The 108,234-nt window shown below is 38.0% G+C and overlaps 5 protein-coding genes and 1 long non-coding RNA gene across 6 annotated transcripts; 5 read left to right on the plus strand and 1 right to left on the minus strand.

The window, feature by feature from the left end:
• The first annotated feature begins 13,728 nt into the window (after positions 1-13,728).
• On the plus strand, positions 13,729-41,746 carry c4b (complement C4B (Chido/Rodgers blood group)). Its single transcript, XM_039674593.2, has 41 exons — positions 13,729-13,877; positions 14,585-14,771; positions 14,990-15,161; positions 18,860-18,930; positions 19,146-19,237; positions 19,408-19,490; positions 19,611-19,698; positions 19,877-19,997; positions 20,101-20,230; positions 21,786-21,898; positions 22,065-22,226; positions 22,413-22,580; positions 23,752-23,937; positions 24,071-24,226; positions 24,339-24,471; positions 24,590-24,661; positions 25,255-25,464; positions 25,603-25,714; positions 25,921-25,991; positions 26,071-26,210; positions 26,683-26,901; positions 27,019-27,070; positions 27,199-27,288; positions 27,466-27,672; positions 28,184-28,259; positions 28,425-28,617; positions 28,775-28,876; positions 30,346-30,508; positions 30,627-30,841; positions 30,923-31,081; positions 31,401-31,460; positions 32,298-32,388; positions 32,545-32,716; positions 32,806-32,896; positions 33,837-33,911; positions 33,997-34,099; positions 37,800-37,889; positions 38,028-38,120; positions 38,256-38,339; positions 38,530-38,662; positions 41,423-41,746. The coding sequence occupies exons 1-41, from the start codon at positions 13,801-13,803 to the stop codon at positions 41,562-41,564; spliced, it is 5,154 nt and encodes a 1,717-aa protein (XP_039530527.2). The 5' UTR covers positions 13,729-13,800; the 3' UTR covers positions 41,565-41,746.
• An 8,906-nt stretch (positions 41,747-50,652) lies between these two features.
• On the plus strand, positions 50,653-61,743 carry tnxba (tenascin XBa). Its single transcript, XM_039674920.2, has 14 exons — positions 50,653-53,217; positions 53,377-53,580; positions 54,320-55,279; positions 55,940-56,062; positions 56,185-56,328; positions 56,637-56,756; positions 56,835-56,990; positions 58,404-58,525; positions 58,611-58,743; positions 58,829-58,980; positions 59,724-59,820; positions 60,000-60,161; positions 60,241-60,404; positions 61,235-61,743. The coding sequence occupies exons 1-14, from the start codon at positions 51,105-51,107 to the stop codon at positions 61,340-61,342; spliced, it is 4,758 nt and encodes a 1,585-aa protein (XP_039530854.2). The 5' UTR covers positions 50,653-51,104; the 3' UTR covers positions 61,343-61,743.
• Positions 61,744-62,515: 772 nt separating this feature from the next.
• cyp21a2 (cytochrome P450 family 21 subfamily A member 2) lies at positions 62,516-72,041 on the plus strand. Its single transcript, XM_039674922.2, has 12 exons — positions 62,516-62,639; positions 65,262-65,450; positions 66,891-66,980; positions 67,076-67,230; positions 68,422-68,517; positions 68,622-68,732; positions 68,826-68,912; positions 68,999-69,082; positions 69,504-69,617; positions 69,840-70,006; positions 71,275-71,378; positions 71,480-72,041. Exons 1-12 carry the CDS (start codon positions 62,516-62,518, stop codon positions 71,722-71,724), a joined length of 1,566 nt encoding a protein of 521 aa, XP_039530856.2. The 3' UTR covers positions 71,725-72,041.
• Positions 72,042-73,684: 1,643 nt separating this feature from the next.
• Positions 73,685-77,807, plus strand: LOC120481133 (uncharacterized). The gene is made up of 3 exons (XR_005623258.2): positions 73,685-73,873; positions 74,104-74,197; positions 75,389-77,807. It is a non-coding gene; the product is annotated as an uncharacterized LOC120481133 (long non-coding RNA).
• A 2,456-nt stretch (positions 77,808-80,263) lies between these two features.
• LOC120481290 (kinesin-like protein KIFC3) lies at positions 80,264-98,503 on the plus strand. Its single transcript, XM_039674870.2, has 20 exons — positions 80,264-80,789; positions 80,934-81,114; positions 81,331-81,427; positions 81,518-81,681; positions 83,295-83,547; positions 88,229-88,401; positions 88,675-88,740; positions 88,918-89,055; positions 90,348-90,545; positions 91,156-91,329; positions 91,482-91,629; positions 92,437-92,567; positions 92,721-92,832; positions 92,930-93,111; positions 94,103-94,207; positions 94,338-94,468; positions 95,062-95,182; positions 95,267-95,396; positions 95,517-95,746; positions 97,078-98,503. The coding sequence occupies exons 2-20, from the start codon at positions 81,013-81,015 to the stop codon at positions 97,207-97,209; spliced, it is 2,787 nt and encodes a 928-aa protein (XP_039530804.2). The 5' UTR covers positions 80,264-80,789; positions 80,934-81,012; the 3' UTR covers positions 97,210-98,503.
• An 81-nt stretch (positions 98,504-98,584) lies between these two features.
• ccdc12 (coiled-coil domain containing 12) lies at positions 98,585-106,817 on the minus strand. Its single transcript, XM_039674872.2, has 7 exons — positions 106,659-106,817; positions 105,852-105,925; positions 100,821-100,900; positions 100,260-100,321; positions 100,085-100,119; positions 99,877-99,953; positions 98,585-98,912 (listed from the first exon to the last, which is right to left on the minus strand). Exons 1-7 carry the CDS (start codon positions 106,740-106,742, stop codon positions 98,833-98,835), a joined length of 492 nt encoding a protein of 163 aa, XP_039530806.1. The 5' UTR covers positions 106,743-106,817; the 3' UTR covers positions 98,585-98,832.
• Positions 106,818-108,234: the final 1,417 nt, after the last annotated feature.

A 108,234-nucleotide genomic window follows, 5' to 3' on the forward strand; every position in this document is an offset into this window, starting at 1 on the left:
CGACTTCAAGCAGTAGACTTTTCCTATTTAGGACCAAAACTTAGGAACAATCTTCCTAAGATTTTAGGAAGCAGACACACTCTGTCAGTTCAAATCTAGACTAAAAACTCATCTCTTTGGCCTATCATACACATAACACTCCTTAATTTATAATTAGGCTGCATTATTTAGATTAGCCGGAACCGGGGACCTTCTATGGTGGCCCTGCGCCTGGACCCATCCCAACTCATCCTTAAATGGATAGTTCACTTTGAAATTAATTTTTGAAACGTTTTAGCTTACCTCAAGGGCATCCAAGATGTAGGTGTCTTTGTTTCCTCAGTATTTTCAATTTTGACATTTTTCGGTCAAACCGGTGTTGTCTGTCAGTCATATAATGCAGGTTTAGGGGGTCCACCTCAAAGAGAATGCACAGAGAAGTCAAAATTAAAAATGATTTAATGATTTGTGAATGTAATGATGGCCTAAGACACGAAACAAGCGGTTTGTGTGAGAAAACGAACAGTATTTATGTAGTTTTTACCTCTTGTTAAAGCTGGGATATACGATTTCAAAGATTGCTCATTATTTATATCCTTGTTTATATGCTGGTTATGGTTATATAGTACAATCCTAACAATAAGAATAGAAAAAAGAATGAAAAAATCCATTCACTCTATTGGCTGTACAGCTGCAGGGAAGTTGACCAATGTAAGCTGTCCGGCTGGACAGCTTACATTGGTCAACTGCTCTCATCCAATCACCAGCTCCACTTGAAACTCCACCTGGCGCTCGCGTCTCCAACCCAACCCCACCCGCCCCCCTCCTTGCGCGAGGCCGCTGACAGACTGTCTATGGTAGCTAGCTAAGTAGCGTCAGATCAGCAATGGCTAAAGCAATGGATAAAAATATAAACAACAGAAGCAAGCGGCCCCTGCTTTCCCCTACTGTAAAGTTTGGACGAAAGAGAAAGTCTGTAAAGGAAAGAGCAGAGATTAAAAAAAAATGTTACGCCGGACTCTACGTAGGATAAATATATGGTCCACTTTGACCGTTGGAGGAAGCTTCATGGAGATCTGGGACCGAAAACCGATGCTGACACGGGCACGGCTGACTTTTTGTTGAGCAGGTAAACATTTATTTATATTTTATGTTGTGACGTGTTACATAAATAGATTTTTATCAGTTTGACAACTTGCTCATGCTGCCGGTCGGCATTGGAATGTTAGCCGTTTAGCATCGCCTATCACGAGTCAAAGTAATTATATTTCTTGAAGTGCTTGAATATATTTCAGTATGCCTAGCGGGTTTCTGTTCGAGCCGATCGGAAGTTGAACAAGATGTGCTGTGTGCTACTATAACAATTACTGAAAACCTTGGCAATACTAGTAGTATTATACTAATGGTGGTGGGGAGTTTAGAACATTTCATGTGTTGCTAATCTTGCGTTGACGTGAACTCAAAAGTGACACAGGTCTTGGATCAGGTAGCACAGAGGGGAGGGGTGTGTGTGTGTGGAGGTGGCGGGATGAGTTTTTTAAAACTTCCCTACCATCTCAGGCTTTCTCGACCGATTTTTAACATCGAATACCATAGCTTTAACAGCTATGTCGAACTGATTTGAATCAGATGTCCAACTGAACCGAACTGAACCGTATCCAACGTTACGCTGGAAGTGATCTCTCACGCGTATACATCACGCATTGTTTACACTGAGATTTCGTAAGTTTTACCTTTCACTAAACATATTTAGATGTACGGGAAATCGCAATGGAAGACGATTTCGATATATCTAAATATGTTTAGTGATGTTCAGTGATGTGTGACCCTTGTCTTTAATCCAGTTCTGGGCCACTTCAGCGCCGTCATTCTTTGCACTTGGGCCGAGGATTGGGTTCACATGGTTTGGGTAAGATTAGGCTGGGTTATGGCTCAGTTTTGGGGTTTCTGGTTAAAGGGTGGTGTCGATATGGTTAACTTATGGCTGAGAATTGGTACCAATAATAAAACCTGTTTTGGCCCAGTTCAGGGCCAGTTAAGGGTGATTAACTTGCTGAGATTCAGGCCAGTTATGGCCCACGTGTGACCCTTGTCTATAATCCAGTTCAGCGCCATCATTCTTTGTTGTACTTGGGCCGAGGGAAAAGTGATTGTGTGGGCTGGAGCTGGGCCAGAAAAAAAATTGCTATGTGGGTTAAAGCTTTCCCAGACAGCAAACTGACATTGAGTCAACGTGGAAACGACGTCTCTCATGACATTGAAACAACGTTGATTTGCTCATCGAATTAACGTTGAACCAACGTCAGACGCGGCAATCTTCAAAGCTAAATGAAATCGAAAATTGGTTTGCTTTCATAATGTTGAAACAACGCGTTGATTTCAAGTTGATTTTCCGTTAGTTTTGAAAGAATGACGCATCTGACGTTGGTTCAACGTTAATTCGATGAGCAAAACAATGTCAGATCAACGTTGTTTCGATGTCATATTTCCACGTTGATTCAATGTCAGTTTGCTATCTGGGTTGCCAGATTGAATAATTTTTGTATACTTCATTTAACTTTTCTTTTCTTTTTGTCCCCAAGGTACCATGAAAACAGTGACTAAGAATTAAAAATATTGACTGAGAAGAATGTGGAAATCGTTGTTGGTGCTGTTGCCATGATGAATCAAAATTTCTGAGCTCCGTTAATCATGGTTTCACAGTTGTGGTGCACATGCTTAACTCATAGTCAGTCTACTCAAAGTTGATTGAATAAACCCAATTTTGTTCTGAAAACAAAAACTCAAGAGTTACCCTACAGGTATCAAGTTCAAGTTTTAACTCTGAATTGGTTGAACCTCCTTATTGAAACAGGCCCCAAAACACAAGAAACAACAAAACATCCACATAAAGACCTGACCAAGAACAAGTGGAACACAAGGACATTGTCTGATTCCAAAAGGTGAAAATTGCTGCCGAAGACTGTGTCGCATCCTTTCTACAGTACTACCTTCATCATACCGATTTTTTTACGGAAGCATAATCCCATGCTATATGATATCCCACAATCCATGTCCTTTCAATTCTTTGACATTTGGGCTGAAAAATAAAAAGGGCAATCTGAAAGTTGCGGTTGGTGGACAGCTTGTGTGTATACTTTTGATCAGCTTTTCACTTTTGACGTAATTTCTAGCAAGAAATATCGTAGTAATTAAACATTTACATGGTTCCCACCAGAGATCTCTCTATCTTTAGCATTTCCAGCACATCTACAGTCCATTCCTCCAGAAGTTCAGTGTCTTTTAATTGAAAAGTGGGTATTTTCGGAAACGTATGGACATTTATTATAGAAATCCTTTTACTCTTTGACAATAGTGCAGGTTCTCATGGATAGACATATGGGAATGTAAATCAGCAGCTAAATGGACCATCCCACAATTCATTTGCATATTGCCATTGTTCCCTTAGTTGCTCTTTTGGCTGATTCCCCTTGACCCCCAAGAACAAACCCCACAATCAATTCAACCTAACCTTAGCATGGCTGACCTCACCTTCACTCCTCCCTGAAATAAAGCAGCCTGGACACGGATTTGTACCTCAGACCACAGTCATCTCTGCCTAGAACTGCACAATCAATCCTCCCATGGCATATTAATTCCCTTATTACATTTCAGTTTGAAATCAATTATAATTGCCTTTACCAAAAGTACTTAAATGTTTGTTTTTATTTTTAGTCACTGTTAAGTACTTACATGTTTTAATCCCAGCACATCTAAATTTTTTGTATGAAAGTTTTCAAGTATGAAAAAGTATATATCTATAAATAAGATAAATTACATTTCTATTATAGTTTTGTTAGATGGTTGGGTGGATTTTTGTCACTGCTTTTGAGGAAGCAATCCTGGGACATTCCACATGCGCTGGATCACACGTACATGGTACGTAATACCAATAAGAGTTCGAAAACAGATGTCACGAAATGACTCTTGTTAATAGGCATCGACCGTTACACATTAGCGGTTTTTAAGCAGATTTGAATGCCAGCTAAAGACCAGTCCATGGATTCCGCACAAACCCTCATCAATATCCTTTATTATTGCGCAGTTCAATGTTAATGTCTTGTTGAAGCCCTTGTGTCAGCAGCTGCAGTCCCACCAACCCCTGCTCCTTTCTCACCCTCCTCTCCTCTTGTGTGTTGTCCAGCTGCTGGTGATCCCTGACCTCCTGACCCTCACTCCTGACCTCAGCGAGTCTTTCCCACGCCACACCCTTTTGTGTGAAGTTTGCTATGGCAACACAGTGGTCAGTGGTAATATATACATTATCCTGCTAAAGGGACATTTCATAAAGGAAATTATTTGACTTAGCACATGAAGCAGAATCACTAAACCCAAAGAGTCAACACATTAGAGTTGCTTAAGATATAAGAAATAAACAAAAAAGTTAAGGTATTTGATAAGGTGTTACTATAGTGTTGAAAGGGGGAGGAGTTCTTGGGCCTTATCTTACAGAAGATCTTTCCTGGAAATGTATGTACATCACAGGCAAATCAACACATCAGTTGACGTTTGGCCAGGTTTAAGGTTCCCCAAAAAATACTGAGGACTTACTGGTGCTGTGGAGAGCCTACTCAAAGGGAGTGTTGTTCCTGGTTTGGAAGCAATCTGGACAAGACTTTCTCAACATCAGAAAGTCTTGTCCAGAGTGCTAAGATCAGCACAAAAAGCCATCAGGACTTCACTCCCTGGCATAAAAAAAAATCAAACAAAAAAAAAAACATTTACACTCAGAGATGCAGGACCTGGGCCAAAATAATTATCAAAGACTTTCATCATTCGGAACACAGCTTATTGTCATTGCTCCCATCAGGGAAGCGTTACAGGATCATGAGAACCAACACAGAAAGACTGAGAAGGAGTTTTTATCCAATTGAATGAGTCGAATCACATATAAACACATATATTACATAAAAAACACAGACATGATCATGTTCTATATATTATTGGTGTATTTGTTTTTATCTTATTGTTTTTAGTATTTTTGCATTGTGGGAACTAGGGGGAAATCATTTCACTACATTGCATCACATGTATGTATGTGACAAATAAAGAACCTTGAACTAGTTGGTTACTGGGGCATCGTCGGCCTTCAGTGTAAGTCTATGTTTTTCTACTCAGTTTGTCATATGCCAGGCTCAAATTGTATTCATAAAATCTCAGAAAAGTAAAATACACTTTTTATACCTTACATCAATAAAAACACATTATGCAGCACGGTTTAATGCATTTAAATTAGAAGTCTGCTTACTAGTGAGCATCCGTTAAAGTGAAGCCTGGGTCAATGACATTGAAAAATCATGTCTACTCAAGCTAATCATTTAGCAAGTTCTCAGAAATTTATTTGTATTCATGTTAATTTATTGACTCTAAAATTGACTCTAAATATGTCATGTGGTGTAACCATCAAGTAAAATTAATAGCATATTTTCTTCACACCTTGAATGTATAGGTGTACGTATATATGTGTACACATAGTTTACGTATATATGTGTTAATATTTGTATATATTATTAATATTAATATAATGTTAATATTATTTATATGTATTTTATAATAATTTAAGGTTACACTTTATTTCGATAGTCACTTTAGACATTCTACTAACTATAAGTAACTTTTCAACTACATGTCAACTAAGTGTCATTAGAGTATTAGTAGGCTGTAGTAGACTGTCAGTAGACTGTTAGGTTAGGGTTAGGTGTTAGGGTTCAGGTTAGGAGAACAAGTTGACTTGTAGTTGCTAAGTTACTTACAGTCAGTTGAATGTCTGTTGAGGGACAAAATAAAGTGTTAGCAGATATTAAGCTGACAGTCTGCTAATACTCTAATGATAGTTAGTTGACATGTAGCGGCAAAGTTACTTATAGTTAGTTGAATGTCTACAGTGGACTATCAAAATAAAGTGTTACCTAATTTAAATTATTTATTTTCCATTCATTAAATACATATTAAATGTAGCATGCATTTGATATAATATTTAGTCGATTTAAGTCATGTGTGAAGTACAATTTTAATGTATTGTTGAATAATTAATACATAGTACAAAGCATTAGCATGATATCATCATATCACAAGCACCATTAAATAAAGGCAGCATTTTCCCTATTCTTTTTTGCTTGTTTGTTTTATACAACAGTGCATATTTTTTTTTTCTAATTTCTGCTTGATTTTCAGACATGTTTGATTCTTGAAATCAGAGGTCTTCTTTGTTAATCTGTAATATGTCAAAGACAAACTTTAAAAGCAAATTGTAACCATTAGATACCTGTGAAATGACAACTTAAGATAAAGTCTTGGAAAGAGTACAGTTTTCTCAGCATGTCCTTGAGCCATATTTTCTCAGACTCAAGGGCTTGAGACACTCTCTCCATCATATTGACTATATCTGCAACTCAGTCATACAAGCCAATGTACTTACTCTTGCATCCATCCACCTGTCATCTATACTTCTCCCTCACTCTCTCCCTCTCTCTCAACCCCTCGACCCCCCAATCCTGTCACTTTCTCAGTGTATTGTAGTACAAGAGATGTTCTCTTTTCAGGCCTGGTCTCTTAGGCAACCCCACTGCTGCATGTAATGAGATGGATAGAAGGAAAGGGAGAGAAAGATGTGGACACACACACACAGATACCGACAGAGACGGAACAGAACGCTGACCAAGACGGTCACTGACCACAAAACTCCTGTATGGATTTAACAACATTTGAAGTTCATGACGATTTTGGACAACTAAATGTAAGTTGGAAAAGAATCACAGTGGCATGGGATTTCTAGTAAATTCAACAATATAATCATTTAACTGGATGTGCTTATTTTGATTGGTTTGGCATGGGAAAGTCAATCAGGATTTACAAGAATCAGGATTACAATAGGACAATAAAGCTCTTCATAGAGTTTTAATAATGTAATATAATATATTTAGATTGAAAGTTTATCTATATCAGTGAAGCTTCTGAAGATGTAATGTGGTGGTACTTTTTTATACAAGTCCATGATTTATATGTATGATTTACTGTCTGTTTCAGAAGACATTTGTTGTCATCCTGTTGTCTGCGTAGCAGCTGGATTTCGGTGGCCCTTCTCCAGTGTCTCCTGTCATTTACAACCTGGCAGTCAGAGACTGATTGTCCAAACGCAATTCTTGCGTCTTCCTGATCATTGTGCAGGAGTTGTGGATGGACATCATGCCTCTGGCTAGCCGCCTCCATCAATCTGAGATACATGACCTAAAAGAGGAAAAAAAGATATGATGAAGGAAGGGTCTTGCATCCTAATGTGTGAAAGAGACTTTTTGGAATTTCTATCAGAATTGGGAACCAATTCAAAAATATCCTTTTGGGATTAAGATCCTTCAGGAAAAACTAAAATTCCTATTTTAGCTTTTGATGCTGATTTTTATCATCCAGGTGGATATTGTGCCATTTTTAACAGAACCCTCCTTCTATTGTAGTCATGTCTTGCGACTGGGCGTTCCCATAAGTGTTCCGATCATAAACAGAAATTCTATTTTTTAAATAGATTTAAAATTTATCACAAAAAAAGAAGGTGAAAGTGAGGTTAATTATGTGAGGCGAGTTTATCTAGAAAGGGGTAAGGACAGCTTGTGGAGAAGTTATACTCTATATACTTTGTGTGTGTGTGTGAGTGTGTATGTGTGCAACTGAGATTTGCCTTGTCAGTGGGCCTGTTGTGCTTTGGCTGGGTCATTTGCATTTTTAAAACCACACACACACAAATAAAAAAGGAAGTTTTAAGTACACACACACACACACACACACACACACACATACATTCTGACCATGATTGACCATGTATTTATTTGATTATAAAATACAGTAAAACTGTAATTTTGTGAAACATTATTACAATTTTAAACTGTTTTCTATTTTAATATATTTGAAAATGTAATTTATTCATGTGATTCAGCACAGCTGAATTTACAGCAGCCATTACACATGGACATAAAGTGTGTTGGATCAGCATTGAAATTTTGATGAAAATCGACAACACACATGGTTAATGAACACAAGATCATTCAGTATCTCTGCAGAAAACTAGTGGGTGTTTCTCAATCAGTGGGGCATTTTCAAACCACGATGGGCATTTTTAATAGCTTTACCTGATTTGCTCTAATCCACTAGGGGCTTGGTTTATCGGTGGGCCCTCGTGATATTAGGCTTCTTCGTCTTGACCCGGTGCACAGACCGATTGCTATCTGAAATCAAATACCGCGAGAGCGATTAGAGAGCAGACGGCTCCTTATGCTTTTGAATCGTTCTCAGGGTACTTTGATGCCATAAACCGATCGGTCTGTGCAGTGCAGGTTCAAGTCAAACAAGCCATTTAGCAAGTCAGTTGAAAATAGGCTTGAGATGCGCCTTGCCTAGTCTGAAATGTATGCGAGAGTAGGCGGCTGCAGTGAGGGGAGGAGTGAAAAAGCGCAGGCAAGCTCACAGTGATCTAACACCTGTGAGATCAAAGATGGATATCGCGGGATTTACTGTACGTTCATGCAGTGTTGCTAATAAACTGGATGTAATTTAAGTTATGTTGATTATACTGTATATGAAAATAAATATAATGAACAAGACACCCAAAGTACTTGTTATTTAATTCCATTCCAAATACGTGTTTGTCAATCATTTTTTCTTTATACAGATGTGTGTTTTTTATTGTTTAAAAAAAAAAATTATAATAATTATATTGCATAACCCTTAGAGAACCCACTCATTTGTACACTGTAAAAATGACATTGCATAACCCAAACACAAATTCAACAGTTTTATAGAATAAGGAGGTATGGCAAAAATGACAACAAACATTAGTTAATTTGATTGGTGGTTCATTGACAAGCCCTTTGGTTACTATGTAACCAAACTCTGTTTTTAGTTTCAAGTTTAGACACCTGTCTAGTTTCATTTCCCAAATTATGTTATTTATTCACACAATCAAGGGTTTTCTTCCATGAGACACACATACATTCATCCAAAGTACAAAGCATCTTAGTACATTGTTTCAGAGTGTTAGCATGTCAAATAAGGACAAGGGCATCCAAGATATTGGTGTCTTTGTTTCCACAGTATTTTCAATTTTGATATTTTTAGGTTAAACCATTGTTGTCTGTCAGTCATATAATGCAGGTCTATGGTCACCACCTCAAAGAGCATGCACAGAGAACTCCAAATTAAACATGATTTAATAACTCGTAAATGTAAGTACACATTGATGGCCTAAGACACAAAGCGAGCAGTTCGTGTGAGAAAACAAACAGTATTTATATTGTTTTGACCTCTTGTAACCCAGCCCATTCTCACCCCCAAGGCGTCACTTAACTGACGCCTTGGGAAGCATTTAGACATGCTTCAATATCTGACGCTTTAGGCGCCCTTTAGCGTCAGTTAGATGACGCCCTAGGATCGCGTGTACCCTACCCCCACCCCACACCTAAACCTAACCGCGTCCTCTAACTGACGCTTTCCTTTAGCGTCAGTTAGATGACGCCGTAGGATCGCGTCATGTAAGTGACGCTAAAGGGCGCCTAAAACATCAAATATTGAAGCATGGTCAAAGGTGACGCCTTGGGGTGAGAATGCGTTGTGTAACCACAGCCACAAAGCGCCCGCGCCCTCAGATCACTTGGATGTGGCTTTGGTTACAAGATAGCCTGGCTAACACCAGACCACGTATAATTGAGAATGAGACGTGGTCTGGAAACCACATGTTCATTTTCTCGTATTTGAGGCGTGGTTTACGAATGCCCAGAGCCATATTATTGGGTGCTACGAATGTCTATCAAATGTGTACGTAGCTCATAGCCAATCAGTTCAATAATACCAGATGACATATGTAGAGCGAAAGAAAATTAGACGATGAAGACGACGATGGGTCAGAGATTTAGGAGATTTATGTATACACATAACGTGTTTCTCAATGTCAAGGATACTTCCTTGGCAGGACGGGTCCTTCCAAGTCTTTTCCTTCAGAGGCTAGACGAGGATCCTCTTTAGCATTCAGAGAACACGTAAATGGAACAGGCAAGCAAGTGTACATGATTGCGTCATTACATCAGTGGAAGGTCTGCTTTTGGCGCTGCAAAAATGGTAATGCTACTGGTTTGGTTGCTGTACCGCACTGTTTAAACACACTTGACAGTCTTTATGTCTTGTCAGCCCTCATAGAAATAAATAAATAAAAGTAAGGGATAATGCATAGCGAGACGGTTGTTATAGCGAATACAACCCTGCAAACTCTAACGCGAAGTGGAGGGGTCTTGCATCAGCCTGAAGGGGTTGTATTCGCTGTAACAACAGCCTCGCTATACATGTTGCCACTTATAACATGGCTACCTACCAAATAAATCAATAATTTAACACAAAATATTAATTTAAAAATGAATTGATTCACGGAATTTGGGGCCAGACAAACTGTCCAGAAACAATGTCCCAGCTGGGGAGTGGTCTTTGCACCCACAGACAATTCTCCTGCTGTCGGAGAAGTTAGGCAGGGCACAGGTGCACCTATTCCACCTGTGTCCCAGGAGAACGCTCACTGCCCAAAATTCTTCTCAAAGAGCAAGGATGCACTGGCCCACATCTGGCCCAGCTGTCCGCTCTATGCCTTTCCCCCAGTCTCGCTCCTGCCTCAAGAGTTGGAACGAATCAGGGAAACCAGATGCTCTTCTTGTGGCTCCGCTCTGGACGAACCAGGAATGGTTCAGCCCAGTCCTAATGCAGCTGTCAATAACTGCCCCATGGCCGATTCCGACAAGGAAAGACCTCCTCTCTCAGGCCAAGGGCTCAATTTGTCATCCTCACCTGGAACGCTGGGTCCTGCACGCATGGCCCATCAACAGGTACCCGCAAACCTCCCCGAGGGAGTGCTGAACACCATCACGCAGGCCAGAGCAACGTCTACCAGACGTCTCTATGCCTCAAAGTGGTCAGTGTTTGTTAACTGGTGCAAAACCCAAGGTTTTCCACCCACAGGCAGCGGAGTAACGGAAGTACTTCCTTCCTTCAAGAGCTACTGAATAAGGGCAGGTCCCCATCCACGCTCAGTCCATGTGGCGGCCATAGCAGTGTTTACAAAACCAGTGTTTTGCCTATCACTGGGGAAAAATTATCTGGTCATTCATTTCCTAAAAGGAGCTAAGAGGATGAATCTTCCCAGACCCCCCTCTATCCCCAAGTGGGACCTTTCCATGGTGTTAGTAGCCCTGAAAGGAGCCCCGTTCGAGCCGATCCAGACATCGGATATGAAACACTTGTCTTTCAAAACAGTGTTTATCATGGCTCTTGCATCAATAAAACGCATAGGGGATCTGCAAGCACTCTCAATAAGTGCAACGTGCCTGGAATTTGGGCCTAATGACTCAAAAGTTATACTCAAACCAAGAGATGGATACGTGCCTAAATCCCTCAACCCAGTTAGGGCGTTAAAGGCCTACGTATCTCGCTCGTCTGTTTTCAGACAGACTGAGCAGCTTTTCGTTTCATTCAGCGGTCGCGCTAAGGGCCTAGCCATTTCGAAACAGACCCTGTCCAGATGGATAGTTGATACCATACTGTAGCAATGGCATACACTACAAAGGGACTTGAGTACCCTTTAGGTGTTAGAGCACACTCCACCAGAGGCATGGCCTCATCGTGGGCGCGGTCTAGTGGGATCTCTTTACAAGATATCTGTATGGCGGCAGGCTGAGTCTCCCCGTCTACATTTATAAGGTTTTATAACCTAGAAGTTCCCGCCTTACAAGCCAAATTGCTGTCAGTTTAAAAGTCAAGTACCACCTGCCTCATTGTTTTGGCTCAGAGTACTGCACTTGCTTAAGCACTGCTCAACGGATTGTGAGTTTTTCCGGAGGGAAAATAATGCCCATGCTGTCACTCAGTACTGGCTGAAGTTTTTCTCTTCACCCTGACTGTGTGTGACACTGTTATATGAATAGCCTTTCTTGTGACTAAATTTGAGAATGATGCTGCTAGCCTCTCTTCTCGGACTCTCTGTGAGTTCATGGTGATTAGGCACTATATGCGCCCCCGGCACTTGGCCCTTGGGATTTTGGTGTTGGATCCCTACATGCACAACGTTTTGCATAATGTTCCCCCAGTGTTACTAACGTAACCTCAGTTCTCTCTAGAAGGGGGAACAAGTACTACGTATCTTGCCGTGCCTGCTGGTTTGCTTCGGCGATGAAAAAACTGTGATATCAGCCCATCAAGCTATATTATTAGGGCTAGTCCACGCCCGCTTTGGCGGGAGCGTGACGCAATGGGCGCGAAGCGCCCCCATTGGATGATCACCAAAGGGCCACTCTCGATAGGCTACTGCAGTTGCCACAGGACAGCCAATAGGCATGCTAAGCCGCCTTGCATACTATATGTCTGCATGGTGTCGAAACGCGTTTTGCAATAATTCAAAATTAAGGATATTTTTTTGGCTTCAATATCTCGAGGAAAAGAGGTTTTCTCCAAGCGTAAGATATTATGCAGTACTCGTTCCCTCTTCTAGAGAGAACTGAGGTTACGTTTGTAACCGAGTACGTTTTCTCACACAAACCGCTTGTTTCATCACATGATCCTTCAGAAATTATTTGCTTCTCAAGAAATAAATTGCGTTTTTAAATTTCTTAAAATTGAAAACAAGTATTTTAAATTGTAATGTTTTATGGTATTTTGATTAAATAAATATATGCTTGGTGAACATGAACTTCTTTTTTAAAAAGTGTAATATTTCCAAAATTGACGGATAATGTACAGTAGCCTATATATTCTGTAACATTCCCTTGTGTTAATAATACTGAAATACAATTTTGTTTCTACACTGTTGTATGAATTGGCATGCCTGTATTTAGCCATTTTATTGTTATCAAAACAGTACTGTATCGACTCCAAAAAAAATTGTGTGCTTTAAATGAAGCAAGAACGTCTGACCTTCAGTTCTAAAAAGTTGCATGTAATGTTTTTTTAACTCCTCATTTTGTCAACTTTTCTTTGTTTGAATTCAAATAAATCAAAAATTTAATCCTAAACCTTTCTCTGGAAATAAACTGAATTGGAATTCTTTTAAATAACTTGATGTTTAGATAATGTTTCAGTAACATCTAATGAAACTATATAACAGTGACTATAACACATTTTCAAAATTATACCACTTATCCAAATAAAATTGAGGCAAGGCACATTAAATCAATGATGCCTATTTAAGTGTTTAAAACATTGTATTATCTCTTGCTTTTGGAATATGCTTTTCTCTGTTTTATTGACATCATCCTCTGCAGTTTTTGTTAAAAGACCTTTGGAATTTTTGGACTAGTTTTTGTTATTTGATCATTACATTTGAATAATACTGAAATATGAACATAATTTAGATAAAAAAAACAAAATCATAAACCTTTTTCTGGAAATAAACTAAATTGAATTTATTTTAAATAATTTTTGATTTTTAGACAATGTTCCAATAATGTCTAATGAAAGACTACAGACCTAGAGAATTGTGACTCTATAATTCATTTTCAAAACTACCCACATAGAATTGTGCCAAAGCACATCAAATTATTGATTTTTGTTTTGAAATTCTTTTAAATCACATGACTTTGGAGAAGGCACTTTAAGTGTGTCCAATGAGAGAGCACATACCCTGGTTGTGCAATGACAGAACTGTGATAACCCCTTAATCCCCCAAATAACATTCATTCAGCTGCTATTGTGCAACATCTGCATAGCAGATGTCTAAACCAAAATCTGTAATTTTCTGCTGCTCACACAGGACTCACATTCACCATGGAGGCGCACATGCGTCCTCTTCTCTATCTGCTGCTGTGCATGAATTGTGTTGTTCAGGGAGATAACGATAAGAGGTAAGTATTACAAATATTATTTTGTTGTAGTAGTTTAATTATTATTATTAGTGGCAGTGGTAGAAACACTTTAATAATAATAATGAAACAAAACGCTATCTGTTTTTTTAAGTTGATGACACATAAGCTGTGTGGCTTACTACTACTATTATAATAATAATAATGATGATGATGATGATGATGTTGACCAATAGCAATATACAGTGGAGGCCAAAAGCGTGACTCTACAAGATCAATTGAACCATCAACATAAATATTTTATATTTTTAAAAATATTTTAAATATGAGGGAAGAACAATATATATCACTTTTGGTCACCAGGTATTTAAGAAGTGTTGGCTACTGTTGTATGTAATGCATGTTTTATAAAATTATTTTCTAGCAGTTAATGCAATTTAGTGGAAGTTGATGGTCACAAACATAATAACAAATGACAATAGCACAATTGTATGTCAAGATGAGGATGCACTTGATGTTCAGCTTCCGTATGCTGGTTCACAAAATTAGTTGTTATTGTATTTTCTAAAAGTGTAGTGCACAATCAAATTGGGTCTAACTTTTTATTCTTTACTTATGTTCTTGTTGATTACTTAGTTTGACTTTAAAATGATCATATTACTGAAGATAAATTGTTTATAAAAGCCATTTCCATTTTTATCAATATTTTTTATTAAGTCATGGAAATTCTCTTGGTTTGTGTGCATCAGATTCCTAATCACTGCTCCGAGTGTCTTTCATGTTGGTGTGAAAGAACCCATATGGATTCAGGTGGGGGAGGCATTGCTTGGAAAACCTGTGTCCTGTCAGTTAGAAACAGAGATGCGTATTCCCATGTCCACAAAGGAGATCAAAACAATCAGCAAAAAAGGACAGTTTGAGGCAGTGAAGCTTGAGGTAAATGAATAGATTTGAATGTAATTTCAGACTACTACCAAAAGTTTATTTTATCAGGATATGGTTATGTATGCATAAATAATTAGTTATGAAACTATGTTAAAAATTTTGGAATCAAATGAAATGTGCAACAAAAAATAATCATAAAAGCATTAACACTGTCATTTAAAAGTTGCTGTGTTTGAAGCGCATTTCTTGTTTTTTGTTTCCTTTTCAAGATATTTGAAAATGAAGTTTCAAACCTGAAATCGATCAATGGAGAGCCTCCTTATCTCAACCTAGCATGTGAAGTTGATGGTCAGAAAAGGCAGACTCGCGTCCTGGTCTCCAAACACAGTGGCTACATCTTTATTCAGACCGACCAACCCATTTACAACCCCACACAGAAAGGTAATAAAAACATTGTTTGCCTTACTAATCAGCCAAAAGTCAGAAAAGTCAAGCTGTACCAAAATAGCAACTAAGATCCAGTTCTAAATTGGTAACAAAGACGATTTTAGTAGTGTATTTAGTAGTGAGTGTGCAAACAAGTATATCTAGGGACCGTTCTGTATTTATGGAAAGGGCCACCGGAGGAAAATGGGGAGGGTTTTTTATTCTTTGTTGAGGGGAGGGTAATCCATTTTTTTTTACTTTAAGGGGAGGGTCACCCAACTTTTGCATTCATGAAAACGTTTCGGTTACCTAGCATAACCTCGGTTCTCTCTAGAAAATGGAACGAGTATTGCGTAGGTTAGCTTAGGCTATGGGAAAGATTCATCTTCTCGAGATATTGAAGCCAAAAAAATCATCCTTAATTTTGTATTCATTGTCAAAGCAGTGCAGCAGCTGCCAGACATAGAGTGGGCTATCTAGCGAGCTCATAGGCTGCTCTGCGGCAACTGCAGCAGCCTACCTATGAACCCGACGCGATGTCGCACCCAATGAGAGGCGCCCTCGCCCTCATGGCATCACAGCCCCCGCCAGAATGGGTGTGGCTTGGTTTATATAAGCGGGTGTATATGTCAACGCCGTGCGCGCTAAGTAGAGTGACCACCCGTCCCGCGTAGCGCGTGCGCGCACAGCGTTTGAAGCCCAATTCATGAGTCCTGAACGTATTGTTTTACTGCCTGTCCTGATGGGGTGCCAGATTTCTATAGAGCCTTCCAGGTGAAAACCCGGCTAAAACTCGCCGTAAACAGGGCTTAACATGTGGCGAAAAAAACACCCAATCTGGCAACACAAGCCACCAGTGTCGCACCGCGGCCGCCGTCGACAAAGGCGTCATGTGATAATTTAAACGGATTTTATAACGAGGTCGGTGAAGATGGGGAAAATCTTACATTTCTGTGCAAACTTTGAACTGAACTAGTTCATTTTAAAATGTGTGAACTGAACTTTGAACTAGTTCAGAAAGTGAGAACTTCCCTGGTTGCCACTCCCACGTGAGCTGCTGACTAGGTTGTTGTCAACTTTTTCATTGTTGTCATGACAGCACCTTGTCGTTCCGTGAACCTCTGGAGTTGTGAGTTTAGACTTTTTTTCGACTTTTTTTAAAACTGTTCCTGTGGTGTTGAGCAACTATAATTCCTGTTAATTAATTTTATATTTTTATTTATTTAAAGTGAATTAATTGTAATGAAAAATAAATAAAATTAAATAGCTAAAGTAAATCGTAAGTGGAAGTGCATCTGTCAATTCATTGAATGTTCAAAATATTCATTTTATTTAGAAAAAAATACACATTGGTTGGCCTATTCATGAGCATATATCAGCAATTACACATGTTTAGGGAATAGGGCATTATTAATGTATGTGCTAAGGCTTTTTTTTTTTTTGAACAATTATTCATGCACAAACAGTAAGGCAATAGTAACAATTCTAGATATGGGTAAACCACTATCACTATCGCCAAGCAGTGTCCCACATTGTCCCTCAGAAACATACCCCTTGTCCCCCCTTGGGCTTATTAGCAGGTGGTTACCCTAGCGCCAAGCACTACATGAGCCCCAGGGAACCCGTGGAGTCCTAAGTTAAAGGGAACAGTAGACCAACGGCGCCGGTCTGTGTAAGCATTCACTCACCAATCACTTTAGGAACATAACCGTGTCTAGGTTTGAGAATGAATTTGGAGTCATTTGGCCCGAACTCAAGACACGCAGTGCTGACAGACAGCGTGTGAAGGTCGCCCACACGTTTGACTGATGACAAGAAAAACGGGTTTGAGTGATAGGTATATTAAATCCACGGATTCTAGTGGTTCAAAGGAGAAATCTTTCAAGGCCTCGAGGACCTAAGAAAGATCTCACATAGGAACTGACGGGGGGCGCGGATTCAATCAATTAGACTGTCACACTAGCTATATTTCACACACTGGTTGGCGAAAAATATAACATTAGCTATATTAAACACACACACATCAGCAAAAAACACCATCAGTCTTCAGTCCAGAAAATAGCGTTTTATATTTCATGGCGGTGTAATGAGTGGAAGTAAGGTGTGGCCCCTTTAAGAGCTAGGCGCGTCCTCTTTAACCGTCTGCACTCTTTCAGGATGCTAATCTAGCTAGTACAGTGTAGTTCGACTTTTTCAGTTTTCCACATTCACAGGGAACTACGATATAACTAAACATTAAATTACCACACCTCTCAATCTACAGATTCCCGCATTTTTATCGTTGTATTTGTTGCTGTTGTAACTGTGACCGTCCACCTGTTTCAACCTTGATGACAGTGGTTCCCAACCAGTTCCAATGGGGCCGGAAGATGGCTTAAAATGATTTAAGACTAAATATACTTTCAAATTCCAGGTGTGTGCTAATGTAATATATCTTGTTTACCTGTTTCAATAACCTGTTTCAAGGAGCAGCAACAGCCAGTGCGCGTATCTCATTAGTAACCTGACCTGCATGGCCAATCGTCAGCTGAGAAGAAATCAGCTCTCACAGCCTCAGTATGACTATTACTGTGTTATTTAAAAATGTAAAACTGGACCTAAATCGGTTGATCAGCTGTCACCATTGATTGACAGCGTTTGTATTGTTTCTTGTGTTGACGAACTTGACCAACTACCTATCAGATCTGGGGTGGCCACGGGGTGGCCAATGACCTTTCAGGGGTGGGCCTGGCCAGAATCGCCAGTGGCTGTCACTAGCTGCGTTTACATGGACCCTTATAATCGGATTGACGGCTAAAAAACCTTCATGTAAACACCTTAACTCTACTCTAATCAATCATCTGTCCTTATACACCAGCCCGTTCTCATCCTTTAACGTCATATAGAACGCTATATGCAAAAACGGCGCTATACTACGCACATGGCACCCTTTATCGTTAATATAACACGCGAAGCCAAGACGTTATAAATCCTTTAGCGTGAATATGACACGCACACCCTACCCCACACCTAAACTTAGCCCTCACAGCGCGTGTTATATTAACGATAACGGGTGCCATGTGCGTAGTATAGCGCCGTTTTGTCATATAGCGTTCTATATGACGTTAAAGGATGAGAATGCGTTGTATACACAGCCTTGTGGACAAGCTGTGTCACTTTTGGCATGGTGACATTGGTATTGAAGTTCCCATAGCAAAGCCATGACACAATGTTTAAGTTCCACTTTGAAGGAGAATGTCTCAAGTTACGTATTATGTAACCTGGTTCCCCCAGAAGGGAACGAGTCACAGTGTCACATTGTCACACCCCTGTTACGCCTATGTGTCTTCTTCAGACAGAATCTGTTGATGCACATTTCTGGCATCTATTTATGGACTGTGCTACATTACGTTCATTCGTTTGGTCAATCAGATTGGCTTTGCTTCAGACACCAGCTGACACGTAAGCGTTCCCATAGCATCAACAACATGATGCAGTGTCTCCTTCTCAGGTAACCAACATACGTAACCTGATACTTTTTTTTTTATCAAATTTAAAAGATTACAGTATTTTCTTTTTTCAATTAATATGCATCTTAGTCCATTTAACTGCCTCTACTGGCATTTAGTTCATTTTAAATGGCTCTGTAGGGTGAAAAAAAATAGCATGTCACAAGTCAAAAATCCATGTATGTATTGCTACTGTGTATTTAACCTGATTGTCTGTGTTCTCAGTTTGGTTCAGGATCTTCACTCTGGACCACTCTATGCGACCAAAATCAGAAATAGTTTATGTCTCTATATATGTAAGTAAGAAAGTTCTATTTTTATTTTGTACCTTTAATACAATATGCTTATCTGTAGATCATAATGAGCACTAACACATTCTCAGAGTTTTTATTTCTTTTATTTATATAATATTGTATAATAGGATTCTTTCTGCAGCATACATTTTCACCATCGTTTATTGAGCAAATCAAGAAACTGGCTTGCCCTGCCTAACTGACCTTTATATCCTCAGAACGCTGATGGGAACAAGATCAAGAAATCGATGTACAACGTTTTAGGTGGTGGCATTTTGTTAAATTCCTACCACATCCCTGATGTTTCAAAGTACAGTCCATCTCATTTCATTTTCTATCATAGTAAAATACCATGTAGTATCAAATTTGTGATGCTTATGAAGATAAATATTAGTATGCCGTTCAGTCTTTTTAAGATTATACCATTCTGAAGCTGCTGTATATCATACTGTATACACCGTTTTAATTGAATTTCTCCAGACCTGGTGTATGGAAGATTACAGCACATTACAAAGGTGATGAGAAGAACCCTGCCATTCGTGAATTCAAGGTCCAGAAGTTTGGTAAGTGAATTGAAACTAAATATGGGCATTCACATATTTTCCTATTTTTATACATATCTACAATCTTTCATTTACAGATATTGCATTGCATCTAATTCAAATACAATGCATTTTTGTCAGTTCTTCCCAGCTTTGGGGTTTCTGTTCAGTCAGAGAAAGCCTTTCTGCTAGTGAAGGCAGAGACATTCACATTCACCATTCAAGCCTCGTAAGTTCACATTCAGATCAAATTAATACTCTTAAAGGGATAGTTTAGCTAAGAATTCAGTCATTATTTACTCATCCTTGTGGCATTACAAACCTGTATTTTGAGGTGAATATCAATATGAGCTTAAATTAAAAGATTTGAGAAAGCAGAATAATGCAATTTTTTAATCCTTTTAAAGATACACATATGGTAAGGAAATCGACGGCGGTTACCACTGTCGGTTTGGGATAAAAATGGATGAGTCGGAGAATAATCCTGGAGAAATTGAATTCATCAAGGGACTGGAGAAAACTGGATCTGTGAGTAAAAACCATCATCTATTGAAGTTCAAAGATGAGTACTACCTGCATACTCACAGATCACTTTTTGATAATTCTTTCATGATGTATTCCCTTTTTTTAGGTGAAGAGAGGCCGTGCTGGGATTACTGTTAAAATTTCAGATATCAACCAAAAGCTGAATTCAACATTAGATGATTTGGCAGCGACTAAGACCCAATTCTACATTGCTGTCACAGTTACAGATATTTTAAGTAATCAACCATAGAACAAGACATGATGTTTTTTTTTTTTAGAATAAGTTCAATAAACTTTAAAGACTATGGGCCAGATTTACTCACGTTGTGGGCTAGCAAATTTGGGTTGGTGATAACACAGAAACCTAAAAATCTCGGGACAGCAGCATTTGTCCAAATTTCAATCTTAACCGTTCTATTTCATCAGAAACAATCTTAAAACAGGGCTTTAAGTGTAAAATACCAAAACTATCTCACGACCAATTCGTACGAATTCGACGCATGATTAAAAAGTGTCTAATTCGTACGACCTCACTCGTACTAATTCGTACGATTTGTCTAAACCCACGGGATGGTTAGGTTTAGGGGCGGGGTATAGGGGTAGGTCATTCGTACGAATTCATACGAATTGGCCAATTCGTAAAATATGTACGATTTTGTAAAATCGTATTAATTCGTACGAGTGAGGTCGTATGAATTGTTACGAATTAGCCACTTTTTAATCATTCGTCGAATTCGTACGACTTGGTCGTGAGATCGGGTTGGAAATACAGAACTAACCCTTTAAGTGAACACTACATCAATAATGTAATGTTAGGCTAGCGAAAGCAAAGCATTTCCCTTTATTTACATCTATCATAGCAACTACATAAATTGGAACTGTTAATAGAAAACACAACTACAAATAATAAGATATACTTACAAGCTGTGATCCATAAACAACAGATTGTCCCGACAAAATGGGAATGGCTACGTCTTTTATGCATATAGCCTGCACTGTATACACTTCTGGAAGCTGTTCTATATGTAAAACGTCCAGTTCACAGAAAAACGTTGAAGTTGCAATGTTCAGGAACAGTGTTAAAAATGATTTTTTACCTCTCTAAATTCGTCAGCCTTAGGTCAAACTTTTTCCAGGGTGTAAAAAACAGCAACAACAACTCTACCTCTTCTCTAAAGCAGTCTAACATGGCCTCACCTTCTTTGTTGCATGTTTACTGGTGGCAGGGTTTATGTACATTTTAGGGTTTGTGACATCACCAACCCGGGAAGAAGCTCACTGTAGTCCCTACCGGTCCCCATGATTTTGCCCCATGAGACATGGTCCTGGATCAACATATTTTGTTGATCCTGGATCAACATTCCTGTCCCAAAATGTAGTCCTTACCCAAACCCTACCCTTAAACCTAACCCTACCCATAACTTGAATAACACTGATGTTTAAGTCCTTCACCCTGGTTCTAAGCCTAAACTTGACATAAACTGTAAACTTGTCCCTCAGATCTGATTGGTTGATTGGAAAGTTGATCCAGGATCAACAAAGATGTTGATCCAGGAACATGTGCTTCTTTGTGAAATCACGTTCACCAGTCCCCACCAGACATGCTTTTATTGGATTGTAGTCCTACGCTAATTTGCCCTGTTTAGTAAATCTGGCCCCAACAATGCAAGTTTAACTGAACAGATTGATTATTGATTAAGATGCCAAAGTTCTGGAAATAGTTAAAATTTTCAACATTTCTTAGTTGATGTTAACTCACTTAACTTAAAACGACCATGTACCTCTCATAAGGTGGTGAGGTACAGGAATCAACAGCTTTCATTCCCATCGTTTTGAGTCCATTCAATGTGGATCTGTCTCGGACAAGATTGTTCTACACTCCTAAATATCCCCTTCAAGCTGTGGTAAAGAAAACACTTCTATTTATAATACAATGTATTGCAATGATCCTGTCAGTCATTGAGGATAATGCTTGCAGTAATTCATAACTGTAGCTTTCACTCTTTAATAGCAACATTTTGCAGATGATTTTGTGTTAGTTTACAGTACTAGGTCCCTGTTTTTCACTAGGTCACAGTCCATCACCCAAATGGTTCCCCGGCCGAAGGCGTTCAAGTGAACTTAGATGTATCAAGCACCAAAGAACAGTCAATAAAAGTTACAACTAATGAAGAGGGAATCGCATTTCACTCTTTCAACTTGGAAGGAACACCATCTTCCATTTTAATGCAGGTAAAACGAATAAAGCTCTTTTAATACCTCTAAGGCCTGTTTCACACTGCTGGCAAAAGCAGTACATTTATTTACTATTACGCATTTATTGTTTTGTATTAAATTTGATTATGAAACAAGCCTCCTTTAAAAAAAAGTATTTAATACAACACTATACTGTACATTTTGGACCTTTTATTTCAACAGGCAACAGTGGATGGTGTCAAGTTAACAAGAGAATTGCGCCCAGTGAAATCCACAAAAAACAGCTTCCTGTATCTGAGTGTGACTAATAAAGTCATGTCATCAGGGGAGTCTCTAGATGTTACATTTTATGTCAGTGGAAATCCAGTGGATGGGCAAATATATTATATGGTAAGCAATGTATTAAAGGTGCCATCTGGAACTAAAAATCTAAAAATATTGCATATTCCATAACAGATGGGGGCAGTATACCTCCAGAAAATGTGTTGTGCCGCGGCCGCGCGCACTCTCACGTCTTCAAACAACACAAGCGAGCGCTGTTTTGCTCTCTTTCTCCGCATATTATTCAAATCATTTGACATGATCGTAAAAGGTTGGAAGACCGCAGTTTCACGTGGAGCATTTGGAGATTTTTAGAGATCAGAGACTCAATGAACAACATCTCAACACTAAATGATGAAGACCGCCTCATAGACGCCTGTCTCAAAAACAAGCTGGTGCATTTCGAAGATATGGGAAAATAAAAGCCTGCGGGCAATTATTTGAAGTTTATGGTGTTCGTTTTGTTCATATTACACTTTTATTGTTTGTTTGAATTAATTTGACAGACAGCATTGGCTGATGTTGATCAAGCTAGCGCCATTCAGAGCTGCCAACTCTCACGAATTCACCGTGAGACACACGCAATTAACACTTAGCAAGCAGGTTAGGTAAGCTCTCAGATTCTGTAAATTTTATTACGCAATTCAAACAATAAACACCGTTTTGGCGCTTGTATATGTTACACGACAGATCCCTATAGCGCACATGAACCGATCGTCTCTACTAGCTAATGGAAAAAGAACACGAACTCTGTTGAAAGATACAGTATGCTACAACTTACCAAAATGTATTCCTCATGCATAATGTCGACCAATCATTTTTTGAACTCTTCCCTGAACTGAAATGTAGTAATGGGCTGTATTTCCACACGACTGACATCAGGTTCAAGTACACACAAGCCTGCGCGAGCGCGACTCACTCGTGTACTGCAGTTTGGCTGGTGGTAACGTTGCCCGCCTGCATACCGCCTCCCATGGCCGAAACTGGTATTACGACACCTGCCGGGCCGGGGCTAGTAATTTAGCATGCTAATTTAGGTTTATATCTCGGCAGCACTATAACTTGTCAGTTTTTTAATTACATTATTGCACTTATTTCTTCTCATTCTTTTGATGTGTGTAGCTCATTTTTTAGATATTTTTACCTCAATTATTACATATGGCACCTTTAAAAAGTCATATTTTTTAAAGTGAATGTGTTTATATACCAGAGAACTTGAGAAATATGTGCATCTCTTCAGATTGTCAGCAGAGGCATGCTGAGAACAGCGAGCTCTGTTGCATCAGGCTCTACAGTAAAAATATCCATCGGTATCAGTCCAGAGATGATCCCGTCCTTCAGAGTGATCTCCTTTTACTATGACACAGATGGTGACATCATTGCAGACTCGGTGTGGGTAGATGTAGAGAACAGGTGTGAGGGAAAGGTGAGCAGAGACTAAAATGCTTTTAATATATTTTTAACAGCTTACAATGTTTTAGTTATCTTATGTCAGAATTATACAGTGCAGTAAAGTATTGGCAAATGTTTACAGTTCTGCTTTCCAATCTCATGTTTAGCTTGAGATAAAACTGAATGGCAACCATAATTATCAACCAGACGATTCAGCTGAGCTTGACATTGATGTGGGAACACAAAATGCAAAAGTGGCCTTGCTAGTTGTGGACAAAGCCATTTATGCCCTGGGTTCTCCAAACAAACTCACTCCAAAACAGGTGTGTCGTACTACTGTAACTAGCACCCTTTGGTTTCTGAACAATCAGATATAGGCCTACATATAAAAGAAACCCAAATTTGTTATTTTATTGTTTCTCATATTGTGTGAAGGTGTTTACCTCAATGCAGTCTTATGATCTGGGGTGTTCGTATGGCGGTGGAGAAAACACAGCTGCTGTTTTTAATGATGCTGGTCTGGCTTTCATCTCGCACTCGACTACAATCCGTTCAATGATGAGAAAAGGTGCTAAATGATGCCAAACTCTTCTCTACTTCAATGCTTGAGAAATGGAAAAATAATGGACATTTTCTGTTTACATGGAATAGTTGTTACAATATGCAAATTATCATTGTACTTCTAGGTTTCAGCTGCGAGTCTGGTTTTAGGCGCAACAAACGCTCTACAGATATTCAAACAGAAATGGCTAAAAAAGGTGTAGTATTGTTACCTGAACCTTTTGTATCAATTCTTAAAGCTACAGAGTCAGTTATAGTTTTATTTATATACTATATTATAGTATAAATTAATATTTTGAATTAGCTTTCATTTTTATATTTTAAGTTTTCATTTTATTGTTGATGGTATGTGCTTTTTAAAAATATATATTGTTATTTATCTTTTTTATTTCATCAGTTTTTATTGTTTATTTTCAACTTAATTTCTATTGTGTGTCAACTTAAACTTCTTTATTTCATTAGTTGCCAACATTTCTAAATTTAATTTAGGTTATTAAATTAGCTTTTATTTGAGATGTTTTTCAATAACCAAAAACAATTTTTATATATTGTTTTCGTTTGAATTATTTTTAACGATGTGAGTCTAATTTTCGTCCAAGTACCATTATGGGCAAATTAAAAGTTTAATGAAAAGTGACTGAGTGCACCTATATACAATTTATATTCTCTTTTTTTATTTTTTTATTTTTTTTTGTATTGTTGCTATACACAGTGGCATACATGACCTATGCTTATTATGAAGATTTGTAATCACTGTTAATTTCTCCTGCTCATTACGTTTGTCCTGTAGAGGCCAAATTTAAGAAAGCAGAATTGCAGAAATGCTGTCGCCATGGTTTCACCCTGATTCCTATGAAGTTCTCTTGTGAGGACAGAGCGAAAAGAGTGAGCAAAACAGAAAGTAAAGACTGTGTGGAAGTCTTCCGAGAGTGCTGTGAGTTTGCAACCAAGCTAAGAGACAAAAAGAGGAGAGAGGACCTGAAGAAAGGGCATGGCAGAAGTGAGTCATAGAAGTGCCATAAGGCTTTTGTAAATTCAAGTGTGCCAAAATCTGTGCAACTATAAGACATCTTTCTGTTTTGTTTGCTTGATTCTGTTTCTTACACAAATTACTGTATATTTCATTCAATTATCACAGCTGCTGATTCTAATGAAGATGAGGAATTCTTTGATTTTGATATACAATCAACTCGCAGATATTTCCCTCCAAGCTTTGAGTTTAAGCAGATTGATGTGAAAGGAAAAGTAAAGTGAGTAGGTTCTTGGTCTATGCAGGCCTATAAAAATGTTACATTTAAATACATACTGTATGACACAAGAGTCTAAGGAAAAATGTGTTCACACATTTAACAATAATCATACATGTAATACAATATAAAATGTTTCCATTGAATTTTCTTTGAAACAGTTTTACAAATGTCTGGTATGATGTAATTGCACTAGTTCTTTCTTCCAGACACACAATCTATTTACCCCACTCTATCACAACATGGGAGATCCAGGCTCTCAGCTTATCTGCATCCCATGGTAATATTCCACTTTCCCTGCCATCAAATTTAATGTCAATCCACCACTGAAATAAACCTTTTATTTCTATTGCTTACAGGTTTTTGTGTGACAGAGCCTCTTGACCTCCTTGTATTTAAGCCAGTGTTTATGTCCTTGAGGCTTCCCTATTCAGTCAAACGCTTTGAGCAACTGTCTATAGTTGTGGTGATCTTTAATTATGGAAAGCTGAAAAGAGAGGTTTGTTTAAATAAAGTTTTTTTAGAACGCTGAGTGGCACTATTCACTGCATTATCATACCACTTTGGCAATAATGACTGGTACATACATTTACAGTTGATACATTTTATAGTGAATAAAATGTTTATTTATTTATTTATTTATTATAAAAAATGTATAGATATTTAATTAAAAAGTAATATATAAAGTCAGTAATTAATTTACTAATTATAAATGTATTATTTAATGAAACTGTAATGTTTTATCCTTTAAAAAATATTAATTTCTTTTTCATTATCTTTTCATGTTGTAAGTCAGGTTGGTGCAGTCCTATTATTATTAGTAGTAGAAGTATTATTATCATTTATGAAATAAAACTAAATTTAAATAATCACTACAGTGTTTGTTACATTTGTTACATTGTAAAAAAAAAACATAAGAAGATAAATTATTTCTGAGATTAATATATATTGTTTTTCACTTTTTTGGTCAGCTTGTCGTGCAAATGAAGAAAGTGGACGGTCTTTGTTCACCCGGGTCAGCATCTTCCTCTTCCACTGTCAGAATCAGTCTGGAGCAACAGTCCTCTCAAACTGTGACTTTTCCTGCCGTTCCCATGGTAACAGGTGAAATCCCTATCACTATTGCACTTTATGAAGATGAAGAAGAAAAAATAAGTGTGGATGCCATTCAAAAAATGCTCTTGGTCAAGGTAAGGGGAAGGGATATACTAAAATAACCCAATTTAACCCATATCTTTTTTCTTTCTTTCTTTCTTTCTTTGAGCAATTAGACAAATCTATTTTTTGTCTTTCTCTTCGTGTCACAGAATGAGGGAGTGGAAATGAGAGAAGAAAAGACTTATTTTATTAATCTGAATGGTGAGATTATTAGCTATTGTTTGATTCCCCAGTTCACCCAGATATACACATATGGTGGCTGTGTTTTTTGACAAAGTTTGAGACATGGTAATCTCTACGTGTATAAAAACCTGAACTCTGCTCATCAGGTAGAAGTGACCAACGCTTGTTTATTGATGGATCTTTCCCAAACAGCACCGTTCCTGAAACAGATGTCAACCTGTTTGTCAAACTAGAAGGTCTGAAGCAAAAATTAAGCTGTTGTGAATTTCTGACATTGCTTTTTTTTATTTATTTTATTATTGATTGGTCAAGTCAAACCTAGTTATATATATATATATATATAATTTCTATTTTTATTTATTTTGTATTTCTTTTATTTTATTTATTTATTTTTTTATTTATTTTTGATGCAGAGGTAGTATTTGTCCAGTCCACTGCTGTTCCTCTACTCTCACCATCCAAAGTGGAAAACCTGATCCGGGCACCGAAAGGCTGTGGAGAGCAGACTATGATCTTTATGTCTCCAACTGCTTTGTCAATCCGCTACCTGGACAAAAGTCAAAACTGGCTGGAACTGGAAGCAGGCTCCAGAGACAAAGCATTAGATTTCATTGAACAAGGTTTACTGTATGCCCAACACAATCTTAAGACAATTTGTAACTATTTGACATTTTTAGAGGATTTTTTTCATATGAATTCATGCAATCTCATTCATAAAATTTCATATGATCTGCTTACGCTCCAGTGAGTGGAATGTAGGGGTGGGAATATGATGGACTTCCACACATACTTTTTTCAGAAAGATCGTACATTTTTGTACAATTCTCATCGTACTAATTCAAAGTGAGGTTGGGTTGGGACGCAGGGTTGGGAGGTTCAGTCAAGAGGGCCATTCAGCCGATGAGGCTCTGTGCACGTTCCTGCTAATTCATACAAAGTCGGCACTTTTGTAACTTCGTACCATACATGCCAACTTTGTAACATAGTTAGGTTTTCCTGTGAGATTAAGTTGTTATGCCACATAAGATATTTAATGGAATCAGAAAAAATAATGACAGAATTTTTTCTGACTGTATTAGGCTGTACCCTGCTCTGACTAAAAGTTTGTGGTGTCACATTTTATTCTGGCAGCTTATGACCGAATTTTAACATTCAAAAAGCGTGATGGATCCTATGGAGCTTGGCTAGACCATCCGACAAGTACATGGTGAGTTTGCATTTATTTATCAAAAATAAGCAAAGTCATACAAATGTTTTATGCAAATCAGCGGCACTTGCCACATCCCATATTTATTGTACCCAATAAAATATAGCTTAATTTTTAGATTTTGAATCCCCAAAAAAGTATCAAATGGCTTCTCACTTCTCGTAGGTTGACTGCATTGGTGGTGAAAGTGTTGTCTATAGTGGCTGATCGACAGATCGAAACTCTTGAACAGCAAGGAAAAACAGAACGATTGATTTCACAGGAAGACATTCGCCAAGCAGTCACATATCTGATTGGAACACAAAGCTCAGATGGGTCCTTCACTGATGCTAATCCAGTCATTCACAGGGAAATGCAGGTCTGAACGTCTTCCATCATTTGCCAGTAAACCATGGGGTTTTGCAAAAAGCTTGACCCTGTCAAACAACATGTCAAACATTGCAAAATAGTATAAACAGGAATTGCCTTCCTGTGGTAGTGCATTGAATGTGCTGATATTCAATGTTTCTGTGTAGGGAGGTATCGGAGGAGTTGAACAAGATGCCTCTTTAACAGCTTTCATCACAATAGCCCTCAAGCATTCCCTCCCTTTCTTGGACAAAGAAAGAACCAATGTGGTAAGAACTATTTATTGTATCATTTACAATGGCCTCAAGAAGTGTTTGGACACATAAGCCACAATCTGCGGCACCGCTTAGAGGATAATGGTGATGGAAAAATATGTTTTAATGTTTTTGCGCTAATCGCTCATAAAGCATTTGTGCTCCCCTGCTCACAAAAGCATTATTTCATCACCAGTTTTGCGTTCACGTGCAAAATGCAAAACTTTCACAAGCGAACACACAGTTAACACAATGAAGAACAAAAATTGTTTACAAGAGAACGGAAAGTGCAAGGGGAATGCTAAAGCATACAAATCTTTTTTCAATGTCCCTTTGAAGATCTGCAAAAAAAAAAAAAAAATGTGATAATATATTTGCATTATATAATTAAATATCAAAGCAGGTGGCTCTTTATGAAGGAAATATAGCACAGACATTTTTTTTTATTAAAGTGTTTCACAGAAAAAAAAGTTGGTTAGGTGTAGTTATGAAGGTGTCATGTCAGTCTTATGAACACCCCTTCAAGTAAAGTGTTACCCACTCACCTAAAGGATTATTAGGAACACCTGTTCAATTTCTCATTAATGCAGTTATCTAATCAACCAATCACATGGCAGTTGCTTCAATACATTTAGGGGTGGGGCCTCCTGAACTCCAAACTGAATGTCAGAATGGGAAAGAAAGGTGATTTAAGAGCGAAAGGTGATTTAAGAACGGGAGCTTCGTGCCCTGGATGTGCATCCCACAAATCTCCCACAAGATTATTCAAGACAGTTGAATGCCACGTAGAATTCAAGACAGTTCTGAAGGAGAAAGGGGGTCAAACACAGTATTAGTATGGTGTTCCTAATAATCCTTTAGGTGAGTGTATATTGGCAGTTTAAAAATGAAATGTCCATTGTGTGGAGCAAAAAAGGTTTGGGTAAATAAAAGCACCCTTTAGCATCAATATAACACGCACAGTTATGGGTAGGTTTAGGTCTGGGGTAGGGTCTGCGTCTCATATTGACGCTAAAGGATGCCAGTCACCTATATGACGCCTTGGGTTCTGTGTGTGATATTGACGCTAAAGGGTGCCATGTGTGTAGTATTTCGATGAAATGTCATATGACGTCACCTATGTGACGCCAAAGGATGAGAACGGTCTCGTCAAAACGCATTGCTTTACAAATCATGAACTATGTAGCTATCTATTATGCAAGAAACCACTTAAAAATGTATCTTTATTACTAATAATTTGTCCCTGTAATCATAATTGGTGTAAAAAGTAGCAACAGTTGTTGGTGTTTTACTGCCTCTAGTGTTCATTTCAGCTGGAAACTGCTGTGAAATGTGTGTAGGTATGTTTTTTTGCAGTTTTGCAGAAATGTTAGAGTTACTCACTGTATTTCCTATTAGCTTGAAGCCTGTTCGAGACAATAATGAAATAATACAATGTTTTAATAAATGAAGTAAACCAAATACTATCTTTTAATGCTCACTAGGAGAGCAGCATCTCTCGTGCCACCGACTTCCTACTTAAACGGGTTGATGATCTTAAAAGACCTTATGCGCTATCCATTACGGCGTACTGTTTGTCTACCTGCCTAGCTGACCGAACTCAAGCAATGTCAGCATGGAGAAAACTCAGAAGTCTTGCAAAACCAGGTATCATACCAAGTGTTTGCCTTCTTTATGGAAGTGATCATGACTTTAATAAATCATTTTAGTCATTCATGTATTTATGCAAATTCTTTCCTCTCACATGCTCATCTGAACCGGCAAGTGGGAGAGTGTCTTGTGTGGCAAGATTATGACGATCTGCGACTAGTAAATGAGGCTAAAATTTCCCGTGTGCCCCCTGGAATGGCGTTAACAGTAGAGACCACCGCATACGCTCTCATGACTGCACTAGAACAGAATGACTTTATAACAGCACATGCTGCTACATGCTATTTGTCTTCACAAGAGAACTATGAAGGAGGTTTCAAATCAACACAGGTGAGCCTAAATATACTGGAGGAAACTGTATGTATGTTATAAAATGAGAAAACTATTTTATACCATTCAAATACACTTTAGGACACTATCATGGCTTTGGAAGCCCTCTCAGAGTATGCATTGAAGATACCAGAAACCCCCATCACTACAGTCAATGCACAGTTCACCGTTTCAGGAAGGTCTGAGATGGAAAAGCTGCTTTTGGAAAAGAATGAAAATAAAGTGGAAACAGAATTAAAGGTAAACAGTCTGAACCCGTAGCTGACTAATATAGAAAGATCAGCTGTTGCTGCTTAAAAGTTTGTGAATCTTATTGAGACAGCTACTATTGGTTACTACTACTATATTAAATACAGAAATTATTGTAAAATCTTTCATATAAAAACCCCCATTTCATAATAATATATCAAAATACTGTAGCATGACACACCCATATAACTCCAGGTGTCACAGTGAGCCATGTTCTTATAAACATAGTTTCACTGTGACTTACAGTTGTCTTAATTTTCTGTTATTTATTTATTTTTTTTTAATAATGGTATAATTTTTGTCTTTGCAGAGACTAGTAGGAAGAGGAATAGATGTAAGCCTTTCGGGAGAAGGAAAGGTTAAAATGAAAGTAAGTAGTAAAATATCCCCATAGTGTGTGTATACTGTATATATACTGTATATATATATATTTCCCTTTTGAATGGAAATGAATACTGCGTCATGGCTTTGATGCTATGGGAATGAATCTCCATGACCGGTGTCTTCAGGAAATCACTTGTCTGTTTGCATTTGTGTGATATTGTATTGATAATGCTGTGCATTGTCGTGCTCCCACATCAGAGTACTGAATTACATTGACTGGCTGATCTTAGCTTAAATATCTTAATTTTTGTTCTGAAGATTAGGATTTGTAACGACATGAGGGTGAGTAATTAATGACAGAATTTTCATTTTTGGGTGAACTAACCCTTTAATTTCTCTAGAACTGACAGCAGAACTAGAAACGGCTGAGCTTATCGATACTGCAGTCTTTCATAATTTAGCACCGGGGCTTGTTTAATACCAGGTTTCGGTACCCATCCCTACCCTACCTTTGAGGGTGCGGGAGACAGTCTTTGCTCCAACCCCTGCTGCAAGAAGGAAAGCACAGACCCTATCGAACATCTTTGGGGGTCTTCCCAGCAAGAAGAACATGACTCGACGAACAGATTCCACTTCAGGGCATAAAAACGTCTCGTGGACGGTCTGGTAGCTTGTGGAGGCTACGAATCAAAACTCGCAGGTTCAAGATTGGCCGTATCCCACCACCTTTCTTGGGTACAATGAAGTAGGGACTGTGGTGCCCTTACCTCATATCGGCTAGAGGGACCGGCTCTATTGCGTCCTTCGCCAGGCGTCCTACGTCCTACAAATAAATAAATTGCCACACGAGGTAATAAATATATATTTTGTTTTGCTACTTTAGGTGGCAAAGGCTTATTATGCTCTTAAGGAAGAATCCAACTGTGCTGATTTGTCAATAACTGTGACTGTAGAGGGAAAAGTGGAATACACAAGTGAGTTCGGCAAAATTCAGCCCTAATTTAACTATATATAACTGATATACTAATATCTAATTTATGAAGATTATTAGGTAGTTATTACACAGTGAGATAATATGTGTATATTATGTGTAATTATTCTTACAATTGTTTTTTTGTATTTGTTTTTAGCTGAAGTACAACAAACTTACAATTATTATGAGGACTATGAACAGGAAGAAAAGAGGGAGGAGGAGGAAGATCTCCCCCATTCTGGCATTGAGTGGTTTGATGCTCGCAGCAGACAAAGAAGAGACACCACTCAAAACATGCAAAATGATGTGGTCTATACAGTGTGTGTTAGGTGAGAAAAAAGTATTCTAAAAAAAGTATATTATCATAATCTTGTTAGAATCATAAACTATAGTATATCATCACTGTCTTCTCTCACAGGCACACACAGGGGAGAAACCTCTCTGGAATGGCCATTGCTGACATTACTCTACTTAGTGGTTTTGATGCAATCAATACAGATCTGGAAAAGGTCAACCCTAATCTTATTTAATGACTTTTGAATTTGTCGCATTTTGAAATTATTTTGATTCATTTTTAATTGATAAATGTAATTTATTTCCATTGTTTTTCCTTTAACATATTTGATTTCCTTTTTAAATTGTACACTGTTATATATATATATATATATATATATATATATATATATATATATATATATATATATATATATATATATACCAGGCTTTAGGCATGGATAGCAAGATGATGCAATACAGTTGAATGCAATCATGGATGATTAGGCTGGGCAGTGAGTTATGGGTAATGAGGTCCTAGAGGGAGTAAAAATAGTCTGGGGTAGAGTGCCCTCTGGTGGCAATCACAGGCACTCTAACTAGTGACTGTGACAACAATGACTTCTAAATATTTAGATCAGTTAATATAGCAGAATTCATATTACAACAAATTCTAACCTGTTTGTCCAAACACTGAGCATTAATTGTTGATTAGGGACAGCATGATAATGAGCAAAACAAGAAACAACCTTGAGTGTGATACAAACAAGAATTTATTAACTAAATAAAACGCTTAAACTAATCTAACATGCACACACATACATGAATACAGTTTACCAAGGGATAGAGAGTTTGCTTAAAATTCAGAAGATCAACAGGTTTGAGCAAACCATCAGTTTTTAGTTCCAACTGATGTTTAAAAATGGCACAACATTGCGCAACGGCCGACCGTTTTGGTGTGTCCTGGCCTTTAGATCAAATCCATTATCGTAGCCGTTCATTATAAAACTATTTATATTCATTTTAAAACTGTTTTGAGAGTTGTCATGATTGAAATAATCATTGCAAATGTTTAATTCCCATCTTTATTTTATGTTTTAACTTTATTTGTCTGTCTTATGATGGACTGAGTAGTTTAAATTTTTCTTTTATTTTCTGTAACATTCTCTCCAACAGCTGAAAGATCTGGTGGACAGATATATTTCTCACTATGAGCTCACACGTGGAAGAGTGCTGTTGTACTTCAATGAGGTGACATGAGCATAAACACACAGTCATAGTTAATAATATCTCACTATTATATAAAAAAAAATCTAACTTGTCTCTCACCCCTCAGATAGAAGAAGGTGAGGCCTGTATAGCATTCGGAGCTAAGCAAAGTGTGCCTATTGGATTAGTTCAACCAGCTCCTGCTACATTTTATGATTACTATGAACCAGGTAAGCTATTCCAATAATTCAATTGAAAGGTATTTTACAGAACCATTGTTGTTTGAGGCATATTTTTATATATATATAAATATTAAATAAGGGGGCATAACATAAAAAATGTCAGGGTGATGCAGAGAATAAGGATGAACACAATAGTGGGAGTTAACACAGGAATCAAACAGATGAGTAACAAAGGGTATAAGTAATAAGTATGCAAGCATGAAATATTACGAAATAAGGGTGTGAAACATTGGAGGGAAACGATCCAAGACTGCGGAGACCACCAGCAATTAAGTATAACAGGTAAATCAAGTCTTTTCAAATACTTCGAATCACAGGAGAATAGGAATCATCCATTCATCTAAACTTATTCCTCCAAAAAAAAAAAAGGGAACAGGTCAATTTAGCTCAAATGGTTTTATTTATTAATATATAGGGAATTTTGAGCGGGCATAACTATCAACTCTGTAGCAGATAATAGTGAAAACTATGGTGGCCCAGCAGTGCAAAACACAACAAAATTTAAAAACCAAACATAAGTTCACAACTCAAATAAATCAAGCCACAACACAACGAAAACAAGCCACAACACAACAGAAATGCTCCCAACCATTAGGGGACTCTCGGAGCGCAGTAAAGTCAGTTTTTCTTGCCAATGTTCTACAGAGTCGACAGTCTTACAAATACAGTGAGGAAAATAAGTATTTGAACACCCTGCTCAGAAATCACAACGTATGATTTTTGACTATTTGGTTGTGTGATACAGCTGCAAATAAGTATTTGAACACCTGAGAAAATCAACGTTAATATTTAGAACAGTAGCCTTTGTTTGCAATTACAGAGGTCAAACGTTTCCTGTAGTTTTTCACCAGATTTTGGCCCACTCCTCCACACAGATCTTCTCTAGATCAGTCAAGTTTCTGGGCTGTCGCTGAAAAACACGTAGTTTGAGTTCCCTCCAAAGATTCTCTATTGGGTTTAGGTCTGGAGACTGGCTAGGCCATGCCAGAACCTTGATATGCTTCTTACAGAGCCACTCCTTGGTTATCGTGGCTGTGTGCTTTGGGTTATTGTCATGTTGGAAGACCCAGCCTCGACCCATCTTCAATGCTCTAACTGAGGGAAGGTGGTTGTTCCCCAAAATATTGCAATTCATGGCCTGGTCATCCTCTCCTTAATACAGTGCCCTGTCACATGTGCAGAAAAACACCCCCAAAGCATGATGCTACCACCCCATGCTTCACAGTGGATGGTGTTCTTGGGATGGTACTCATCATTCTTCTTCCTTCAAACACGATTGAATTATGACCAAAAAGTTTTATTTTGGTCTCATCTGACCACATGACTTTCTCCCATGACTCCTCTGGATCATCCAAATGGTCATTGGCAAACTTAAGACAGGCCTTGACATGTTCTGGTTTAAGCAGGGGAACCTTCCGTGTCATGCATGATTTCAAACCATGACGTCTTAGTGTATTACCTAGGGTGACCAACTGTCCTGTTTTCCCAGGACATGTCCTGTTTTCATATAACAATATAACAATTTTCTATCCATACAGAGGAGGCATAACCTACTTTAAATGTATTGAAATTAATAAGGTATCTTTGAGTAAACTTCGAGTATCATTTGAGTTGGCCCATGTGTTTGCTGGGCCGAGTGTCCTTGTTTTTGGTAATCAAAATATGGTCACCCTAGTATTACCAACAGTAACCTTGGAAACGGTGGTCCCAGCTCTTTTCAGGTCATTGACCAGCTCATCCCGTGGGGTTCTGGGCTGATTTCTCACCTGTCTTAGGATGATCATTGAGACCCCACGTATGCATGGAGCCCCTGTCCAAGGGAGATTGACAGTCATGTTTAGCTTCTTCTATTTTCTAAAGATTGCTCCAACAGTGGACCTTTTCGCAAGCTGCTTGGCAATTCTCAGGTCAAACAGAGGTCTTTGAAAATGTAAGACTGGAAAACTGGAACTCAGTTTTGGTCTCACCAGTGCCCTCTGAAGACAAATGGCATTGCTTGCAAATTAACATTTGACACCCTACCCCCTCCGCATCCTCTCTCTCTCTCTCTCTCTCAGTTAATAACACTGAAAACTCACACAAGAATGTGGTTTTAATGTGAATGTGATAATCTTTAGGGAGTGTTTAGAATCATTTTGAAAGTCTCAGGGTAACTGGTAATAATGTCTCATTTCCAAAGAAATAAATCAAAAGGTAATAAGGTTTTTAAGAAGTTCAGGAATAACTGTCACACAAAGGAGTGTGGTCTTTAGGGACTCCAAAGGTGTGAATGCTAATTTCCACTGTTCTAAGCTCCTTCCCCCAGTAAGCATGACTGGGAATACAGTAAATTTCCACTGGAACTTGCATATGAAATGAAGTCTGGTTATAAAGGGAGATGTAACAAGAGTTCGGGGCTGCATTTTCTGTATTCAGATCAGCCCATGATGTTGTGTCTTCAAGGCTCAGCTCATAGCCTAATATGTTGGGTAAAGTTCTTTGTTCTTTGAAACATTTAATGGGTTGCATTGATTATCTAGTGGAATTGTAATAATACATTTACCTGACATAATAAATTGTTATATTTGGCTATTCTAACAGACTTTGACTTTATTTTCATTAGAGTTAAAAGGAATAGTCAAACGTGTATTTAATGATGCACAGATATCATAGATAAACCTTTCTCATTTTATGGAGTCAGATGAAACGAGTTAATAAATGAGATTAAATGTGTTGCATTTAACTAAAAATAACTTTGCCATGGGAAAGACGGAACACGCGTGAGACCTTCACCACGAATCGAACTCCGCCATTGGATCGATTTCGTGCCGACTTTACAAAAAGACAGTTGGTTTTCGATCTCTGTGAATCAAACCTCCATTTTGGCGTTAACTCATGGTTATCCTTGTGAGGCTAGATGTGCCATCTCTTGCACCATCAGTCATGGGTTAACTGCCTAAAGCTGACATGTTAATAGTTCCTTCTTTTGAAACTATCTGTTACAAGCGCTCGTTTGAGTTAGAAACGCTCGTAACAAAGTTAGATAGCTCAGACTGGATGGTGCCCAATTGACAGGTCTCTTATTTATGGGCCTGTATTGTTTATTTGAACTCTCTATAGGATTCTGCTTATTGGCCAGTTTGAACAAATCTTCCCTGTCTGATCCACTCTCAGTTCCTACACAGGTGATATTTCAGGAAACTAGAGTCTTCTTAAACACAGGAATTTTACAGGAGGTCAGGCTCACAATCGTCCAAATAACATCTAAAAACCAAGGGAAAGTCAAGAGTCACTTATCACATTATTTATGAAAGGAATCCAAAACTACTGAGTGTGTGACAGCGTGAGAGTTTTAACTTTTAAGCCATGTAACTCCGGAGAGGGGAGCCTGGTGTGGTCACAAAAATACAGCTGTTCTCATAATGATAAAGGTGATATCGTATTATCTTATTATTGTTATTATTATTATTATTAAATCCTATTAAGTTTCATTCTCACAAGAATTAAACTATTTATTTACTTTTTAATTGATGGTTACAACACAATATATTTGGAGTTACAGTATATTGACACTTCTTTAAAATGGTCTAAAAGAATGAATACTGACTACATATCCAAAAACTTGTTTTAATCTAATTTTCAAAAGCCTTTATTGTGTATGCTCTGATTTGTCACTGATGTAAATATCAATCTCCATCGTTTTTCCCAGACAGGAGATGTTCTGTGCTGTACTCTGCCCCAAAGAGGAGCAACATGGTTTCTCTCCTGTGCTCAGATGATGTGTGCCAATGTGCAGAAAGTAGGTTCTCAGTTATCCATTTTCCATTCAAACAAACATAAAAACATTTTAAAACCAGAATACAACTAATCTGATGATTTATTGTAGAATCAGTTTGAGTTTTATATTATCAAAAAATCAAATTATCACTGTCATCAGGGGGTTGTTTCACTGAGAAGAAAACAATTGAGATGGAAATCCACAAAAAGGACAGATTGGATTATGCTTGTTACCACTCCAACATTGACTATGGTTTGTGACTTATATTTATAGAAGCAAACACTATAATAATACCTACAAGACTTTTAACGGTCAATAAAATATTATATAACTGTGGTAAGCTGTGGCATAAATGACATTTTTTAATTTATATTCTTTTAATGACAGCACTTGAAGTCAAGGTGGATTCAGTTTCTGAAGAGAGCAACTTTATATTGTATTTAACATCTGTGAACGTGGTACTCCGAAATAGTAAGTAATCCTTGTTTTATTATTTATTCCAAGAATTATAGTATGAATGTTGGTGACTTAGAATAATCATCGTGATACTGATCAAGTCATGAGCATTTTAAAAGTAAATGTAGAAAAGACACTGTGCTTGTTACTTTATTAGAAATGCAAAGATAATTTAATCTCTAAGAATTTAACCTCTAAACCTCAGTGGGAGACTTGGATGTGAACCCAGGCAGCACACGGGTGTTTGCCAAGAGAAAGCACTGCAAAGGTGAGCTGAAAGAGGGTGAGACATACCTCATCATGGGCAATGATGGCCCCACCAAAGACTCGAGTGGAAAGTAAGTAAATATTTTAATTTAGCAGTTGGATTTTCTATTGAAATGGAAATTTTGTGTTGTTGTTGTTGTTGTTATTGTTGTTTTCAAATAGCCTATAGGCTGTTTTCCTATCAAGAAGCGTGAGTGCTGGAGAACGGGCACGTTGTTTACATGTGTGTGCGACGTCCAGATCTTTTCGGATGGGGAGCATGTTATAATAGCCTTGTGACGAACAGGCGATGCTTTGAGTAAAGCGTTTATTTGTAAGCGTGCGTGCACTGAGGGGGGCACGAGACTTACATTCATACAAGTGTTTACTGGCCGTGTAACAGAGCGGGCAGGGAGAGGGGCTCGTGGGCGTGTCTCCTAATTTGAGCACTCGAGCAGACAGAGTCTGCTTTATGAGAGTGGGCTCTGATAGTGACAGAGGAGCTAGCGCCTCGAGGCAGGAATAAACTCATGGCTTAAGTGGTCTTCTGAACTTTGGAGAAACGTTTGACGAGACCGCTCACCGCGGAGGTGGAGAGCGGCGTGTTGAAAAACGTGGCGCGTTCACCAATATCCGCGAGCGTCAGCCAGAGGTGCCTCTCGGGTTACAGTCAGCGCGGCCATACATTTTCCCAAGGCTAGAGCTGCAGACTTTGTAGCGCGAAGGGACAGGTCTGGCTCTGGTTTCCTGCCCTTTTCGTCTCACTCACAAAGGAGGTCCGTCTGGAGTATCCGCAGGAAGGCCATAGAGTGCAGAGCAGATGCAGCTTGGCGTGGCCAACACAAGCGGATGTAGTTCTGCAGGCCTTTGACGGGAGCACAGGCTTTGAGCGCCATCTCGCGGAGGGCGGGAAAAGGTGTGCTGCGACTGAGTCCTTGACAGGGGGAGCCGCCGAGAAGGGCTACTCATTGATCCCCCCTGTCAAGGGGCGAAAGAGGCGCACTCCTCGACTCAGAAAGCTCCGTGTGGAGTTCTGGCAGGAAAGGCACGGCCCGAAGGGAGCAGCCGTTGAGCCTGTTGGGCGCCGACTCCGTAGGCGGTGACCACTCGAGCCCAAGGCCATCGACGGCCTGTGTGAGGATGCACATAAGCTCGTTCTCAACTCCAGCGTGGATCCATCTGATGCCACTCTGCTCCCAGGATTCGAGAGAGAATTTTCCTGGACAGCATTAGTCCACTCTTAGTAGCCACATTCTGGCTGGCCCAAGTATGGTTCTTGGACCTAATGTCTCTCCTCAAATTCTTCCATGGGAGATTCCCGTCAGAAGAGACATTCTGTCCAGGGCAAGGGGCTCAAACCTTCACTCCTGCCTGGACTTGTGGAAACTGTAGGTTTGGCCCCTGAGGTGGACCAACTCCTAAATCCTGGTCTGTCCACCAAGGTCATTGAGACCATCCTCAACTTTAGAACTTCCTCCATTAGAAACTATATCCCAAGTGGGGAGTTTTCATGTCTTGGTACAGAGGTTGTTAAACCCAGTTAACTTCTCAGTAGGTTCAGTACTGGAGTTCCTTCAAGATAATTTTTTTGCAGGGCTATCAAACTCCCCTCTAAAGGTGTGCATGGCAGCCATACCTTCTTACCACACTCCTTAGGGTGATGAGCCATTGGCGAGAAATCCACTGGTGCCCCATTTCCTACGTGTTGCTGTGAGGCTGAGGCCTGCAAGCCATGTGAGGGTTCTGGCTTGGGATTTGGCAGTAGTAGAATGTCTGTCTACAGCACCCTTATGAACATATAGACAGGCACTTTTCAGGATGCCGGAGTGGGTATTATTATTCCAATAGCATTGCTACTTCCGACAGAGCGTAAGTTTTCTCAAAGGGAACGCAAAGGGAATGTCTCAGGTTTTGACTGTAACCATGGTTCTCTGAAAAGTGAACAAGATGCTAAGTCACCCTGCCATTCGACCTGTAATTAACATCCATGCCTGCAATTGCTTCAATGTTTCAGCCAATAAGAAGCTGATATTGTTTTGGTCTGGGTGTGCTATATAGCTTCCTGGTCTCGAACCTGGTCACACACTACGGGCTGACGTACCACCATGCAGCTGGACTGATTTTACACATGCTTGAAATCACAATCACTAATAGGCGTTCCTATTGGTGTGGCTACTTCCGACACAGCGTCTCGTTCCCTTCTCAGAGAATGTTGGATCTCTTGAATTAAAGGTACACTATGTAGGCATTTCGGGGGTGGGGGGGGGTGGGGGGGTTCGGGTTTTTTTTTTCAAACAGTGACTCTTAGAGTCGCTGTGGATTACTTGCACTGTAATAAATAACGAGTGGAATTAAGGTATAGCCACTTTAAGGTCTGCGTGCACCAGAGAGCAGGTGAGACTCTTGTCCGGTTTTCTTACGTGGTCAGTTTCTCGTTTTCTTTTCCTTGACTCTTCCGAGCCTGTGGTCACGTGATGGTCCTAAAGAGATACGTTCTCCAGGCATTCTCCAGGTCTCATGACCTGGCCAAAGACGGTCCATCTTCTCCAAACTTACATAAGCGGTGTTTCAAGAGGGCAGCCCCGCTCGGAGCATTGATAGTGTCAAGCACTGTATATTGGCCTGAGGAATCATTTAAAATAACTCATATGCCTCAACTCTTTTGGCCAAAAGTTACACAGTTTGCCTTTAAGCTTGTAACTTTACGGGGTCCTTAACATCAAAAACGTTTCTGCATTAGCATACAGAAGACCCAAAATTTAATAGACATTATCTCTCTCTCTCTCTCTCTCTCTCTCTCTCTCTCTCTCTCTCTCTCTCTCTCTCTCTCTCTCTCTCTCTCTCTCTCTCAGCATGCAGTACCTGCTGGATTCAAAGACTTGGGTCGAGCAGAGGCTATCAACCTCAATATGCAAAGCATCAGTCAACAGGATTTACTGCAAAGAACTAAAAGATTTTGTGAAACAGTACCAAGTTGATGGGTGTAACGTGTAGTCTGAACTGAAATTTGGCGGAATTTAATTATTTCACGTCACTGCAGCAGAGGATTCTACATTTATCCTGAATTAACCAGCATTTCTTTTTAAGCTACAAATTATGATAGCTGAGAACAACATGTAAGACATACTTTTGCTTTGTCTGTAATATGGTCTTAAAATAAACATGCTCACAAAACATTTAAGAGTCAGTAACTTCAAAACACAATAGACCACTGAAATCACATTAGAGTGCATTAGTGCCCACTCACTTTTTCAGCTATGTTGGTTCCAGAAATAGATTTTTCCATTAATTTTTTTGTATAGGGCAGGGGTTTTAAAGCGCACGCAGAGTAAAAAAGTAAATAAATTAATTACGATTAATTAGGATAGAAGGATGTTAATCCATTTATTGCTTAAAGCGCATATCTATCTTAACATTTCACAATAATCATGCGGACAGTTTTCTATTGACTTACACATTCCGAAGTTTGATATTTTCAGAAAATGACTGTCGTCAATAACAATGCTGTATAACAAACTGTGACTGTGGATCTTGCGTCCACATAGCGATTGTGTTGGAAATAACTCTTGTTGCCAGGACGAATGTTTTATACATTGTAATGGATTATGAAGTAACAAACTGGATTTACATCTTAGGACCTTTATTACAACCGGAACCGGTTTTCAATTACCATCCCTAGTCTTTGTCTTCCCAGGTGTGAAACATATCAATATTCATGATGATTCAGGCCAATTTCTTCTTGACAGACTCAGACCTAGCTTCAACTGTAGGAGAGATAAATATATCAAAGAGCATAGTGAAATGATCAGACAGTGCTACATCCTTAAAGGTATAGCGGAGGATCTTTCCGAATTTTAGAGAAGACCCGCCCTCTCCAATTTTAAAAAAAAAATGCACATGGACAAACACAACACTCTTGCTCCCGAGAGGGAACGTCTATTACGCCTTACACAATTATGTTGCAAATTATAAACTAGCTCAAAAACATTCATAAAAAAGACAACATGTCAAATGCCCTTCCGTGTTTTATTTACTTATTATACTGATCGATTGAGTGACTCAAGACATGGTATGTACAACCCTGTATCACAAGAAATACGTTCTGAGGAAACTATTTTGCAAATCGCAATTACGTTACATGGCAACATATAAGCAGTGCTATTACGTTGGTCCTTAACCTAATATGTCTCATTGTTAATAATACGTTATTTTTATACATAGTTGCATATGTAATGGAGAAGTAGCTTGTTGCATTTGATTTATGTAATAATAAACACACAAGGTTTTAGAATATTTCAGGGTGATACCATTTATCAATTGGTCAAAAGGCTACTTTAGACAAATTGAGATGTTTACCGTGTCTATGCGGTGCATGACTTGTGCCAGGGCTAGCATTGCTAAGTAGCTTGCATTAACTTTTACTAGTGATTTTAAATTGATTTCTCCAAATAGCATGACAAACTTTACCTGTCTAGAAGAATCTTCGCGACTGCGGCATCAGTGAGAAGCCCAACCTGTGCTTTTAGCGCACGCCAGCATGTGATATTAACCCAAAATCTCTCTTGTTTCTATATTGTGTGGCCTTTCTCTTCTTATCATACACTTCGTATACATTTTTTCTCATTTGACCCCCAGCCATTTTCAAGGAATGGCTGAAACCGCAACTCCGACATAATACACCTGAAAGTTTTTTTTTTTTTTTTTTTTTTAGGGATGAGCACGTACGACGGCCTTACGTAAACATATCACCAGAAAGATTGACACTTAGGTGGACCAATAGTATAGACTACCCACCCGGAAAAAGAAAATCCTCCGCTATACCTTTAATAACAATAAAATGTTTAGACCCTTACTGATAAGTAGATCTAGAGTGTGTCCACGATTGTGTGTGGGTCCGTGTACAGGTTGAGTCAGATCAAAAGTATTTAAAACAGTTATGATTTATTTTCCCACATTGGTTTCTGGATTATCTATGTGAATATATTAAAATCCTCATCAATAGCGAAACAGTCAAACTCTGAGGAAATTGTTTTGAGGAAACAGTTCTGTAAAGTCCTCAGCAAAGGCTGGAGAGTATTTTGGAGGCCTGTAACTAATAAGTAAAATTTGTGGAACACCTTTTAACACAATGCCCAGATATTCTAAATACATACAGAGTAAGCCCTGTCCCTTCCATCCCCTTTGGTATGAAGGACCATCTCCTCGGGCTTTACAAGTTGGGTAGATTACGATTTTGTGAGGGCATATGCAAAAAGGGAACGCCGCAGCTTGCCAGCATCTCAATCTCCAAAATTCGCAACACAGATCAGTGGCAATGGTGCTTTCCATAGGGACAATCATTCATTCATCAAAAACAATCATTTTTAAAAAACTAAGATGAAATCATTTCAAAAATATTCCATATACAGTATATGCCATTGATTACACATTCTCCTGTGACATCCCATGAGACTGCTCAGCAGAATACCACTGACCAGACAAATAAATCAACACACCTGTAGGTATACTTTTGAAACTTCTTCCTCAATGAGTTTCATGTCAGTCCAGTCATTGAGACTTGGTTTGTTATAGTGAGGTAATTCAGCTTCCCAGCATATGTGTATTTATTTTGAGACTCATTTCACTTTGCAGTTAAGAGTGTGAGAGGGGCTTCTGTGCTCAAAGTAAACTCTGTAACATCTGCAGGCGCGCAGCGGGTTGGGGAGAGGACGTGTACAACAGGGTGCAGTACGCACACACTCAGGTGAAAGCGGAGGCTCAAAAGGAATTGCATCACAGAATCCATATGGAGTAGCTGAAAAAAACATACTGAATCACAGGTTGTTTCGGCCAGTCTGCCTTAAAATGCAGAGATGCTTTAAATCCAATCATCAAATTGATCAATGATCATTTGATATTTTTATATTACAATGAACTCTTATGTGTCAAAAGATCAAGGAAAATTTGACTTATCAATTCATGCCCTATTTAAAGATACACTCTAAAAAAAACTATATTGTAGTTAATTATATTTTAATTGATAAACATTTAGGTACAGTATGATGCAATCTTAAACAGTGTTCTCTACATGCTTTCTTCCGGATCTGATAATCAAACATATTAACCCTAAAAACACAGAGGCAAAGGAAAGAACAGCAAATCACAATTATTGAGTATAATAAATAATATAATATTGAGTAAAATAAATCAATAAAATGAAGTGAACAAACGAACGGTGCCTTACTGACGAGATTTGACTGGAACATTGTTAATAATAAAGTTCATCCATGCTTCAAAAATTCAAAATCATGCAAGGATTGCAATGCAAATGCTGTTTGGCATCTCTGTAGTTTTGTTATTGTTTGCATCTGACTTGTTCGAGTACTACCGGTACATGAAATGCACAAATCGGTGGGCGGGGTTATATAGGCAATGGTGTAGAAGTAGGCCTTGATCTTCTTCTGCAGAGGCAGGGGCAGACTGGCCATCTGGAGCACTGGGACTTTTCCCAGTGGGCCGGCCAATGTGGGCTAATGTGAGGAGTTTTGTCGTCGCACAATGACATAATAATGTGACAAATTCCGAATCTATTAATTTTTTTGAGCTTGGTTTCAATAAAAGCTGTTTTTTGACAACTGAGGACGTTTAGGTAACCAGGATATTTTTATATTACAATGAGGAAGTTACAGGTTCAGAAACCAGGATTCAAACTTGTTTTACAGTGGTATCTCAATCAAACTAAAGATTTTCAATAGAAGTCTAATACAGTCTCCAGTGGAAGCCATATGTTTGTGTGATGTGTAGTGTTTATTAGTGTTTGCCAGTTTAAACCCCTGTTTATTATTGTAGTAAAGCTTCTTTGAATATTTTGGAGGAGGGAGGACATAAAGAGGCGAGAGTGCTAAGAGCAGAGGGGGAGAGGAACAGACCCAGGCTTTATGCTCTCATATTATTCTAATCTCTGAGAGTCATCCAACGTAAGCAACATGGGGGGATTGGCCATCACTTCAATCGGGCTCAGGTCAATGCTTGCCTTGTTTGTGCTGTCACCATTAAACTTCTCGTTATGTTTGAATCAGTAAAGGCTGAACAAATATGCAGTCTCAGAAATGCATATTTTCATTTTGAAAAAGTTCAAATCCTGTATTTAGATAAATGCCTCTGTATCTCTTAACATCACCTTCATTTACTTGTTATGCATATCTGGAATTTTTCTGTTTCCAGCATGATATTGGCTTGGTGCAGCCCATAGCATAAACGACAATTTAAATCAACTTCAACCAGTCAACACAATCTGATTCTTACATTCCTGCTAGAAATCCAACTTAAACTGTTAGAGGTTTTTGGAATATGCTGGTAAAGCTTCTTCACACTGCAGTGAAATATGTCAACCAACACTGACACTCTCAAGATTACAGTATGTCACTTCTCAGACATTCCACAAGCCGACTAACAGCGGGTGAAGGTGGTCAAGCAGGTTTGTAGAACATGGCAGGCAGCTAGCTGGTCTAAGATGGTCATCATCTAGTTCAAGCTAGTAGACCAGGAGGTTCCCAATCCTGTTCCTGGAGATACCTTCCAACAGAATTCAGCTCTAAGCCTGAGACTGAGAGTGTGTTGGATCAGGGTTGGATCTAAACTCTGCAGGTAGGTAGATCTCCAGGAACAGGATTTAGCAACCCTGTAGTAGACTATCTTAAAGGTCCCCTGACATGAAATTTTCATTTTCTGAGGTTTTTTAACATTAATATGAGTTCCCCTAGACTGTATTTGGTCCCCTCGTGTCTAGAATTTTCAATCGGTGTAAACCGAGCTTTGGCTATTTTTCTCTTCTCTGCATCCGTCTGCATCTCAGACGCACTGATCTACAATCTCCCCCTATATAACGTCATATAGGGGAAAGGTTACTCCCCTTTCTCTGCTTTGCCCGCCCAGAGAATTTGCCCCGACGATGAGAAAACGAGCTAGGAACAGGAAGTACGAACACACGCAGGCGCGATTTTATTTTTTCCTAGAGGAATAGCTTTGAGATTTGAGTTTTTCCTCGAGAGATATCATGGCTTGCAAACGAGCGAAGCATGGCAGTTGCTCAGTGTTCGGATGTACAAATGAACGCAAAAGTATTTTTTAGTTCCTTCATCCGAGCCTCTGAAGAAACAATGGGTTAATTTTATTTTCTCTGGAAATGCGCCGACTCTACTCCCAGAAGGTTTGTATGGTCCAAACGAGCAGAAGACAAGTTACTGTAATCTTTCTCTCAAAATCGTTCGATACTGTTTATGCATCAGTGAGTCAAGCCAGACAATTATCAACTTCACGTCGTTTCTTTGAGTAGGATGAAAATAATCTTATTTAAAGAAAGTGTTTAGCAGGATGATATTCAAAACGGTAAGCACGCGCTGCTTTGTTGACGTTATGTGTATCTGCAGCCCCGGCAGCGTCGGTTTTCCTTTTTGAATGACAAATATAGACTAATATATCTGCAGAAATAGACATTTGGCTTGTTAAACGCAGGTGCAGAACGCACCTCGATGTGTTCAAGTGCAGCTTTTTACCTCGACGAGAGCGGACGAGTTTCGGGCTTGTATCGGGCTAGAATTTTCACGTGATGAAATACAAAGATCTGACAATAACACGCAAGCATTTCATTAGTCCCGTGGCAGAACTTTTGCCAAGCGTGACAGAGGTTCTGGGTTCTAATTCCGCACTCGTATCGTTTTTTTTTCTCTCTGATTAAAACCGATTATGTTTATCAGTTGTATGTTTGTGTGCATTTTACTTTGTGATTTCACCGGATCGAATATAGTCTCCACAACGGATTAAAGCGCGAGTCCGTGTGAAGAGTATCCATGCCACTGATCGCAACGGGCACTTTGATCACTTGTTTTCAAAAGCAACACATTTCAGCGCTAGATCGCCTCTTATTTAAAGAAACGAACTAAATGAATGCTCTGCTAGTTAACTAGAGATGATTTATTTATTTGTATATAATTGTTGTATATAATAAATCCCACCCGCAAATTATGCCTATGCGATTCAGTAATTTCGATATCTGTAATAGTAAAAAACGTATAATAGCTGTAGTACGTATTCAAGAGAGTTTCACATGTAATATGTAGCTTTTTCATATGCAAGCATGTCAGCCAATCACAGCAGTGGGTGGTTACATTAAATCCCACAGCAGACACGCCCCTTCAAACAGACCGTTCTAAGCAGAGGCTAAAATCAGGCTAGGAAAAGTGCCTTTTATTTCTAAATTATGACTATTTTTGATCTAAAAAACATACTAACATTATAAGGGCAACCCAGGAAACGTTATAAAATAATTTAAAAAAAAAACATGTCAGGGGACCTTTAAATCGGGTGTGCAGTGCGATTTGTAATAGTACTTTACAATTGTTGCTTGTCAGACTGTACGAACATGATCATCGCTGTAAGCCATGTCACACTGTAAGATATCAGTTGTCATTAATGTCAAAAACAGAAGTTAATGCCAGTCAGACCGAATGTGCTTTTATCCTTCCTGGTCGTGACGTCACCCACCGCAACGCTCACTCTCGCCAGTGGACTAAGTTGATATGCATGCTTTAGACGGAATCACACAGGGGCGTTCCCAAAGTGACATCGACGCAGTGCAAGTTCCCTCAGGCAGGATTTTTAGGAACATGGTAGCTAGTTGGTTTCTATTTGCAACCAGGTAGAGTATATTGGATAAGCAACGAATAAGGTACCAGCTGGTTATATCAGTGTCAGAGTTGGGTTTCAAAAGACAGAAATAATAAATCCAAGCAGTGTATTTAATAATTTACATCTTTTATCCAAAGCGACATACAAATGAGGAGATAGAAGCAATAAAACCAACACTAGGCCAACAATTTGCAAGTGCTGTGACCAATCCCAGTTAGTCCAGCACAATACACGCAGAAAGTCTCAGCTGCTGGGCTGGTGTTGAGATGAGCAGGCTAAGATGGCACAGATGTCACTGCATGTTGCTTTCCATTAAAACAGATTGCACATTTTAGTCTAGGACTAGCTGAAGCCTTGTCTGTGAAACAGGGGGCATAATGTCTAATGTAATTTTTGACTCATAAATTCCCAGAAGTGCTTGTCAGTACATGGTTGTTTTGGTAGGTGTGCACACAGCTCAAGGCTTGGCACTGCTTTGACTAGGAGGGTAAGGTCAGGTCAGCAACCGAACCATGGTTCCACTGATGTGGGCCTGCTTTGTCATGATAAAAATATCATACACGATGGGGGCGCTAGTGCGCAGAGGCCACCCATCATGTCTCATCAGCTGACATGACAGACACTCTCTGTGTTCCAGTAGAGGTCCTTCACACTTAAAATTTTCATCAGGTGCTAGAGAGGAAAGATACATACCAGATCTTGAAAGATGGAAAGTGTTAAAAGAAGTTTATATGTAGTTAAAAAAAAAAAAGAAACTAGATGAGTACCTTTTATGGAAAAAAAAATCTATGAAAGCAAAACAAAAAATTATTAAAGCAATTGATTGCTAGAGTATCAGGGTGGTTACTAGGGTACTTGCAGTGGTTGCTATAGGGTACTCATGCTAGTTAGGGTGTTGCTATGCGGGTGGTTGGATGGATGGATGGATGGATGGATGGATGGATGGATGGATGGATGGATGGATGGATGGATGGATGGGTGGATAGCATTGCTTGAATGTTTCAGATCAAAATGCTAGTTGATGATGGAAAAATAAAAAGAAAATACATATATTTTGATCAAATAAAAATGAAATGGAATGGTACATTTTTGTTAAGTGATCAAAATGTTATGTAATGTTGCTATTTTTAAAATTAGATGTTTGATTTGTACAATTATTACAACCTTGAAAAGAATAGCAGAATGTTTGGGTGAATTGTTCCTTTAATACAGGTTGAAACAATAATATATATTAATGTTTGACATAATTATATTGTTAAAACAGACAATTCCGGAGGAAAGCATTAACGTCACGTAGAGCAACAATGGATCAACAGAAGTAACACAGGAACTGCTGATGAACTCATTAAGTCTGGTTACCTGTTCAAAGGCCATTTTATGTCAAGAGAGATAGTTTTGCAAGCACCCACAAAAATTTTCAGGAGCAGGGAATATGCTCAATGTAAATTGGCAAGGAGGCGGAGTATGGAAAAAAAGTTTAAGTATGAAGAGATTGATTGACCCAGGTCCTCTTGGCTAGTTGAGCTCCTGTTCACTGTCTCTTGATGGAAGGAGCCTAATACAACACAGATCAGGACAGAAGCAGCTCCAAACACAGGTAAGACAAATTGTATTACACATTATTATAGTAAAATAATATTGTTACTATAATCATTGTATCCATTGCCATAATGGCAGTAAGAATTACTGTTATTATACGTGGGCTAAATGTTTTGTATTGCAAAAATAATGGTCAGTTTAAGATTACATAAAACTGCAGATAATTCGATAAGAATGAAATAGTAAAAATATCAATATTTATGATGTACACTACCGTTCAAAAATTTGATTTCAGCAAGATTTTTTAAAAGAATTTAATACTTTTATTTGATCAAAAGGGACAGTGAAAACATGTATAATGTTCTAAAAGAATTTTATTTCAAATAAATCCAATTCTTTTGAACTTTCTAGCCTATTCATCAAAGAAAAAATTATCACAAAATGTCCCAAACATTGATAATAACAAGAAATGTTACTTGTTACATAAAAAAAAAGATTAACATTTAAATTGTAATAATATTTCACAATATGTTTATACCGTATTTTTGATCAAAGAATTGCAGCCTTGGTAAACTAGGCTACTTTCAAAAACATTAAATAAATAAATAAAAAATGAAAAATTTTACCAACCCAAGACCTTTGAATGGTAGTGTATATTTAGTATTATTAACAATGATTATTATTAATGATTATTATTATTATCGATACTTTTAATGTATATATACATTTCTATATATGTATATTGATATATATATATATATATATATATATAATTGAACTCCAGTCTGAACAAAAGCCTTTATGTAAGTTTTATTATAACTTAATCTCCAATTATTGCAGGTTTTTTTTTTTTTTTTTTTTGGATGCTTCTGTGGTGAGCACTTAAATAAGATTGGAATATTTTTTTTTAAACTGTCAGTTTTCAGTTGGCTAATATTATGTACTAGTTTAGTCAAAGGCATACAGTCCCTGTGAGAAGAAGACAGTGCGGCTCTGTTGCTGCAGTACAGTCCCTCTGCTGATAGGGTTTTGGGGGATTTCTCCAAAAATGCAGTCTTGAGCTCAGCCAGCCCCGCTCATCTAAGCCTAAAATATATTTGAAAGACGTGTATTCTATATTTACACAAATTTGAGCAGTAAATGAATTTGAGACTGAACATGAAAAGTCATGCCAAGGCAAACTAAAGGAAAACTTTTCTCTTTTTTCAGGGAACAGATCTGTCATATCCCAAGTACTTGTAAGATAGTGGAGAAAAATAAATATAAAAACTTTGCAATTTTGATTTAGGTTCTATATTATTAGTCAATGCCAACTTATTTCAGCAAAAAATGTTAATCTCAATAGTTTTTCTCCTCGTCCTAAGTCCTGTGTCTTCTCTTCAAGGCACACATAATGAGAAAAAAAATGACACTACCAAATTAATGGGCCACACTATTAGCCATAATGTTCCAAAGCTAGTAACTACATCAACCACCAAAGCTAATGCTGCTTCTTCAAAAAGTAGCAATCAGACTCTTATGTCCACCCCGAAGCCTGCTGTGGATGGTCTCCAGAAATCTGTGCCTTCTCTTTACGTCACACTTGGGGAGAAGAAAAATTCTTCTACTAAATCAAGAGTGAACACTATTAATCTTAATGTTCATAAACCAGTAACCACATTATCAAACTCCAAAATGAAAAACCAAACTCATTCTGCTTCCTCAAAAACTAGTATCATCAGACAGACTGCCCCATCCACTCCAAAGCCTGCTGTTGATGGTGTCCAGAAACCTGGTCCTGCTCTCCCAGGAAAACTTAATGAGAAGAAAAATCATACCGCCAAGTCAAGAGCCCACACAAGTGGTCTTAATGTTCCAAAGCTAGTAACTACAGTATTGAAGACTAAATTGAAAAACCAGACTCATCCTACTTCCTCATTTACGAGCAGCAACAATCAGACTCTTCCATCCCCTACTAAGATTGTTGTGGACGAAAGCTCACTTGGTGTGAAGAAAAATTCCACTTTGAAGTCAACAGATCTAACTATTAAGGTTAATGTGTCAAAGGCAGTGTTAAACACCAAAACGAAAAACCAGACTCAATCTACTCCCTCAAAAATTAGCAACGTTGGTCAGCCTCAAGACATTGCACAGAAACATGTACCTGCTCTTCAGGATCCACTTAGTGAGAAGAAAAATTCTACTGTGAAGTCAACAGCCCGAACTATTAAAGTTGCGACTACGTTATTAAACACCAATATATCCTCAACGTCTAGTAAAGTGAATCAGACTCTCCCATCCTTTAAAAAGCCTGATGTGGACACCATCCAGAAACCTGTGCAAAGTGTAAAGTCACCAGTCAACACTATAAAACCTAATGTTCAGAAACCAGTGACTACATTATTAAAGACCAAAACGAAAGACCAAACTAAATCTACTTCCTCAACAACTAGTAGAGTGAATCAGACTCTCTCATCCTCTTCCAAGCATGATGTGGTCACCGTCCAGAAACCTGTGCAAAGTGTACAAAATCCAATTAGTGAGAAGAAAAATGTCACTATTAAGTCAATCATCAACACTATTAATCTTAATGCTCAGAAACCAGTAACTACATTACTAAAGAACAAAATAAAAAACCAAATTCAATCTACTTCTGCTAAAAACAGTAGCATTGATCCGACTCTTCCAGCTGTAGATGTTGTTCAGAAACCTGTGTCTTCTCTTCCAGCTACATTTGCCGTGAAGAAAAATACTACAACCAAGTCAGTAAGCCACACTATCAATGTTAATCCTTTAAAGCCAGTATTCACAAAAAATAAAAACCAAACTCGTTCTGCTTCCTCAAAACCTAGTAGAAACAATGAAACTCTTTCATCGACACCAAAGTCTGCTGTAGATGTCCAGAAACCTGGCCCATCTCTTCAAGGCACACTTAACAAGAAGAAAAATAAGACCCAAACTATTAGTCATCATTTTCCCAAGCTAACTACATTATTACAAAATCAGACTAACTCTACTTCCTCAAAAATCAATAAGACTCAGTCACTGTCCCAAACTATCAATGTTAATTCATCAAAGTCAACAACTACATCATTAAACACCAAGACAAAAAAACAAACTCATTCTTCCAAAATTAGCAAGGTCAGTCAGACTGATGCATTCACTGCCACGCCTGTTGTAGACGGTGTCCAGAATCCTACTAAAGACAAACCTGCAGAGAGTTCACCAGTTAAAGTAGTCATCGCTGAGGGTTGCGTTCAACGGGAGTCTCACATAGATGCAGGGAACATTACCAAAATACGAGAAACAGAGCTAAGTTTGAATCCAGGATCTCCTCTGGTTATGACTCATCACATCAACCTGGTACAAGGAGACTGCACAGGAGGATGTGAGACGCAGATGGCCGCACTGAAGGACAGAGTTGAGTTTCTAGAGAAAGAGATGTCAGTGATTAAAAAAATGTGTAAGTAAAATGCTGTACTAACAAAATTAAATAAATAAACTGTTGACCATTACTATGGTATTTTAATGGCTCTGGTAGAAAGAAATGTGTAGAGTAATTGTTAGGAAGTGAAACTGGATGGACTGGTTTTAAGTCACACACTGTACCATCTATCTTTAGGTGTCCAGTGCTCAGGAGAGCAGTGCCCTAAAAACTGTAGTGGCCAGGGAAAGTGTGAAGGCGGAAAGTGTGTATGTTTCCAGGGCTTTAGTGGCCTTGACTGCAGTGGAAAAACATGCCCCTCTAACTGCAACAAAAAAGGGACGTGTGTGAAGGGGAAGTGCATGTGTCAGACTGGTTATACAGGCCTAGACTGCAGCAAAGGTAAGTAAAGCATATGAGAGTCAACCACATTTTAAACTTAGAATAGTTCACTACAAAAATGAAATTTGGCCATCATTTACTCACACTCATGTTATGGCAGTCCTTTATGTCTATCTTTAATCTGTAGAACATAAAAGGAAACAGACTGATAGCAGACTGTTTATGCTGTTTCCTTTGGGTGCAGTCTCATTTGGGTTTTGTTGCTGTATTTCCCATGTTTCCCAAGTATTGTGATTAACTGTTCTTTTGGATATTCCTCGACATTGTGCGATTTTTTTACAGCCACGAAACAGTGGCTTTCAAACTCCAAAAGTTGCAGAAAGTATCATAAGTCTTGGGCGCGTGTCCAACCTAACACATTTTTCCAATTGCTTTAAATGGAAGCTCCATTTTTTTTTAAATGCAAAGAGCGCAATGAGGTTGAGATTTTTACTGGTTGCCGAGATTTGAAGAATGTTCACCTTTGGGTAAAACTGGCTCATCACTGTCACTTTTTACCCAGATATATGCATTACCATACCAAACACTTGTCATTACAGAACTACTTTTATCATTTTAAATGGTGCTTTTTATAATGTTAAAGCTCCCAATCCATTTTCATTTTGTGGAGCAGAAACATGATGCCCATTTAATTTTGTGTTTCACAAACAAAAATCATTTTGTCAAAATGTTTTCATTTTGGGATGAGATATTTAAGAATGTATCTAGTCTCACTCTGAATGACTTTTGCTTTTCCTAGGTGTTGACAAAAAGATCCCAGTAACTGTTGAAACTGTGACTACTGTCAAGCCAGACACAAAATCTGTGAAGACAAAGCCAGACAAGAACATTTTTGTGAAAAAGATAGATACAAAGGACCAAAAGAAAGACACCAGAGCTAAGCCAACATTGTCATGTAAAGTTGGCTTGTCCAATGGTACAAAAAGCGACAAGAATATTAAGACTATTGGGCAAGTTCTGCAAAAGTATGAAGGTAAAAGACGTCAGATATCCCAAACGGATGAGAAAGATAATCTTAAAGATGAACCTGTCCATGAGGTTGATGAAACCTCCAAAGTTCTAGAGAACTCGGTTAAAGGCACCAAAGGATCATCTAATGTAACTACATCCTGGACAAAGTTTACTTCAAGAACTGCAGGTGATCGAGGGCTGGAAAGCAACACTAATGTGACACTTACTAGAAAAGACAAGAAGCTATTGCATGGCAATGTAACAATTCTCCAAGCAGAGAAGAATCCTGATAAGCATGTAAATGGGACAAATATTGAATCCAAAACTCATATGAAGCATTTTAACAGAACTAGCAGCAGATTATCAGTCATTGGATCAGTGGAGGTTCATAATATCACTTCTACTGGGTTCATTTTGTCTTGGGAAACTCCTAAAGACGCATTCAAGAACTTCACTGTGACAAGAAGGGAAATCAGTGCAGGAAATGAAGATTCAGAGAAAATTCAGGATGGAGCAGCAGCTGAAAATCTAACAGATGTCCAAAGGCCCGGTTCAAACAGAACTTCAACTAAAGTCCACAGTAACAAACTTGAAGGAAGGACTGTGAAAAAGTTCTCACAAGTTATAGCTGGTACAGCACGGTCGTATCATTTCAAAGGCCTTCAACCTCAAATGCGGTACTCTGTTTCCTTGTTTGGCTCTGGTCTTGGTCTACGGTCCAAAATTCATCGTCTTACATTATCAACTGGTAGGTTTCCCATATTTCCTGCTTTGGTTCACTGCAATAAACACCAGTGAAGAGCATTTACCCTTCTGCGGTGTGCTGGTAGCACTTCCATGAACACATGGGATATAGTACCTTAAATATTGACATTGGCATGACCCATTTATACTATTTTAGTCATAAATACCAGGCATAAGTGACATCAGGAGCACAAAACAGCCTTAGATTTTCTTTGGCTGTCAATTTCCAGTAAAAACTCCTACAATTAATGATGTACTTTATTGGTGAATGGTGCAGTTATTTCAAGAGTGAATTCACCAATTGATTACTTGGATAATAGGGCATATTTATGTAAGAATATAAATATGAATAGAAATTTGGAACTTTTTTTTGGGGGGGGGGGGGGGTTGTTATTATTTTTTTTAAAGATTTATCTTTAGTTATTTTTTTAATGTGATAGGTGATAGTATAGAGTGGACAGGAAGCAAGGTGGGAGAGAGAAGGGGGATGGCATCAGGAAAGGTCTACAAGCTGATATTTGAACTCAGTCGTCCGAACTGCAACAGCGATATATCAGAGGTCTTCCCATGAGACTACTGGCACCGACTGTTTGTTTGTTTGTTTTTTAGCTGCGTTGTTAAAATTCTATATGACATTTTACCGACTTATCTCTTTTTTTTCCAGGACCTGAGTCACCCACTGACCTGATGTTCAGCAATATAACAGAGACTTCTGTTTCAGTCTCCTGGGGAAAACCTAAAAGCATAGTAGCAGAATTTAAAGTCACGTACACCAACATTGTGACTGGTACTGAAAATGTTATCCTGCTTTTATGCTTCAAATATTAAGTGTGTTCACCATAGCTGATGTGCCACAATTAACTGAGTCTGTGATGTGATTTTACAATGCTTTACCCTTTTATGCTGTAGGCCAGAGTGGCTCCATATCGGTTGACTCTCAACTGTCCCATGTTCTCCTGTCTAAGCTCTCTGCTGGCTCCACTTATGATATTACTGTGAGCTCAGTTCTGGAGACACTTAAGAGCGAGCCAATCACAGCCTCCGTCACTACAGGTAAGCACAGTTTTGTTTGTTTTTTACTTGAAATTATGGTTAAACGATTTTCATTTTGATCCGATACCAAAAAGTGAATCAAATAGATAGGGAATAAATAGTTTTTTTTACTAACACATTTTCTTTCCATTTCAAAGCTTATGATACACATACATTTTCATGCTAAATAACTGGTAAAAAAAAAATTAAAGGATCAAGTTTCTAATTAATAGGATTAATCCTCTTGATGAATGTATCGATTCAAGAACAGTCTTCTCATCTCTACTTGATTTTGCAGTCATTGACTTTCACATTTCTCTAAATCCCAGTACCAGACCCTCCTACTGAACTAAACGTGATGAACATCACAGACACTAAAGCTCTGCTAGTATGGAAACCGTCCCAAGCTAAAGTGGACAGCTATATCCTCAGTTATGGAACTACAAAATGTAAGTGCTGTCAAATCTATTAAATGGCTGCTTCTCCACTAAACCATCATGACTTACTTAAGTTGCTTTGCTTTCTAGCTCCTAATGTGACTATTACAGTGACATTATCTGGCAGTACTGTGGAGCATCAGCTCAGAGGACTCCATAGATCTTCTTTGTACATGGTGAAAATCACAAGTCAAGTCAACCGGCTCCAGAGTATCCCAGTCTCTACAACCTTTACAACAGGAAGTGGTGTGTAACTGTCACAATTATGTTTTCTCAACCTTCAAGTAAACCACATGACAGAAAAAAAAAAATAGAAGTAACATGTTATGACTGATAATCACTAAATATCTGTACTACAATATTGTCCAAATACATTTTAAAATATATTTTAAATGCTACAATAAAACGTAGCCACACTGTAAAAAAAAAAAAAAAGAAAGAAAAAGAAAACTTAAAAGTTTAAGGCAACCCCACTTTAAAAAAATATTGTTGGTTTAACTTAAAAAATAAGTAACCTGGTTGCCTTAAATTTTTAAGTTCATTGATATGGAAAAATTGAGTTTACAATGAAGGATATTGATTTAAACATCAGAAACTCAAAATATTATGTTATCTGAACTACATAAATTACCTAAGTTGATTTGACAAAAGAAAAAATATAGTGATTACAAATCATGAAAATATTTTTGCTGGACATTTTTGAGTTTTCTCAACTTCAATAGTTCATTAGTTGTTATTAGTTGTACAAACGTTTTGATGTTAAATAGTTGAATAAACTTTAAAAACATAACTTGTCAAACAAAATGTAAGTTGGATTTTTTTTACAGCATGGCAATGATATAATGTAGGCTAAAAAATTGGAAATTTATTTTTATTTTCTAAATATTATATTTAACAGTATTATTAAAGTATTAGTGCTTTTAAAGATTACATTTGCTGTCATCTATAGTGCGTTTAATTTATCTAAGTGTAAAAATAGCATGCACATTTATTTAAACATCCAAAATCAGCCAATTTCTGTAAAATACAACAATCCTCAGTTTTACTCATTATACAGTCGCACTAATGAAACATCATTATTACAAAGTGCAATTCATGAGTGTGTTTAGAAACAGCCTATCACACAAGTGTGCTCTCTTTAAGAACACTTAAGTGGTATTTTATCTCATTGCTATGTTATCTACAAGTACTGCTTTTTGAAAGTATTCTTTTTGAGATTTGAAGTACACTACAAATGCACATTCAATACTATTAAGCACACTACTTAAAGTCAATACTATAAACTCAAACTACTAACACAAAAGGGAACTTTAATGCACCTAAAATGTACAAAAAAAATGCTCAATTAAAAATCCAGTATCAGCCAATTCTGATAAATTATAAAAATCATCAAATTCACCAAAAAATCCTTAATTTTACTCATTATACAGTCACAGCATGCATTTTGTAAAGCTGTTTTGAAACAATATTGTGAAAAGAGCTATAAATGTATATTGAAATGAATTGAATTAAATTGAACATTTGGTCTGACAAAACTGTGTGATGAACAGACCAAAATTGTATTTATCACTGAAAATCCTCCTGTCGACCAGTAGCTAAATATCCTCTATATGATCTGCAATACCTTATCCCATTTTTCCATGCCTGTGTGATTTCCAGGAGTGAAGCTTCAGGTAGTGACTCCTGTGGTGACCTTTCACTCAGCTTTGATTTCATGGAGGGCTCCCCGTGTGGCTTTCAAAAGTTATAGGCTCACATACCAGCTGAACGAGGAAGTCCAGGTTAATATATCAATCACTCAATGGCACCTCTCAGTCAAATTTGGCAGCCTTTCAACAATTTTCTCTGACCTTTGCTTATGAACAGGAGCTCATTTTAAATCCATCTGTGACGCACTATGAGCTGACTGGACTGGCAGCCTCCTCAAACTATACTGTGAAAATAGAGGGAGAAAGAGATGGACAATACATCAGTTTTGTCTCCACTGAGTTTACCACTGGTGCGTAATGATCTGTTTCTTACCTTTCACCCCTCATTGCGTTCTATCTCTAAGAGATTTGATTTCCTCTCCTCTGCCCCTGTAGCTATGCTCCCGCACCCATACCCCAAAGACTGCTCAGACGTACAGATCAACGGGATGAAGGAGTCAGGAGAGGCTGAGATCTACCTTGAAGGGAAGGATGGAGAGCCAGTCTGGGTCTACTGTGACATGGAGACTGATGGAGGAGGCTGGACAGTAAGAAACAAAAGCCTGGATTGAGACCTCTAATACACTTACAGCTTTCCCCATGAAACTGCTGTTGGAGTGTGAAATATTTCATATTTAAATCCTTTTTAAAACAGCCAATAGATTCGGTTTAAGTCACAGCCTTGAAGAGTAACTTGCCTGATTTCATGGACAAAACAATGAAGTAAATGTACATATGCTATACCCTTTGACAAAGAAGTACACTTTATCACACTTTTTCAAAAGAGTACTTATTATGTAAGGTAAGTATATGCCATAATAATTATTCCCTGAACACTGACCTCTCTACAATATACTTTAAAAGAAACGTAAGTGTGACCTGAATGTAATTTTTTTACACTTAATTGCATGATAATTGCAATTAATTGAAAATTAATTATAGTTTAAATTTATATTAGATGCAATTAGATGAGTTTTTTATCTCTACATGTAATTTCAATAAAAAATGTCTTTTATATTTTTATTTCTGAACTATACAGTTGCTTATCACAATTTTATGGAATTATGCGATATTTAACTGTATAACAGAAATTCCCAACCAGGGACAGGAGTTGAAAATTAGCATCAGCTATAAACTATATATGCTGCGCATTAGTCACAGGCTTTGTATTGTAACTATGTTTGACTGTATGGTCTCTGTTAAATAAATAATTAAATAAATATACAAAAATATATGTTTTTTTTGTTGTTGTTGTTTACTTGAAAAAGACTTTGTTGTTTTGCAAATGCAGGTGTTCCAGAGGAGAAGGGATGGATCTACTGATTTCTTCAGGAGCTGGAGAGATTACAGCAAAGGCTTTGGTCTCCTGAGTGGGGAATTCTGGCTGGGTGAGATTTCCCACAGTGATTGTATTTTTTTTTAGAAACAAAAAACTATTTTCAATTTAAACAATACTTGAGGTTTCCACCTAAAGACAATCAGTTTAGAATATCAAATAGTTTTATTTTGTTGGGTTTTTTTATTAGCACTTGTATTTTTTTTTACATTTTGCCCCATCTCTCCATAGGAAATGACATCCTTCACACTCTCACCAGTCTTGCTCCAATGAGCTTGCGAATTGACCTGCGTTCAGGAAATGACACAGCCTTTGCTCATTATGCCAACTTCAACGTTAACTCAGAGGCTAATCACTATGCAATCGAGCTGTCTGGATACTTTGGTACAGCTGGTAAGAGAAAAAGATCATGCTGTGTAAAAAATCTTTTTGTGAGACTATATTCTGATAGCTAAATTCTTTCTTTTTCCAGGTGATTCAATGACATATCACAATGGCCGTCCGTTCTCTACGAAAGACAAAGACCCAAACACCCTGAGTATCCATTGCGCTAAGGCCTACATGGGAGGCTGGTGGTATAAAAACTGTTACAAGGCAAACCTTAATGGTCTCTATGCCTCCTACTCAGACAACAAGGTAGTACATCAGCAAATAGCGTTTCTGTATTCATTAATCTTAGGTTTTCAAGGGATACTCCTATGTTTTTTTTTTTCATATTAAACTATGTTATTCCCTTAACTAAGACGAGTTGATAGATACCTCTGTCGTCTCAGTGCGCTCACTCAATCGCTGTGGCACACGAGACACTTTGATAGCACTTAACTAGCCCAGTTCATTCAATAGAGGCCAAGCAGAGAAGCGACCAAACACCTCCACGTATTGTATGGCGGAATACCACAGCAAGTGCTTGGGAGCATTTCGACTCGGCGCAGTAATATCATCACTCGTGAATAGTCCTCTCCCCCCTCTCACTCTCCAGTTTGATGATATTACTGCACCGAGTCCATATGCGCCAAGTCAAAGTGCTCCCAAGCACTTGCAGTGGTATTCCGCCATACAATATATAGTTATCCACTTTACACACTTAGAAAAGCGCAACGTTTTATTTTGTGTCACCGTCCTAGGTCGAGTTACACTACTTGTGTAACTGTATTTAAATAGGGAAAACGTGGAGATATTTGGTCGCTTCTCTGCTTGGCCTCTATTGAATGAACTGGGTTAAGTGCGATCAAAGTGTCTCGCGTGCCACAGCGATTGAGTGCACGCACTGAGACGACAGAGGTGTGTATCGACTCGTCTTTGTTAAGGCAATAACATAGTTTAATATGAAAAAACGATGGAGTATCCCTTTAAGTACAATGTTAAGAGCACCAAACTATAGCCATTGTAGGGATACCGATTGAGCTTGAGTCTCATATTGTCTCTCATTAGTGCAGATTTCTGAGTATGTTCTTCTTTTCTCTAAGGGTGTGGTGTGGATAGACTGGAAGGGCAAGGATGCGTCCCTCCCATTTACTGAGATGAAGCTTCGACCCTCCTATTTCAGTCAAACGATCCCAACAACCCAGGGTTAAAACTGCACAGTGAAGAGTGCACATAGCGCAAATACACTGTACAAACCTCTACACACTGCTACTTCAGTATTGTATATTTACCAACATACACACACAACAAAAACTGTAAAGAAATCTGATGGCAGCTTTGCAAAGAACATATCACAACCTCCAGCCAATCACAACAACTTTTTTTAAGTTAATATGAAGTTTTTTAAAAATGTTATGTAGGATTATAGTATGCATGTGTTGATGTACTTGTGTTAATGGTGGTTCATCGTTGATATTAACATTTCCGCTACTGGAATAACTGCACTGTCTTGCTCTATTGGTACTATTGGACTGGTTTAGAATTCCTCTCTATGAATTTGTTTTACTTTTTATGTTCAACATATTTAGACAAAATCAATAAAACAAAGTGCTAGAGTTTTTGTACATTATTCTTAATATTTCTTATTATTATACTTACTGAATCTGCATATGTTCATAAAGATTCTATGTATTAGTGCACATGGACCCATCAGTGAATTATTACAGCATAGCTTTTCTTTACAGGCACATCATTTTCCAAAAATCCTTTTCCAAATGTCTTTGTTCAGTTCTGCTAAACTGCCAGTTGAAGCAGACTGGTTTACAGTAATTCCTGTGAGGGCTGAAGGCTTAGATTGTGGTTTGGCTATAGACTTGATTCCGCCATACCTGACACTATACTTCTTTGACTGGTTTTTCAGGGTGGTAACTGTATTTCAGTATATTCCTGAGCTTCTGCTGAATCACTGCTTTATTTGCAATGAATGGGGCCTTTCCTAACGCCTCGTGGCAATATATCAGCATGGAGCTCGGCAGTAAAGGATATACAATCGCATGCACAGTTGCACTTAGTGTTAGAGTCCACTGTTTATATACTTCCTTTTTTTACTAAATAGAAACTTTGTTGGTCATAAACCCATAGGCACTTGATATCATGCAATATCATTCATCAAATCGTCATGTTAGAGGTTCATTCTTCTTGCTTTGAGAGTACATTGAGATGAAGGTCAGGATAATATTTACCTATCCTTGATGAGAGGATACTTTGAGAAACAACACTCAATCATGTGGATTGGAGCAGGGTTGGAGGAGGAATATAATAAAAGGGGGAGAGTAAACGAAAAGCTTTCAGAAAGTGTCTAGACTCAATAAAGAATCAACAGCATGTGTATCTCAGCAGTGAGTGTGCTTCTGTTACTATTCATTTTGTGGATGCTTGTGGTCCAGCTCTGTAGACAGACTGACAGGCAAAGTGACAGAGGTGCCAAAGCAAGCAACAAACCAGAAGGTAGGAGGTTTGATTCACATTAGAGCTGTGGAGGCGTAGATTTTTCCATTGATAACTTGAATAGCAGAAAAGTGAAGAAGGAGATTATTGGTGGGTGATATAACCAAAATTGGTAACACTTTCGAATACGGATCCTTCGTTAATGAATAACTACACAAGAACCAATGAGTAACACAATATTAAAAATATAGTGACTATTATTAACTAACAAGAAACTATGATTAGCGATCAGTAGTACTAAGTAGTACTTCCAGCCCGAACACACGACCAAGTCGTACGAATTCGACGAATGATTAAAAAGTGGCTAATTCGTAACAATTCATACGACCTCACTCGTGCGAATTAATACGATTTTGCTAAATCGTACATATTTTACGAGTTGGCCAATTCGTATGAATTCATACGAATGATCTACCCCTTACCCAGCCCCTAAACCTAACCATCACGTGGGTTTAGACAAATCGTACGTATTAGTACGAGTGAGGTCGTACGAATTAGTACGAATTAGCCACTTTTTAATCATGCGTCGAATTCGTACGAATTGGTCGTGAGATAGTGTTGAGTACTTCACTATTAACTAATCAATAACTACTATTTTTAATGCTTCCCAGAGAACTACCGAAACATTTTCATAATTCATGCAAAACTAATCAATAACCAACAGGACAAAATGACTAGCACTACATTAACATTTTAACTGCTACTGTAAACGAATACACAAATGTTGTTTACATTCAATATGTAATAGCATAGCAGACTTATGATTTGGGAAAGCTGTTAATAATTGGCCTATACTGTATATTTATCAAGTAAATAATTTGAAAGAAATGGATTTTTAAATGCAGTTGTCGGGACCTACTTGTCTTGTGGCCAATTTTCCGGCATTGAATCACTAGAGTCATGGTGAGTACTGGGACATATTGAGTCAGCCACTCAAAAACCATATACAGGTATTTTATTGTTTAACCTACCTCCCAAAAAAATGTTTTTATGTACATCTCCCAGGTCTATATATGAAGAGTTCAGATGCAAAAGCCTCTAAATGCCATTTGAAATTTTCTTCTTTAATGACGATTTTTATCAAACTTGTATATTTAAGTTCAGTAATTTCACTTAAATAACAATTAATAGGTAATTATCATTGCCATTTAAGTGAAATCACTGAACTTAAATATACAAGTTTGATAAAAATCGTCATTAAAGAAGAAAATTTCAAATGGCATTTAGAGGCTTTTGCATCTGAACTCTTCATATATATATATATATATATATATATATATATATGTGTGTGTGTGTGTGTGTGTGTGTGTGTGTGCGTGTGTGTGTGTGTGTGTGTGTGTGTGTGTGTGTGTGTGTGTGTGTGTGTGTGTGTGCATATCTTGAGTGATTAGAATTCTATGCTTTATTGGCTTTTCATTAGTAACTACTCGAATCATGGTAACAAACTAGTAATCTTGAGTGTACATCTACTTCTATGGGAATTACTAATTATTTGGATCCGTATTATACAGTGAAGATTATGGGAACTAATGACTCAAGTGTTACTACATACTTCTAAAGAAATTATCAAACTTTAATTTAAGAAAAAAGTATAGGCCTACTACAAAAAACGCTTGAAATGACTTTTGTGTTTGGTTGCACAAATCATGACTAGATCATGTAGTAACACTTGAGTCATTACTAGTTAGTTCCAATGATCTTCACTTTAGAATAAGGATCCAAATAATGAATTACCATATAGTACCACTTTCATCTGTGCACTATTACTTACTAATTCATTAATCAGTGTTTCTTTTTAGTTAATAGTAGTTGATTGTTAATAAACTTTTTCAGTAGTTTTCTGGGAAGCATTAAAAAAGTAGTAGTTATTGATTAGTTAATCTTAAATTAGTGAATCTGTGCGCTATTATTTTCTACTTTTGTTTTGTTTGAGTTTATTGTTAGTTAACAATAGTTACTAGATTGTTAATATTGTGTTACTCATTGGTTCTTGTGAACTTATTCATTAACGAAGGAACCGTATTCTAAAGTGTTTCCCCAAAATCTAATATCACGATATCAGATAATAGGTATTATAATAGTTATAATAAGGTTTTTATGATTTCAAAATGTTTAATACCATTGACATTTTGGATCCAATATACTCGTGTGTTTTCTTTCTCAACTGTTTACGTTCACTGAAAACATAAATTACTGTTTAATTGCAAAGACAGGGTCACTTTGACACAAAAGTATGTGTATTTAGTAGGCAAAAAGTACTCAGTTCCGTTCCGTGCGCTTCATGAGAAGTGGCTTCATGTGTGCACGTCTCTAACACAGTGATGATAAACAGTCTCTCTGACAGCACGCACATATATCTATATGTCTTTCGCTGCTTACTTAATCAATAGTTTTTAACTCGCAATACTTAAAAACGCATGCAAACGACAAGCTTCCGTGACTGTGTAGCACAGAAACGTCAAGTAAGCGTAACCACGACAGAGATGATTGTCCAAAATCTCTGGTTAACAAATTTCTACTGATTAATCGTGTCTAACGGTATATCGCCCACCCCTAAAGGAGATTGCGAAATTCAACAGCTCTGCTCCGTTTTGATATGTACTTGTCTTTCCACTGGCCTAGCTGCTGCACCCAAACTCCTACATTCCCTCTCTAAGCCCTTCCTTCCTCTTTCTACCACTCTTCCTGGTCCATTCTCTCTCCCTCTACTGGGCAATATGCTGGATCTCGCTCAAGATCATCTGCCCATCCACTTGACTGCACTGGCACATCGCTATGGAAATATCTATCGGCTCAACTGTGGCAGCACAAGTAATTCATCTTTTTATTTGATCTTCATATGTTAGTAAAACTCATGAACTATGAACCACAACAAAATCCAATGTAGAATTGTACACAATTCATCAATTTTGACAACACATTCTCATCCCAAGACGTCATCTAGCTGACGCTTTTGACCATACGTCAACATCCGACGTTTTAGGGCACCCTTTAACAGCAGTTAGATGACGCTATAGGGTGTCATCTAACTGACGCTTTACCTTTACCTTTTAGGTCTGGGGTAGGGTTAGGGTTAGATAGCGTCATCCAACTGACGTTAAAGGGTGCTCTAAAACATCGGATGTCGACGTATGGTCCAAAGCGTCCGTTAGATGACGTCTTGGGATGAGAACGGGCTGATTTTGAATCATTTTGAACATTTAAACATTTATATTTACAATAAAAAAGAAAGGAAAAAAATAAACAACAGAGCAATGGAAATGCATTTTGTTTTTGAGGAAAGGTTTCCGGGGTAGGTCATTCGTACGATTTAGCAAAAATCGTACTAATTCGTACGAGTGAGGTCGTACGAATCGTTACGAATTAGCCATCTCGTAAAATTCATACGAAGTCTCGTGAGATCGGGTTGGATAAGCATGTAGGCTATTCGTAGCTAACAAATCAACCCGGTCTCATCCCAAGACGTCATATAACTGACGTTTTGGGACGTCTTTTGACCATACGTCAATTTTCGCCTTTTTAGGGCCCCCTTAAACGTCGGTAGATGAGGTTATGGGATCCTAACTCTACCCCAGACCTAAACCTAACCCTAAACCTAACCTGTCACCTAACTGACGTTGAAGGTAAAGCGTCAGTTGTATGACGGCCCGGGATCACCATCTACCGACGTTTAAGGGGGCCCTAAAAAGGCGGATATTGACGTATGGTCAAAAGACGTCCCAAGACGTCAGTTATATGACTTTTTGGGATGAGACTGTGTTAAACAAATAAAGTGTAGCATACATGTGGTACAAGTAAAAAGTAAACTGAGAGCAATTCTTCTTGTGTATGTGTGCTTTTATTTATTAGACAAGAAAGATACATTCTCCAGTCTTATTTTTTTTCATAGTTTTTCTATAGTTGTTAATTATTAGTGAAAGCTACAATGGCAAACATTCAGACATGAGTCAATTATGTAATGATGGTGTATGTTAACCAGAAACATTATTTTTCAGTGTTATTATTATGTAAAAACCAAAACAAAGGTTTGGTATTTTAATTGTAACATTTAAATGTGATTTATTTATTGCTGTTCCATAACAATCTTATGATTCATAATTGTTTTACCATTTACTTTTTTATCATCAATAACAAAATATAACATAGGAGTAAAAAAAAAAAAATCCGACCACTGCATTGTTGCAACTGTTGCAACCATTGTTACATTAGTCCCTTATGTCATTAACAATCTCTTTTCATGTCCTTTATCAGCCATGGTGATATTAAACAGTAGTGAGATTATCCGCGAGGCTCTGATTAAAAAATGGTCTGACTTTGCTGGGAGGCCTCATTCATACACAGGTAACTGCTAGCCCAGCAGTCATTTGATTATCTTTTCAAAAAGACTGCCTATGTATCATATCTCATATGTGTTTGGTCTTGTACTCCACTCCTAGCTGATATAGTGTCAGGTGGAGGACGAACCATTTCTTTGGGTGATTTCAGTGAGGAATGGAAGGCGCATAGACGTGTGATACATAGTGCTCTGCAGCGCTGCACGACTGATTCCCTGCACTCTGTCATAGAAAATCAAGCACGCCATCTCTGTCAGGTATAGGGTAGATACATACACACAGGCTGCATTTCAGTCCAATTTTATATGCCCTTCCCTCCCTAAATTTCCTCCGTCTCACTCACTCGGATGCATGACATTGCTTACGTTGTTTGAGTGCCCACTGCTGGTGGAACCCTTACAATATGTTTAAATGGAACGCACTAAGCCCTTGATCACTTGAATCACTGATTTATTAATTACATTTTTCTATGTATGCTTGGGCTGTTGGAGAAAATTACAAAAATTGCACCAATGAAAATGATAACAATACAATAAACTATAACAGTCAGCTTAAAGTAGCTACAAGCATTATGCGGTTAAATGTCAAACAACTCCAATTCCATGTACTAGAGCTGTGTGGGGTGGGGGTTAAAGCACAATCTGCTGTGATGTCTCAATCGTGTTGCATTGTGGTCTGTGGATCTGCCTGAACTGTATTGAGTAGACTCGCTCCCTCTGTTAAAATCAAGGGGTGGAGGAGGGTCTGTCCAAATAAACTTCCCACAACCACTTAAAGAAGTTGAATGCACTTCAAAATTGAAATTCACTCAAAAGGGAAGCGATTAAAGTTGCGAGTGTGTCTAAAAGTGGAGTTAAACACGTCACACACTGATACAAACTTCATCATGACAGACTTCAGTTTCCAGGTCATGGGTCAAGCACAAAAGAGCAAGAAAAGGAGAATGCAGAATTCTGGAAATGAGAAGCACCCTTTGACACGCGCACACACACACACACACACGTTGGGTTACTGTATGTTTTATGGGGAATTTCTATAAACATAATGATTTTTTAGACTGAATATTCTGTATATTCTGTCCCATAGCTCTAACCCTGTACACAACCCTCATAAAAAACTTTCTGCATTTTTACATTAAAAAAGAAATAAATAAATATTTTAGTATGACTTATAATCACCATAAAATGACCACACAAGGTCAAAATTGTCATGTTTTACTAGAGTCATCACAACACAGGGTTTACTCAGACCACGCACATATACTTAACTATCAAATACTGTAACATGGTTATGTTTTAGAAAAAAAATGGGGAAAAAACAATGGGGGAGTGGGTGTCTAAGATAAAAACATTGTAAAATGCTGAATTTTTAACGTTTAAAATAATTATAAATACCACACTTATACAGATTACTCCCTTAAACAAAAACGTTGTGTGGTTTTGAAACAGGTGTTGCGGGACTACAAAGGAAAAGCAGTGGATTTATCTGAAGATTTTACAGTGGCCGCGAGTAATGTCATCACAACACTAACCTTTGGCAAAACTGTAAATGATGTTTAAAAGTTATTCCACACAATATACAATTTATGTGTCCTCAAATTCATGGTCTCACTCCCACTGAAACCTCCTGCTGCCTCTCTTTGAGACAGTATGATAAGAGTTCAGAAGAGTTGCAGAAGCTGCAGGACTGTCTGAATAAGATTGTGTCTCTTTGGGGTTCACCCTGGATCTCAGCACTGGACTCCTTCCCTCTGCTCAGGGTAACACGTTTGATTTTAACCCCCAAGTTGCTGGATGTTAGAATTGTTTTGAACCTATTTTGCATTTCATTTGCACCCTTTTTTTCCTCATAGAAATTACCCAACCCCCCATTCTCTCGTCTCATGAAGGAGGTAGCCAGACGTGATGAACTGATAAGGAAACACATAGAGGAGTTTAAGGTAAGAATGAATGCTCAAAAGATTAATAAAATGATCAAACATAGTTAACTAAAATGTTCTATGTACTAACCGAGTGACATGTGCAGAGAAGTGACCATAAAGAAGGCGACACACTGACTTCTTCACTTCTGCAGTGCCTCGAACCACCACAAGGAGCAGCAAATCAAATGGTGAGCAATGGAACATGTTTTGTTTGGAGATTCCTGGACCAAAGTTTCCCAAACTGGAGAACTCAAAACACTGAAAAAAATACTTTAATGTATAATGCTTTACTCTATGAAAGAGAACTGAGTTGTTAGCTTCTTTTGTTTTTAATGTTGATAAAAATAAGGGAATAACTAAATCAGTCAAATAACTGAAATTTCCTTTCTTTAACCGATTCAACACAGTATAGTAAAAAAAAATAAAAAATACAGTATTCTTCAAGCTGTTCCATTTAAATGTAAACAAACAGACATCTAGAGGTTTTGCAGACAAAATCCAGTCATTTCAATTGAAATCTCCACAATTAGGTGTTTGGCATGGAGGCAAAAAAAATGGTATAATGAATCCAATATTGTTAACCAAAATATTGCTGTCTCCTATATTTAGACTCTGACAAACACTCATGTGCACATGACTATAGTGGATCTGCTAATTGGAGGGACAGAAACTACTGCTGCCCTGCTCAACTGGACTGTGGCCTTCCTTTTATATAGGCCTGAGGTACCTATTGTTTTCTGCAGTCTATTTAAATGTCTTCTATCTACAAGCAATCGTGGTCCTAGAGGGTCAATGGCCTGCAGAGTTTAGCTCCAACTTGCCCTAACATACCTGCCTGAAAGTTCCTAGTTATCCTGAAGACCTTGGAAGATTGGAAACCCCTGATCTACAGGTCTATAAACAAACATTCTCAGCACAAAGTATTTCCATTCTCTCACCATCCAGGTTCAGAATAAAGTGTACGAGGAGCTGTGTGGTGTGCTGGATGTGCGGTACCCCCAATACAGCGACCGTCACAGACTGCCGTATCTGTGTGCTCTGATCAATGAGATGTTGAGACTACGACCTGTAGCTCCCCTAGCCGTGCCTCACAGAGCCATACGAAACAGCAGGTGAGCATCAAGTGAGATCAGTACTGTGATTACACATAATTAGGCTGCATCCAAAACCGCATACTTTACTGCTATTCAATGGCGAAAACTATGTGACAAAAGGATGTCCGAATTCACAGTACTCAAGGCAAAATGTACCCGAATGACATACTATTCGGGGTGAGATTCTGCATACGATGGACACTTTTATTGTCCCATGAGGGCACAGGAGAGGATTTGTGAATGGCAGTGAAGCAACACCAGAGATTGTCTTATATTAGAGAAATGAGAGGGTCGTTATCTCTTACCATTGGAGGAAGCATAACGGCTAACTTGGATCACATGAGGCAACTCAGCCTATCGTGTAATGGTAGTGACATCTGAGCCCGCAGTTCAAAATTCTGTGACAGTACAGTTTACCTTAAACAGTTTCATGTGGATTATTAGCGGATTGGTTTTATGAATCTATGTCTGTGAATCTGTGTTAGTAAAGTTAGTATACTGGATTGTTTGTGGAATGTTTTACTGTGGGAAAAGTGTTATCTAGCTGCAACGTGCTAGTAAAAAAAAGACTGCATTTAAGATTACACTAAAAACCTAGTTGAAATTTAATACATATTTGATTCATTCAAATTGTGTGTATTTTTTACCATAATTCATTAAAAAGTGTTGTATCATCATTAGGTCACGCTCAGACACAGGTTACTGGTAACAATAAACGGGAACAGACCAAGAATAACTGAACAGAAGGAGACTAAATACAGATACAAATAAACACTTAAATACAGATACAAATAAACACTAATGAGGTGAGGAAAGATGACACAGTTGATGATGACGAAGAACAGGTGGGTGATTGAAGGAGTTAGTTCAGGAGGATTCTGGGAAGTGTAGTGAAGAGGAAGACAGGATGGTGCAGCTGATGAGTGTGACTTTACAATTCAAATCTTATATCTGGTAAAACCTGAAAGCCAAAGAAAGAAAACATTGGGGTTTTTTTTGTTCGTTTGTTTTTTTTTTTTTACTTTCTTTAGTTTAGACAATATACAATATCACTCAATATAACTATTAAAATACTATGGTGTTAAGGAACTTTTCCATGAGTATATGGGCCCTTAAATCACATTCGGTCTATTGTGTGTGCATGAGTGGGAGTATGAGCGAGAGCATGGCTGCAGTTCACTTAACTGCCACCAGTGTCGCTATTAATAAAGGTTTCTGATTGTTCATTTAGCCCTTTAAATGTTCACTCAGATTCTTGAAAGAAATTCATACAGTCCTCTGTTTAGTATTGCAGGCCATTTCATCCCCAAGAATACAATAATCATCCCTAATCTGTATGGTGCCCACCATGATCCAGACGTTTGGAATGATCCATACAGTTTCAAACCAGGTAAAAAACCACACAAGTTCTCAGACCTATTATGTAATTTGCATATTTACACACACAATGCAGTGCTCATTAACCGTGACAGTCAATATGATTTATTTTAGAACGCTTTTTGGAAGGTGGTGGCGGGTCTCTTCGTGCCCTGATTCCTTTTGGAGGAGGAGCTCGACTGTGCCTGGGAGAGGCGGTAGCCAAAATGGAGATGTTTCTCTTCACGGCTTATCTGCTGCGAGACTTTCAGTTCCTGCCTGCCAGTAAAGAAGAGCCTCTGCCTGACCTGCGAGGCGTCGCCAGTGTGGTGCTTAAAGTCAAACCATACACAATTATAGCACACCCAAGAGAACAGTAACTGATTATGAATAGTGTCGCGGGAATGAGTTCTAAAACCCACAAGCATTTTTGATCTTCAGTTTTTTAATCAACCCGATGTCAAGGTTTTTTTTAATGGGTTAGCACAAGCTCGATATACTTTCCTGTTTTATTATTATTTTTAAGATTTTACGTGACTTGTAAAACAAGTGCAAATGGGACTACAGAGGTTGTCAGAGATATTAAACGCCAAACAGAAATAATTGTCTATTAGCTTTTTCTACAGCCTTCTGTTTGTACAGTAGCCTACTTGTGATCTTTATTAAACTTTTCTAACTTAAAAGTCCAACTTGTAGATTTTAAACAAAGAGTTGTTGGAAGCTTAGTGATGGTGACATTGAAGTCTTGTGACCATGGTGATTTGTTTATATTCTAAAACTTCTGGCAAATACATTTTCAAAATTCATAAAAGATGTGTTCATTGTGGTGAAAAATATGTGTAAGTATCATAAACTTTTGTTGGTCACAGAGCATATTATCCAAAAGTCATTGAATATCAAGGGTGATACTAACTTCAGGGATGGCCTGCAAAAACGCATCTATTACTGTATATATTTTTCAAGTCATAAAAATAGAGTAATGTGTAGGGCTTATTTCGGATGCATTTGAGCTACAACTTGCTGGGTAACTATAGAAACTTATGTGTCAGAATAAATCAAATTCTGGTTACTATGAATTTAACTAATTCTAATAAAGCTGAAGTTAAGCATTTAAATGGCTAATTTCCATGTAGTTTTAAGTCAAATGTTTTATTACATTTAAATTGTTTAAATAATAACATATTTCATTAATTGATGTTATAATATATTTTATCATTTACTTTATAAACACCATGTATTTTTATATACACATGTATTTTATCACACGATAACAGAGCAGTCCATTGTTGACTATATGCTACATTACAACTGGAGTGTATGCTTTTGTCATTTTTATGATTGACTGTAAACATGGTGATGAGTCTCAAGTATTAATAACTTATGTTCGTTTTAATGCATTGTTATTAGCCTATATTGAATTCTTAAAGGTAGACTCAGTATTTTTGTGTTGCACAAAATCTTGATCCGAGAAACAAAAATTCAGCACTGAATTACTACTACACATATTTAACTATTTAAAAATGTGCATTTGGTCAATCTCAAGCAACTTTATTTAATTTTTACAAGGTTTTTAAGCAGAAGATGGATGCATGTTTTCTCATTTTTAAAAGTTTTAATTCTTTTGTTTCCCCACAAGAAAGTGTTTATTTTAAAGAAATTGTTGGTTATATGTTCAAATAATTTATATTTGTGACAAAAAAAAATCACTAGGCCTATAATAAGGCAAGGTGTATTTTAATAAAAAACACAAAGCCATTGTTTTCATTTTAAAGAAGGCCGAAGCCTCAAGTTTATATATTTTTTTAATAATTTCATTTATTAAACAATTGTATATAGCCTGATGGACCTGGACTGAAAAACGGGTGAAAACCAGGGGACATGACAAACTTCTTTTTTTAATTTTTTTTTTTAATTTTTTTTTATTCAAAGCATAGCGATTGGATATAAAGGCACACAACAATGCTAAAAAGTTACGATTTCTGAAAGATTTTAATCATTATATTTCATAGTAAAATTTAGAGATAGAGAGAATACATGCAGAAAATGCTATATTTTTAGTTCTAGGTAGTTGTTATTAAAATTTTGAATTAGTCTGCTTAATCTGCAGGACATTTCCATGCATCTATACATGTCCTGGGGACAGTAATGTCACTCTTTCGGTGGAATAACTCATACAGCATCGCACCAAAACGATTATATCATTTGATTTTTCATGATTTTTCATATTCCATGAGATAAATTGAGTGCTGTAACCCGGATTTCTATTATGTTTTTGATCTCAACATTGGTGCTGTTTCTCTCTCGTCCACTAGATGGTAGAACACACACTCCACCCGCTAAGCGCAGAAGTGGACACACTTCCTGTGCTCGGCTCGCTCGGGTTGTTGATGATAAACAGCGAGCACATGCTGAACGCAATCTTTGACATTTTGCCACAGAACCGAATGACAACTACTTTGATTTAAATCTTAATTCAGTATCTTGACGTTTTGCAGTTTGCCTCAATAAAATACTTCACTTACTGCTCAGGTATGGCGTGACAATCCTATTTGCTACAATACAGTAGAGTAGATTTCAGTCATTAGTAAATGTGTTAGTTAGTAACAGATTTATATACAGCATTTTTTGTTACCAGTAAGTGTGTTACTTTGTCTAGTTTGTATATCATGCAAATGTACTGTGCTTTATCTTTGTATTTTATACTAATATTTGTTGTGTACACTTAAAAGTGCACTAATTTCATTTTGATTTGTTCAAAGGGCACTGATGGATTTTATAAAAGAGTTTACCACAGTCATGACATTAATGATGTTGTCTGTCTCATCACTACATGCTGCTTATCAGCTATTCAAGGTAAACGTCCATTCAGTATATTGAATCCTGTGATTATGCATATTATCAGTGAGATGCATGTGGTTAGGCTAGCCAGCTGATAACGTAGCAGCTGTGTCTCTGTCGTGTAACATGGAAAATGCAGGGGTGCACATTAAATCCACAACAATTTGATCTGGTTCTTACAGAGTACTATATCTACACTGTAAAATGGTTGGTACTCAAATGAGCCCTATCACACTTGGATATTGTGCTCATTTTAATGTTTTCAGTGCTCATAAAAACAACTATTCATTCATGAGCACTGCGCACCAGCTTATGTGCAGCTCATGATACTATAAGCTGGCTAACGTTAGTCAATGATATGTATGTAACTCGTAAACCACCACAGCATGAGTTAAGGCTAACTAAGGTTAAGTCATGACTCGTGAGTTAGCTAACGTTCGACAGATAACGTTAAAAAAGCTAGTGCAATCTGCTTGCTACCGTTAGCTAGATCTAGCAGCTGTGCACTTTGGTGGTGCTGGGCCAACCAAGGCATCTTAGCTCTGTTCAGTTTGTTCGTGCTAGGTTAGTAGCTAACGTTCATGTTAGCTAGTAGCTACTATAGATAGCGGTGTTCTGCAGCCGTAAACTTGCTACAATTCAAGCCAACATTAGATAATAACTAACGTTAGCTACATACAGCTGTCTATGCACCAGTAGCTAGCTAACGTTAACGAACTAACACGAACAAACTGCACGGAGAGCTCAAGCTACACAACACACTACCCAAACATGAAATTAATTTAACCAACGTTAGTACTTACTTGTTTTTGTCTCCTTCACGGGTGACAATGAGGTGCCTTCCTTTCAGATGCTCCCACATTGCTGTTGTGCTGGTGTGGTATGCCAACTCCATTTGGCAAAGAGCGCAAAAAACGACACCTTTTCGTTTGGGACTAAATTTGAAGTAATCATACCCATACCTTCAATGATTTAGGGTGATTTTTTTTCTTTTTTGGGGGGCTTTTATTGGTTGCTGTTTCGTCCTCTATTCCATAATGTTTCGGTGTGGCGAGCTGTACATCCGAGAACGGTGCAAAAACAAACTTTGCGTCGACCCAAAAATATGACGTCAACGAAATTTTGACGTTGACGCGTCGACATCATCGACGCATCGCTACAGGCCTAGTGGTTGCACTGTTATAACTTTTCTTTCTCTGTTTGCAGGATCACAGAGCTTCATCTTTGGGCTTTCTCCTGATTGGCTGCTCATCTGCCCTTTCATTCTTTTCTCCCAGTAACCAAATTATCATGTCACTCCAGAATGATCTAGAATGGGCAGGTGAATCACTCGGACCTGTGCTTTCTACTTTTGATTTCTTGTGGCTTAGTGACGACCACATGACAGCCCGTATCCTACTGATTGGCTCCACTTTATTCATAATGCTCTCTGATTGGCTAACACCAGATGGGTTGATCATTATGTCACGCTGCTTGGCCTTTTCCACCCTTTCCTGTTCACTGACAGTGTGCGCGTTTGCTGAAAATGCAGCAGGGGCGGTAGGGAGTGTTGCCCTCAGTCTCCCTTTATTTGTTTCCCCAAGGAGCAGATCTAGATCTTTGGGTCCCCTCGTGATACCCACAGAAGGACTCCTCAACTGGATCTTTAAGGTCATCATGGCATTAGGTTGCTGGACCACCAGGAAGGGCCTTACTAAATACCTGCTTGATTTGAAAGGCTGGGACTAGGGGACTTACTCTCAGGTTATTAGCAGGTATATGTACAGTGTTTTACTGTTGCACATAAAAGCCTTCTGTCTTATAAGCTAACATTATAGTGTATTATATTACAGAAACTGGAGTTTGTTTACATCTATTTGCATAATAGAGTTTATTTATAACCTATTAAATCCATTACAGTGAGATTGAGAGCTTCTAAAATTCCTGAGCAATGAATATATTGTTTAGCATCATCATCAACAATGTAATCTTTTATAAAGAAAGAATGGGACTCTGTTTAAGTCAGTGTTGCCATGTACCAAGAAACTTTGGTAAATTTAAAGTAAATTTACTTATTGATTTAGATGTGTTTTTGTACAGTATACAAAACATTTTTTTTTCTTTTGTAAAATGATATTGCAAAGATGTTTTCTGAATGTCAAAAATGCAACTTAACTTAGTTTAATGTGTGTTTTTACAGATTGCTAAAAGGCGATGAAAAAATAAGCATGAATGTACATAGCATTACTTGTATTGACTGAGGACATGTAAATTTAAACAATGAAGCACAAAAAAGAAACAGTGTATGCTGTTACTATATACACTCACGACTCACCTAAAAGATTTTTAGTAACACCATACTAAAACTGTGTTTGACCCCCTTTCGCCTTCAGAACTGCCTTAATTCTATATGGCATTGATTTAACAAGTTGCTGAAAGCATTCTTTAGAAATGTTATTATATAAACACATTATATAAAGGTTGTAAATTGATTTGTGAACTGTAAACAGATTTGTTATGTGCCCATGTGTAACACGAAGTTCTGTCATTTTAAGATAGTACTCTTAATGTCAGCTCGTTGTGTGTATAAAAGACACCTGTCCACAGAATCTGTATCTTCCATTACAACGTCTCCACCACCATGGGCAAGACTAAAGAGCTGTCAAACTTCAGGGACCAGATTGTAGACCTACACAAGACTGAAATGGGCTACAAGACCATCTGCAAGAAGCTTGGTGAAAAGGAGACAACTGTTGGTGGCATTTTTCGGAAATGGAAGAAATACAAAATAACCATCAATCACCCTCGGTCAGTAGCTCCATGCAAGATCTCGCCTCATGGGGTACGTATGATAATAAGAAAGGTGAGGAATCAGCCCAGAACTACACTGGAGGAGCTTCTTGATGATCTCAAGGCAGTTGGGACCACAGTCACCAAGCAAACCATTGGTAACACACTACGCCGCAATTTATTGAAATCCAGCAGCACCCGCAAGGTCCCCCCGCTCAAGAAGGCACATATAGAAGTCCTTTTAAAGTGTAACAACAATCATCTAATAATTCAGACAGGGCTTGGGAGAAAGTGCTGTGGTCAGATGAGCTCTTTGGCATCCACTCGCCGTGTTTAGAGGAAGAGAAATGCTGACTATGACCCCAAGAACACCATCCCTACTGTCAAGAACGGAGGTGGAAACATTATGCTCTTGGGCTGTGTCTCTGCTAAGGGTACAGGACGACTGTACTTGACGAGGGTACTTGACGTATTGAGTGGCCAATGGATGGGGCCATGTACCATCAGATGTTGGACAAGAAACTCCATCCTTCAGCCAGAACACTGAAGATGGGTCTTCCAGCACGACAATGACCCAAAACATACTACCAAGGCAACAAAGGAGTGGCTCAAGAAGAAGCACATTAAGGCCATTATTGACCAAACTTGATTAATTCAAGTGTGTCTGATTATTGTTGCCGTGACTACTGAGGTCAGGCACACCTGAATTAATCAATTTGTCCAATAATCAACATGACATCATGACTTTTGTGTAAACATACATGCCAATTTCGAGTCAAGTGGCGTGTTATCTCTACGCATTTTGAGCTATCCGTGTGTATCCGCGTGTATGCGTGTATGTCTACGCCATTAACGTCCGAGTGATTCTGCGTGTCTGTACACGCCGTCAAATGTCCGTGCGAAATGAAGTAAAATATAGATCTACATCTGGGGAGCGATCTTTTTTTTCCTAGGATGGCAAGGGAACAGTCATAAATGCCATTAACCCCAGTGACGGTTAGGTTTAGGGACGGGGTTGAGGTAAGTCATATATTTATATATACAGTAATAACGTTAAGTCAACGGCGTTCATAAACACGCTGAAAAGCGATTATGCGTCTTGATAGCACGCCAAAAATGGAAATACGAATTGCCGTGTCATACACACGCTACTTCATGAGATCAGTCTGCAATAATGGTAGACAGGAAACAAGGAGCTGGCTTAAGTTCAGGATGTAGTGCAGCTGTGCATAAAGCCAATTAAACACACCTGAATACTGGCTCATTATTGGCTGACGCTGTTCACGAGAGCACCACGACACATACGTGTGATGCTGACTCATCACACGTAGCTGGCCAATAATGAGCCGACGTTCTGACTTAGAACCTTGAAGCGCTGCACTGTGTACACTACTAATGTAGGGAATAGGCAATGAGAGTATAGGAAACAATTTGGCACACTGCCAGATTTATTTCAGCTGATGTAGTGCGCCCTCTAGTGTTTCATGGTCTAAAATGCAGCTGAATTGTATTGAATTCCACAGAGCTGACCTTAACAAGCAATATTTGTTTTTACTATCAAATGTTTTGTTGGGCTATTTCCATTTGTAAACCATTCAACCATCTAGTGGTCACCCCTGTAAAGACTCTGGGTCGGTTCTGATCAGGGGGGAATTTGCATATCATAATTAATAATTGATAATTAATAATTATTCATACAGATTTGGATCAGACCGGTCTTACATGTTAATTTATTAATTTTACCCATATGCATACATGTGCATCCCCGCAATCCACCACAAATTAATTGTTATTGATTGCAAGGACCACGTTTTACAAGACAGGTAAAATCAATTAGCTCAATTAAGTTATATAGCTTGTGAAAACAAATTCTGTGGCCACTAGAATCTGCCTTCCCTGCCATATAACCAAATACCCTCTTAGGTATTTATAGTTCTGTAAAGCGTGTAGCTTTAAATCGACATTTCATTGACCCGTATCATGAGCAAGACAATCAGTCAAGGTAAGCATACTTTGTATTTAATAAAGTTCCTACTTAAGCATTCACTACGTTACAATGATACATGTATTTACAAACATTAAAACACAAACTAAGACGACGCAGAGCGTTTAGACAATGGATACGCGCAAGTTAAGTGAGTTTGAGAGAGAGAGTGAGAGAGAGAGTGAGTTGTAAGAGAGAGAGAGAGAGTTACGTTCATCAAAACAGTCAGTTAACCTTTCTTGACACCCCAAAAACATCTTCTTAATGCTTCTTAGAAGCTCTAAAAGAAGGTATACTTGCAAGGCACATGTGGTCTGTGTGAGTCGTGGGCTCGTTGCTCGACCCGTTCGGGCCACGTGTCGGCTAGAGGTGCGCCGGTCCGGCGCGCGTGCGTCACGTGAAGCGCGGCCGCGGCATGTTGGCGCGGCCCGTCCCGGCTCGTTCATGGCTGCTTTGTTCCGTGGGGAGTCACGTGGCGTTCGTCGGCATTTAGCGCCAGTGTTTGAAAGGCTGAGAGTCTTTGAGGTGACGTTACCCGAGGAGATAGTTCGGCAAAGTCCACTTCCTTTCCTGGAAGACGAACTTGGTAGTCCACTTGAGGAAAAGATGAAACTTTTAGACGAACAAAAGGAAAGACCCATGGTTGGATCAGAGTCCCGTGAGGTTTACATGTTGAGCGCTGGAAAGTTCAGAAGAGCGGAGGGCGGACCTGCGTTCTCACATTTATCACCTTGGAGAAATCCATCCCCTTCCTGTTGGCTTGAGCCAATCGGAGAGTGGATATTACACGCGAGAAGCCTTCTTTTATGGTCCTTTTTATGGTCCTTTGTTCCTCAGCGCGCGCTTCTCGTGGAAGGGGGTGTGTTCTATAATAACAATTTGATCTTCATTGGCAGTAAAACGAATTAAAAATACACTTTACTTTACATCTCTATGCATATTCGAGTGTTTCATTCAATAAGCATTCTAGAGATATCAAGGAACATTATGTTATATCAAAGGAATATACACTTATGTTTCAAATGCATGACGAAGGTATTTTTAATTCCTATTTAAACTGTGACCAAACAAAGTTATTTCACTGTGACATGGGGAAGACACATATACACAAAAACCATTGAATACCTTTGTTAAATGTCTTTAAAACCAAAAGAGATGTATTTCTCTTTGTTCAGAGACATTAGTTTGTCCACATTCCATTGGTCCCATAAAAGTCTTGTAACTCGATGCCACTGAGGTACGTGGATGAATGTGTATGTGTGTGTGTGTGTGTGTGGTATAATTCGCCTGGCCAAGATTCATTACACCCCGGTCCTCATAACCCAGTTAAATCTAATCATAACCACAGTATTCTGCTGACAGGCACAAAATATCATCATCAGAACTTAATAAACTTCTTAAATCTTGCTGTGGTGAAGCTATAGAAGGAAAAACCTATGGTTGATTCTGCATGATTCGTTGCCTTAGAATCCATAAATGGTTGTCACTTTGAATATAGCAACATCAGAACGCTTTGATGAGCATCTGACTTCCTGTTCTTTCTCTCACCAATCTCTATCAGCTTCACCCCACCACTGCAGTGCACTACACATCTGCGATGAGCATTCTCAAACACTCCTGAGAAGAGAGAGGAGGGGGGAGGAGAGGAATGGATAATGAGAGAGGAGGAGGGAAAGGAAGGCAGGAATAGCAGGTTGGACAGATGTGCGGTGTCAAGAGCTAGTGTTGCCATTAAAAACCCCGAAACACTGGTGAACAGGCACAAGCGGTCCTGCAGAATCGCCATGTAGAGCTTCAGAGTGGAAGAATGGGAATGCGGTAACTGCAGTTGTGGAGGATCAACCTCAGCAGATGGTGAGACTCTGCAAAACAATGGGAATAGCATCATTCTAAGGAGCTTGACAACATGGGAATGCCATCCGCATCCATACAGGATTTGTTGTGGTGGCTTTGCTACTGGAGCTGCGGTTTAGTAACACTTGCCTGATTGTATTGTAGTGTGGGAAGAGCAGAGAGATGCTGTGAAGCAATCGCATTTATTTCCAGCCACTGTTATAACACCCGCATATCAGGAAACATGTATGCCTTCTATTCTTTGCTGGTGTACATCTTCTACACCGTCTTTAAAAAGGAGGAGGAGGAGACAGCGCTCGAGGGGGCGTATGGAGAATCCCCAGAGGTATGTGTGGCGATAGACGTGCTAATACATGTATTCCATATTGTCCTCTGTACAATATATGCAAACAAGAAAAATCGAATGATTGATTATAATAATTTCATTCAGGTGATGATTCGATTATGCACTCATGCACACTCACAGTCACCTATCGTATGTCCTCGGTGGTGGCTTTAACACCTTCCAATAATCACATTCGTCTCCCTCTGTAACTGACAGGAGCCTGGCCATGTTTCCATGGAAACAAAGAGCAAGGGGAAGAGTAGCCACACCCCCAGGTTGGGCAAAAGAGGGTGTGCAAGACTGAGTGATTCAAGTAAGAATGTTTTGCTGCGTGATGTTCTAAATACAATGAAGTGCTGCTCCACATAATCAGCATTCAACCATAATCACCTACATATTGCAGGCAGCAGCAGTGAGAGTGATGGGGCGTCTCTCAGTGATGAAGATGATGAGTTTGATGAAGGTCATGGATTACCTGCCAAAACACCATTAACAGCTTTCCTGTCTTTCAAGCAAGAGGCAGAAAAGAGAAGAGCTACTAATTCTCCAACAGAACCTAGTGAAAAGGTGAAGACCTTCTAACTAAATTCACATGTACCTTGTTTAATAGTAGTGGTGATTTGGTGGTGGTAGTATTTCAGCAGACCCTTAGCTCTACAGTATGGCACGTCCTGATTTTGCTGAGTTAGAATAATATGCAATTTGATGTTTGATTAACAAAGTTCGGGAGGAGCACGTTCAGATAATTAACACGGGTGGAGAACACTCAGCAATCAATGATAAGAGGTGTATATATTCAGAAGTCTCAACTCAATCCATTGACAGTTTTGCAGAATCCCTCCACCACCCCTTCTCCACTCTTCTAGTCCGAACCATTTACATACGGAGGGGAGTTTTTTGGGTTTGGACCGAATTCCGAGCTCGGAGCCCTCCCCCCGGGTGCACGCCAACTTAACTCCCTCTAATTGTATGTGAAATGCCTGAGTCAACATATTTTGTTGATCCTGGAACAACATTCCTGTTTGAAAATGTAATCAATTCAAAACCATATCCCTACCCCTAAACCTAAAACCACTAACCCTACCCTTAAGTTACCCCTAAAATCAGAGGGGAATGATAGATGGATAACACTGATGTAGAAGCACCAAGCCCTAGTTGTAAGCCTAAAATCAAGCGTATCATAAGTTCTGGCTGGTCACATTAGTCAAGCTTGCATCAGCTGATTCTCTCGTCAATTTATAGTAATACGTCGCTGATCACAACATCCATATGTAAGCTCCTAAGAAACCAGCTATCACGTTTCTCGGGGGCAAATTACCCTCCTCCATCCCCAGCTCCTCCTCTCGTCCAGTCAGGATTTTTCTCGAATTATGGTGTATATTAAAATGGTGACATTAATGATATCTGATATCTCTCCCTGCTCTTATCCACGCTAGGCTGCATGGATGCGAAGGGAGTTCTCGCCAAGAACAAAACCATACCGCCAATCCAAACTGTATGCTATTTGTCAATAGTGGTGCTGATTTGTTCTATGATTATGAATAATACTTCAAATTTGGTTATTAATTTTCAAAAAGAGCAAAATTGATTAAATTGGCTTAAAAAGACTTACATTGGCCCCTAGTCAAACTTAAGGAGAGACCTTAGTCAGGGTAGATGCCGCATTTAATTAAAAGGCTGGAATGGATGGATGTAAAGTCTGTTACTACTTACATTAAAGTGCAGCCTATTAAACATACTGTACTGTACATCCTCATTTTCATTAGTGAAAAATTAAACAAAATTGCTGTTCTTTTTTCTGTCCTCCATCACCAAGCATTGTTATTTTTAAATAATTTTTATAGCATAATGTAATATAATAAATATCATATTTTAGTATAATTGGGTTCCTATCATAGGTTTTATTGATAATTTGAATTTGTTTTTATTTTCTGACTTTAGTTTTTTTGTTGTTGTGTTTTGTCAATTTTAATAGTTTGAATTTTTTTAATGTCTTTAGAGTTGACATTCATTTTATTTCAGCTTTTGTTTTACCTCCACAAAACCTTAACATAACTTTTTTCCTGGATGCATCTGTCACATTTTCTGAAAGATAGTGTAGAACTGTAATGAAAATATAGAAATGAAAGTGCACATTTATTTTTTAAAAGTTGAGTAAATATGAAATGTGTATTTTCCAGGTGACAGAGTCTCCATTGCTGTCTGTGATGTCCCACCTCCTGAGCTTCCTGGAGCAATATTCCCACCTGCAACAGCTGCAGCAGCAGGCTGATCAGTACCGTCTGCAGCTCCGCAGACACCGTGCCCAGCACCGGCGGAAGATGAAGGCCCTGCGTACGTCCTACCGCCAGCGCCTCAGAGACAAGAACAGTGTGATTAACAACCTGGAGGAAGTGATCGCTCAGCAGCCGAGCCCATCACCTGAAAATGAGGGTGAGACCTTTTGAACCTAAATCAATCACAGAATCTCAGTGTGAAGACTTTAGCATTGGATAATGATGAGTTTAATATTAGATCCCTCTCTTTATGTACTGTACCTTGACATTCATTGATATTTTAGATATTTTAGAACTCAGAACCTGATTTCATCAAATACAACATTCCATTCAACCAATCAGATTTTAGAGAAAAGTTTACAATTTATGTCAAGTTTAGGCTTACAACCAGGGTTATGTGCTTTTACAGCACCTACCTATCATTTCCCCCTGATTTTGGGGGTAAATTATGGGTAGGATTAGGTTTCGGCCTAGGGATATGGTTACGACCAACTTTTCAGATGATGATCAACAAATGATGTTATATACCCATCTGTTTCTGTCTTTGCTGTTTGGTCTGTCTGAAAGATTCAGTCTTTACATTAAAAGAATGTTTCTGAATATTTGAAGTTACATTCTATACATGTCATCCCATTTTTATTTATATATTTTATTATTGTTACATTATATAGCTTTTCCCAGCTAATAGGAAACTTTCTGGCAAGGTTTTTCAAAGTTATGTGCAAATGTTCTTTCAGTAATATTACAGGTTTTTTTTTTTTTATTAATATAATTGAAGCCACATTTTCAAAACTCTTCATGCAGTCTGCATTACCAAGATGAATCTAGGAATCCAGTCACTCATTCTAAACATTGCTTTAAAAACATGCATTTTATTCATAACACACTGATCTTAAAAACACTAACAACAGGGAGCATTACATAAATCATGAACTTTTATTTTTAAAGTTTGAATTATTATTTTTCACATAATGATAAGAATAAGATCTGTACTGAATCTTCAAATGAACCAAATTAGGTGATGTTCAATGTATATTATGAAACAATTCAAGTGTTTTTGACCTTGGATGCATGTAATCCTATTGTAGGAGACCTCAAGCAATATTAGGAACCTTTAATAATAGCACAATAGGGGCAATTTAAGTGTTTGTTTTGTGAATCTGGCCCCAGATGATGTCAATGTTTGTTTCTGGATTCAGAATTTAGTTTGACGTCAATGAGGGAAGAGATAATGACCTGTTCACATCATGTGGACAGTTTTAAATTGTACTTTCATTAAATGAGAATACTGGGAAAAAGTGCCAAAAATAGCAGATTGATGGTTTTAGAAACCGCACCTGGCAGTGACATCAGAGCTATATGGGGCATCTGGACTCTCTGGCGGTCTGTTTCTCCTCAGACAAACATTGCGTGTGTTTAAAATGCACGTCTCTTGCACTAATTCAATGTCAGATGTTCTTGGCTTTGTGGTCTTGCACATGATCAGGATACTAGAAAATAATGAGTTAGATTAAGCCCAAATGTGTTTCAAAAAAGGAGGTCTATACTACCTGGCCAAAGCGATCCATTCTTTTTCATCTCTTGCGCATTCTGCATAATTACATCATAATCTTGTTTCTTGAGAGGTAGCCGACAGAGCAAATGTAAACATCCCTCCCAAAAAGAACCAGCATTGTTAAAATTTCTACTAATGAAATATATGTCAAATGTATTTCAATCAAATGAGAAAAATAGGTAGTTATAGCTATGTACCAGCAATCTGGGCTATGCTAACCCACCAAACATTGAGCCCTTCGTCATGACACCTACATGCAGACATTTTCAATGAATCCATTAGCCACATGAAATACAGATACAGTATGAATCATATTAATCAGATGGCTAATTGACATGGGAATACATGTGTTTGTTCCTCATGAGACATCAATACCTTTTATTAGCATGTAGTAAAAATACCCATTTGCCTGGCTGGTACATCTACAGCACTTGGCATGTTTCTCCGTGGCTCACAAAGATGAATAAAACATTGTGAGAGCTGCTTCTCTTACAAATGCAAGTGCACTTACAAACTAGCACAGCTGAACTTCACGTGCACTGCTGTAAGATACTATATAAATCCATTGTACAGCCGAGATGAAAAAAACATAAAATGAGTCCCATGATTTATGTTTTATTTTATGTGAGGAGGAGAACGATAAAAAAAGCACAGCTAGGAAATTGGTTTCAAGGAGTATCGGTCAATTGTACAGACATATTGACCAAAAAATCATTCAGAATCAAATATCCCAGCCAACATTTCTTGGTGGAGCTAATTTAGGCATGAAATGGCCTTGAGTTCCATGTGTTACATGTCTGCCCATATCTGAATTGGCCCATTCCTCATACTCCCTACATTAATCCCACCATGAAATGTTGTCTTGAATTTCTTATCTGAAAAGAAAGTTATATTTGCATTTTTTTGTTCAAGCCTGTTCCTCCATCACGTTTGTTCCACATCACGTTTGCGGTGGCGTCCCTGTGTGTCTCCATTCATCCTTCCCACCAATAGACTTGCTCCAACCGAGACTGGAAGCTCACATTTGACGTCGCCTGCCTAAGTAATTAGTGTACAGCACAGGAAAAGACAGCAACTCTGACTCGGCATATCAATAATAAATGGCGGGAATCTAAATAAAATGTTGCAGAGCAGTTAGGCTGCCAGGCACGTTGCACAAGTCTTTGAGTTCAAAACTCGGGTCTTGAGTCTTAAGCTAACCCAGAGGAAAATTGTGTGGCTCATAGGCTGTTTAATCGAGTTTTCAGTTATGTTCCTTACATTTCTTATAAGAAATAGCAATTAGAACAGCACTATTGTAACAAATCCACTGGAGGGTGAGTTTAACGACCCATATGCAGCTTAATTTACCAAACATAATCCAATACAAAAAAAAAAAAAAGAAAAGACTTGTCTTGCCAAGCGACGGTTACTCAAACAAAGCCAGACTAGAGACAATGGGAGCATAAGGGATATACTATATACGAAGGACTAATGAAATAACAAGACACACGTGAAAGCAATGAACACTATGAACCATTAAGAATGACACATGAATTAAAGGAACTAATCAAAACATGACACATGTTCAAGATCATATGAAGGTAAGGCAATCACAAGATAAAACCAGGAAGTAAAGGTGTGTTCACACCATTCCGTAGTGCTCGTAATTACAACCTGCTTGTGCCACTTTACCATTGTACCACCTGACTTTTGCAGATTAATTTTAGGCGATTATAGTGTTGACATAAAAACATAATTCCTAGTCCAACGACCTGAATAAAGCTCTGAATAAAACGTTGCGTAATTCCGACATGGCATTAACGCAGCATGTGACCGTAAGAATGCAAACTGATAAGAGACATGAACAGAAGAGCAGAAGCCAACAATACAACTAGAAAATTAATGTGAATAGCAAAAGAATCAGATAATTCTTATTAAAATCTCGAACTTTGAGCCGAAATTTAAATTCGCAACTTTGGATGGAAACACAGCAAATAACATGTATTGTGCCTATACAGACACAAGATCCCCTTCCTCCAAAAGCTAAGTTTTCAAATGAGACCTAAAAACCTCTATAGATGGAGCCTGCTTAATATGTGGAAGATTTAAGAGCAACTACTGTGAAAGCTCTATCACCCTTTGATAACTTCTTAGAATGAGGGAGTACCAACAACATTTGATCCGTCAATCTCAGCGTCCTAGCCGATGTGTAAAATCCTAAAAGGTTAGTGATATAAATTGGAGACATGTTGTAAAGAGCTTTAAAAACCAATAATGCAATCTTAAAATCAGTCCTATGCTGAAAAATGTTTCTTTGAGAGGAACATCGGGCTGTGGGAGTTCTCTTTTGATGCAAAGAGGTCTACTTCAATGCTTCAGATCATGCAAACCGACTGGGGGAGGATTCCCCACTCCCCTGTGGATGGTCCATTCCGAGACAGCATATCTGCTAATGGACTGCTCTCACTGAGCAAAGATTGTACCAGGCCCACAGAAGGAGGCGGCATTCCAACTTGAGAGATGAGACCTGAGACCGCCAGATGAGACCTGAGACCCCCTTTGTAATTTATATAGGCTACCACCACTGACATGCTGTCGGACCAAGACATGGTGCCCCTTGAGTTCTGACTGGAACTCATTGAAGGCCAGAAGTACTGCCATAATTACCAGGCAGTTGATATCCCAATTCGTCATCGGTTCCGCCCAGGATACCCCTTTCCTTTTGGATACTGGGCCCAGTTCTAACCCCAAATGATACAGATGGGACCATTTCCAGGGGCCCAGGGATTTGGCAAAACCATGGTTCACCCTGAGAATGAGGTGGCCTTCACACCACACTTGAGATGGGACGTGGGCCCTTCAGTGTTGTAGTGACCGAATATGTAACAGACCCAAGGGAACTACTGAGGAGGGTGCTGCCATGAGGCCCAGCAGCTTCTGGAACATTTTCAGGGGAAAGATGCCGCTAGCCTCTGAATTTTTAGAGAGTGCTCCAGCGGAATCTAGGCCCGCATTTGGGCCAAGTCCAAGACTTTTCAAGTGGCTGAGGAGCTAAGATATGTGCGTGCATAGTTTTTTCTTCGATTGGGCTCAGTGAAACCAATCATCGAGGTAGTTCAGGATGAGTACTCCCAACTGTCTCACATGGGAGAGGGCCGCATCCAGACATTTTGTAAAAGTCAAGGAGCTAGGACAGTCTGAATGGTAGGATTGTATTTTGGTAAGCCACTCATGCCAGATGAACTAGCTTCTTTTGAAAATCCATTCTTAACGGTCATGTCATGTGTGTGTTTGTGTGTAGGTGAGTACATGCTACCTGCATCATCTCCAGTTGGGTTGCATAAGTTGGTTCAATCTCTGTGCGGGCTGCAGGGAGAGAGGAGTCAACTGAGAGGAGAGCTGCGATCGCTTCATTCACAGCTTGAGCAGAGAGAAAGAGATCGCCACACTAAAGTGCAGGCCTTCCAACAGCAGGTGATTGATTCTACATTCAATCCACAACATGTATTCATGCAATCAGTGATGCTTTCACATTCAGGGTATTTAATAGCATATCTCCACTTATTCCTCTTTCTACCTCACCAATGATCATGAACGCATCTCTTTTTTACATTTATCCAGACAGTAAGTCTGCATATTTCATCCATTCAGCTACCTCTCCATCAGTTTATTCAGTGTCATCCACCCTCTTCACTCATTTTTCTTTTCAGACTGGCTATACTGACACAATTGATTTTCTCCCTGTAGATTGATGAGCTGAAGAGCTGTATTGAGGAAAGAGAAGAGGAGCTGTCCAAACTCAGAGTTACATCAGTAAGCTTTTGGAAGAATCTGTTCCAGTGCTCTGCATTTGAAACTGAGCACATTAAAACCAGGCCAGACAGCCTCAAAATGATTCGTGACCAAGAGCTAATCTAGGTTGTTCCATCAGACACTTTTTTTTTTCCAGGTCAGCTGTGACTTTTTTCTGTTTTTTTTTTCTTTCACCAGGGAGTAACAGACTCTGAAAAACGAGTGCTTTGCTTATCAGCAGAGAATGAGAGTTTGAAACACAGCCTCACAGTGACGCAGGGTCTTCTGCAGCAACTGTCGGTCATCCCATCCCAGTCCAGCTCTGTGCTCATCAAGGTGAGAATGTCTTTTAATGCATTGGGTACAGTAACTGATGACAACGAAACTCATATGACACTTCTGACTGTTTTTCCTTTTCAGTATGCTTCACCACTGTGGCCCATTCACTAACCATTCATTTTACATATTTGTAAAATCTGCAAGCAAATTTTCTACATTTAAATTTTTGAACAACTGAAACCACACAAAAGCAAAAAATATACTTTGAAATGGTCTTTGAAATTATTTGATTAGCGTTGTTGTTGTTGTTGTTGTTGTTGTTGTTTTTAAGGAGCCGTATGCAAGATTGTGGCCAAAACTGGTACTGCAGTGTCCAGTGCAATCCAGTATATATATATATATATATATATATATGTATGTATGTGTGTACTGTATATATATATATGTGTATATATATATATATATATATATAATAAAATGGCTCAAAATAGCCCCACACTAACACTGTAACATTAATGAGGGTCCTACATGCAAACCTTAGTGATATTGATATTAACTAGTTAGTGATATTAACTTTTTATGATTTTTATTTTTCATTACTCTATGCCCTAGATACTAACTAGTGTTATACGCTAAACAGTTTTTAGAGATAAAACTCTTTACATTCGATTATCATGAAAACTAATCTCAAAGAACGGTCGACTAGGTACCGATGTGTTATTAGACCAAAGGTTCATTTTGCACCGGAGTTGTCCTTTAAGGCAGTTCTGAAGGCGAAAGGGGGTCAAACACAGTATTAGTATGGTGTTCCTAATAATCCTTTAGGTGAGTGTATTGTTCTGTACTATAGGGTGCTTGTTGTTGAGTATGTACATAGAACTCAACATTTGACACACAAACCCGAACAGTGACAATCAATAAATGTAAAAAATACAAGCTCTTAACATCAATGATAAAACAACATAAGTCAGCAAACAGAAAAACAATAATCCTATAATGGTGCAATGCATGTTGGGAACTCCCATAACTTTTTTAATACAATGTTCAGACGACTGCTTGACTAGGAAGAACACATTCAGGGGAATTTTGTTGGTTTGACATAGGTTCACGTTCAAGTATTGCACATTTTAAAAAGATTTCAAAAATATGTCGATTTTTTTTACAGTGTAATGAATTAAATAACAAAATGATTCTATAAAAGTATATATTTTTTCTATTATTACTTACTATTTTAAATCAAATACAAAATGCAGCCTGTGAGGTGCAGTTGTATATGGACATAGCTTGGACATCATTATGTGTATATGCACCAATTATATGAATTATTAGTTTACTATTGTACCCTATAGGAAAATGAGAACTTGCGCAGTCGTGTTCTGCAGCTGGAAAGTTCACTGCAGCTGCGGGCAGAGCAGCTGTCAACTCTGGAGCACCAGAAAGAGCAGAGCGAATGGAGGAAGGCAGAAGAGCTCAGGAGACGAGAGGAGAGTTTGAGAGATCTGCAGCTTGAACTAGACAAAGAACGCAACAAGGAGCCTGTGGTTAAAGTAAGAAAAATGCAAGAATACTTAAAACCTACAAAAAGCCACATTAAACTTGATCAAATTGATTTTTTTTTTTACAGATACACACACATAGAGAATGAATATATATATATATATATATATATATATATATATATATATATATATATATATATATATATGTGTGTGTTTGTGTGTGGGTGCACTGTGTATAATTATTTTATATATATAAATACTCACACATGTTTGTATATATTTAAGAAACATTTTAATGTATATACTGTATATAGATTTACATATAATTTATATTATATATAAATATAAATATTTTATATATAAATAATATTTTTTTCTTAAATATACATGCATGTGTGTGTATTTATTTATGTACAAAATAATTATACATAGTGCACCCACATATATTATGTAAACACAAACTTTTATTTTGGATGCGATTAATCACGATTAATCGTTTGACAGCCCTAATATATATGTAAGTATTTAGTGTATTACAAGAAAACGGACCAAAAATATTGATGATATGTCTTGCATTCTGGGGTTAAGTATTTTTTCCAATCACATACACTTTAGAATGAGAATCAATAGTAATACATTTTTTTCCCATGTCTTCTAGTATGTTACCCAAACCGTTGAGGTGGAGTCGCCTTCAACTCTGCGTCAACTATCTGAAGTCAGACAACAGAATGCACAGCTTTCTGGGAAGCTTAGCAACCAGAGCGAACGATGCAGACAGTTGGAGGAGAACATCAGACATTCAGATGAAGTCAGCTGCAATTTGCAACACAAGGTTTCTCAGCTTTATCCATTTGTTTTTATGATGGTACATACTGTATAACTTGAAACTAAAGCTCTTAACAGCCTCTGCTGTTGAATTATACAGTTCATGTCAAAACACAACTAGAAAACCTCAGCTCTTCTAAAAAAGCAATGGCTCCACAGATTGCTGCTTATGAGAGGGAGATTGGGACCCTGAGGGAGGAGCTGCTGAAGGAGATTGGACATCTTGAGGAAAAGAAAGAAGCCGCTGTAAAAGCGGCAGCCAACTGCTCTGAGGAGCATTTCCAGAGCCTGCAGAACCAGTTTATAAGTGAGTTTACTGTATATAGACCACAAATCGTCATGCCTGTTCTTTAAAAATTGTTTTGGTGATTTCATGTTTTCGGATCCCTTTTTATCTTCCTTGTTTTGAGTGGCACACATGATATTGTCTATAGCATGGACGGGCAACGCCGGTCTAGGAGTGCCGCTGTCCTGCAGAATTTGGCTCCTCCCACCCTAATCAAACACACCTGAACAAACTAATCAATGTCTTCAGAATTACTTATGCCAAAGCCACTTGAAATGTTAAAATGTTTGTCGATGGAGGAGAGGCTTCACTACGCTGAATATAACCGCTTTTGTGAGGAAATAGCTTATCATGTAAGGAATCGACAGGAATCCCATCGGCTAATCTTCAGCATGTTTGCACATTTGTTTTCGATTGATCTATTTTTAAAGTTTACACCAAAAAAATGCTGCACTTCTCATTCATTTCTATGCTCTTTGCAAACAGTGACTGACTGTCGCACAACTCGATATTCGATTATGTCAAGGTTGTAATGTGATTACATTACGCTTTTTCCAAAGGTAGAGCCACGGACCCTCGTATCCCCCAATAATAAGCCCATCTCTGCTAAGGCCTCAGGCAGGTGAGGTTTCTTATCAGGGTTCGAGCTAAACTCAGCAGGACAGCAGCACTCCAGGACCGATGTTGACATCCCTGGTCTATAGTCTTCGCTACACTTGTTAGTCCACAAGACATGATTTAGGTGTGCTCATGAGCACCCCTATTGTTGACATTGTTAAATGTACGGCAATGTGTGTGTCTCAGTGCATGTTTATGTGTAATTTCCAGCCCTCCAGAAGCGCCTGAGTGCTCTTCCTCCCACATTACGCTCCATGAAGACCGACTATGCCAGCCTGCGCACTCAGGTCCGCAACTTTTCTGACTTCTATGGAAACGCTATCAAAGAAGCCAAGAAACAGGTAAGCAAATATCTACTGCTGCACAAAACCTGTACTAAATGTACAACTTCTGAGATCGAAGAGTTATAAATTGGAACATTTTATTTTTTGCTTTCATTTCAAAAAAAATTTTTTTAATTTTTTTTTTTTTTCTATTACAACATTATTCCCTAGATAATGGCAGCTATAAATGAGATGTCAGAGGCCAACAAAGACCTTTTGGAAAAATACAGAAAGGAGGTAGCACTCCGCAGGAAGTACCACGAGCAGCTGGTTGAGCTCAAAGGTTGGCAGTAATTACCATTTTTAACATTTCTGTCCATATGATTTAAGCAAAATATAAGAAACGTTTTGTGTATGTGTGTGTGTGTGTTTTCCACCAGGTAATATTCGTGTTCTGTGCCGTGTAAAGCCAGTACTGAAGGAAGATCAACATGAGGAAGGCCAAGCGGTAGTTGTGACAACAGACCCCAATAATGAATCTGCACTCACAGTTTTAAGCAAGGGAAAGGCCAAAAACTTCGAGCTTGATAAAGTATTTCATCCTCAGGCCACTCAAGATGAGGTAAGCAGAGTAAAAGTCATATTCACATGAAATATAGACCATTTCACAAGATGTAAACAACACTGGCCCAGAAACACTTCCTGTTTCAGTTGTAACTGTTTTCTTTATTTCACATGTAAAGAAAGCATCTTAAAGATGTTTGTTTAACTTTTTGATTCAGTTTTAAATGTTCTGTTGGTTGTATTTTATCCCAGCTTTTATGTAGTGTTAAAAAACTGAAACAGGAAGTGCTTCTGGACCAGTGTTGTTACATCTTGTGAAATGGTCTATAAACATCAGTAGCCTATAGTAATAATGCATTAATATTTAATGTCTGGTTGCTATCACTAAATTAGTCATTATTTTCATGGCTGATACTAAAATTCTATACTATTTTTTCTAAATAAAAAAATAAATAAAATTGTTTTTTAAATTTGAATTTAAGCATCACAACATTATTAAAAATGTATACTACATTCATTTTGAGATTAGCTAAAGATTACACTGTAGTGTAATTAAGTTATCTGAGCATTAGATGAAATTCGGGAAAAGCACGCACAAGTAGATATCCAAAAAGTATAAAGTGTAGCGATAAATCTCCAAAACCAGCCAATAATGGTACCATACATATTGCATCCCTATAGTATAGCTTGCTTAAAGGGATAGTTCACCCAAAAAGGAAAATTCTGTCGTAATTTACTTACCCTCAAATTGTTCCAAACCTGTATGAATTGTTTTCTTCTGTGAAGGAAGATGTTTTGAAGAATGTCGGTAACCAAACAATAAATGAAACCCTTTGACTTCCATAGTATTTTTTTCTCCAAACTATGAATTGATTGATGTTTGGTTACCCAAATGCTTCAGAATACTTCAAAATATCTTGTTTTCAGCAGAAGAAAGAAACTCATTTAGGTTTGGAACAACTTGAAAGTAAATGATACCTTTAATTGATCAAGAAAGCATTTTTAGTAATGTTTTTGATGTGTTTTTTATACCATTCTTAATATCTCAGGTGTTCCAGGAAATTGAGCCACTCATCACATCCTGTATAGATGGCTATAATGTTTGCATCTTTGCTTATGGGCAGACAGGATCTGGCAAGACCTATACTATGGAGGTAATATATCTGTAACTATATACCTGTCATAACACATGGTTCCGATTTCATACTTTTGACCCAGATGATCTGTTCCCATTAATTATTCAATAAGACTGTCAGGTCTCATTAACCATCCGTGTCTGCTCAGGGTACCGTTGAGAACCCCGGTATCAACCAACGAGCCCTGAAACATCTGTTCAATGAGATTGAGGAAAGAAAAGATATGTGGACGTATACCGTCAGTGTCAGTTCGGTGGAAATTTACAACGAGGTCCTGAGGTATTGTATTCTAGCTCTTTATCATGAAAAATTCTGTGGTCAAAAAACTTTTTTGAATTTCAAATAAATTATTGCCTATTCAATTAAATTTTGGAAGCATCTAAGTAAACATTCAAGCTATTGGATCATGCAATAACCTGTTGATCAATTGAGGTTTGTGAGGAAAATTAAAGGGTTAGTTCTCCCAAATATTAAAATTGTCATCAGTAACTCACCCTTATGTCGTAAACTTCCAATTCCATAAGACTTGCATTAATCCTTGAAACAAAAGCTCGAAACCTGCGAGATTTCTGTCCTGCTTTATATTACAGATTTAAATGTAATTTTACATTTAAACACTGATCAACTCACATCCATAGAATACATTAAATATGGTAAACGGAAGCTCAACTGCACTTAAATTTACATTTATTCATTTAGCAGACACTTTTATCCAAAGTGACTTACAAATGAGGAACACAATTGTTTTTGTAGATGAACTAAAGTCTAGGAATTGCAGTAGGGTTGAGTAAATAATGACAGTTTTCATTTTTGGGTGAACTAAACCTTTAATACAATTCAACTGTTAACAATTTTTTGGTTGTTAACAACAGAGATCTACTAAGTAAGGATGGAGAGAAGCTTGACATCAAGATCAACCCTGATGGGACAGGACAGCTCCATGTGCCAGGACTCAGGGTCAATGAGGTCAACAGCTTCCAGCATATCAAAAAAGTGAGTCCCAGGGCGTCATCTGTCAAGATAATGCTGACTGTACAAAAAACTTCTCTCCTATAATCTATTGGGGTTTTTTTGCAGATTTTGTCCATAGCTCGAAAGAACAGGATTACATTTGGAACGCAGATGAATCAGCATAGCTCTCGATCACATGCCTTGCTCACTGTGACTGTGCTGGGCACAGACCTCGCCAGTGGAGCCAAAACCACCGGTCAGTCTCAACGACTCTGGATCTTTAAATTGCTTGAGTTCTTCGTGTTGAGTTCTTAAAAGTCTTGATTTCCGCTCAAAAAGCCCTCTACATCCAAAATCCCTGACCTTTCCTTTGCAGGCAAGCTGAATCTTGTGGATCTGGCTGGTTCTGAAAGGGTGTGGAAGTCTGGGGCAGAGGGGGAAAGACTGAAGGAAGCCCAGAATATCAACCGCTCACTGCTCGCTCTAGGAGATGTGATCCAAGCTCTTAGGGCCCACCAGACTCACATACCCTTCAGGAACTCACGACTCACCTACCTGCTGCAGGACTCACTAGGAAAAGGCAACAAAACCGCCATGGTTGTTCAGGTACAAGGATTTACCAAGACTCACAAGTTAACCCCATTACCTTAGCTGTGCTAAGCCCCTTTCAAAATGACAAATGTGAAAGTCCAGTGTGGAAAAACCCATTTGACTATCAGCACAAAGTCTATACTGTAACACCAAATTAGACCGGAAAGGGCCAAGGTAGCTGACCGAAATCTATTTCGAACAACAGTTCTTTCTTTTTCATTTGATGCCAATAGGGTTTAGACATTCTGCCATGAAAAAACTAATTTCAGGGAGCACCTACACAACAAACATCTGGTAAAGAAATGTAGAGTTTAATGATATCCTCAAGTGGTCATTTGAATTACTTGCCAAACCAAGTGGAAACAAAGCACACATCCACTCAATTTCCAGAATATTTAACAAAGTTTGTCTTTAGAGAAGAAACTATCAATGTGCAGGAGACAAAAACAAAAATTCTAATTAAAAAAAATGCTCTGGACTTCATAGACAAAAAGCACCTTTTTTTCTCAAAGTCCCCTTGTAGTCAATAATTGTATCCCTTAAATCTCATTTTTGATTACCAAAATGGCAAGTTTTTTCCTGTGAGTTTTTTATTCATGCCTTAAAATAGCTTGAATGTAACTACATTTGTAGTACACTTGCCTCATTTAGTATACGCTGATACCATGAATATGCAAATGTGCCCTACCTCCACTCACTCATACAGGCTTGACTACAAGTCGATGTATCAGAATAGTAATGTGTTTTATGTATCGTTCTCTAGAACGTTCGACACATAACCGTAATTAACCCCATTCGCCATCTCAGTCTGCCATCTAAAAATCCGTATCCGTAGAAACACTTTGAACTTACAGTAGTGGAGAAAGGCATATAGTTCATCATAACATTGTAAGATACATCACATACATAATCCACTCGCTATATTACTAAATGTACCAGATTTTTCATATCAACGGAAAAATATACATTCCCGGATATCCTGGCTTCTCTTGCAACTCGAAACTTAATAATATCCTAAAGCCCACCGGCACATTGATGTGATTGGTTACAAGAAAGTTTGTGACCTAAACTGGCGATTTCAAACCAAGTTTCACTACAGTTTTGAGAAAATACTCAGCAATGATGTTGACTCATGAATTTCTACTCTACGCACTCGTAATCTAAACAAAACCTTGTACTTAAACAATTGTATGTACTAAAGCAATTTTAACCAGCTTGTTCCATGTTTTGTAAAATATCCCTCAAAGTTCTTGAATGGTCTATAGGTAGTCCATGGGGATGCCATTTGATGGACACAGTAATGTCATATTTTACTACTTGTGTAAAAAATAATTTGTCTTTTTTAGGTTTCATCGCTTGAGAGCAACGTCGGAGAGACCCTGTGCTCGCTAAAGTTTGCCCAGCGAGTGTGCAAGGTGGAGCTGGGCCCTGCTGCAAGAAAAATTGAGACAGGAGGACATAATGAAAACAAAAGTTAATGCATACCATCAACCCTCACAAGTAACAGCAGGACCAGAAAGGGCATTAAGTGTAGATGGGACAAGCCTTGCACTTTTCAGCCCGTGGCTGAGGCTTCCAATCCTACTCAAGGGCTACAGTTCTGGAAACTTCAGTGATGCCACATATCTAGCAATGGCTTTATCCATTAGCTGATCTGCATGTCAAAGTCTCACCAACACCCACCACCACCAGTTTAAAGACAAGCTCTCCATCAACGCAAGTTCAAAATATCACAAATTCTCCACAGGAAAAATTGGTGAGGTCATTTCAGTAAATCTTGGGAGTCACAACATAAAAGACCGCAGCATCTTAATCGCTTGACGTTTATACTGATATTTACTCAAAACATCTAAATTATTTGGTATAATATTTAGGAAGTAATGGCCAAAATATGTTTGTGTGTGGTTTGTGTGGACGTCCATGATTATGTTATATATGTAGAACCAGTCGATCCGTCTTTTATTAGGTAAAATGGATGTGAGTTGAGCTGAATTGCACAAAGTCAGCATTTGCTGACTCTATTTCTCTGCAAAGGTGGTAGCTTAGCATTTTAAGATCCAGGCTAATAACCGAAAGGTCACATTTTCAACCATCTGAAGGGGTGATTCATGAACTGGATAGTTCTTGAGTCATTTGACAGAGATATTTATAAGTAAATCAAGCCAGCCTTTGGACAAAAAAAAGCTTCTGCTAAAGATAAGAATGAATGTAACTATACTTGACAAGAATATGTGCAATAGCCAATTTCTTAGTGGCGAACATCTCATTTTTCGGTTTGAGAGTAAACCACACTGAACAAAATGTTCCTCCTAAACATTATATATACTCTGTTTTCATTATTCATTTGTAATAAATGTGCAACGTAAATTACATTTAAACGAATGATATAGAGGTATTAACTTTCTGGGATTATTAGGATAAGTTTACGTTTAATGTGAAATGTCATAGCTCTTAGTTTTAGCCATGTTACAGTGAGAGGATAATGAATGCACTTTATTGTCAAAGACTTGTGCTGTTCATACAACTTGTCTTTTAACCAAAAACGAGTACGTAGGTCTATCATTTTGTTTGTGAAAATTAGCAGTGGCTCAAGTACCCAAATTAAGTTATTAACATTAAATACATTAATAAAGCATTGCAGTTTTAGATATACAATTTCTCTTGAATTGTGATAATTTGTATTCTCCTCTGTAATGAGTCTGATTTTGGAACCTCCCATTTAATGTATATTAATTAGATAGGAGAGAAATAAAACATAAAAATGTCAATCTACCCCTTCTTTGTCCGTTTTAAATAAAGCCTACTGCCATTAATGTTTTATCATAAAGCACAGAAAGGAAAAAAGTCAGTCAATTTAGAAAAGAACAAATTGTTTACTAATAAACAACAACAAAATAATAAAATAGAGAGGGATTTTGATGTTCTTTGTGTACTCCACAATTTAAACACATGCAACTCATTCACTCACACTTATTATCACCTGATATGGTTGTGAGAACTCATTCTGAGCTCAGCATAAGAAACGCATTTTAAACACACACTGCTATGTAATGGGGAATAGGCTGTAAAGTTCTAGAAAATCTGTTGTGTGGGACCATCATTCAGTCGGAGTCTCCCTCTTCCATGCCAACTGCTCCGACTGCTCCCGCCAGCTCTGCCTCGCTGCCCTTGAGCCGTTCTCCTGTCGAATCACACATGCCCAGACATAAGCTATGAACATGAGGTATGACTACACTACATGACTCAAAAACACATGTGAGCTCTAGCTCTGATTGGTCTACAAAATATTTATTTTCTAGATAATACAGACTTTCATTTTTATTGTGGATTTGAGAGACAAAACAACTAGTAGTGTAATAGTAATGCGTGTGCCAGAGGAGCATATAAAGACAGGAAATCCATCCGTCATTAAGAGACGTTAGATCTCTGGGGCTTTTTAAATCCTCACAGCAATTAGCCTTACATGAAGCACTGGCGGAGCTCATTACAAAAAGGCTTTACAACTACAGTATATCACTGATAAAAGTGATGTAAAGATGGATAGTGCTAAGTGCTACATTGTTTTGTTTTTTGTGACACCAGTCAAAAGCCATTCACACCAAGAACAATAACGATAACTATATTAGCATCCGCACCAATGGGCAACACCATTTTGTTTAAGTGCTTCAGCTGTAATTTTAAATCCTCAAGCTCTTTAAAGTCAATGTTTCTTTTGTTATTATTCATCAGCTGGTTCTGAATGTGATTCCAACATCCATCATTATCATAATAGCTCTGGTGTGGAAATCTCAGAATTTTAATATTCTTTAATAATATTGTTATAGTTATTGCACTCTGTGTGAACGCGGGTCCAAACATGCCCTTTTACGAAGTCTTGATTTTGTTTTTGGGGTGTACTAGAATATGTTTTCATGCTTGATATGTGAAAAATAATGCTTTTTTAAAACAATTCTCCATTTCTGATACGTCACTATATGAAAAACCGGTGATAATGCAATGAAAATTATGAGAAAATTAAAGTGTTTTTTGAACTTAGTTGCTACAATAACCTATTGTCTGAGGCCTCCTAAAGAAAATAAGGAATCTTAAGGATGGCATAAGGGCACTTAAAAAAAAAATCCTGTCTCAGTTAGTGTCATACTCACGTATAAGTTCAGCAATGGCTTTCTGTGTTCGCCTCTCTAGCTTCTCAAGCTTCTTGGCAACGTCCCTCTTTAGATCCCTGTAACAAACACAAAAAATGTTTTTTTTTTTTTATTAACAGCATTAAACTAATGAAAATTAAACTAAACTCAAATCACAGTAAAAATTATGTCTGATTGTGTTTTATAAATAAAAATTGAATGTTTGTACCAGTCTGGTTTTCTGGGGGCAAGATTGGCCAGATCCTGAGAACACAAGTCAAGAGAAAAAATATTTATTCCAAACTTTTGACAAGTAGTGTAACTGAGTGTAAGGAAACTGATGCTATCCATTTGGCATCATGTTTGAAAACAGAGACTTTGGATTGAGGGAAAATTCAACTCACCACTTCCTCAATCACAGGCTCTGGGTTTGCAGCTTCCAGTTGGTCCTTGACCTTGTCCTCCACTACAGAAATATGAAACAAGACCATTAAAGGAATAATTCACTTAAAAACTAAAACTCTGCCATCATTTACTCACCCTGAATTTGTTTCAAACCAGTATAAATTTAATTTAATTTATTTGGAAGAATGTTGGTAACTAAACAGTTGATAGACCCCAATGACTTCCAATGTAGGAAAAAAAAAATACTATGGAAGTCAATGGGGTCCAACAACTGTCGGGTTACCAACATTCTTCCAAATATCTTCATTTTTGTTCAGCAGAAGAAGAAAAAAAAATCATACAGGTTTGAAACAACTTAAAGAGTGAGCGCATAATGACAGTTTTTTTAATTTTTAAGTGAACAATTCCTGACAACCAGTAACTCAAAACTTGATCACCTGATGTAACCATCACCCAGCATGAGAGGTCAGCTTAATTTGCAATTATAAACATTTGAAAATATAATTTAAAAGGTACAGCCAGTAATATTTATTGTGCAGGTAAGCCAGAAGCGTTCTCACCTGATGCAGGTTTTGCTTTGGGCACCTGTCTCTCCTTCAGCTCCTCGTCCTCCGGTGTGTAATTCCTCAGCTTCAGCTCTCTGCAAACATAATCGCGAAACTATGCAGTTCACTCGCAGTTATGAACAAGCGTTTAGTCATTGCCTCTATTATAACCTATATCATTAATTCAAGAAAATAATACAAAGGCAATCACAGGAAACACCCGTAACCAGCAGGTGGCAGTGCAGATAAACATTTAGTTAACATTTAGACAGTGGGCAGCTGGTGCTATTATACGAGTGCTGAATCCATTCTGTGGTGGCATCCAGAGTACATTCACTCATCATGTGTACAAAGCCTCCCTTCATCTTTGCAGAACTAGCTAATTAGCATGTAGCACCTGACCGTGTCTAGGGACCACAGCTGAGAGGGGTTGAAACAAGCCCAATTATGCCATCACCAGGTCTGTTAACAAGCAATCTATTAACTTGCAAGTTACAGCAAAATGTGCTGCTGGATCTTCAGGGAAGCACAGAGGGGTCTTCACAGCATGATAAACACAACATCAAAGTTTGTTTCAAACTGTCGAGACTAAGAATTAATTTTCATCAAATTGCTCACTTGTTGGTCTGACTCTCTTGCCAATTTTGTTCTCAAAAAAGGGGCTACACCAGGCCCGCACTCATCACCGCCTTGTATTCTTTACAAATATCATGAATTATTTTAAAAAAAGTTAACTTTGAGAAGTTTAAAATTAAATAGATTAATTATTAAAAAGGTTTCACATGATATTTTTAGTCATCATTACACTGAAACCTTACTTGAAATTAAAATTTCAAAAACACATTAATACAAAAAAGTACATTTCTGAGAACCTGGCACGTGCGTTTAAACTAGATTTTTAAAATCACATTTCCTCTTCTTAATCATGAATAATACTCTTATTTGTCATCAGCAGTGTTTCCGTTCAAAGTTGCAAATTTCACTTAAGCACAAAAATTGGAATATCACATAAAACAGTTTCCATCCCATGTGCTCAAGACAACAAAATCATCACTTCCCTGGAAACTGAAGCAAAATATCAGTAATAAAAATGGAAGTTTCTGCAATTGGGGAAGCCACTGTGGCTGATTTTGTACATAATGACTTGAGCAAAGCAGACAAAACATGTTTTTTTATGCACATTTTTAGAATTAAAGTGCATCTCCATTGTTTTTTGTTTTTTTTTATGCGATCTCTCAAAATTCACATAAACACGGGTGGATGGAAACATAGCTATTGACTACAGGTCCACAGTCATCCAGTATTGAGTCAAGTGTCAACAATGTGATGTTTGTTTTGTTTATTCTATCAATAAATTATTTTTCTATAACGAGGGTGGTAATGTAAAAAAAAAAACCTCATTAAAAAAATCTAAATCTTGATGGGAAAACCTGGCGTAAACTTAATATTATTTCTTAATAAAGCGTTTCACTGCTTATTTGCAAAATGTCCCCCAAATCAAAGTCATGTGGTGCGACCAACATTTAGAAATCAGTATAAAAGTTTCTCAAAACCATATAAAAAAAATTAAAAGATGATTCCTCTTGTTTATTGTGGACACTTATTGGGGCCCACATTCGTCACCGCCTGATCTAAATGAATTTCAGTCGAGTCAAACCATCTAATTAAATGGGCTGGGAACAAACAGATTGTGTCAGCTGTGTCACAATTCCTTTTCTAGTCTTGGGTGTAGGATTGTCAAAATAAAGCGTAATGAAATGGAAACAAGGTCACACAACACAAAGCATGGCGACCGCCACCTTAATAATAATCAAATTTCATAGCCAAACTCCATCAAGGCCCAGGAAATTTGCACAAAAAAATATTATGACCCCAAAGGCCCAAACAAGAGTCTTTGAAGCACGTTGGAAAAAAACACTCAAAGCAATCGACTGAAACAAAGAGCTGGGAACGCCTCCCTGTCCTCAACTTTCCTGAAAAGACTTCCTGACCACCTGCTGGAACAATACAGGACCACTGGCTTTCCTCATCTACAGTACAACAGCCAAACAATTCAACATTTTCAGAATGTCAACAGACGTTTATCAACCCTAAGTGAGCATTTAGAACATCCTGAATCCTGAATAACTCATGGCCAAGGGTTTGGACGCATTGCCTAGAACGGTATCCTGCTTTCTAATTTAATCACATACAGAAAGATGGGCCTAATGCTCAAGGGACGGAGCTGAATTTGAGTGCCTTGACAGTTTGGTGGAAGGTCTCTCGTTTCTCAGAGCCAGCAAAACAACCGAGAGGACCAATGTTGGGCCTCCTTCACTCTATAATAGGCAGCAGTGGAACAATAAATCCAGGCTGCTGACAAAAGTCATTTACAAAGTAGAGCGATAATACCAAACGCGATGTGGTGAGATAGGCTTCTGCTTTGCTTGGGAAAATTCAAAGTCAAGTTGGAATTTTGATATTTGTCTTACTGCTTAAACTGACAAAACACTGTCTGGTGAAAGGGTGAGGTTCATTCAAAACTTGGGCAGACATCCATTATCTGGCTCACCTTACTTCAGATTTTTGACAGCTTAAACAAAAAGCCCAACAAAAGAGGATGTTTCCTCTGATTCAGCGTGGAAATAAATAAACACTTTCAAGCACGATAAAGTACACTACCATTCAAAATTTTGGGGTCGGTAAGATTTTTAATGTTTCTGAAATAAGTCTCTTATGCCAATTTACAGCACCATTTATTTGATCAAAAATACAGTAAAAATTATTAAATATTGTTACAATACAAAATAATTGTTTTTCTATTTAAATACATTTTAAAATGTAATTTATTCCTCCGATGGCAAAGCTGAATTTTTAAGCATCATTATGCCAGTATTCAGTGTCACACAGTGTCAGAAATCATTCTAATATGCTGATTTGATGCTTATTATCAAACAGTTGTGCTGCTTAGTATTTTTGTGGAAACTCAAAGCTAGAATTTTATTAATCATATAAAGTTCAATAGAACAGCATTTTGTCTTTACTGTCACTTTTGATCAATTGAATGTGTACTTGCTTTTTTTAAAGTTCATTTTGATTCCTTCTGGCTATTTCCAGTTGTCTCCATAAAAACAGATCATAAAATATTTCCCTCTATAACCAGTAAAATGTCTGTTTCCCGATTTAAAATAAACCTGAAAGACAATTCAAACTGTCATTTTGTTTTTGTTAAGACAAGTAGATTAGTAGCCAGGTATTGCATTATTGGAGGTGTCACAATAACAAGTGTGTTGGGTGGTGAATGACACCTCATTGTTTCCAAGCTGTATCGCTATTGTAATAATGACTGTTTAAGGAGACACACCTTAAAACATTCTCTCCCAGACAATCTCCTAGATCAGCTTCAATTCAAAAACCTATTCGAAACAAAGTAAAAGCCTTAAAACCACAAAACTGTAGATCAATTAAGTCATTTAGATTAATTCTGTCATCATTTACTGACCCTCACGTCATTCCAAAACTTTTAGAACATAAAAGACGATATTTTACAAAATGTCTCACAATTGGAGTAAAAACTGTTTGGTTGCCAACATTCTTCAAAATATCTTCTTCTGTGTTTCACAGAATGAGCAAGTAGGCTAAACGGTTAGGTGATGAGTGTTTAGGAACCTTTGCAAACTGTTAATGCCAAACACCTCTTGAGCTCAGGGAGGAGGGGTGCACAAGGGTTTTGAAAGTAAACAACGGAAAAAAGCAGAGAGCTCGAGGCCTTGGCTTGAGCTTGAAATAGAGCTGAGAGCAAGAGAGACCTTTACCTTGCAGCCCTTCTTAAGATCATATAAACAGAGTACAGCTTTGTTATTTATTGTCCATTTACAACAGGCAGTCTTTTCAACGAACTCCTATTTGTTTCTAAATGGTGGAACTGAGAATTTAGTTTAGTTCTTTGTGGTATTCTTCGGTAGAAGTGACACCAGACTTTACACTCACCTTTACACAATTTTGAGCGTGGCATGGTATGTTGGCATGGGAGCCAGACGGGCCGGTCTGAGTATTTCACAGTCTGCTCAGTTACTGGGATTTTCACGCATAACCATTTCTAGGGTTTACAAAGAATGGTGTAAAAAGGGAAAAACATCCAGTATGCGGCAGTCCTGTAGGTGAAAATGGCTTGTTGATTCTAGAGGTCAGAGGAGAATGGGCCGACTGATTCAAGCTGATAGAAGAGCAACTTTGACTGAAATAACCACTCGTTACAACCGAGGTATGCAGCAAAGCATTTGTGAAGCCACAACACGCACAACCTTGAGGCGGATGGGCTACAACAGCATCGACAGGTACCACTCATCTCCAATACAAATAGGAAAAAGAGGCTACAATTTGCAAGAGCTCACCAAAATTGGACAGTTGAAGACTGGCAAAATGTTGCCTGGTCTGATGAGTCTTGATTTCTTTTGAGGCATTCAGTTGGTAGAGTCAGAATTTGGCGTAAACAGAATGAGAACATGGATCCATCATGCCTTGTTAACACTGTGCAGGCTGCTGGTGGTGGTGTAATGGTGTAGGGGATGTTTTCTTGGCACACTCTAGGCCCCTTAGTGCCAATTGGGCATTGTTTAAATGTCACGGCCTACCTGAGCATTGTTTCTAAACATGTCCATCCCTTTATGGCCACCATGTACACCATGTCCTCTGATGGCTACTTCCAGCAAGATAATGCACCATGTTACAAAGCTATAATCATTTCAAATTGGTTTCTTGAACATGACAATGAGTTGACTGTACTAAAATGGCCCCCACAGTCACCAGATCTCAACCCAATAGAGCATCTTTGGGATGTGGTGGAACGAGAGCTTCGTGCCCTGGATGTGCATCCCACAAATCTCCATCAACTGCAAGATGCTATCCTATCAATGTGGGCCAACATTTCTAAAGAATGCTTTCAGCAACTTCTTGAAACAATGCCACGTAGAATTAAGACAGTTGTGAAGGCGAAAGGGGGTAAAACACAGTATTAGTATGGTGTTCCTAATAATCTTTTAGGTGAGTGTATTTCTGTGTGTTTACCTGTGTCTGTTCTCTGTCTCAGAGTCCTCCAGAGCTCTTTTGCTCACAGGCTCTCCATCTTCAGGTGCCTGTCCCTGTAGTAAAAAACAAAAAAAAAATAGTTTTTTGAACAAAAAGGAAACATTCAAATGTTTATCCAAAACTATTAAACTCTGATGAACATTGACATATAATAACACACATGCAAACTCTGCACAATGAATCAGAGCAAAGGTATCATGCAAGCATTTAAAGAAAACAGGTTAGTTAAACTCTAACGACATTTGTGGTATGTCGATTACCACCAATAATAACAGGCCTGTTCCTCATTTTTTAAGGCATGCATTTTAAGGAAGCACTGAATCAAGTTATAGGGTGATTGGGACACTTTTTGTCATTGCGATGACTTGGAAAAAGTGTCTCAATTAAACATGAATTCACCCCAATGTTATTTTATAGAGAAGAAAAATCTTAATCCCATGTAACTTACTTGTGATTATTTCTGTTGTTAGTTAACAGCACAGCTGATAGGTTTGACCTATCCTACTAACGTTGTTAGCGCCATAAAAAGCTTAAACCAAACTAAAACATGTTTGGAAATGCTAATATTTTAGAGCCATCTTCTGTGGATAATATACTGGAAAATAAATTAATTAAAATTAAGACGGGGGACATTAAAATTACCAAATCCTCTTGATGACAAGCTAAATTTATCATAAAACAATCTGTTTTGCTAACATGCTAACGCTAGCTAACTAAAGCAACTTGCCCAGTGAGCGCGCTTTATTTACATGTCTTAAAGAAAATAACATTTATTAGGCAACTCACTTGAATCTGTCGCTCTCGTAGAGCTTTTAATCGTTCTTTCCTTTTCAAAGCTTGCTCTTGTAAAGAACCCACAGGCTTCTCCATGGTGAAATTAAAGCATGGGTACCAGGATCGATGAATCTGCAGTCGATCATTAGGTCTGTCTGTGCGAGGCTGCTAAAGGAGCACCGAAAAGAGCTATTTTGTATAAACTACCAGTCAATAATATGTTTCATACCGGTACATTGACTAAAGTGATAACATAATGATAATATGATATTTATTAAATATTTAAAAAAAATAATACATAAATCAACAAATGGCTGTATTTGCATCATTTGATAAAATAATTAATAGAAGTTGGATGCACAGATAGTAACAAGCTATAAGCTAATAATTATGGCTGATAACTGATAAATAGCTGATTTATAAAAATCCAGAAAATAAAATCAATAGTTTTATACAACAACTGCATTATAGACTTAAACATTCAGTAGGTCTACTCATTTGTTTTGCTCTTTGTTATTAGTTGTAAGATGGACAACTAATATGCTATACACTACAGTCCGTTTAAATAAGATAAAGTAAAAAGTTAAAGTAATTTTACGAAAGATTGAACAAAACATTTTTATGGGCTACATGAACACACAGCTATATTCATAAAATACAAAAAAGAAAAGGAAATCAGAACTCATAAGTCATCTAAGTAGAAAAATGGCCTGTACAAGTTCTCCAAACAGGCGAACAAACACCCCGAAAGTGACATGGTGTGGAATGTAGGGCATTGCCATGGCGATACAGCTGCCTCAAGGTCCATCCTCTTCCCAGTCACCATGGCCAAACAGTCACAAAGATGCACTTAGTAATAGGATAAATTATACATTGTGAACCTTAGACAGTCATTTTTATTTGATGGATTACTAAAATGAGTAAAATGTTAAATATTGTATTTATTGTTTAAGGGTAATGGGCTAACAGTATGGTAGTGTGGTAAATATTTGCTTTGGTTTAGAATGAATGTTTTGTTTAAGTTGTGGTATCTCATATGTCAACGCACTATCAAAAGCATAGTGTTGCTCCAGTTGCAGCAAGCACAGCAGACCCTTCAGAACTCAATTATGTTAAATATGGTTGTGTCGCGGCACATGCATTTAGGAAGGATACTAAATGAGATAATTCAAACTCATACCAACACCAGTTTATTTGCATTGAGTTTGCATAGGTTCTCAAGGGATCCAAAGGCCATGGATGGTATGAAAATCTCGAATGATTTTGACTGTAAAATAGTGGTATTTTACTCTTAAAAGATTGGGCTGTGTGAAAAAAAATCACATTGTTTTGCAATAAAAACAGCAACATGAAGGAATAGTTATACTTCATACTGTAAGCAATGACAGGCCAAATACATGTCTTAGAAAAAAAATGGAAAATAGGTTTGTTCAAGTTTTGTGGATATACAATGCTTTCCTTCATGCAGCTAAGGTTGAGTCTTAGTTTGCTATATGCCAATCAAATGAACCTAGATCCTGTTTGTTTCTAGATTGTGGACTGAGAATTTGTTTTGTGGAGTAGAAAAATGGTTCTAAACAATACCAAA

The sequence above is a fragment of the Pimephales promelas genome, chromosome 12 (assembly GCF_988280905.1).
Source record: "Pimephales promelas chromosome 12, fPimPro1.hap1.1, whole genome shotgun sequence".
Classification (NCBI taxonomy): Eukaryota; Metazoa; Chordata; class Actinopteri; order Cypriniformes; family Leuciscidae; genus Pimephales; species Pimephales promelas.

Excerpts from the sequence above, each read along its gene's own strand:
- c4b (XM_039674593.2), top strand. The coding sequence starts at position 13,801 with ATGGAGGCGCACATGCGTCCTCTTCTCTATCTGCTGCTGTGCATGAAT. Across the intron at positions 20,231-21,785 it reads CACAGTTACAGATATTTTAA|GTGGTGAGGTACAGGAATCA; the intron begins GTAATCAACCAT and ends ACCTCTCATAAG. Across the intron at positions 27,673-28,183 it reads ATTAGATTTCATTGAACAAG|CTTATGACCGAATTTTAACA; the intron begins GTTTACTGTATG and ends TTATTCTGGCAG.
- tnxba (XM_039674920.2), top strand. The coding sequence starts at position 51,105 with ATGTTAATCTCAATAGTTTTTCTCCTCGTCCTAAGTCCTGTGTCTTCT. Across the intron at positions 56,063-56,184 it reads GTACACCAACATTGTGACTG|GCCAGAGTGGCTCCATATCG; the intron begins GTACTGAAAATG and ends TTTATGCTGTAG. Across the intron at positions 56,329-56,636 it reads CACAGCCTCCGTCACTACAG|TACCAGACCCTCCTACTGAA; the intron begins GTAAGCACAGTT and ends TCTAAATCCCAG.
- cyp21a2 (XM_039674922.2), top strand. The coding sequence starts at position 62,516 with ATGTGTATCTCAGCAGTGAGTGTGCTTCTGTTACTATTCATTTTGTGG. Across the intron at positions 65,451-66,890 it reads GCTCAACTGTGGCAGCACAA|CCATGGTGATATTAAACAGT; the intron begins GTAATTCATCTT and ends GTCCTTTATCAG. Across the intron at positions 68,733-68,825 it reads ACTCCTTCCCTCTGCTCAGG|AAATTACCCAACCCCCCATT; the intron begins GTAACACGTTTG and ends TTTTCCTCATAG.
- LOC120481290 (XM_039674870.2), top strand. The coding sequence starts at position 81,013 with ATGTATGCCTTCTATTCTTTGCTGGTGTACATCTTCTACACCGTCTTT. Across the intron at positions 88,402-88,674 it reads TGCAGGCCTTCCAACAGCAG|ATTGATGAGCTGAAGAGCTG; the intron begins GTGATTGATTCT and ends TTCTCCCTGTAG. Across the intron at positions 91,630-92,436 it reads CCTGCAGAACCAGTTTATAA|CCCTCCAGAAGCGCCTGAGT; the intron begins GTGAGTTTACTG and ends TGTAATTTCCAG.
- ccdc12 (XM_039674872.2), bottom strand. The coding sequence starts at position 106,742 with ATGGAGAAGCCTGTGGGTTCTTTACAAGAGCAAGCTTTGAAAAGGAAA. Across the intron at positions 105,926-106,658 it reads TACGAGAGCGACAGATTCAA|GGACAGGCACCTGAAGATGG; the intron begins GTGAGTTGCCTA and ends TTTTTACTACAG. Across the intron at positions 100,322-100,820 it reads CAAAGCAAAACCTGCATCAG|TGGAGGACAAGGTCAAGGAC; the intron begins GTGAGAACGCTT and ends ATATTTCTGTAG.